At 33.1% G+C, this 144,179-nt stretch overlaps 2 protein-coding genes across 2 annotated transcripts in view; one reads left to right on the forward strand and one right to left on the reverse strand.

Annotated features, from left to right (window-relative positions):
- Positions 1-24,432: 24,432 nt before the first annotated feature.
- LOC129227940 (uncharacterized) lies at positions 24,433-119,429 on the forward strand. The gene is made up of 36 exons (XM_054862563.1): positions 24,433-24,595; positions 34,961-35,143; positions 35,258-35,398; positions 42,175-42,357; positions 44,994-45,137; positions 46,359-46,541; positions 47,470-47,601; positions 48,604-48,786; positions 52,266-52,397; positions 53,042-53,224; positions 53,300-53,431; positions 54,200-54,385; positions 57,142-57,273; positions 59,423-59,605; positions 62,296-62,427; positions 62,544-62,726; positions 62,805-62,936; positions 63,573-63,758; positions 64,784-64,924; positions 67,915-68,097; positions 70,976-71,113; positions 72,230-72,412; positions 79,204-79,335; positions 79,885-80,067; positions 81,902-82,042; positions 84,154-84,345; positions 86,130-86,267; positions 90,680-90,721; positions 90,845-91,027; positions 91,620-91,751; positions 93,105-93,287; positions 99,461-99,601; positions 101,251-101,433; positions 106,488-106,628; positions 107,646-107,828; positions 115,164-119,429. The coding sequence occupies exons 1-36, from the start codon at positions 24,433-24,435 to the stop codon at positions 115,331-115,333; spliced, it is 5,682 nt and encodes a 1,893-aa protein (XP_054718538.1). The 3' UTR covers positions 115,334-119,429.
- An 11,339-nt stretch (positions 119,430-130,768) lies between these two features.
- LOC129228181 (trifunctional enzyme subunit alpha, mitochondrial-like) overlaps positions 130,769-144,179 on the reverse strand; it is a 21,153-nt gene continuing 7,742 nt past the window's right edge. The window contains exons 3-6 of the mRNA XM_054862842.1: positions 136,150-136,348; positions 135,949-136,060; positions 131,680-131,770; positions 130,769-131,390 (exon numbers count right to left, since the gene is read on the reverse strand). Coding sequence (XP_054718817.1) covers positions 131,184-131,390; positions 131,680-131,770; positions 135,949-136,060; positions 136,150-136,348 — 609 coding nt within the window. The 3' untranslated portion in view covers positions 130,769-131,183. The remainder of the gene's footprint in view (positions 131,391-131,679; positions 131,771-135,948; positions 136,061-136,149; positions 136,349-144,179) is intronic.

The raw sequence follows: 144,179 nt of genomic DNA on the forward strand, positions 1-144,179 counted from the left end.
TGAAGCCTTAAAAATGCAGTTTCAGTCAATCTTTTGTTCTGCTTGGAGAACAGAGTAAGTATGGGGTTAGGAATTTTTTTAAATTGACGTCAAAAATCACAAATTTTGGCGTTTTCCTGCGATGTCAGGAGAAAGAGACGGATGGGGTTTCCTCCAAAATTTTATTCAAATTTTAAGTTAGTTTTATGTTTTCTTAGGCGAACGTAAACTGCTGCGGTCAACTATAGAACATGTCATCTCACGATTCCAGAAGGTAGACGAAAATGATAGCCGTCATACTGTACACGTTTTAATGCAAGATTCAGGCCCGAATCTCGGGAGGAGAACTTTCGCACCCCTTCCTCTTGGAAAAACCTAGTCTCGGGACTGAATTCAACTAAATTCTTCTGTAAATATTCCTCAAATTCGATTAATCAAAGATTCATTACATAATTCTAAAGAATTGCGTTTGTTTTAAAAAGAATGGCGACACATTTTTTTGGCTCACTGAGAGGTTCAAGCTGTGCAAAAAGAACGGTATTCGACCGAAAGCATCTCTACCATTGCGGCTTTTACGTAACAGATGAAAAAAAATATAAGCTGTCTCAGTGAGAAACCAGAAGAGAAACGCATGCCAGGATTTTCTCTTTTTTGCAAATGCAACAATGGGAAAACAAAACCGGTGGAAGTCGTGATCCTTCATAGGATTGAAACACCAAAATGAATCGAGCCGTTGAAATAACTTAGAAGGCAAAGGCTTTTGTTTCGTATTTATCTAAAACATCTCTTGTACTCAAATAAAAAAAATAATATATATATATATATATATATATATATATATATATATATATATATATATATATATATATATATATATATATATATATATATATATATATATATATATATTAATTTTATTTTTTTAGGCGCTGACTGAGAATAGTTGTACTAGTTAAAATGTTATTTCTGGAATTCATGCATCTATAATATTAAAATCCGAGTGTATCTATCTATTTATGTAACATAGAACTTCTCGCGAACGTCAAGGAATTGACAATCGAACTACCGGATATCCATCAGTGACGGCTCGTGGCGGGAAAAGTGCAAGGGGACAGAACCAGGGTTGTCGTGAAATAAAAAAAACTATACTGGTGTGAGGAGAGGAAGTGCATAATATTGTAACGGATTCGGTGCGACTTCCACTTTCTTGAAATGAAGACACAGTTCTTGATAAAGCACAGGAAATTTATTTACACTATGTACAGGAAAGATCGTCAACAACTGCTAAATTATTCATCAGCAATTAAGCAACTATCACACAACACCGTAAACTCAACGTTTACACACGTATTTACTTCCAAATACGAAAACAACACAGCGAAATGCTTCGCTATAAAGAGAGCTAATACACTCTCAGTTCGAAATCCTCAATCGAAACTAACTGTTTATCCATCGCTAACGGCTTTTATAAACATCGAAGAATTTTCCACAACATTCCACACGCTTCTGTAAAGTAGTAGACCGTTATCAAATTTTATCAATGAACAAAAAGGAAATAGGGGTCGTATACTTTAGCCATATGAAAAGAGGTTGTATATTCATTACGGGAAACTATTTACAGGTTACGTTCCTACAATAATTACTATTTACAGAATTTGTAACATTGCCCCCTTCCTAAGGACTGCACGTCCCGGGCAGTACAATCCCCAGAAAGGGTGTCGAACTTCTATCACAAGTTTACAAATATTCACATTAATTAATAACTAACAGATACAGAAAACACAATAATAACAAGAAATATTACTAAACATTAAAAGCAAAAATTATCTACAACTTTTATGTTATCAACCATGGTTGTTTACGTAATACTCATGAACTATGGCCATAGTATGGGGCTAACCGATCATAATGTACAACCCTAGGTTTTGCATTGGGTGATTTTTGGATCCTCACTACGACGTCATTCAGTCGGTTAAGGACTTTTTAGGGTCCATCCCAATGCGACTGCAATTTGGGTGAAAGACCTTTCCGTCGGATGGGATTCCATAACCAAACCTTGTCGCCTTCGTTGAATTCATGTCCAGTAGACCTTGTGTTGTATCGGGTCTTCATCTTCTCCGCCGCGATGTTGGTTCGCTCTCGTGCGAAGTTATGAACGTCTTCCAACCGGGCCTGGAGATCTTGGATGTACTCCTCAGGCGATGCAGGCGCATCCGGAGGACGACCGAAGACGAGATCACAAGGTAGCCGAAGCTCTCGTCCGAAGAGCATCTGAGATGGGGCATATCCGGTAGTCTCGTGGACAGCACTGCGGCAGGCCAGCAGGAACAAAGGTAGCTTCTTGTCCCAATCCTGTTGATTTCTGGATACCATAAGCGAGAGATTATTTAGGATTGTGCGGTTAAATCTCTCCACCATGCCGTCCGATTGTGGGTGTAGTGGTGTTGTCCTAGTTTTCTCAATTTCGAAAATTTTACATAGGCCCTTAAACACAGCAGAGATGAAATTCCTCCCTTGATCGGAATGAATCTGCAAAGGTGTTCCGTATCTCGAGATCCAATGTTGGACTAGAGTCTCTGCTACGGTGGTAGCCTCTTGATCTGGAATGGGATATGCTTCCGGCCATTTGGTGAAGTAGTCGATGGAAACAAGAATGTATTTGTTCCCATCAGCAGTTCTTGGTAGAGGACCCAGGATGTCGATCTCAATTCGTTCGAAAGGAGCTCCAACGTTGTACAGATGTAGCTTCCCTCTGCTTCTTTTCTTCGGTCCTTTACGAGCAGAACAGGCGTCACAAGAATGGCACCACTTCTCCACGTCATCCTTCGCCTTGCTCCAGAAGAAGCGCTCCCGAACTTTATTGAGGGTTTTCAACACACCAAAATGTCCTCCAGTCGCACTACTATGTATTTCTTTCAGAACATCTGAAATCCTTGATCGGGGAAGTAGTAACTGCCACCTAGACGTTTTGCCGTCATCAGATTCCCATTTTCGGTGTAGCACGCCGTTCCGTAAATGGAGCGAGTTCCATAAAGCCCAGTATCTTTTTGTTGCAGAACTAAAGATGGAAACGTCCTGCCAGCTAGGTCGCCGACTGTCCCTCTCCATGAACTCCAAAATTGGTTTTATGTCGGGGTCTTCAAGTTGATCTTTTCGAACTTGGTCGTCACTCCATGGATCAGGTTCTGAAGATGTTGGAATCACTGTCACCTGATAGGCGGTAGGGCTAGTCGTTCCATACTGTTTCTCGATTCGGGAACAATAGTGGCATTTCTCAGGACAGGGTCTCCTTGATAAAGCGTCAGCATTACCGTGAGATAACCCTTTTCGATGCTTGATCTCCATGTCATATTCCTGGAGCCGCTGTATCCATCTGGCTATCTGGCCTTCCGGATTTTTGAAGTTCAAAAGTCAAGTTAATGAGGCATGATCTGTCCGAAGCAGAAATTTTCGGCCGTAGAGGTAATGATGGAAGTGTTCTACAGCTTTCACTATGGCCAGTAACTCCTTTCTGGTGACGCAGTAATTTCGCTCCGACTTTGATAAGCATTTGCTCCAGTAAGCGATGACATGTTCATTTCCGTCAATTTCTTGGGATAAAACAGCTCCGATGCCCTCGTTGCTCGCATCAGTGTCCAGGATGAAGGATTTTCCAGGCTGAGGATAGGCGTTGATGTTAAAGCCTCCTTCAGTCGTAGAAATGCATCTTCGCATTCTTTGGACCATTCAAACTTTTGCTTGCTCTCCGTCAGCTTATGCAAAGGTCGTGCAATGTTGGAAAAACCCTTTACAAACTTCCTGTAGTACGTGCAGAGCCCCAGGAAACTTCGCAGCTGATGGATGTCTTCGGGACGACTCCAACTGTTGACTGCAGATACCTTTTCTGGATCGGTTTGTACACCTTCAGAAGAGATGATGTGACCAAGGTAGTTCACTTCCCGGCGGAACAAATTACATTTGGACGGGCTTAACTTCAGATTTGCTTCCTTAAGCTTTTGCAGCACCTTACTAAGTTTTGCCAGATGTTCTTCGAAACTGCGTCCCACGATGATGATATCGTCTAAGTAGACCAGACAATATTCGTAGGAAAGTCCTCTTAACACTGTCTCCATAAGACGCTCGAACGTAGCTGGTGCATTGCAGAGGCCGAAGGGCATCACTTTAAACTGCCATAAGCCTTGTCCAGTTGTAAACGCTGTCTTCTCTCGGTCATCAGGGTGTATCTCAACCTGCCAGTAGCCGCTCTTTAAGTCCAGGGTCGAAAACCACTTGTGTCCGGAAAGAGTGTCCAAGGTGTCGTCTATCCGTGGAAGAGGGTAACTGTCTTTCTTGGTGATTTCATTCAGCCGTCGGTAATCGACACAAAATTTGGTAGAGCCATCTTTCTTTCGGACTAAGACGATGGGAGAGGCCCAAGGACTGGAAGACGGTTCGATTACATCATTCTCCTTCATCTCTTTCAGGAGGGTCTCAACCTCTTCCTTCTTGGCGAACGGTAGTCGTCTTGGATGCTGTTTAATAGGGGGGTGTTCTCCAGTGTAAATCCTATGCTGCGTTAAATTCGTACGGCCAACATCCTCCGATGTAGATGAAAACAGATGCTTGAAGTCATCCACCAATTGTTCCGCAGCAGTTCTTTGATCTTTCGATAACGGCGCACTCCCAATTAACTTCGATGTCAAGGACTCGGAAGACACAGTCTCGGGGGAATGGATTCTTCTAATGATGCAGTTTACTGGAGTACAAGTTGCCAGCACTTCATCTTTTCGGATATTCCTTGGCCTTTCACTCACGTTGGCGACTCTCACAGGAATTACATCCTTAGAAAGGTCCACAAGCGTAGATGCTACCAGCACTCCTTTTAGGCTATTGCTTAGGTTAGGGTATTCAATGAGTCCAAATCGAAAACTATTGCTTTCTTCAAGGGAGCCAGGTATTAATGATTCTGACCTTGAGGGAATCGATAAATCTGTTTGGGCTATTATTTGATGAGCGGATTTTACATCACTTTCTGCAGGGAAAACGGCTATGTCTTCTCTCATCGAGTGCAGCTCATTAGTCTTGAAGTCGAGAGTGAAGTCATATTTCTTCAAAAAGTCCAATCCGAGAATGAAGGGGTCCGTGATATTAGCGACGAATGCCGTATGATGGTAGGTGGCATTCCCAAACACTATTTCCAAGTCCACTTTACCGTCAATCTCGATCTTGTCACCTGTCACAGTCTGGAGACTTACGCGTGGCGATGTCCACAGCAGTTTCAATCCAAATTCACGAGCCACATCTGTCCTAATGATTGTCACATTGGCTCCAGTGTCGACAATCAGTCTGCAGGGGTTCCCATTTACATGTGCGTAAATGAAAAGTCCATCACTGCCACTACTAGAAGAGGAAATCTGCAGAGCTCTAGTGGTGGTGATTTCCTTCCCTCGCGTAGCTTGGCGAGCCGGACAACTCCTTCGCAGGTGTCCTTCACTACCGCATTTCCAGCACTTCTGCTCTTGTTTCTTTTGGGCTGTTATGCTGCTCAGATGTCTTGTCAAATCACCGAGTTGTCTCTCAAGTTCAGCGAGGTGGGACGACCTGGAATCAGACTCATCAGCTTCCTGAGTCCGGATTAGATGGCGATCCACACGGGTTGCTTCTTGGGCGGCCTCGTATCTCATCGCATACACAACAGCAGAATTCAGGTCTTTGACATCCGCCATCCGTAGAGCTTTCTGGATTTCCGGATCTCGAACCCCGTCGATGTAGTAGTTGAGTGCCAGGTTGTCTCGAACATCCGCAGGGCAGTCGTAAAAAGCAAGATGAGATAGTCTCTCGATGTCCGCCGCAAGCTCTTGCAGGGTTTCCCCAGTTTTCTGGAAACGGGACTTCAACTGGAGTCGGCTGAAATCTTTCTGGCACTTCTCACCGAAGCGAAGCTCCAACGCAGATGTGAGGGCGGCAAAATCCAGGCGCTGGCTGTCCGGAAGGGTCTGAAGAATGTCCGCTGCGTCACCTCTCAGGGATGCTGCAAGATGGCAGGCCTTGGTAGCAGAGTTCCATCTGTTCACTTCCGCCACTATCATGAATTGAGTTTTGTATACCTGCCACGAAGTTTTCCCATCATATGTGGCAAGTTTAATGGACGGTCGAGCAACCGATGTGGGAGCGCCAAACTGTACAGAGCAGCTTTCCGCGGTCGCCAATCTCCTTTCCATGTCTTTAATTATTTCTTCCTTAAATGAAGTAAATTTCTTGTCTTCTTCTTCCATTTTATTTTCCACATTGGCGATACGCTCTTCCACAGCATCAAATTTTTCTTCCAGAGCATCAACTTTATCTCCCATGGCGGTTAGTTGATTCTCCATCATGGTTTTCATCGACGTTAGGTCAGTTTTTATTTCATCTTGACTTGTAGTAATTTTAGCAGTTAAATCACTATTTAACTGTTCTTGGTTAGTCGCCAAATCACCCTTCACAGAGTTGATTGCGTCAAGAAGTTGTTTTAATTGTTCATCCATTGCGCGAGTAATCACCATAAAATAAAGTCCAAATTCAAAAAGTCTTTATGAAAAAAATGTCCAAAGTCACACTTACTCCAAGAAAGTCCAGAAGAAGCTCCAGGTTGGGCGCCAAATTGTAACGGATTCGGTGCGACTTCCACTTTCTTGAAATGAAGACACAGTTCTTGATAAAGCACAGGAAATTTATTTACACTATGTACAGGAAAGATCGTCAACAACTGCTAAATTATTCATCAGCAATTAAGCAACTATCACACAACACCGTAAACTCAACGTTTACACACGTATTTACTTCCAAATACGAAAACAACACAGCGAAATGCTTCGCTATAAAGAGAGCTAATACACTCTCAGTTCGAAATCCTCAATCGAAACTAACTGTTTATCCATCGCTAACGGCTTTTATAAACATCGAAGAATTTTCCACAACATTCCACACGCTTCTGTAAAGTAGTAGACCGTTATCAAATTTTATCAATGAACAAAAAGGAAATAGGGGTCGTATACTTTAGCCATATGAAAAGGGGTTGTATATTCATTACGGGAAACTATTTACAGGTTACGTTCCTACAATAATTACTATTTACAGAATTTGTAACAGTATGATTTGGTCGTGGTAAACATTCGGTTAAGAATGGTTACGGTCGGTTAAGAATAAGGCCATATATGATCACCAGAAAATTTTCAAAATTGAAATCATAAGAACAAAATTTTAGACGATCTTTAAGGATTGTGAGGGGGAGGGGTCGAAATTTAAGTTTTAAAACTGCAATTGCAAGCCATTTGCAGAGAAAGGAATGGCCCCCAGGCGTTCAGGAGCTCTGCTCTAACAAGTGTTCTTGAAATTAAAATTTAGAAATAAAAGAAAAGTTCTTCTTCCTCAAAAGGGAGATTCGAGGAAAAGAAAAGTTTAAAAAAATGTTTAAACTGTTTCAAAATGTGGGTGCAACAACTCCTGATTGCAAAAACTCCTGATCAGAAACAAAAAATACTTTTGGTTTCTTTCCTTCTTTTTTTCTCCTGTTTTCGTTCTTACTTTTTTGATTGCTTAAACTTTAACATTGACTTCTACCGCGTTCTGTTTTCTTTTCTTTCATGATAAATCTTTAAAAGTAAACAACTTATTTTATGCTTTACTCTATGCTGTGACGGCTAGTTACTTACGCACACGCACAGTTGCAGAAACAGCGCGACGCTCTGACGTCCGTCGCAGATTCTTAAAGAGATCTGCAGACTATTTCTAGATCATCGGTCGCCAGTCGCCATCAGACAACTTTTTCATTGAAAATGGCTACCAAAAAAAAAAAAAAATCAAATTTTAGTCACCGAAAGTGGCGACCATGTGCTTCTTCATTTGCTAAAAATTATATCGGTTTTCTTATTGCAAGAAACTCCATCAAGATTATTTATTTTTTGCGTTGATTATAGTTTTATAAAAAGAAGTTTTTTGTGTATCTGGCCAAGCCCGGATTACCCAATAGGCCTCCCTAGGACCAGGCCTAGGGGTGCAAGCCGAAAAGGGCGCAGATCACAGTGAAAAAAATAAAATAAAAATAAACAGCTAACATGAAATACACAGCCAGCTCAGTCAATTCCAGCTGAGGACTGCAGTTTCGTGCTTATTAGCACTCATCAGTCCAGCATAGGAAACGACTGAGCTGGAGGTGGAAAACCTCCAGCTTAGGCCTCTGCCTTAACCTTGGCTATAGGGCGGTAACTTACTGAATTTACCATGTCTTGCCTTCAATCTTCGAGTTGAACCGAACCATTGCTTCGGTCACTCGTTTGGTCAGTGCTAATTCTGTATTAGCTACCAGTTTGTCTGGTACTCTTGGCTTCTTTAACAGGTTTTTCCACCTCTAATTCAGTCGATTCCTACGCTGGGCTGATAAGTGCTCATAGGTACGAAACTGCAGTCCTTGGCTGGAACTCACTGAGTTGGCGATGTATTTAAGCCTTAGCCCTTGCTGTAGGGATTTAACTGACTGAATATACGGCTTGTTGGTTGTTGGGGGAAAAAAAAAATGTAGCGTGCTAGTACTGTCTTTTTTTTAGCTGAGATCTAGCGCCAATTTGCGTAAGCGTCAGGTCTGCTCTGATTTTATCAAATTAGGGAGGGAAGCCCGGAAGTTAAAGGTGCAAAATAACGCGCTCAGCAGTTCTTCAAAAGTAGCGTCGAAAAAGATGGAGATATTAAATGCGAACGGAAAGTGCCCAGCCTCAACCTATCGCCCCTTTTTAAAATGGAATCTATCCTGAGTGGTAGGGGCCGTGGTAGCCCGATCGGTAGAATGTCGGATTCGGGGCCGGAGGTCCCTGAGTTCGAACCTCGATGGTCGAAGACCCACCGTCGTCGTCATTAAAGGGGACTGGGCGACGTTAAATATGCTCGTGGTCTCAATGTCCTCCAAGTGAAACGATACCTCTGGGGGTGCTAGCACCAGGTAGCTATTAGCTCCCGGTCTAGTTCTAAATTCTCATTAACTGTTCGATCCGGTGATGGTGCTGCCATCTATCGGTATAAAAAAATAATGGAGGCAAGGCACTTAGTATGCAGTCCTCGACATAAATACAGTTGTAGTCAGTTGTGACTCGGAATCAAAATCGAAAAAAATCGATCCTGAGTGGTAGTCTTTGCTTTATAGAACGGGCAATATATATGAAGAAGCAAAGTTCAACTAGAATAGATTGCAACCAGTCCGTTAGGCAGAAAAGAAAAAAAAGCAATTGGAGGGAAGGGACGTAATGATTGACTCGAGTTCCTTTTCTGGTCAAAGCAGATGTTTTTCAATATCTTTGATTTGAACAATAATTTCGTAAAAATATAGCTTTGCCCAGGGGCGGACTGGGTCCTCTACGAGGGCGTCAACCATGACTCCCGAAGGGTGCACAGGTTCAAGGGCGCAAAAAAATAAATAAATAAAATTGCAAAAATTAATTTGAATTTTGACATCATGAATTCAAATTATGTTTTTCGCTATCACGAGTGTGTGTGTGTGCAAGGACGTAGTCAAGGGGTGGGTCCATGGGGTCCGGACCCCCCCCCCCTTCCCGAAAGATCCCTCTCCTTTTTTCTCAGTTGTTGCATCTCTCATCAACAAAAATTTTCCGAAAGATAATGATTTTATAAAACGCAGCATTCTCTCCCCTTAAATATTTAAATATTCCCAGTAATCGGCAATTTTCTCAGCGCTTGAGTCAATTCAGAACACGAGAACCTCGTGCAACAACTGCAGGTTCCCAATTTTCGTCTGTTTTTCGTCTGTGTTTTGCCTACTCCGTCCGAAACGGGGAAATGTCCCTTTCGACTTTCAAACCAGCTGGGTCCTGTGACCTTGAAATTCAGCCCCCTCTCCTTGGTCCAACCAATTGCCATTGGCAAAGTAAAAACAAGCATTTATTGCCACTTCCGCCGTATCCCACAGTCTCATTGGCATGGTTTTCTTTATTTCTTTCTCTTTTCTTTTTGAATTCCGATTCTTTTCTGTTTTAACACGCAGTTTTTATCTACGTCATACTTATAGGAAACATATCTTGAACAAAATTTTATGCAAAAGAAAATTAAGTTTACCCAAACTAGGTAAGTCGCAGTGCTCCCTTTTAAAGTTTTCTTGATAATACCAGCAATTTTAAGTGTTAATGTGTTTTTCCATTTAAAAACTAATTTTAGATTCTAAGCCAGCAGCGAAAAAAGAAATTCAACACATTTCGTGTGTTTGAGGATGAGAAAAATAATTATTGATTTTTTTTTTTTTTTCATTTTAACTCTATATTTTTGGCATAGTTCATTTCAGATTCATTTTATATTTTGATAAAAATTTTATTTGAACTTTTAGATTACTTTTAACATCTCTCTCCTTTCTGAGTAACAAATTACGTAGATTTTTTACTGATGTTTTTACGGTATCAAAATTTTATAGAAAAATTAAATTGAAAATTACTTGAATATTTTACTGTGATCAGTTTATGAAATTACAAGTTCGGCCATATTAACGCATGTAATAAGTAATTTATTAGAAATTATTACTTTTAAATCTTACTGAATTGTGATTCTATGATCCCAAAAGAAAAAGTTAGTTTTTAATTGACGAAAAAAAATCTTATTCGATGTTGTTCCATAAAACATATTTGTAGTTGCATCATTGGAATACATTTTCTGACTGTTATTCACTGGCTTTGTACTAAGGAGTTATTGAATTAGCATCTATGCATCCATCTTTAGTAAATTGTGAAGGTAGCATTAAACGTAACAAAAAACAGGCATGTGCATTTAACTATAAATTACTAGGTGAAAATTACCGCTATTTACTGCGTTACAAGCAAAGAAACAAAAAAGGTGAATACGAGGTAAATGTTTTTGAGCTTTTCTTTTATATATTGCCTTAAACACTTATTTTCTTCAAGCTAAAGATATTTACTATTTCTTGCAATAGAGTGTTTTGCTAACATCGTATTGAAGAAAAAAAAAATCATTACCTGCGTCGTAAAATATGATATGTATTGTTGTTAAAATTAACAACATGTTGTTAAAATAAAATTACACAGATGCTTAATTTAATTCATTAGGTATACATTCCATTAATCGGCATGTAAAAGATCCCTTAGGTCGTTTGACTGTGAATACTCTTGACAAAATTAAATTCCTTTTGCAGTTTCGCATCGAAGAGAGCTCAGGTGTCCCCATCTGGTGGAAACTGGGCATCAAATTTTCCTGTGACATTCACATCCGCTTCTTAATGGTGGCATATGAATGACTGGATGCCATATCGTTGGTTCGCACTTGTTCCGCAAAAGGCTAAAGCCTCTAACACAGCCCCGTTAGAAAGAAAAAAATAATGATAAAAAAAGGCAATACGCCTTTTCCGATATTTAAAATTTTTTTCGAACAGCTTTCACCCTTTGAGGAATAGCGACTTCACTTGAGAACACCATTTATTTCTTGCTTCTCTTTTTTTTCAGCTAACTGAAATCACTGTGTCAGTTGGCTGAAGAAAGAAAAAATATATATATAAAAAAATGGTTGCTACAAAGGAAGCCTCCGTCCCTCAAAGAGTTAATAGTTTGTTCAAGCTTTTAATTGATGATTAGGAATGATAATTAGAAAACGGATAAGATTGGAAATATCATTCTATTTCGTATTATCAAAAGAATATTATAAATGTAAATAAATAAAAACTAATTCAAGCTTTTTAAATGAAACCTTGTTAATATTTTCGTTGATAGAGTTGTGGGATTTTGCCTGAAATGTTGTTCAAATCGGACAGGGTTACCTTATATAACATTCATATAGTTATACATTCGACTCCATAGATATAGATTTATTTATCCTCATAATAAATAATGCCGATGGTCGAGTAACCTGCGTGTTTCAATAATGAATTCGCACCACGACATGATATGTAATACGATAATATGTTTTGGTAATGTTTAACATGCAAGGAAAGGCTTTATTGTGACAAGGCTGAACTCGATCCGGTAACTTGAACAGTTTTACTGGTAAGACTATGTCATATCAGAGGAATGAAGAAACGAAAACAATGAACGCTATCTACTGGAGTTTAGGGTTAATCCACTGGTGTTAGAGTTAAAATTTCAACTATCAAAATATCACCAAACAGGCAATTGCTTCGTTCAAATGAAGAAGAGTTGAAGCAATTTTCACCTGTCATGCCTTGACGGGTGACTTTCTAGTTTTCAAATAAAATGGCATAAGTACAAATGTACATATTTTGTTGAAATATATTACAAAGCTTTAATATTTTATTAAATTATCGCATGCATTTTCCAAGTAATTTCTAGAACAGTTTTCGTTTTCCGTTTTTCTTTTATTGTGCCCTTTTGATTAATAGAAAATATATCACTTATTTTCAGGAGGACGGAGGTTCACCCATATTTGGAAACTTTGTAGTATGTGATAACTTTCAGTTTAATGTTAATTTACAAACTGACAATAATTAATTTACCACTTAACATAAACTTTTTGTTAACTAATTTTAACTAATGACTCTATTTCAATTATTTAATTAATTTTAGTTAATTATCATATTTTAATGATCAGTTTTAATTGGATTTATCTTAGTCTTGTGTAATTATCAGCTACTAATTCTGCTTTAGCATGCCTCCTCCTTTGAAGTTCGTGATGGACCCCCCCCCCCTTAACAAAGTTCTAGCTACGTGCCTGGTGTGTGGGTATGTATGTGTGTGTAGGTGTGTGTGTATACGTAGTTGCGTATGTATGCCTGTGTCAGTAGGATATGGACGCAACCTGGAGACTGTTTTCGCTAGAGGAGCAGCATCAGGAGGGGCCGGTCGACGATGGTGCTGCATAGGGTGGCGGGGGAAAATAAAATCAGCGTAACGTCAAGGACAGTCAAGTGAGAACAATAAGCAATGTGATTACTCAAAAAAAAAAAAAAAAGATGTATAATGATGTAAGTTATCGGGGTTTGTTTCCAACGTATTATTTTTAGGAATATTTTTCTTCAAAATTTCGCCACGAAAATCACAACAGAGTGGATAAAAATACATGGGACAACCCGAAATATGTTTTAAATAGCAGAAAAATTAAAATGTAGAGATAAAGCGTGATTCAGAACATTGTAAGGTAGAGACACCAGCATCAGGGCCGATCCTAGCAGGTGTGCAGAGTGTGCGCCTCACAAGGGCGGCCAAAGCAAGGAGCGGCCGCAGGCCGCATCATATAGTTCTTATAATCAAGCAAAATTCCTCAAGAATTTCTCACACGATAACTTATAATGAGTAGAATAAATATGCTGATTTTTAAATATTCAATTGTCAAAGTATGTCGATTTCCCGACAGTATGGCATAGTTTAAGAAAAATAGAATGTTAGGGAACATGGTGTTGGTTCATTGTCCATTAATATCTACTCTTAACACACATGCTGCATTTGGTTGCAAAGTTTGTGACTGAACCGGTAATCAGGCATGGATAAAAGGGAGGGGAAAGGCCCCCTTCTGAAGCATGAAATGGTGCCATCTAAAAGGAGCACCGAGGGCGGCCACTAATGTTTACCCCCCAATCTTTTATATACCTAAACAATGAAGACATATTTTATTTATTTAAAAAAACGCTATACTGATTAGATACTCTCGCAAGCATTTCAAACAACAAACTATGTAACAAACTCTGTGTTTAACAACCGTGGATGCGATGAGAGAAAGTGGAAAATTACGACTTTCTTGAGAATAACATACTATATGAATGACGAACTAAAATGTTGTACTTTTCCCCCTTTACGACAATTTTTCTAATTAAAATCTTGAATGAACTGCCCGGTTTCCGATCAGGCAGGAGGACAGGGCCCTTGCCCCGGGTAGCAAATTTAAATGTGACTCCAAAACGAAGATCCAAAGGGATGCCATGACCTCCTTGACGAAACTAAAGAAGGCTTAAAATTGCGTTTCTAGGACTCTACTTTCGGAAAATTTCGCTGGTTGAACCATCGATCTTTAGGACCCAATTAAGTCTCTGATTCACCTCTTCCACCTTAACTTAATCAAACATAGCCTAAAAATATTGGCTCCAAAATCCAAAACGTGTTTTCAGACGACAGTCCTTCCTATCATCAAACGTCATATAAAATTGCTTTGGCATTTTTCCAAATTTTTGCAGTGGAGGACCCCGAAATCCATTCGCAAACATTACTACCAAAGACAGTCTCAATTTGCGTCTTTAGAGAAGCACCTAATCCCACCCCCTCTTACTTAACGTATCGAAAAACAAACTAAAATTGCGTTTTTCAAACATCAGTTTCAAGAATTTTGGGGAAAGACCCCAGATCCCCCTTTTCTCCAACGCAATCACTATACCTGAAAATTTCGTTTTTAGACGGTTCCGTGGAGCCACAGCTTCCTGCCTAAACTAGCCTGAAATTGACTTCAGTTTCAAAAACTCAGTTCGTGAGGGCACACTGAACCCCGCCCGCTCTTAGTCCCATCGTTATCAAGCAATGCTTAAAGTACGATTTTGGAACTTATATTTCTAAAGAATTCCGGAGGAGAACTGCCAGGCTTATGTAACTTTTCACGGCGATAGGGCATATCCATCAATCGTCGAGGTGAGGTGGACAAAAGTCTATAGTTATATATTTCAGATATTAATGTTGAAAAATATCCCAAAGATCCGTAGAAGCTTCCCAGTTTTGTTAACGTCATCAAAGATAATACAAAATTGCGATTTTAGAAGTATCCGCTTAAGAGCCCCAAAATCCTTCCTTCCCAAAAATAGCCTATAATGGATTTCAGTTCCGAAAAATATTTTGGTTCGGAATATTTTCACGTTTCCCCTATTGTTTTCAAATCTAGCCAAAAACGGATTTTTGAAAAATAATGCCGACAAATAACCGGAGGATAGCCGCCAGATCCCCTACCGTCACCAAAGACGGCCTAAATTTGCGTTTTAAATTTATATTTCGAAATCTTTCGATGGGAGACGATTGAATCTCCTTCCCTCTTGCAACGTCAACAAAGGTAACCCAAAATTGCGCGTTTAAAATTCCAGTTTCGGAGATTTTTCGGGAAGAACGCCGATCCTTCCTAAGCTACGGTCTTAAAAAATAGCTTCAATTTGATTTCAATTTTGAAAGAATTTTAGGAAAGAACTGCAATATTACTTTCACCTAAAGTCTCGAAAAAGTTCCTAAAATTGCGTTTGACGTCAATTTCGAAAATTTCTCCATGCACCTTGAATAGACTTGACTCTTTTGTCCTTGCAACCAAACACAACTAAAGATTAACTAAAAATATTTTTCATGCGCCAATTTCGATAATTTTCTTGGAGCAATCCTCCTCCCTTGAACCCCTGACACCTCCCCCCAAGCTTCCGTCCCTTCTCTGATGTCACCGAAGAAAGACTATAGAATGCGTTTTTACGACTAGTAAATTTTGGTATCTATTACTTTCTTCAAAGATATAAATTGTACCTAAGGAGTTTCTTACTATAAAAAATTTCTTCCTTTTTATAAGATCATTCTTCTGCCCCCCCCCCCCTTTTTTAAAGTTCGAACTTAGCATTGAAATTTAAAGAAAGATTTATATAGACGTTAAAGATTAGTCAAAATATGCAAATTACTCTTGAGGGGCGGCACATTAGGTCTTTGCACACGGGCGGCCGATACCCTAGGATCGGCCCTGACCAGCATTTTCAAATTTTTCTGAAGTAAAAAAATTAATGGAAAGCAAAAGTGCATCAGGAAATTCAAGAGCCCGGATATTTAAATTTAAATAAAAAGGAAAAAATTATATAAGACATCAGTACTAAATATCAACTCAGGTCAAAGCGTCAAAAGTTTTTTTTTTTTTTTTTTTTTTTTTTGCGGAGGTTAAAAGCTTTTGTTTTTCAAACAGGGAAAAGTTTGAAAATTCCATTATGGAAAAACTAAAACATTTAAATGTTTTTGGAAAAGAAAAAGTGGGTCAGAATATTTTACAACATATTAAAAAAAAGAAAAAAACAGATTATGGACAAAGCAAAATAAGGAGAGGAAGGAGTTTTTTAAGTCTATCCCCATCTTTTTACGTCACCAAAGGAAACCTAAAATTTCATTTTTATAACTTTAATAGAAAAACTTCAGAGGAGATTCCATGAACCCGCTTCCACTATCATCTTCAAAGATTATCTAAACTTGTTTTTTTTATGAAACATCAACTTCAAAAAGTTTTCGAGTGAGACTCAACGAACCACATCCCTTCCCATATCGTCATTAAAGACAACTGCGCATTTAGGACTTAAATATCCAAAATTTCTGGGAAAGGGGGAGGGGGTCCTGATTCTCTTCCTAACACCATCGAAGAAAGCAAACAATTTCGTTTATAGGGCCTTGACTCTAAACATTTGTGCAAGAGCGCCCCCGACCCCGACCCCCGTTCCGTCCCCTCATTTTGAAGATAGTCTAAAATTTCAAACATTTTCAGGAGGAGATTTCTCAAACCCAATCCAGTCACCCAGCATTATAGGTCCTACAAATGCCTTTTTAGAGTTGACATTTCGAATTTTTCTTCTTTAGGGGAAAGATTTCTAAAACGCCCCCCCCCCCCCTCCACCACCTTCACATCGTATCAGATCGTCTAAAATTTTGTTTTTAGGACCTTAAAATCCTACTAACTTTCCTGTAGAGTGGCCCTGATTTCAGTCCTTCTACCTTATTGAAAATCGTCTAAGATTTTGTTTTTAGAACCTCGCAATTTTGAAATTCTTTCCTGAGAACGCCCCCGATTGCAGCCCTTCTCCAACACTCCAACAATTTTAAAATCGTCCAAAACTTTGTTTTTACGACTTCAATTTTGAAACAACTACGGAAGAGAGTTACCGAACTCTATTCCTTCTCGTAATGTCATCAGAGATGGTTTCCAATTGCGTATTTAAGTTTTCAATTTCGAAACTTTTCTGGGGAAGAACGGTTAAACCCCATGTATGCCCAGACGTCGCTAAAGAAGTCCTACATATTTTCATTTTCAGTTTCGAAAAGTTTTCTCGCTAGAGTCACCATCGCCCTGCATCAAGAAAAAAAAAAGATCGTTAAAAGTTGCGCTGTAGGACTTCAATTTCAAAAAAATTTCAGGGGTGCTCTCCCGACTTCCGCCGATTCCCAGCATCATTAGTAAAAGATCGTCGAAAATTTCGTTTTAAAAACAAATTTCTACGGGGCGGGGTGGGGAAGGGGGGAGAGTTCCCGAACTCATCCTTTTCTTTAACATCATCAGAGATAACAAACAATTACGTATGTAGAACTTCAGTCGCGAAAACTCTCCTGGGCTTGTTCCAAATGCCATTACTTCCCGTTAAATAGCCTTAGATGGCGTAAAACTGCATTTCTAACGCTTCACTTTCAGAAAATTCCCGGGGGAGAATCCCCAAACACCCCTTTTTTTGAACATTAATCGAAGGAAAACAAAGGAAGAAACCCATCCCTAATTTTGTCAAACAGGGGGGGGGGGGGAGCACGAAATCTTCAATTGTCATTGGACGCTGTTACGCCTCTGGGGAGGGGGGGGGGGGTTCGATTTTGATATTCGGATATGTGAGGTTGGGCGTAATCTCTAAGTTTGGCCTAAAGCGTAAATAGATGTTAATCCGGCTCTCTTTGACTCTGGCTAATATTCCAAATTCCAAGGCTAGAGCTTTACTGAATTGGAAAGTTAATTATCGCTTTTATCACAAATCTGCAGAACTCAAAAAACAGAAAAATACAGTTCAAAATGAAGTAAACAGGAAAAGTAAAAACAAAAACACGTTTAAATCTATAAAAGAGTCCTCATCGTTGTAAAAACGATTCAGAAACGTTTCTTGAAGATAATAGGCAGCTGATGTGCCCAATTTCTGCCAGTAACATATCTTGCAAAAATTAGGAACGTTTTCGGTTAAAATTCAGTAACATTCCTGAAATTATCCCGAAAATTTCAGAAATCTTCCAATTTAAAGCCAGTCGTGTCTCTGGAACTTCAGAGTTGTCTTAAGTAGGGATAAAATAACAGCTTGGCACCTTCTGATTTATCAAGATGGTTGCAAAAGCAGTATTGCAGACATGGCCAAAGCGACGCCAGAATTGCAAGTATGTATCAAGCAATTGCTTGCAGTTCTTGCAACCCTATATAATCCAAAATGGCTTAATTAGTCTGGACGTTGGACGATCCGTAATCGAACTGAAGCCGATACACTTTATAAACACGCTCAGTTAATCTTCAAACTGGGAGCTAAAAATATTTTTTACAACAAAGGGAAGTCTGCATTCGTGAAACTAGTAGCAATTCTGGAAACTTTTTGACAATGATACTTGATATTTCCAGTAAGTGGATAAAAAACCATTGAAATCCCGGAACGTTACATGGAAATACTCAGTAACGTTTCGGATTTTTTTTTACAGTGATTGATTGAGATTTCATTAGCATTTGCGGCTGGTTTAATACTGGTTTACATGTCACATTATTTTTCGGTAATCTGTGTCACACACGTTCCTGGAAAATAATGCGCAGCTAATAAGCCTAATTTCCGCCAATAACAGTAACATATATCCTGCAAAAAAAAAAAAATCTCTCCCACTAAAAGTCAGTAGTAGCTTTCTAGAAATTAACCCGGAATCTTTCTGAAGAATTTAGAAATAATTTTTTTTTTTCTCCCAATCGCTGCATTATACGACGCGTTGCTGCCCGGTTAGGTTTGCCCCAACTATGAAGCGTTATAGCAAATATGGCCAAATCTAATGCAGAATTGCGAGCAAATAACTAACACCTTATTTGGCTGCAATTCTTACACAGCTGTATCCAGAGATTGAATTTTGCCCTCATTTGGTGCTCAGTCAAACTGGACGAGCGGAGCCTCAATTGAACTGAGGGCGAAGCCTAAGTAAAAACAGGTAGCTAAAAATATTTTAACTTGTATCAATTAACGATCCTTTTTCGCAAATATACTTGATTTTCGCAGGAAACTTTTGATATCTGTGAAATCCCGGAACGCTGCCCGAGAACAATTTCTTACAGCAGTTTACAAGTTTTACCAACTTCATCCCAAGAAATAACGTAAATCATTCTTTAGAGGGGGGAGGGGGGCGTGCTTTAATAAGTGAGAGCACGACCCATTTCGGGGGAGGAATTCGAAAAAAAGCGAGGGTAAAGGCAAACGAATTCGATACACCTTTTTAGTGCAAAACCAAAACACAAATGAAAGGCGAAAGGAAAACTGCGAGAGGAGGCGGTGCCAAAGTAAACAAAAGAAAAATCTCTAGCTGCTGGCTGGCAAGAGTTTTTGGGGAAGCTGCAAAGCGTATCGGAAATTATGTTTTGCTTCGCGAAAGATCGTCTTCCTTTATTATTGTCAATCGGGATCTGAATTTCTTACTTTGAACCAAAAGATGGTTTCTCTCCCCACATACTTCTGTGGTAACATGTGGATTCAAAGTGCTGTCAAAGCGGTTGTGACAAGTGGATTTAAAGTGCTGTCAAAGCGGTTGATGAATTAATGCTGTGCGTTAAATCATTAAATCCTAATATTTAATGTGAGCTATACTGCAACGTGACATCCAGGAGAAACTGACGGCATCTCAAAAAGCCAAAAACACATTTTTCACTTAGAAATTTTTTTTTCGCGTTTGGAGGTTTCCATGACGACGAAAACGACGCGCGCCGTCACTCAAACTCTTCACAATGGGGTCGTTTCCAAAGTTTTAAAAGTATTTTTTTCTGAAAGAGCATGCTTAAAAACATAGGATTTGACCATTTTTTAAATAATTTCTTTAAGTTTAATATTTTTAAAAAATTACTTAAATTGGTGCTGTTTCATCGTTTAACGCTTCTGCGATGACATCACAAATGCTCGATGAAATGCCTTTCTGTGTTGCCATTCACGGTCCAAAATATTTCATTCGCATCTTTGCTCACACTGTAAAAACGATTCAGAAACGTTCCAGGAAAATAATAGGCAGCTGATGTGCCCAATTTCTTCCAGTAACATATCTTGGGAAAACCAGGAACGTTTTTCGCTAAAAGTCAGTAACCTTTCTGGAATTAACCTTGAAACTTTCGGAAGAAGAGCGAAATCTCCCCTCTTAAAGCCATTCATATCTCTAGAACCATCTAGAAAAATATGAGGAGGTTTAGTGCAAGGCCGTATCCAGAAATTTTTTTCGGGAGGGGCCCGGATTAGCACATTGCCCTAACACACACACACACATATAGTATAAATAGACACAACAAACGCATAAAAATGTTAACATAGAAGACTTTTTGTCTCGATTTTTCATGATTCCACTGTTTGGACGTTGTTATTTTAATTTCTTATTATTTTTCTTATTCACCTTTAGTGGTAAGGATAACAGGAGAGTGTCCCTTTAAGTCGGATGTAGAACACCCATAATTTCAGGGGGTTCGGGGGGTTTTTTCCCCCGAGAAATATTCGAAAAAAAAATCTGTATTTTGAGGCCTTATATTAGGTAATTGAGACAACAAAAATATGAAAAAAACTAGGCATACAAAGTCTTTTAAAAGTTACATTCTTTTGCAAATCAAGATCAAACAAAATAAAAATTGCTTGCTCGACAAATCATGGAACTTAATGGACAGAGAGGAAAAATGAGAGAGGAGAAAAGAGAAGCACCCAGTCATCTGCTCACATCGACTTTTAGTGAAGTTTGTTTTTGATCACTAACCCTACTCCCATTTTTTTTCATTAAATGCCATACAGTATGAAAATTGCACAAAATAGTTTAAAAGAAATGGTGTAGACATTCAGAAAATAAGAACGGAAGAGTAATATTCTGGCCATTTGGACAATTCATACTTTATTTTCTTGATAAGATACAAAATTGAAGAACTTTTCAAGGAATTTCAAAAACTTAAATAATTTTCAAAGACTCTCGAACAGTTGAAATTATCTGAAGCTCTTTATTTACACTTTTCAGAAGTTGATTGCACAGTCTTACAAAATGATTATAACTTTGTAAGACACACCCGTTTTAAGTTAAAAATAAATGCAACGAAATATTTCTCGAAACAAACATTTTTTTTTCATCACAAGTAGTGCAGAAAATGAAAGAGAGTAGAGTAAGTGTTATTTTTTTCCTCATACTAAAGGTATTAACAGTATGCAGTAGAAGTAAGAGAAAAAACAAGCAATAACAAAAGAACTTCCACGATACTGAATTCGGCATTAAATAAATGCAAGACAAGAAACATATCAGTCACAAAAATGATCTTGAAAATTATGCTACAAAAACGCGAGAATCGTGATTTTTGCATTTTTTACTCAGGATGTATCAAGGAGCTGAATTTGGCACATCTTGGTAACAAGATACTCGCCTAATCGGAAACTAGGGGCCCAGCCTTTGGGGAGTCCCCGGCTCGAAATCAGTACAGTGTAAGTTTTATAAGAGTTTTAGGGGGAGGAGGGCAGGGTCGTGCACAGAGGGGAGAAGTGACACCTTTGGAGGTCCCCCCCCCATGTAATCTATAACTGTACGTGAACGAAAATAAGGTTAAAATGCTGTTGGCATGTTTTCAAATAATAAATCATTAATTTTTATTATTTCTACAAAAATACCCTGATTTTTTAATGCTATGCTTAAAATTAAAAAAAAAAAAAAAAAAAATGGGGCCCCTTAGAAAGATGGGGCTTCAGGCCCAGGCCTAGTTGACCTGTGTGGTAATTAGTCCCTGGGAGAGGGTATACACCAAGTCCCTCTCCCCTTTATGGATAGGCCACTGAAAACATCTTTGCATATCTGCTGTTATACTCATGGTTTCTTTTTCTGGAAAAATAAAAAAAAAATTCTCTGCTCCCTCACTCGCGTTTGAAAATATGAACTTTTTGGGTAAGGTGGGAGAGTTAGGAGGATATTCCCCCTAAAACTTTCAAACAATCAAGAGCGATCTTTCGCTTCTAGTCTGGATATTTTTCAAAACTTATTTTTCGGTCTAATTTCAGAGTATTGACCTTACTTATATTTGGTGGTATCGGTGAAACCCCCCTTCTAACATTCTAAATCCCGTTCCGCAGTCATTTCGCTCCACTGTTTCCGCATCCATGTATATTTGGTACCGAATTCAGCGAGTTTCCAATTTTAGAGAGAATAACAAAATGAGCTTCCGTATTTTAGTTCGCGTGAGCGTAAGTGCGTTGTTGCTTGCTGACATATTTACGTCTTAAAAAATAAACATTCATCGCGCGAATTTACAACTGTCGTGCAACTTGTAGTTCGCAGATGTAACTCCCGCGCGCTTTATAAAAGAAAATCTCTCTTTCCCCTCAATTCAATGAGTAGAGGAAAGCTTTTTCTTTCTTTTCCAAAATTAGATATTTTTGAGGAAAGTTCACTAGTTATTGAATAAGAGAAAGTAACGGATTCACACAATATGTATTACTTTTATATGCTTGCCAACTGTGGTTACTATTTCTGTTGTACTCCCACCAGCTGATTAAAACTAACTTTAATTGGAAGCAGAAAAAATTTTGAAATTCAGATTTACTTTTTGCATTAGAAGCGCCCCAATGGGAGAGTGATCACCAAAAAATTTCTTACTCGGAAAATTTTGACTGACGGTCAGGAAAATTTGGTGACATAAAAGCCATATTGCAATTATTTTTCATCTATTTTTTAATGACTCATATCTCTTCTTATTTGATGTATGCTAGAAAAATGCATTTTTTCTTTCAATGTTTTCAAATATTATATAACTTATTTATTTATTTTTTCATTCGGAAAAATTTGGAGTTTCATTCGATAAGTTGAGAGTTTTACCCTTCCAAAAAATTAGGTTCGCTGCGATCTGTAGTGCATACTTCAGGTGAATTGAAACTGCTTCTTTAAGCTTAATAGTATTTCAAGCGTTTTGAGTAGGAAGAGATTGTGCAATGCTCATTTTCTGGGCGCAATCTGGAATCTCCTTGAACCTCCGTTGAATTATTTTCATCTATTCAAAATTATTTCTCCTGCTATAAAAGTTTTACTTATTCTCTTGTTTTCCTCATAAAAAGTAATTCCGTGTTTTTTACTTTAATTGTTCTATTTTTTAAAATTTTAGCGATGATAGATAGCAGCACTTAAACATAAGCAGGTTGAAAGCATGTCTTCAAATATCAGAGGTACTTGTGCTTTGAAAAAATATTTATCAACTCTGGAAGCTTCGAAATTGATAACATTGCTCCAAACAGTTCAGTTTACTGTAGTAGTGTAGGCAGGCGACCTGCCGCTCAAGTTATCTAGTTACTCAATAGATCGCGTGACTAAAATCAATTTATCTTTATATACAGTTTACGTTTGCATCATCTGAGTTAGAGCAAAAACACATAACTGGTGAGGTACAGGTATAGCGCCTGCTACACTAACTAACACATTGCTTTGAGAATTTTATTAACTCTTTCAATGAATGTTGGCTTCTTGAGGAAACGTGTTTTTTTTTTTTTTTTTTTGGAGTTAAAAGGATAACAAGAACTATTTTCGAACAGCAACGTCTCAAACAAGTTGGTTTGTCTTTTTGTATCTTAGAAACTCAGTAATCTTCGAGTTGGCTTTGAATTTGTTAGAAAATTCTCTGAAATTAGATTGGGGGCGGAGGGGGGGGGGGGGGCATCTGAATTATTCTTGTCAGTTGTTGTTTCAAAACTATTTGGACTAAAAATATTTTACAAGCATTAACCGGACTTTTAAAAATAATAAAAATGTATTTTAAAAGTGATATTAATTGAATACATTTTTTTTTTATTAGTTCAATGTTTTCAACAATTATTCAAACTAAATAAGCGAAATTAAATTTATTCCAAGCAAGGGACAAATTATAAAATATTGTGATCAAAGAAATGAAATTTATAAATTAAATAATTTTAGAAAAAATGAAAATGTTGTCAGAATTTCCTTTAAAATAACGAATGGATTAATTATAAATAAAAATAAAAAATGGATTTTTTTTCCAGTGATCTCCATACGGATTCCCCCTCCCCTCTGTATATTATTCTGTTGGAGCCCACGACGCAAGCTGGATAATCCGAACGCGGATAATCGAGAGTGTTGGCGAAGAGAAGAGGCCAGAAGATAACTTCCGAACTTCAACAAAAGAAAACAGGCACAAACTAAGTGAGTCTTTCCCTGCACAAAATCCGTCTACCGGATAATCCGCACGCGGATTATCGAGAATTCAGCGCGTCGCCAAAGAGAAATTTCGAGCCCCAGTTCAAGAAAACAGATTATCAGGTGTTTTACCTGCACGGATAACCCGCCAACCGGATAATCCGAGCACGGATAACCGAGATTTTCGTGCTTCGGCAAAGAGGAAAAGGTTGGAAAAGAGAACTTAGTGCCGGGGTCCCCCCCGCCTGTCTGCCTTCCAAAATTCTCTTCCCGCCTCCGACCTACAGAGTCAACTTGCTCTCGGAGTTCCTTTGGTATCAGGTAGCGAGCGCAAGGCCTGCTGGGAGGAAAGTGACTGAGAAGTCCTGCGAAGATGGCTCCTGGGCAAGGGCTATTGCTCGGATTGCTCTTGCTCCTCGTGACTTTGAGTGAATGCAAGAAAAAGGCTTCGTCCGCCAGTGACGTCATCGAAGAGGTGGACAGGAAGAAACTCGAGAAATTGGTGCACAGTGAGGAATACCTAGCTGTCTTTTTCTGTGAGTACGCATTCCATTTAAGTCGCTGAAAACGGACACCGGTTAAAAAAAAAAAAATCTTTTTAAACTCGTTCAAATTTTCTAGTCATGTGAAGTCACATTTTTTTGTTTTTTGCTTTGTTACGCCAAAATATACGATATGAGCTGGCAGATCGTCATTGGTGGCAGGCAAGGGAAATCTGAACTTTGAAAAATATAATATGTTTATGTTGGGGGATCTATTTGATGTTTTTTTTAATGAAATAGATATTTATCGTCAGGACCCCATAACCATTAAGGATCCATTAAGGACCATGCATTAAGGATCATTAGCCTAATAGGCCAACTAGGTCCTGACTTAGGGTCTCCACTTTTTAGGGGCCCTTAAATAGCTAAAAATTGTTTTAGCGGATGACTAAAAGTAAGGTTTGACTGCATGGGGGCTCCAAAAAATTTCTTGGCCTAGGGCTCCTGATATCTTAAATGGGCCCTGATCCTGTGCTTAGAGTTTATAAATCCAGGCTTGGATCCAAAGGGGGGTGGCTATGGGGGTCATGACCCCTTCCTCCTTAAGCGACTAAATAATGCCCTAAAGCTGCATATTAGGGGCTTAAAATGCTGCTCTCTATACTCTCATGATTGGTATAAAAACTACAATAAGTGCTCCAAATGTTTTTTTTATTATTAAAATGTTACATTTACTCGGCTTGTACAAACTGCATTATGATTTTAATGCCTAATACTAGAAAGAAGTTTTTGCAAATATACTGGATCACTAAATGTTTAATGTAAACCACAAACAATAAAAGACTTTTAAGAAAATGAAGCGAAAACATGTTGCCAAATATTTTGTGTTCAGTAATTTTATTTAAATGTAAATTAGTGAAAACAAAACAATTGTCAACATATTTCATGTAAATTCTAATACTCAATGCAACTTTGAAAACAAATGTAAGCTTTAAACCTTGCGGTCAATTAGGCCTTGGGTCTAAGCCAAGTTAACGAAATCAGGACCAATTGATCATGCAGTGGGAGCAATCCGGGGTCCTTGCCCCTATGCCCTGGTGACAATTCCTGGGGGTGGGAAAGAAAGATTGCAAATTCATCCTATTTCTGTGTGTTTTTTTTTTTTTTTTTGCATTTAAAAAATAGATATAAAGGAAGATGGGTAAGTGTGTAATTTCAAGTTTTTGCCCTAGTTCAGAGAAATCATAGACCCTGTTGATCCTATGACACTTTTGGTTTTTTCCGCCCCCAACTGGAAAAAATTTAAATTGACAGGTCTGTTAGTCAGAGACCCCGACTGTTTCGCTTTGAGGCATTTAGGGATTTGCGCCTCTATGAAGTATTAAAGGCAATACTCTTCAATTTTTTTATATTTCTTTTTTCATCTATGCAATGCGTACTTCAGTTCTTTGGCCACTATTGGAAAAATTTTACATGTGTGTTGCTGTTATTCTACCCAAGCTTTACCAAAAGTTATAGCTGAAAAATTGGGAATATTTTTTTTTTAATGCCTCAGTAAGCTTAAACACTTTATTGAACCAAAAAAAAGGAGGACATACAAGAGTGGATTCAACTCCTGGTTTTGGGAGGACTATAATCAGAAAGGGGGGCCCCGAAAGTGTGTTGTTAAATTGCAATATTCACGCACTAATAGGTTGTTTGGGGGGAATATTTCGAAATTTAAAACCCCTAAATTCAGTTTAAGGCTAAATTTGGTCCTTGAGAGGGGGTCATGACATGACCCCTCGCGCTGGATCTCAGATTGGGCACATTGCACCTTGCTTACCTGGAGATTTTTTCATTATCTTAAAGTAGAGGTTGACACCTTATTTCTGCACTAACTTAACAATGTGTACATATCTTTCCAAATAGTCATTATAATTTCAGAAAAATATTGCTTTATGCTCTAAATAGTGCATAAAAATTATGCTAACTTTATGCTCTAAATAGTTTTTAGAGAAATAAGGCAGGGAGACACATATAAAAACAAATTTTTGCCTTTGAAGGCTGTCCATATAAAATGATGTTGTACTTTTTCCCAACAAATTTGACCCTCCTCCCGCAAATTGTCAAAAAATACTTCATCTTACCCCCCCTCCTTGTCACAGTGATGTTCCCATCAATTTTTCTGTGGCTATCCTCCCAGTAGTCCTTTATGCACAATATGTGTATGCAATCATATACATAATGCGTCTAAAAATTGTTTGAAAATATACGGCATATATGGAGTATATGCTATGGGAATACCCCTGATACCTAACTGTTTTTCATGAGCAAAAAGCGATGTCATACCTCGTGTTAACCCCTCTGTCCCTCAAGCCTATCATTTGGGTCATCAGAGCGAGGTGTCAATTGACCTCCCCTGGATTTTAGAAAATTTGTGTAATTATGTATTTTGATAGCTTTTTCCAATCAAATGCATTAAATATATCCTTTGCCCCCCCCCCCCCCCAGAAAATTTTGAAATAACAGTCCTGCCTCCCCTATGTGACAAACTCACAATTTCACAAAAGCCCCCTTTCAAATTATGGCAGCCTTTGTGGACATCCCTTACAGAAATTAGTTACCTGTTTTTCTGGCCTATTTCAAAGATTCTATGGGTGCAATTATCCCCTGTCTTATAGAAATATTAGCATTTAAACGTCTGCATGTGCGTTTTTTTTTCCTTTTTTCATGCCCAATATGGGTTATGAGACTCATATACCAGATCCGTCCACCGGCCTCTTCCATTTTTGTCACTTAACCTTTTAAATGCCGTATTTCAAATTTTTAATTTTTACTTTTAATTTTTTGCTTAAATATCTCAATTTACCTCTAGTATAGCTAACCTAAACATGTTTTGGCGAAAAAAAATTTCTAAATAGGGTTTTCAGGATGTTCCCATTTGGGAACATCAGCGTTTGGAATGAAGTAAACGGGAGGATTGATCTCGAAACTTTATTACTTCGAAATGGATGAAAAAAATATGAATATTTTTGTTTATTTTACATACTATTATACTTTTCTCTTCTGAATGACACTTTTTTTCCTTATTGTCCATGGTATTGGGGGAAGCAAGATGAACGGAGTCTCTTTTCACATTCAATGCCCGTTTTCGCACGTTCTTCTGACAAACCGTACAACGTCATTAAGTGAAGGGGACAAGATAATGGTTATCTGTTTTTCTATTCAGAACAGGAAGATGTGATTTAGGTTCAGGTCTGCTTGACACCTTCACTGAGAGTTAATATGATATTAGCTAGATGTTGCATATAATCCAGAGGAAGTATTTTGAAAAATAACTGCAGAAGATCCATTGCCTGAAGCTCGGGGAATTTTTTCAGTCAATTTTTTGAGTTTTTTCCCCAGAAGATTTTCTTCAAACTTAGCATATTTTTTCCACCTGGGACAGGGTTCTTGTTTCGGCTTCTTTGCTTTTGGAGCCGAGAATGAGGTTGTGCTTCCCTTTTGATATCCTGAATTGTGAAGCTGATCATCTGAACTATTTGAACCTGTATCTTCATCGCTAAGCGTCAAGTCAACCTGGCCGCAGACATCTTTAGGATAAACTTCATTTAAGGCTTCATCGTTTATGTGTTCTTCATCACTCAGACTTGCGTCTTTATCAGGTAGCAAAATACAAAGATCATGCTCGTGTTCGTCATCAAGTTCGCTGTCGGATAAGCTGTGGAAATAATCTAACGCAGCTTCTAACGTTAAAAACTTGCGAGGCATCTCTAGATGGCTGTTTATAGTTCAAAAACACTAAATAGATTAAAACTACATCATTCTGAGTCTAAAAACAAAATTGTTGGTACATATGAGACTTGATAAAAGAAACAGAACGCACGTGAGCCGAGTAATGAAATGGAATGATGAAATGAGACTGGTCAAAGTTCATAAAAGGCCCTTATCTTTACCTACCCGTCAGTCACGAGATACATTTCAAAAGTGTGAAACGCATACAATTCTTAGAAAGTAAATAGGGTAGAAAACAAGAATTCCAACCCCGAAAACGTGATTCACTTATAATAGAGAGAATGCATGAAGGCGGGTGTGAAGGTCATATTTACAATAGAATAGTGGTGGGAAGGGCAAGCTGATTGATAAAAAATGTATGTTCGTGAATGAAAGAACCGAACACGTGTATTCAACACAAAACAGATCTTCCACAACAAAATATTTGAAATAAAGAGGAATCACACTCAAACTCCGCGATTGACGAAAATCCCCCTCAAATAAACGTGTCAGTTCTTATGGAAATAACTCACAAGAAATAATGATTGGAAATATTTTGTTAAGTTGAAATAAAATATATGTCCTCTGGCTACTAAATAACGCCAATAAAATATTTTTTACATTTTTTTCTTTAAAAGCAGAGATAGAAAAACTTAGACAAATTCTAAGTTCAGAAACTCAGTAAATTTGACTTTAATTTCAAGATAAAGGTTAAACATACTTTAAAAATTAAGAATACCTAAAATAAATTCATACTGTTATGTGTCATTTCAGAAAATATGACAAGTCTAAACAAGTAATTAGGTTACTAAAAAAATTCACAAAAAAAATGTTCCCATTTGGGAACATCGGCAGGTAAAAGGTTAATAAACATGTGACAAAAAATATTATATGTGATACAGTGCAGAACCTTTTATCCGGGAACCAAAAAACTCGGGAAACCAGTAAACCGGCAATTTGTTGCCAATTTTCCCACGATTTTTTAAAAATACAGTGGCTTCCGTTTATTGAAATCACATTTATTCTGAGGATATTTGATTTAATTAAGCAGCTGATTTTATAAACTGGCATCCGTACATTTCAAAAAATGAAAGGTTTTGAAGTTTTAATTCGCTAATAGCGGAATGATTTACTCAAAATGCAGTCGTCATTTTAACTAAAACATGCGGTAATTTTTTTCATTTGTACAAAGGTCTTAAAATATTGGCGTAATCTTGTTTGGTTAACAGAATTGGAGAGCAGAGACTCAATATTGTTTGAAAGTTTACAAAATGTTTTCTAACTTTTGACATTAAATTTTCCTCTTTTCTCTAAAAGTTCGTCGTATATCATCGAACACTTGTCTGACATGTATTGAAGAGGAATATTTGGAACTGAGATTTCTTCATCTTCTGGGACAGATTCCTTTACTGCTGGGTGCCTCTTCATCAATTTTTTACATATGATGTCCAAAAGTTTGATTTTATAAAACGGCGATAGTGATTTTATTAAACGATGGTTGTAACACATGCTTTGATACTGCAATGATTTTGTTCTTTCAGATTTGATTTTAAAAAGAGACTGATTTTATAATCCAGTGATTTTATTAGTGGTGGGTACTATACTTATTTTTGGCAATTTTTGAAAAATTAAAGCTTTGAAATACCTAAAAGAGTGTGAATGGTTTCTTTATAAATATCATATTACTCACGTATAACTCTGGAAAATGTTTACAAAAATGAACTTAATGGCTGAAGGGTTATCATTTATGCAGGGCAAAATTTCCAAAATATTTTTTGGAATTAAAAAGTACACTCGTAAGTCTGAATTTTTTGTGTTTTATTTCAACTGAAAACTAAAGAAATGAATATTGTTGCATTCTAATGCAATATTCTATTGAAAGGCCTGTAATTAAAGCCATTTAGAGTGTAAGTGATGACGCGAAAGTGCAGGAAATGCCGAAAACCATATTCGAAAATTTTCTGGATAGTTGATTGTGTAATCTAGAAATCGTTAAACGCAAGACTGTAATAAGGCTGCTGGAACTCATTTATTAAATTTCTATTGGTATTAACTTAATACAAAAGCAATAGTTATCAATAACTACCGTAATCGCAAGCACGAAACCTTTACAAAAAAATTTTAAAAGAGGAAAAAAAAATGCATTCACGGAAACAAATTCATGTTATACTCTATTGTAGAAAAATGGCATATTTAAGTTCAAAAACTTGTTTCTTGCCCTTCTCTTCATTTTCTTTCGTTTTAAAACATCGAAAAGTGGTGGGTTTTTTTTTCAAACTCTTATGAATAACCATAGGCGGATTTACAGGGGTGCCAGAGGGTGCGCCTCAAACCCAAAATTTTTGGTTGGGTTTTGAAAAAAATTAGTTTAGTATATTTCACTCCGAAATGCAGTTGGGGGAAAAAAATTCATAGCTGCTATACTAGTAAATTTACTTGAAGCCAGTGTATCGCCACACGTCGCTAGTGCAAGAAAAACATACCTGTGCTCATATTAAGAATTAAAGTAATTTTATCCATTTGGAAAAAAAAAAAACCCTATTAAATAATTTCATGCAAATAAAGACACTTCTCAAATAATTTATTGTTCAGTGCTGTGTTATTGTATAGAAATAATTGCATGTTTTGTAATTTTGTATTTATTCGTATATCAATACCAATTCTTCTATTTTGAAACAACAATGGATAATAAAGTCCCCCCCCCCAAAAAAAAAACATGGCTATTGCAAGAAACTTTATCAGTAAAATCTACACCGAAATCTACCGAAAACCAACATTTTTAAGGTAAATTTTCAAAAAATTTTGAAGGAGGATTCCTGGACATTTTGCTACAGTGGTGCATCCAGGGGGGAGGGGGAACAAGACTGGTGACCCTCCCCACAAAATGCTGAGTAGATGTTTTAAAAAAAAATTCTTTATTATTGAAGAGAAGAAAAGTCCTCATTTTGGGAAAACGCAGTTATTTTACAAAAAAAAGAATGTTGGGGAAAAAAATCTTATCTTTCAAAAAGAAATATTGACATTTAAGTTTTTCAACAGTTTCAGATTATGGCCGGCGAATTGTGTGCCTCCTCCCCCCTCCACGCACAATCCTCTTTCTTTCATATCTCCCCCTCCCTTTTTTTTTCATTTTTTTCTATTTCGTTTTCATTTTTTCTATTAGTCCTCAAAATTTTTCTTTTTCAAAGCCCTTTCTCCAGCCAAAGTTATTACAGAGTACCTCAAATTTCGTTTCTTGGGCTCCACTTTCGCAAAATTTCATAGAAAGATCTTCTAATCACCTAAATACATTGAAAATCGTTTAAAATTGCGTTCGAAATCGAAAATCGTTTAAAATTGAAGCTCTAAAAGGAGCTTCAGTTTTGAAAAACTGCAGTGTCCCTAACGTTATGCAACATGGTCTTACACTCATGTGTTTAATATTTTAATTTTGGAAAATATTCGAACAAGGGCCTCCGACCCCTTTCTCTAATATCATCAAAGAGTTAGTATTTTGGTTTTGAAAACTAGTATTTCAAAATATTTAAGTGGGAGAATCCTTTTTTTTAATACCAAGGAGTATTGCAGAAGAACTTCATTTTTAGGACTTCAATTCGAAAAATTTCCAGGGGAGAGCTCCAGAACACCCCATCCAGTAACAGCATCAAGAATTTTCCTCTAGTATTTTTGGAACTTCAATTATGAAAAGTTAAAGAGGTAGCGTGGGGGAGGGGTGGGGGGTATATATTTCTATTTTCTATCTGCTTTTCAAAAAATCAATTGGAAACAAACTATGAGTCTCATTCCTAACCCAAACTATAAATATGGACTATAATCACATTTATACGACTAAAATTTCAAAAAATAGCCTTGGAGCCACACATACCTTCCTTGCCCCTAAAATATCACCAAGAACTGTAAAACTGTTTTCAAAACTACTATTTCAAATTTTTTCTGGGGCATGAATCCCATTCCAAACCAGTAGCTGGATTCACCCATTGCTTCTAATATCAACTTGCGTTTAAGACTTTTTCTGCAGTTAGAAATGTTAAGAATTGCCCATCCCCTAATCTTACTAAATATGGTTTACATCGCGTTTTTTAGACTTAAAAGTGTGTCCCGCCCTAAAATTATTTTCTGATTTCGCCACTGCCTTGTTATTTCGGGAATACCCCCCCTCCCCAGGTCCCAGTTATTGTTGCACCCCCAAATATTTCGGTTTAAATCCGCCTATGTGAATAACTTAAATTTTTTGATGTTTGAATTATTCTCTCACTAGTATGTTTTAATATTTCGATATTTATAAGCATTTCTGAATTATTTTCTTCTTAGTTTAATTTGTATTACTATTTATTATAGTAATTTCGTTTTTATAAACAAACCGCCAATAACACTTTTTAGTGCTCTAGAAAACGGGGAAATTCAGATATCCAGAATAGCAATTGTTCCACATTTCCCCAATAACTGGTTCTCAACTGGAATATATTTTGTGTGTGAAATTATCTAGATTTTGTTTTAATAACGAGCTTCAGTTAATTTTACCAGCTTCAGTTGCCAATTCTAATCCTTGTATTCACACATATGGTGCGAGGCTTAGGGGGGATGTAATCTCGTATTAGTCGTCAAAGGGAGGCACAGAGCCTGAATGTTTGAGAACCCCTGCTATAAATTATGCCATACAACTGAAATGTGTTAGAAATAGCGAGAGTGGCCACTTAAGGGGGGGGGGGATGGTGCAGACTGAGCCATCAAAATTTTTAAGGCGTGTGTTTTTAGAAGTATTTTTCTTATTTAGGGGTAACTGTTTTTCTGGGGGGTCTTTATGACTGTTAGGGGGGAGGGTGCCCTTGCCCATTGAGGGAGGCACCTTTGGAAAGAGCTAAATATAGAATTCTATTTATATACACTCCTGTTTGAAGATTGCAACACCACGAAGGACTTATGTGAGTGAGCTGAAAATTGCAGGAAGTGTAAAGTAGGACATGATATGCAAATGATTAGAATTGAAGACCAGTAGCGAATGCGTATGCTGAGCAGCGCCCTCTGAACGGCGGATCGAACCAAATATAAATAGACGGCTGTAGCGAGGCGTGTATGATTATCAGTGGTTATATGCTAGAGTAAACGTTACTGAATCTTTACTATGCCTCTTCGACGAAAGAAAGCGAAATTAGAGCAAATTTCGATGTTTGAATGGGGCAGAATCTTCGGCCTTCGTGAAGCTGGATCGTCTTATCGTGCAGTATCCGCTCGTGTGCAGCGTAACAGCAGCACAATCATGGGTGTTTGGAAGCAGTGTACGGACGAGGGTCGGACAGCTTGGAAATCCGGGAGTGAACCCCAAAATGTGACGTCAGCTCGCGATGACAGACACCTGGTGCGTATGGCGCTGACGGACCGCGCAGCTTCTTCTAGACAATTGGCAGCACAGTGGTCAACAGCTACAGGTGTGCTTCATCAATTCGGAGACGTCTGCTGCAGCATGGGCTGTGCGCAAGGATTCCTTTATATAGGAGTGCGACTACAATGGGCCACTGTACATAGGAGCTGACAATGCTGATTGGCAGCAGGTCGTCTTTTCTGATGAATCCCGCTTCAATTTGTGGCACCATGATGGCCAAATTCGTGTCAGGCGCTATACCGGTGAACGGCACATTCCTGAGTGCATTATCGAACGCCACAGTGGACGAACACCCGGAGTTATGGTCTGGGGTGCCATAGCATATCATGGATGATCACAATTGCTACAAATTGTGGGCAATTTGATCAAATTCCGATACATGAATGAAGTTTTACAGCTCCAAGCTATTCCTTTTCTGCAAGGATTGCCAGGGGCTGTATTCCTGCAGGATAATGCCCGTCATCATGTCGCCAGGACTGTCAAATCTTACCTTGATGCACAGCAGGTACAGCTTTTTCCTTGGCCTGCATATTCCCCGGATATGTCACTGATTGAACATGTGTGGAATTTCGTTGGGCGGCATCTCGCTCGTGATCCTCGTCCTGTTGTTTCGACAGACGAACTTTGGTTGCGTATACGAACAATGTGGAATACTCTTCCAGGCAGATATTCAAACTTTGTTTCACTCCATGCTGAGTCGTGTAGCAGCTCTTATTGCGGCGCATGGTGGCCACACAAAATACTAATTTCTATCTCTTTTTATTGTTTGTTTGGTTTGAAAATGTAATCATTTATTTGTACCATTACCACTCAACTGTGTATTAAATTTCATTCAACTATGATGCTTTCTTCATGGTGTTGCATTTTTCACAAACAGAAGTGTATATTTTTTCTTTAATCAGTTGGCCAAAAGAAATTAAAAAAAATTTTTTAAAAAAGTAGCTGTACATTTAATAATTTTACTTCTCCTTCTATTGTTTTTGATCTAGTTATAATAGTTGTATTAGATTGTTATGAATTATGTTCACACATACACTTTATGCTTGTATGTAGATCTCTTAAGCATTTTTAAAATTTGTTTAAACAGTTTGGTAGTAAATTCTAATGAAACAATTTTTATTTGTATGCAAAAACTTTTTTATGAAATATTATTAATTATTATTTTTTTTAATTTTGAAAAACATATGTATGATTGAGAAATTCAAAACAGATTCAAAAGCACTGCTGAAATTTCAATTAACTTTTCATTCATTAACACAGTTTCGATTTATTTTCAAAACTAGATACAAAGAGTTGTAAAGATTGTGGTGTTATTCTAGAAGAATTGGAAAGGATAGACGATGATGCGGGAAATTTTGGTGTTGCATTTGTTAAAAATAGTGAGAAATCCACAGCCAAGAAATATGGCGTTACATCATTCCCAGCTCTTATGTACTTTAGGAATCAACAACCTGCTATTTTTGAGGGTAAGTTACTTAACAATTTTCTTTATTCATAATTACAGCAATTCTTTCCCAATACAGCATTTGGTTTTTCTTCATAACATTTTGCATGAAAACTAATTTTTTGTATGTTTTCAGGTGACCTGAAAAATGAGGAAAAAGTGCTTGCTTGGTTAACAGATTTAGACTCAATGGAGTTACCCGATAAAATCGAAGAAGTCAATGCGAAAATTCTTGAGAATTTGATTGAGGATAGTGACTTCTTAGCCGTTCTATTATGTGAGCTTCTTTTGGATTTCTCTTTCTTGCATTTCATGAACTAGAAGTTTTATTAACAAGTTCAGTGCTCTAACTATTTGTGAAATTAAGGATGTAAGTGTATGTGAATTCATTATTAAAGCTTCAGCTTCTTTTGTGCATATGTATTTATCGGTTCATATCATAATGTTAAATTTGTGTTTGGTTGTTCCATTAAGTTCAAAAATACAATAGAAACTTAATGCATTTTTATCTTGTCTTTCTAACTGCAACATTTTTTTTTTTTGTATTAAATACAATACCGTTATTAATAATATAACTGAGTCTACAGCACTTGCTCATTTTCTGCAACAGTATCATGATTTAAAAAATCATGACTTTTAACCAGCACACTACTGATCACCATAATACTGTTAGACTGAACGCATAAATAGCTAATTGCAATCATCCTTGCAGAATTTACTCAAAAATCATTTTGTGAGTTATGAGGTTGTTGCATAAAATGGGCAGTATGCTAATATCATTGTACGTTGTAAAAATTGAAATTTTTGTTTAAGATTTAAAGAATATTAATATCGCTAAGCTATAATTTCTTGTTTGACTTAATACTAGCATCAAGTCATTCAAAAACATTTTACTGTGCAAAAATATTTGGAAATGTAATAATAAAGAGTTGATGTGCAACTATTTATTTTTATTTGGGTAGAATTTTTATACAGGAAGTTCATGACTTTAAAACTAGTAACAATTATGACAGTTTTGCTATTTACATTGCTGCATCATATATGCTGTTTCAAAGTTGAAAATGTAAGATTACTATTTTAAAAATTGTGAACCATATCTGTTCATCTGTGTTTTAACATTATGGTTCAATATTATTTTACAAATATGATTGCCACAACTAATATTTCTAGACAATAATTGGTTGGTATTATCATGTTTTCATAACCGAAAATTATATTTCTACTTCAAAATAGTTCTAGTTACATGGAGTTATCTATGTCTGAAACATAAAAACTGGAACATTCGTAAAAGCAAAGATATTATTGAGATACATTAAACTTTTCCATTGTATTCGGAGTAAATTTGTTAATTTATTTTGTTTATTTAAAATCATAATATAAAGTTTTCATTTTACAAACATTAAACATATCTGCCTAGCCTAAACAACATATCAAAGCATTAGAAGTGTAAAATTAGTTATGCTTGAAATCTCAATAACAGCAAACAAAAACGGATTAAGTGAAAAGCAGAGTGGATATTTCTTTGCTTATGTATCAAGTGTTGTGCTTTTTTTCCCCTTGGGATATGTTATGAATTTCATTATACCTTTTATAGAAGTTCAGTTCATTTTATATTGTGATTGTAAAAGAGAAGACAAAATCTCAAAGGACTTGTTCTCTGAATGGCAAAGGGGCTGACACAAGGAAGGGGCGATGAGGAGGGTCGCCCCCTTCCTTGAGAAACCCTGCACCCGTATTTTTTCCTAATTGAAGTCCTGAAATGCAACTATAGGCCCGTTTTGATGATGTTAAGAAAAGAAATAGGGTTTAAATCTTTCGGAAATCAGAAACTTTTGGGAATTGAAGATTCAAAAAGGCAAATTTAGATCATCTTTGATGATGCTAGGAGAAGAAGTCTGGAAACCTCCCTCTGGGCATTTCATGAAATGTAAGTCATAAAGACATGATTGTAGGCATCTTAGGTGATGATAGTTGAGAGAATGGGTTCAGCAACTATCCTCTGGTAATTTTTCGGAACCAAAGTTTCAAAAACACAATTCTTGACGACCTTCGATGAAGTTAGGGGGGAAATGAAACATTCCCCTGAAATTAAGTCGAAATTGAAGTTTTAAAATGCAGTTTTAGAATACCTCTTTCAACAAAAAAGGAAAGGATTTCCTTTGGTATATCCTTGACTTAATCTCTAAATTTTAGTTGTTTTAGAAAAAAATCATGTGCCTCCCCCCCCCCCTCTCCCACAAGCATGTATAAACTAGATACGCAGTAAAAAACAATTAAAAAAAATCAACCACCCCCTCATTGAAAATTTTCTGGATCTGTCCTTGCTGAATGGATATTTGACATAACCCTACTATGCAATAATAATGTTAAAAACTAGGATATACTGTCATGAAATAATAATATATTGTGGTTCAATTTTGAATAATTGATGCTTTAAAATTGATTGCTAGTGATTAACCCTTAAAAAATTGTATTATTGCTAGGAATATTAATATGAGTGGCAAGATTGTAAAGCTGATTTACAATCAGTAAATAATGCCTTTATGCTTTGAATGAATGTGTACTTAAATTATTTTATGATCTTCTTTGTTAAATTCTATTTGATTGTTTAAAGCATGAAGCATGATGATTTATGTGATGCATGTGTGAACACATTAACCATGTTCTACTAACGGAATGCTGTTTGTCATGACTTCTGACGAGCCACCTTGCAATGAGTGATTTCCAAAAGATTTTGAGGTTTGTATTATATTTAATTTAAAAAAAAAATTTTTTTTACAAAAAATAGTACGCCTATATGAAGAAGTGTATATTACACCCTTATGCTGCTTCTAAATATTACTTATTTTGTTGCCTTAAGCAAGTTTTAATTCTACCTTTTTCAACTCATGACCCTATTTTCAATTATGAAATAATCCACGTCCTTTCCTTCTATACTGCTGTGGACTTGTAAATGGCAGTGTCTGCAGAAATGAGTTTTTGAGATATTTGAAAAAATATTTTTCGGATTCAGTACTAATAATAAGAAAACGTTAGAATTGTTTTTTTTTTTTTTCACTGTTTTTTTTTTTCAACGGAAACCAAATAAGCAAGCTTGTACAATAAAGTAAAAAGTTCAATAGATGACAGAAAAAAAATAAATAAATAAATAAAATAAAAATCGCTGTTACTACCTTTTACTGACCCACAGCAGTATATATCTATATTTAAAAATGCTAACATATGTAGTACAAGGTTTGAGCTTTTTACTTATTGTCAAATAGCAACAGTCAATGTAAACAGACCTCCATTGAAACTTATAGAGTTTGATTTGATGTAATTTGATTAGTTTGCTCATGTTTTTTCAATCTTTGCATGAAATTTTGAGCAGAAACTATAGTTAAATATGCCTGAAAAAGGACCTCTATTCAGACGCAGAGCTAAAAGAATTACTGATGGCAGAAATAGGTATCTTTAAGAAGCTTCATTGAACAAGAAAAATAGCTTAATCATTGCCAAGTACAATCAAACGATAGTACTGACTTGCTTTTAGATAATTTCAAGAGCATAACTGTGGCAAATTGTCTGAAATCTTCATTTTTTGGAACAGGAAATAAACAGCAGTAAAGTATTACACTAAGTCAATCATCTTAAAAATGCATTGTAACAAAAACGAATATTAATTTTAAAATTTAAGAAATAAATAAAATCCCAATTCTGAGGCCAATTTCATATTAAGATGAATCTTGCTGGGCAGAGCAACTTTAAAATTTAAATACATTTAAAAAAATTCTAGATGACTTGGAAAAACGCAGCATTATAAAGATAATCACCAATATTAATAGAGCAAGAATCCATGAGCGCCAGACCTACGTCGTCGAAAAAAGGCCTAAAATTTTTCTGTGTAAGCACATCATAGCAGGTAAGAAAGGCTCGTTATTATTCAAGAACAGGTTATTCAGAAAAGAGGTTGCAAAAGGTGCATCAAAAACTAAGCATTGAGTCATTCAAAGTCAAGTGACGTCATCGTCTCTACCCCACCAATCTCTGATTTTAACAAAGTTTTATAGAGATACAGACATGCCTTTGAAACTAACATATGCAAATTTTCAGCTTCCAAGACCCAATTCCTGAAGATCTAGGATCGATTAAAAAAAAAGGGTCTCCAAAATAGCAGATCAGCTCTGTGAAACAAATTGCAATGTTTAGGCTGATGATCCCCACTTTGGCAATCATTTTGGAGCTCACTTTTTCCCCCTTTTTGAGGTGTCCTAGATCCTCATGACTGTGTCTTGGAAGCTGAAAATTTGCATAAGTTTCAAAGGCAAGTCTGCACCTCTCTAAAGCGTCCTCCAAATCGGAAATAGTTGGATAGGGACCACCAGATCACATGATATGGAATGAATCTATGACGTTTAGTTTTTGCAGCAATTTTATGCACATTTGTTACCCATTTCCTGACAAACACAGCTCTATTTAGCTTAAATAATAGCAAACTGTTCTTAACTGCTGTGGTGTGCTTACGCAGAAAAACTTCGGACCTTTATACTATGACATAGGTCTGGCTCTTGGATGGTCCGACTCATGGGCTCTTGGACTATAAGTTTTGCTAGTTGCTAAAATAGAATCTGGAAGGAAAATCGAAAATTATTTACGAAGCTTTACTTACTAAAGTCAATTACAAGTATTTTATTTGTCAATAAATAGAAAATGGCAACATATAAAAAGTTTGACTCATTGAACTTTCTTTTGTTGTCGGCCAACTTGAATGAAGACGGAATTGTATTTAAAATTTCGTAAAGAAGGTTATAATTTCAGATTTATGTCTTTGAAGTTTCAAACAAATTTCACTATGTACAGAAAATTGGCTTTTCAATTGGTACTGTAATTTTAATATATGAGTAAATTTTCACTAACAAAATTGAGAAAGAATGCTAATTCAGCTTTTATTTAATGTTTCTGATAATTAAAGTCTTACAAAAATGAGACTTAGCTAAGGACATTTTCTTGATCAAGTCACCTGTCAAAAAAAAAAAAAAAATTATCAAAATCGGTTCATCTGTTTATGAGTAATGATGCCAGACAGGCACACAGATACGCCAAACTTAAAACTCCTTTGTTTTTTGTCTTGATGATTAAAAATGCATTAATTATTGATGATATTTTTAAATAATAGTGTGAGATGTAATATAATCATAACAAATATTTTAAATTAACATTTCACAAAAATTTTGTCTTAACAAATGTCAAAACATAAATTTGGGGAAAATGTAAAAAAAGAACCCGCTCTTTTTTTCTCCATAATATTACTGTTCTGATGAGATTAAAAAAAAAAAAGTCTTTACCCACTGTTCAAGAAATGAATATAAAGAAAACAATAAATAAATAGTAAAAATACATTTTTTGAAATAAAAATAAATCTTTTGTTAAAAATTTGTTATCTCAAGAATTTTTAAACATAGTTGATTTTTGGTGGATCTCAGCATAATATACTATCATTATCAGAGATTGTTGAAAATAGTAAAATTTTAGGAGCAGGAAAACAGTTTAGGTACCATTCGAAATATTTTGCAATTTTTTAGGAAAATTCATTGTAACATGGCTTCTGGAAGGTTCTTGTTCTTAGAGAACTAGTTACCAAGGAATTTTTTTAGTGGTAATTTTTTTTTTTTTTTGGTGGTTGGCTGGTGCATGGCGCCTGGGGTTTGTCAAAACCTGATTATTATTAAAGTTTTTGAAAAAGTCAAAAATCTACATTGCACTTATTGCCCAAGTGTTTATACATTGTTAAAATCTCTCTGAGACATTTTCAAGATTCTTTAAATTTAGCAATCTCATCGCTACTAGAAACTTATTGAAAACTTTAAAAAATATTTTCAATAAAACTTGCTGTTGTGCTTTGATCACAGAACCTCCTTACTGGTAATCCTATATAAGCATTCACCATTTTGCCCAAAGTTTATCAGCTTGGTGCAAGAGACAGACCATACTCCATGTATGTTTCCCCTAAGTTTTAAATCTCATTTTTGTTCTTCAATTAATATACCAATAGCCTAGTTATGACATCGAGAGACTGCAGTTTTGTCTTTGTTATGGACTTGTCCGTCTGGAATAGTCGGTAACAGAACTGGAAGAAAAGGTACTGTTATCAAAGCTGAGATTACCTTCAGACTGGTAGCAAAAAATAATTTAGCATACCAGTGACAATTTGCAAGCAAAGATGGGGTTCAACTCTTAAAGTGAAGGTAAAAGGTTAGGTAACAAGCAGTTAGTTAACACCCTTAAGCCAGGGCTAAAGCAGAACTACAAGGATATACCGATAACCCATTCATGACACTCAGAGACCAGAAGATCCTTTTGTTATTCTTCAGGAAACTTTATTAATGGGAATTAATAAGTGCTGTGGTAACTCCATCCTTTCAACCTCTTTCATAGGTTAGCTGCTTTCCTGACTACTTTTAACGGTGGGTGCCCTTATAAAAATATTAAATAGGGAAAACAGGGAGAAATTTCATGGGGCAACTCAGTAAAAGTGTGAGAACATTTCACATTGATTACTTTTCCTGGTTTCTCACAGCGGTGACTGCAACAGCAGGACTAGAACCCAGGACTTTTAGTTCTGAGCCAAAAACATTACTGCAGGGTGCAAGTTTTTTTTTTTTTTTTAAATATAAAGTTGATTTCTCAAATACTGCACTGTTCTTGCTTCCTCTTCAAATTGTCAGGCCACCAATTGAAGAATTATTTGTAGGTTTTGGATAAAATTATCCAAAACCTACAAATAATTTTATAATGAGTAGTATCATGATTTAGTTATTCATATGCACAACTTGGCTGATAATATTGTTTTAAATCAATTTACACATGAAAGGAAAAGTAAAAAAAAAAAAAGCCCCTAAAAATAGCTGTCCCCCCCCCAGTGTGAATTTTGGTAAGTTAAATATGCTTAAAAGGGGGGGGGGGGATTTCACATTTTTGTGTACTTAATTTTTTTTTTTTTGAAACTTTTTTTTTATCCTGACATTAATTTTAAATTGATTAATGAATTATTTTTGTTGTGTTATTTTGATACAGATAAAGAAGATTGTGAATTATCTGAAAAAGTTTTACAAGAGCTTGAAAATATTGATGATGAAGCTGATGCAAAAGACATTGGTTTTGTGAAGATTGCAGATGAGAACTTGGCTGTTGAGTATGGTTTAGACTCGCTCCCAGCTCTTGTTTACTATAGAAAGAAGATCCCATTGCTCTATGATGGTGAATATGGCTTGTATTTTTTTTTTTTCAAATTCTTTTAACTATGCAGTGAAAAACCGTTTTCACGTTTCTGAAGAGACTGGGTAGAAAAAAAAACATAAAACATAGAAAAGCGTAAAATAGGAGAAATACGTAGAAAGCAAAAGTCAATTAAAAAAAACAACTAAATGTAATAAAAATGACTCTTTCAAAAAGTATAATATCTATATTTTACAAAAAGAAAACATTAGTATACATACCATTTCAAATTATTTTAACAATTAGTTGCAAATCTGGGCGTTTTTGTTGAAACTAGTCCGTAATAGTCATTCAGTTAGTTTTTTAGTCATTCAGTTCACAGTTATTGCAGCATGTTCCAGAATTGAAATACTTTACAAGTATTTTTCCTGGTCTTTGAGAAAGAAAATAGTTTTACATTATTTGTAAACTCTTTAATATTTTAAAGAAGGGGTGGACTGTGCTTCAGGTTTTTGTTCATCTTCATCCACCGATGAAAAGTCCAAAAGGTCATCTGCGAATAGAGCAGTAGCATTTCTATTTTCATAGATCAACTTTGAACAAAATGGACTACCTTTAAGAAAGCACAAAAGGAAAAATATTGTTTATTTCAGAGCATTTTTTTCTTTTTTTTGTACTTTCTGGGTAAAACGTAAAATGCAAAAAATTCATAAGAAACAAACTTACAGTCTGTATGAAATTAGCATTATTAGGATACGTGGACATGATAAAAAAAACGTCAGGGGACATAAAATTGTAGTTTCATTGTAATGTACTGGCTTCCAAAAATAAAAACAAAAGCTTATGTGATATGGCTTAAATTTATGAGCACGTAAGGGGCCATTCATTAATTACGTAAGAAACCCAAGGGGGAGGGGGGTTGAAAAAAATCTCTACATACCCTTACTTTTTGGAGGAGGGGGGTCAAACCCTTTGTTATGTAATGTTTTCCAAGTCGATATTTTATTTTAGAAATCTCGCGGTCAAGTGGTTTGGCAGTGATCATATTTCATTTGCGTCTGGAAGATAAAAAACATATTAGGATGAGCTGTTTTTTATTTGTTTTACAAAGAATGAATTAGTGTAAAATATAATAAAAGAATCGCACTATGTATGGCATGTTCTATTTTTAATTAGCATCGCATCATCTTATGTAATTAAAAACTGAGTGTATGTACCTATGTATGTAACAATGTATGTATGTCCAAGTTACTTCTCCCGAGCGACAGTGAACTGACCATCGAACCAGGTATCGATGGATAGGTAATCTTCCTGTCTTTATGCTTGGCTATTTAACATAATCCTCTGATAATAATTAGTGGAGATATCAATTAAAAACTATCAATTATCGCACTTAGATTTGGACATAAAATCCGTATTTTTCGAAGACTTTCCTCCATTCAAATTATTATTCAGTGCTTTATCTCGATTTTCCCTAACAATACTTTTATTAAAATTTGTAGCGTGAAGAAAATCATTAAATGAAAGATCTGTTGCTATTTTTTTTCTTGAATACGAATAAATAAAATTCTGGTTTTTGTTTTGAGACTTTTCCTGCAATCGGGGAATTTAAAATGTTTCCTTTTTTGGGTATTTTTCTGCAATCTGCTGCAAAATATTACTGATTTTTTTTTTCGTTCAAGCCTGATTGTTTAACACGTGTCACTCGACATAACTTTTATTTTCGAGGTAGACCGTGCAAAGTCGGTCGATGCAGCTAGTATACAAAGAAATGTAGAAAAAACATTCAGTCTAGATTCTAGGAAATACTTCTTCATATGAGAAGGTTAAATTTAATAATAGTGAATTTAACAACGATTCCAGCGATGTGAGATTAGTTATTTTTGAAAACTGAATGGTACAAGAATGGGGGCAGGGTGGGGTTGGGGTGAAAAAATCTAGCGTACCCTTACATAGGGGGAGGGGGAGTCAAAAATTGCCAAATTCATCCTTACATAATTAATGAATGGTCCCTAATCACCCACAAAATTTTTTCTACAATTTTTTTTATAAACGTTTTAGTTATTAGTTAGTTTTTGAGCTTAATTTCCTTATTTTTTGAAAAATTGACATTATTTTTCTAAACAGCCCCTAAGACATAAATTTTCTGGGGAACATAATTGTAAGAAGAAAAAAAAAAACTTAAAAAGATAAAATAGCTTTTGATTGGTAATGTTTTTTCCCTCCAAATATTTTTCTCTTAAAGGAATATTATGAAGCTTTTAAAGCAAAAAAAAAAAAAAAAAAAAGCAGAAGGACCAGTAATGAATGAATTGTGGCAGCATTACACTGTCTCATACTCTTGCCACAAATTAGTCCAAAAAGTTTTGCCAGCTCTCAAGACCATGGATTGTATTCATGAGTGATGATTCAACATTTAAGACTTCGGTTATGTTACATGAAAAATTGATGAAAAAAATGTTCTGAAACGATATTTGACTTCAGATGTTTATGTATGAAAATCTCGTTAAAAACTCTTGAAAGTGTGTGTGTCAGAAATTTACTGTTCTTTGAAAAATATTGTATGCTATACCACACTATACATTATAAACATGTCTTGCATGAACACATTAATTTCTATTTGTACTTCTTAATTATAGTAAATTCTTGAGTTAATAAACTTATATTGTGCTGTGTAGGTGATCTCTTTAATGAAGAAGAGGTCCTTAACTGGTTGTTTGAGTTTCAAGATTTAGGAGAAGAAAGTGAAGCCATTGAAGATGTATCAGCTAATAGTCTAATGCAAATGATTGAAGAGTCACCCATGCTTGCTGTTCTCTTTTGTATGTTTTTCCTTTTTCTTTCTATCTTTCCTGCTTTGATTAGGAAGTTGTTGAGGTTCTTTGTTGCAATAGTATATTATGTCTACAATGCTATAGAAAAGTATACCAAACAACTCAGTTACACCATCCAGAGACTGCAGTTTTGCCTCTGTTTTAGGATCATGTGTGTGGAATAGCCACGAGCGAACTGCAGGCAAATAGCCTCATACAATTGCTGAGTATATCTTCACACCAGTAGCTGAAAGTACTTTAGCAAACCAGCTATAGATCTGCAAACTTGGTATGGCTGCACCTCAAAAAAGTGAAGATAAAAGCTATGGTTTTAAATTCATACATTATACAAATAATTTTTCAAACACATTTTAAACCTTGACATGTGTTAGTTATCTCTTAACTTGGGAAGTTTGTTAATATGAATTGCAGCGTCAGAATTTATCTAAAATAAGCTATGACAGCTAGTGATAAAGATTTCTATTATTTGTCAGAGAATTATTTGTCGATTTTGATAATTTGCCACATTAAGTAGCTCACATTTCAGTGCTTTCATATCCCTTTAAAAAGTATAATATATTTATTAATTATCAGTTGAATTTTCTCCCCTTTCTAAAAACCATTTTCACTTTATGATGCATTTTGTGTAAATCAACCTTAACATTACATTTTAAAACTAAGTACCCTAAAACTAATATAGAAAGATTTTAAAACTCTTGTAAGAATTGGACTGGATCATTCTTTCTTGCATCTTTTCCTGGAAAACTGTTGGTTGAAAATGTAACCCAATAAAAATATAAAGATATTTATTAAATTTGGTAGATATGGCATTTTAGACATTATTAAATGTACAGCTTTTGAACATTAATTAATATGGACGGGTGGTACCAGACTAAAAAATCTTAACTGTGATTTTTTTTCAATCGCATATAATAGACATCTAAATGGTTAAGAGTTCTAATATTGTAAAAGTAGTGTAACATATAGTCATACGTAATATAGTCGGAAGATCTCTTTTGTAGCGATAAAGTAAGAAGTATAGATGATTTTAGGATATATATTTGTCTTTTAATGAATATTAATGTGCCGTGCATTCCCTGATAAAAGGATATCTTTTGCTTCTAATAATTTTAAACCTTTTTAGTATTGTTACATTTTAATTTAATCAATTAATTTATTTCTTGTTCATTTATTTTATTATTTTTTCTAATTGAGGCTTGTATTTTACAGATGATCTAGAAAATAGAAGATCTCAAAGAATATTAGAAGAGTTGGAAAGCATCGATGATGACACTGATCGTCATGGTATTCCGTTTGTCAAAATAGATGATGATAAAGTTGCTGCAGAATTTGGTATTGATACCTTACCTGCATTGGTCTTTTTTGAAAAACAGATGCCAAATTTTTATAAAGGTAATTATCTGAAAAGTATTTTGTGTAAACTGATAACATTATCCTTTTTGACGTACATGTATATGAAATTATTGATGGGATATCACATCTATCAACCTTCCCGATTTGTTCAAGAGACTACAAAGTTCCCTGATGAAGTGAATACTTCCTGAACTGTCTTCAAAACAATGCAATTCCCTAAACAAGGGATTTTTCAGTAATTAGTAATTCAGAAAAATCCTCAATGTAAAACTATCGCTAATACAAAACAAAACCTTTTCATACAAGAGTATGAAAACTGTACCTATCCAATCATTTCTGAAACGTACTTTTTATTTCGCTTCCCTTCTTTTCAAAACTTTTATTTCCCAAAAATGTGGCAAAAATGTCCCAATTTTTCTCTGAATTTCTTTAATATCTTACCTGCTGCAAGGAACGTTTATTATCATTTAAAAAACTTCTTTTTTTTTTTTAAAGTTTTTAATTTTTTTCGATCTTAAGTTGTTTTTTAGCGTCTTGTGAATGTTTAATTTTTTAGGATTGTCAGCGGTTCTTTCATTTAATATTTAAAATTGTTTTGAAATTTATAAGCATTTCTTAATAATATTTTAAGCTGAATTACTAGAAATTTGGGTTTTTAAACAAGATCAGTAAACAGTGTTTTCTTGCAATTCAGAAAATTCAGATATCCTGTATAGCGATGGTCCAGTACATCCCAGATAATTGGTTCTCTGTTGTGTATTTAAAAAAAAAATATATGTGCCTTCAGATCACTTATATAGCAAAGTGGTTACTTTCTATATAATATGATAAAAATTCAGAGCCTGTTTGCTTTTCTACTTGCATACATTAATTTTTTTTTCCTTCTGATATTGAACATTTTTTTTGTAACTCTTGCAGTTTTATGCTACAAATATGTACTGTTTTTTTCTGAATTATACGTTTTTAGGTGATCTGACAAAGGAAGAAGATGTCCTGGATTGGCTCATAAAACAAACGAGTTCTGATGAGATTGAAGATGTTACTGACAAAGTCCTACAGCACATGATTAAGAAAGCACATGAACTTGCTGTTTTGTTTTGTAAGTCCTAACAAAATTATTTCGCCTTATTGCAGTCAAATTATTCCTCTGTGAATGATAAAATTAAGAATAACTTTGCTCAATCTGTAAATATGAGAACCTGAACTTTGTTCCGAAATTCATGAGTTATTTTTAATTTTTAGGGGAAATTTTCTAAGCTCATTTACTAGTTGTTACTGCTAAACGAATTTTTAGGGGAACTAAAACTTGTGTGGTTTATCTCAATACTTGAATGTTTCTTAGATTTAGTTTGTGGACTATACTAAGTTTTGAGTGTTAATAGTTTTCTTAGCCATTTCTACTTAGAAAGAGTACCTACACCTTTTTATTGGGTGGAGTCATGGTTGACTGATTTTTGCAAGGTCAGAAAAGGTCAGTTTATAGCAGCTCATGTACTCTTAAATTTAAAAATAAACATTTAATTTTTCTTTTTCAAAGGTAGTTTGAAATCAATTTACATCAAATTTGCATTCTTTGTACCATAACAAGTCAAATATTTCAGGGAGCAGCATTCCCCTCCCATGGATATACAGCAATCAGCAACAATGCATAAATTTGAATGTGGAGGCTTATTTCTGCTTTTAATTATTATGAGTAAAAAATTTAATCCCTTTGAATTTTTTTTTCTTATACTGTAATATTAATTGTAAATGAATCAACCATAATTATATATTTGTGAGAATAACTTTCCCCGCCCAGCTAAAGCATTGTGAAGGGAATTCTTTCTACAATGCAAATAATTTGTGTAGAACTATAATGTTCAAGATATCCATCTCTAATATTGTTACATCACAAAAAAGAAAAAAAAAGGAAGAAAGAAAATAATGGAAAAAATCCCCATATAATTACTTTGTGAACTACTTTTACTAAAATTCCCAATTTAATTTTCATTGTTAAAAATATTTTTTTTCTTTCAACTATGCTAATTTAGTTTTTTCTCAAACAGATCTTTTTCTATTGCTCCTCGTCTGTAAACATTCATTTGTATCTTCTTTTAAACAGATGACAATGAGGATGAAAACTGTCTGCAAATTTTACATGAATTGGAAAATATTGATGATGATGCTGATAAATTAGGAATCCCTTTTGTAAAAATTGAAGATCAGACTTTAGCTGAAGCATATGGCATAACCACTTTTCCAACTCTAGTGTTTTTTGAAAATCAAGTTCCTAACTTTTATAAAGGTATGTATTATAACTTTCAGTATTACATGGAAAATACAAAACTTTTATACAGGTATGAGGTAATGGCACCAATTACAGACAAGGGTCCAGTAATAGACAGTTATAAGTTTGGATGTAAATAATAAGCCTTTTAGGGGGTAAAACTGATGTTGCTGTGACCAATGAATACGGTGCAACCATCCAGTGTTATCAGAGTGAATTTTATAAGCCAGTTGGTATTTACGAGGCAGTGGTGGAAGGTTATGAACAGCCACCCCAAGATCTGCCGGTGCTTCATGTTCATTTGAATTTTTTAAGACTTGAGTTCTAAAAATGAAAAACTTTTGCACATTTTGAAGAGGAAAAGAAAATTTTGTCTGTTACTCATCCTTTCCTCATCCTGTCTGTTACTGTGTATCATCAGATCGGCATCTGATCTCCATCTGATTTTTCGGTGTCTGTTACTGGGGGTCGGGCCTTTTATCAAAGCAAATAAAAATAGAATTATCTAATTCAAAGGATCCAGAAGCACCCAAACATTAGATGAGATATAGTTGTGTGAGAGAAAAATAGTTTAAAAAGTCTAAATACATTAAAAGGCTCAGAAAATTGAGTTAACCTGAGAACAATGTCTTAAGCATGTCTGTGACTCGTGCCGTTGCCCTTTATTATAACTTTCAGTATTCCGTGCGAAATGCAAGCTGCCTGGTTATGACATCCAGAAACTGCAATACGCTACACCTTAGGGTCCCCTGTACCTACCACTACACACGGTTTAACCGTTTAGATGGTGCCTTGAAGATATCTGTATGTTTTGATCCAGGCCAGGAGCTGATTAACATTTGATTCAGCACCCCCCAAAGGTATTGATTTGGAATGAGAACTTGGAAGACTTTGTAACCGTTAACATATATAACATGCCCCAGTCACCATTAGCCAACATGGAGGATCTTGAATTGACTCTTATCGTATCTGGGATCATTAAGTTGCAAGATCAACACCTTACAGATCAGACCACCACGGCCAACATCCAGAGACTGCAGGTTTGTCGTTGTTGATGGACTCACCAGGCTGGAATAGTCGATAACAGAGCTGGAGGCAGATGTCCTCTCATTGAAGTTGAGATTACCTTCAAACAGGCAGCTAAAATTAGTTTACCATGCCAGAGAGAGTCAGCAAGCAATATGTCAATTTCTCAGTGAGAGGATATCTGCTTTCAGCTCCTATATAGGCTATTGCTGACTAATGAGCCCATAGCAGAGACGAAACTGCAGTCTGTTGATGTCTTGACCATGCTGTTGGTATATTGCATGTAGTTCTGCTTCTGCCCTGGCTTAAGGGCAACAACTTATCTTCCAGCACTAATCGGAGAACTACACTAATAGTATAATAATGAAAAAAAAAAAATAAATAGGTAGCAATCAAAAGATCATACGGAGACATTTTTTTTTTTTTGATGCCTAAATTAATTTCCTTTGTCCCCCATTTTCAAGATATAAGATCTTCAAGTCTTCCAAAATGTAAGAAAAGTTGCCAAATTTAAAGAGTTGGCGATAAATGGAAGGTACCGTGAGACTTCACCATCTACATAGGGGAGGACATCAGTCTGCTAAGCGTATGAAATATGCCTTTCATTTCTTGCTGAAACCCGCTAAATTTGATGATTTTTCCTAAAATTTTGGCACTTATGACCTCATATTTCTTTAACAGGGGGATAAGGGCAAATAATTTATGTGTTAAATTTTTTTTCTCATTATTTCAATATTTGGTTTCACGGAAAGATCAAGACAAATTTAAATTGTCTAATTACTCACACAAACTACTTTTGATATGCTATAAATATCAAATACTTTTGTTGAAAGTAATTTTTCTACCTAATAACTAAGAATTAGTAAATATCAATTAAGTATTATCAATGAACTTTAAAAAAAAAGAAATTCTTCCAATCGTTTTCATATTTTTTTTTTATTGAACAACTAAAAATTACATGACAATTTTACAAAGCATATAATACTATGTCCTTCAAAGTATTTTGCAAACAAATTTGTCATTTTAAATGTTATATCAAATCTATGAATTTCAGTTTTATTTCAAAATATGTTTCAAATACAAGTGGGTCATTCTCCAGAAAATGTAACTTTTGGATGCAAATATTTTTCAATTATGAAACCTTTTGTTTTCTTTTTTTTTAATTCTTACATGAAAGTGTTACCTACTAGAAGTAACCATAAACAATAGCCCAGCTAAGTTCCAATTATTTTACTCATAAATAATAAAAAAAATAAAAAATGCCTTGTTCACCGGAATAAAAAAAAAGAAAAAACTTGTAACATTTAAAAATTGAGGTCAATTTATAACATCAAAGTAGTAATTTTGTTAGTTGGTGCAAACAATCAGCTATTTTAATGATTAGTGGGAATATAATATTAAGCTCTCTTAATTAAAGTAAGGCTTAATTTGCAGTTTCAAAAGTATGTTAAACAAATAGTGTTTGGTAAATTTGAGGGTTTACTGGCAATTTATAATTTTGGTAGAATGTGTACTATTCATGTATTTCACCTCCATCATTTATTTTCACCTCAGAAATAATGACATTGATAAGGGTCTGTCACGGAGGTGAGTTTCTTTCCATTAATATAGGCCTTATAGATACATTTTTCATAGGAAATATTTTTTTTCTTCGTTGCTACAATCTGCACATGTTAAGCATATGAAAACATGTTCACTTCTTTTTTTTTTACATTAATTTACATCCCTGAAATTCAAGGTCACGGAGATGAGAAGTCAGAATAACCACACTAAGTTTTTAAAGCAAAATCTATCTTCTTGTTTTTCAACAGAAATCTCACAACTTTAAATATGGCTGAAAATAAACAAGGGGGATCCCTTGTATCATGTAAAATACAATTCGATGTCATTACTGCCACGTGTTAATTAGGAATGGCATTTTGTGTTTAGGTAACGGAGATGAGAATTTATTGTGTGACATGACTCCTTGTCCTTCTAAAACAAACTAAAACACAATATAAAAAAATTAAATATACTTAAACAATTAGTATTTGAGACACTTGTGAAAGGAATAATAAATAAGTATGTACTTTTAATTAAACAAGTTATTAAGCAACAAAAACAGTAACACGTGTGACATGCCACGGAGGTGAGAATTCACATGTTGTGAACCAAAAATATACTAAAATAAAAATTATTATTAAAAAATTGTTGCAAGATTAAATAGATATATTTTTGATGAACTTAAAAATCATTGTTAAATGAATTGTTCCTTAACGTTTTTTCTGTAAAAGGCGTGTGACAGAAAAGTTACACTTTTTGAAGAATGGCCCAAATATGAATTTTCATTTTTTGTAAAAATCTTTTGGGTATGAATATTTATAATTTTTGAAAAAACATGTGTGAATTCTTAAAATTAAAATTGAATATATGAACTAAAAATATGACTGGTGTTTAAAGTCGCAAGTAATGTGATTATCTGTCTCTCTTAGGAAATTTAACTTCTGAAGAAGTCGTCCTTGACTGGTTAAAAGAGTTGAAAGAATCTGATGAAATTGAAGCTGTGTCAGATCAAGTAATCGAGTTAATGATTGACAAATGTGATTATCTGGCTATCTTATTTTGTAAGTATTTTTGATTAAAATATTTTATCATATTATTTTGCCTAATATGATGAACAATTTTCATAACTTCTGCTGTAGGAAATAAGACTTATTATGAATGACACCCCCTTTCAGTCAAGAATAAGGATAGCAAATAAAAATCAATGAATGAAGGCATTTCTTGATCTAGCAATCACCGTCATGTTGTTAACACTTGCCTAAAAAGTAAATTAAAAATTTTATTTACTCATATATCGTAGTGAAAATGTTTTAGAATGATTTTGCAAACAATATTCAATATGTCTGCCGGAACTATTCTACCGTGGGAAGGTAGAGCGTGGAAAGGTATTAATAATAATAATTTTCCATTATTTTTATTATTATTTTTTTCCCATTATTGTCATCTATTGTACTTATGCTTTATTGTACAAGCTTGCTTACTTGATTCATGCTGAAAATAAAGCACGAAAAAAAAAAACTGTCAAGTTCAGCATTTTACCATTGTTAGTATTGAATCCAAAACATATTTCTTCCAATATCTCAAAAACTCATTTCTGCAGATACTGCACCATATAGAGTTAAAATAACGTAAAGTTCATGCAAAATATAATGCCACAGATCTTCTTGTGAAAATGTAAATTGATTTTCCGATTATCTTAATATAGATAATACTGAAGATGCTGCAGCTCAGAAAGCAATTAATGAATTGGAAAACATTGATGATGAAAGCGACAAAGCTGGTATTCCTCTTGTTAGAAGTGAAAGCAAGGTCATACCTGATGCATATGGTATTTCTGTATTGCCAGCATTAGTTTACTTTGAAAATGGAGTTCCAAACATATACCCAGGTAGGGCATCATTTTATTTTCTTATTATTGATTGAAATTTGTACAAATCATTTGCATCTTGGCTGGTTCTTCCAGGTGATCTATCTATTGAAGAAGAAGTTTTAAAATGGCTTCTTGAACAGCAAAGCTCAGATGAGATTGAAGATGTAACTTCAAAAGTCTTGGAGCAAATGATTACGAAAACAGAACATTTGGCTGTATTATTTTGTAAGTTTAACCATTTGATTACTCATGAACATTATACTTGTGTCGTATTTCTGAAAACCTTCTGCAAATGGCTGAAACAATGAACATGATGCCTAATGGTTATTGCAGCTTGATGATCATTTAATTTTATACAGTAAAAGTTAAATTTAGTGACTTTAATATTACACTTAAGGTTATTAAAAGTATATTTCTTCAACAATAATGTTATGTTCAAGGTTGTTAAAAGTCATTTAAAAAGTTGAATAATCATGGTTTTTTTTCCAATGTTAAATGCCATTTAATTTTTATCGCTAATAATATAATCTGTATCATTTAAAGTCTTAAGTTTACACAAACCAAAAGTCAAAGAAGTGTTTTTAAAATAATTCATTTGAAATAATGAAAGTTATTTTAATTATTTTATGTATATGTTACATTTAAAAACTATTAATTTTGCACTTAAGGTTATTAAAATTCATTTGTAGAGAATGTCATATTTTATTATTTTAAATAAATACTATAAGAATCACTTTATTTCTTTATCCATAATATTATGTTCAAAGTTGTTAAAAGTCATTTGAAAAATAGTATAATCACGTTTTATTTTTCCAACACTTAAAATTATTTAATTTTCTAATAATATGCTGAAGTCATTTAATTTTTTTCAGTAATAATATGATAAATGTCATTAAAAGTCAAAGTTTTTGTCACAGAAGTTGTTAAAAGTCAAAGGAGTGTTTTTAAAACAGTTTGTTTGAAATAATGAAAATTAAAATAATTTAATTGCAGATGACAAGAATGATCGAAAATCAATGGATGTGTTGAGAGAGTTAGAACATATAGATGATGAGGCTGATGAAGAAGGAATGTCATTTGTTCGAATTGAAGACAAGGTACTGGCAGCTGAATATGGCATTGACGATGATCTGCCAGCCCTGGTGTATTTTGAGAAAAGAATACCCTCTGTCTACCAAGGTGAGGTTCATTAAAAGTCCTGAGACTTATAGTTTTGAAACCTTTTTATGAGTTGGAAATGGCTTTTAGTTGTACTGTTAGTTTTTCTTTTGCTTGAACAGTGACTTCATTGAAAGAGTTCTTAACAGGTTTCATCTTTGTAGAGCTTTAATTACGAAAGATATTAATTAAAAACCTCAAAAATGAGCATCCTTTTGCAATTTTGACAAAGAAACTTTGTCACACATTTAAAATATTAGTAAAGTGACTGCGAAAAGTTGACCCTTGGATCTGCCTTGTTTCGGAATTGTCGATTTTCATTAAGGGATGATATAGAGGGGAAAGTTAGAACTGAATTTGTGCAAGTGCGCCATTGGTTCTAGAACTTGAATACGTCACCTTGAAATTTAAGAAATTAACCAAAAATGTAAAACATTTTAATTTTGGGCGGTCAGGGCAGATGTCTTATTGGACAAGGCACATTCAGTGTAAGTGGGTTGGTTTTTGTTTTACTTCTTTCAGCAACAATTGGTCAGAGATAATAATGCTTCCTATAATTAATTTCAATTGAAAATTGGTGAGAGTAGAGTTGCAATAAAGAATGCAAAGCTTGTCATTTTTACTTTTTTGCCAACTCAATGCCGTTATTGTGTCCTCTTAAGCCTTTCAGGTCAAAATAATCACATAACGAAAATATACCAGAAGCATATATTTTTTTCCATATCGGCAAAAAATTGCTTAAATCCAAAATATTGCACGCTTTCTTTCTTCCTTCTCTACCTGTTTTAAGGAATGGACTTGTTTTCTGAAATGATTGACAAGAGTCATTTGTTCACGGTCGGACTATACAAATCGAATTTTTCTGTTTATGATGGGAATTTAGAGTTTCCAAGTTATACAGACCTGGAATTACCTTTATTAGTAAATTTTAAATACAGTTCAAAGCCTTTATTGATTTGGTTGGTAAAGATTTCATTGTTGTAGATCAGGGCTATCCAACTGGTGGCCCGCGGGCTGCATGTGGCCTGCCAACACTTATTGTGCGGCCCGAATCGATGTTGACATTCCTGCCTTTGTAAAGAAGGCGGATCAGAATTAGTTTTCCCATTAAAATGTAAGCAAATTGTTTTATAATCCTTCTGTGTCATTGTTTTATAATTAATAATTAATTACTATTAATTGTTATTGTATAAGAGGTTATTGTTCAACTTTTTCAAACTGCGGCCCGCCAGGTGATCAGTGACCGGAATTCTGGCCCGTGGGCTCTTTGCTGTTGGACAGCCCTGTTGTAGATGAAGAGAGAAAGCTCAGTGATTTCAAATTTTTTTAACTGTTGCCATTTTTTATTTGTTAACAAATAAAATACTTGTAATTGATTTCAGTAAGCAAGGCTTTAAAAAAAAATTCCAATTTTTTTCTTTTGATGCAGCTTTATCGACTAGCAAAACTTAATAGTGGTGATAATCTTTCCCTTTCTCTTTGTTCCCATGTTATCTAGAAAATTCTTTTAATTTTATCTGCACTCTGACCTGCAAGTTTCATTTTAATATGAGGTCCACCCATAAGATCAAGGGTTTTTTGGATTTTTAATTTAAATTAGTTCTTGTGGTTATTTAAAATTGTGCTCAAAGTTATTTTTGTTTTGAAGTTGATGCATGTCTTTTTATGTGGCATTAAATGTGAAACATTTCTTCTAATTGTGTCATCTTGACACAATTAAAACTCATTACCTTCAGTCTAATCTTCTACACTAGAAAATAATGTTTCCAAGATTATTATTCCTTAATTTGGACGAAAAGTAATATAAAATTTCAACATTATTAAAGCATTAAAATGCAAATCATTGCAGACACATGGTTTGGAGTCACAAGTAATTTCTTTTTTTAATGCAGAAAAGTTCTGAGCTTCCGATTCATTTTTTTTTTTTTTTGCTAAATTTGATAACGACCAAAATTGTTTCTTTTATTGTTTTTACACAAAAGTAAATGTTTTACTTCTCAAACAGCATTTGTTTCATGAACTTGATGCTTCCAACCGTGCTTTAGAGTTTCTTTATGTGAACATCTTTAGAAAGTTATAATGTTTAGTATTTGGTTCAACATACACATGCTGACTTAAAAATTTAAAATAAAAAATATTCTAGAGTAATGAATATCATAAAAATAACGCCTTTTTTTAAAATAAATAAAAGAAAAGAAAGAAAGGAAAAAAAAACATTAATTTGAAACTTAGAGAAGTTATTCATGGAGAATAATACTTGTTGATGTTAGTGTGAAACATTAATCACCAGGGATAACTTTTGTTTCATATTTATTCATATGTAATTTAATACTGCCCTGCCCTAATCTATGGCTATAACTATAACGTAATAGTTTCACTTCCCCTTTATGTTTTACTTTGTATTCTTTTAAATTTTTCTTACAAAATTACAGCTATAATAAAGTTTTTATTCAATCTTTCAACTTAGCTGTAAACTGACAAGACTGTATTTCATTTTTGCTAATTGTATTTCTTTATTATATTTTAAATGAGTCCTGACTACTTAACTCTTACTTTTCTTTCTTTTTGTGTTCAAAGTATAAAAGCTGCATGCTGTGAAATTTTTATTGTGTGTTCACTTTATATATGTGCTTTTCAGAATTTTATTGTACTTATTTAGAAGCGTTTTGGAGCAAGTACAGCACATTTCTGATAAGCCCATTTACAAGGGTTTAGCTAAGCTTTGATACTAAACTTAAAATTTAATTTACATTCTGATTTTTTTTTCTTTTTGGTAGGGGATTTAACCAATGAACAGCAAGTGTGGAAATGGCTTCATCTTCAGTTAACATCAGATGGCATTGAAGAAGTGACTGAAAAGATTCTGTTTAATATAATTTCACATAACCAATTTGTTGCTGTTTTGTTCTGTAAGTCTCTATTCATTTATTCCAAGCTATCTTCACTTTATTTATCAGTAAACAATGGACTTGAATCTTTTGGTTTTTTAAATAACTGATGTTTTATCCTAAATTCACATCATAAATTTGTTGATCCTTGATTTACACATTCACTGCGCGCATAGAAAAAATTGTTGTTGTAGCCAAAGAGAGAGTCATTAAGTTTACAAGGAAAATATGCTGAATTCTTACAACAAATTAGAGGTTACAGCTAGTTATTTCATGATGTAAACCTATTATATAATTTAAAAGTTACTTGAATAAATTTACTGTGAGAGTTAGGGGTCTTAAAAATGATTTTTGCTATTTTTCAGTGATTTGAAAGTTTTGAAAATGTTCTCAGAATATGTACAACAGAACTCATGATGTTTACAAAAAGTGTTGTCTTAGCAACCGGCTACCTGAAAATATAGCAATATTGTATTCTTCAAATGTCCTTTGTGAATTGCTGGTTAATAAATCTGATAGCTTGTTTCTTGAAACGTTATTTTAAATTTACTGTTGACGGAATAATCTCACCAGAAAGTTTAAATTAACTATGTCTCAAAACTGGAGTTTTGGACTTGGTATAATCACAAAAGTTCCGAACTTAAACTGGCTAAATGAGCTCAAAATCATTAATACAACTTTGAGCAAAAAATGGCACAGTGTAAGTATCAATGTGTTCCATGCCCCCCCCCCCTTTTTTTTAAAAGGAAAAGTTACTCTCAAGTGCCGCATACTTAATAAATTCATTGCTGAAGTGCAAAAGGCTTTATTTAATTTTACATAAAAATCTACCCATGACCCATGCACAGCTAATATAGGTACTCATGGTACATGCTATGTGCAGATGCATGTGCTGTAGATTTGTATTTGAACTTCCCAATAATGGTTAGTTAATATCAATATTGGACACTCATTTACCTTCAGAATACAATAACTCCTCATTAATCCGTACTCGATCAAGCCAAACTTCGCTTAATCTGGACAACCATTTAGTTGTATATACTGTATAATGGAAAGGCGAGTTAGCACAATAATTTATTTGTGAAGGCCATATTTTGTATTTTTGTACTTTTCTCTTATGCAGTATTATTTTTCATTTTGTTGAATTCAAAATGCAATTTTTACAGTGTACAGTACTTTTGCCATGTACCTTGGCTTAATTTATAGGTTGTTTTGTTTAATCTGTACTTTCATTTATTCAGACAACCTGGATCCCCAATTAGTCCGAAATAATAAAGTTTTGAAAAAAGTTACCTTTTGCTTTCATGTATACATGATTTAGAGCAGAAAAGGCTGTCTTACTAAAAATTTTGCCTACACACTGTATACTGATTTTTATGCCTTTTATAGTTTTAAGTTGTATGCACTGATACTTTATGGTTTTATCTCACAAAGGATCCGCTCTTTTCTTACTAGTGACACAAAATAAAATTTTTTTAGATCCACCGCAGATGCTCGTAGCAGTGACTATATTAATCGCAACTGAAATTGTCATTTCACCATGGCATCAAATTAACATGAACAGTTATTTCTTTTTTTTTTTTTCTTAAGTCCAATATTTGCTCTAACATATAATTTAGTCAACATTGAGATGCGTTTAAAATTGTACATTTTAAAATCAAATCAGAATTGCAAGTTAAATTATATCTGTCACAATGTATCAAAATGAATACATTGGAAAAGTATCTTGTGTCAAATGAAGGGCCACAGGGAAGAATGATCATAGTCCATTCTTTTCAGAAAATCGATTTTCTATGGGATCTGATAAATTTTACACATAGTTTTGGAATATTATATCATTCTATATATATCATGGCTAGAAAGATCATAGTCACTGCTTTATAGCATGAAAAAGATTGCCGCTAACGTGCAAGAATGAATAGATGTCAAAGTTTTAAAATGTAATATTGAAAATTATTGTGTCAGGGACTACAATCATTCTTCCCCGTGGTCTGTCAAATGTTTTTATTTTAGAGTTTTTCAAAGGTAATTTCTTTTCATTTGTCTTATGAGTTAAAACAAAAACCCAATAAAAAGCTAAGTTAACCATATCAATAGAAGATATTGCTTATTCAGCTTTTTAATGTTTGTGATTTTTCTATTTAAGTTAAGTATTTTTCTTTCTTGACAGATGATCATAAATCAAAAAAGAGTGCAAAAGTTTTGAAGGAATTGGAAACGATAGATGATGATGCTGATCAGTATGACATATTGATTGTTAAAAATGACAATTTTTCGGCTGCTCAAAAGTATGGTTTGAAAAAGCTTCCTGCATTAATGTTTTTCAAAGAAGGAAGTCCCATTGTGTTTGAAGGCAAGTCTTTTATGATAAAATTTAAATGTTTATATTTTTTGTATGTTTTTTTTTTTTAATATTGTGGTTACATACACTCTATAACAAAAAAATCGACGCACCAAGAAGGAGTGATCCAATTCAGACGAAAATTGGTGGATAGGAAGACAATGCACAGAATAGTAAATGATTAAATTCTTAGAACAATTGAATAATTTATGTCAAAGTTATAGTAACAAGTTCAATAAGGTACTGACCCGCCTCCAAGCTGGATACAAGCTGAAGCACGGCGTGGCAAACACCAATTAAGCTCCCGGAGGATGTCCTGTGGTATTTCCAGCCAAATTTGCTCCAATTGTTGAATGAGGTTATCAACATTCCTTGCCAGATGCAATCGCCATCCCATCATATCCCAGACGTGCTCAATGGGAGAGAGATCTGGTGTTCTGGCAGGCAATGGAAGAGTTTGACAAGCTTGCAGACAGTTCATAGCAACATGTGCCGTATGTTATCTGGCATTGTCTTGCTGAAAACCATCTAAGGTTACTGCAAAAGGAATGACAGCAAGACAGGTCTTAGGATGTCATCGACGTACCACTATGCAGTAAGTGTACCTCTAATTGCGATCAAAGGGGTCCAGTTATCAAAGTAAATGGCACCCCAGACCGTAATGCCTAATTGAGGGCCAGTGTGGCATGCAAAAGTAAAACCAGGATCCCCCCTCTGCCTTGGGTGTCTCCAAACATGTCTTCCATGATCGTCATGACACAGTTGAAAATGGGATTCGTCGCTAAAGGCTATACATCCCCAGTTGGCACCATTCCAAACTGATCGAGCCATGCACCACTGTAATCTGGCTCGGCAGTGTGTAGGCGTCTGTGGTAGGTGGCGTAACTGTCGGCGCAAGCGTAGATTTCCTTGTCCCAACCGTCTGTAAATGGTCATGATGGACACAGGTGTTTAAATTGAACATCTGATGGTTCATAGAGATAAAGAAAGCACTGTGACAGCTGATCAGACAATCACTCTGTCATCACGATCTGTTGTGACCCTAGGTCGACCACTACCATCCTGACGCTGAACACTGCCGTTTTCCACCCATCCTTGCCAGCATCTTTAAAACACTGCATCACTCAAATGATGAGTGATTCTCCAATTTGACCAACCGGCCTCTTTCAATGCAATGATATGACCTCTTTTAAACTCTGACAGTTGCTTGTAATGAGCACAAACCATGCAGCATTTTTAAGTTGTTGAAAGGTAATCTGAATCGCAATCAAACCGAAAGTTTTAACAACTGTTGAAGAACTGCTCTTTATATACATCTGCTGGATGCACAGTTTTGATGCGCTGGAAATCAAACTATTCATTCATTGAACACCAAATTTTAATCATTTGTATATCTGGTCATAACACACTCATGCATGCAGAATTTCAAAGCAATCGTATGATTGCTTCTTGGTGCATCGATTTTTTTGTTATTGAGTGTATATATCCTAGCAATATATATTTTTCTTTTTTTCATATTTATGATTTTAATTTGGGTGCCAGTCAGGGTTGCCACGCTATAATGGAAACCTGAAGAAATAGAGAAAATACAGGAAATTCAAATACTATCAACAAAAAAACAAGGAATTTTGAAAATTTGCTTAAAAACCTGGAAAGTGCAAGATTTTTTTTTTTTTTAAATTAAAGTTGCAAAATCAATGCCAAAATATATAAATTACAAAACAAAGTAATAATAATTATTTTCTTTAAAAGTCATAAATAAAATAAAAATTGGTAATTCTACTTTTATTTATTTATTTATTTTTTTGTTTTTGTTTAAGTAAGTATTAAAATTTCTATTTTAAAAGTAAAAATTATTTATTGTTTTATTTGACATGCATTTTGAATTTTATGAGAATTAAATTTAAAAAGCATTCAATATTTGTTGTTCTGCTTAAGTTTTGCATTTTTTATTTTTTAAGGTTTAAGTAATAAACGGTAAAGATAAGTCTTTTTTTATACATAAAAAGTTTAATAAATTCAACCACCATGTTATTATTTTAGTTTTTATGAAATATTCTTTATTTCCTATTATTTTTAATTATTTACTTTTACTCCTCTATGATCAAACTATGAAGATATTAATATTGTTTTTCAAACATCAGTGTTCGCTCTTGTTGTGCTGTGTATGCATGCAGGGAATTTTTTTCCCAAAATTGAGTGGCAACCTTGCCATTGTTGCTTATAAGACATTTAGTTTTATGTTTTCTAATGTGGGGTCAGGCTATAAAATTTGTTTCCTTAAGGGGGAAAAAACAAGGATTGTTTTTATGAATCCATTTGAAAAATGACAACAGTAGGAAAAAGCAGATTCTTGAGTTATAACAAGTAATTTGAAATCCTTAATTTGCAATGCCTTTTGCACAGTACCTATCTGACAAGATTTTGTACCAGTAAATTCTACATGCGCAGACACAGGAAAAAAAATGGGAAAAATGAAAAAAAAAAGTTTTCGATAGTTAACACATTTTTTTTTTCTGTAGAGTGTGGTGACCGGACAAATTTTTTTATTCTTGTGCCTGACAAAAGCGGTCAAATCGGATAGGTGGTCAAATTACATCAACTTACAGTAGTGTTTCTCTTTGCAGGTTTTATTGTATTACATTTATTTTCATTTTATTCTTATTTTCTTTTGTTTTGACATGCTCATTTTGTTTTTATAGGAAATTTGATGAAAGAAGAAGAAGTTCTACAATGGTTAATTGATCAACTTGCTAATGATGAAATTGAAGACATTAATGAGAATACACTTGAGAACTTGATAGAAAATAATCCATATGTATCTGTATTTTTTTGTACGTATTTCAAATTTAGCTGATTATAATTAGGTATTTTATAAAAAGCATTCAAAATCTCAGAAGTAGTATTTATTGATTATATTTTATAAACATTAATTTGTTGCTTTCTCTAGATGATAATACAACTAAAAGTGAACAAATTTTGCGAGAGTTAGAAAACATAGATGATGATACTGATCGGCATGGCATTCCTTTTGTTCGCATTGAAGATGATTCTGTTGCTAAAGAATATGGAATTCTTGACGAATTACCTATTTTGGTGTACTTTGAAGACCGTATTCCTAGCGTGTATAAAGGTACTTTCTTTTACTTGGAGTTAAATTTACAGAAGGTGTACATTTTTTTGTTGCTAAATTTTAAAATTGTTCACAAAGGTGACTTGATGAAAGAAGAAGAAGTTTTAGCATGGATCATCAGAAACAAGGAAGAAGACACTATTGAAGAAGTGAATGATGAAATTCTTGAAGATATGATTAAAGAATATGAATATGTCCTTGTATTTTTTGGTAAGTCCTAAATTTATGTGTAATGGAATCATTGAACATTCAGTCTAACCCCCATGCTTTTGGGTACAACACTCTTTGAAAATAACTGCTCTCCATTGGTTTAATTTTATTTTTGAATTTTAAAATTTTTGTGCCATTGTTGTCTGGGAACAGGTTCACCCAGTTAAATTTTTGCAATGTTTTTTATTGAAATCAAGTAATATTTGATTAACATTAGTGAAATTAATTTTCTAATGTTTTATGCTGTATATTTGTGTGCAGTGTGCTGCTACTTCGTAAGTGTTAGAGCAAAAATGATCTGTTTCGACTACTTATATTCACATTGCTCAAAACAAAAACTGCCCACAAAATGAAGTGTTTAGTTGTGATGTGACTCATTTTTTTCTGCACCAATTGCTTTCGTTTCAAAAACTATGATAAAAACCCACTGCTAACTCAATTTTGAGAGAAATGACTCATGTCTTTCGGAAATCATGCTCTTTTCTTGTTTATCGGTATTACAAAAGTAAAGTTTTGCACACATTTAACTTTGCTAGTTCAGGTCCACTGAAACATTTAAATTGCTATTGCTGTGATGATGTAGAATTAGTTTATGTGCAGTAACTTTTATAAATGAATTTATTCTTTGCTTTTCAGCTCCTGATGGTTGTCCAGACTGTGAGAAAATATTGACTGAACTTGAAAATATTGACGACGAAACTGATGACCATGGCATCATGTTTGTTACTACTGACCAGCTGACTATTGCGAAAAAACAAGCTAAAGTAAATAAATTTCCAGCTGTTGTGCTCTTCAGAAATGGTGTGCCTATTGTTTATAAAGGTAATTTTTGCCTTTCGTTTTTCTGAAAACTCCATCTTTACTCCGTTCATGGAAGAGACAGACTGAAATTAAACAAACAGGTTGCCAGAAAGTTTGTCATTTTTGTAGATTTTCTTTGGGAAAAAAAAGTAAACTAATACCATTAGCATTTGCTGTCTCCTTGGCACCAATTTGTTTTTGTCTAAACCAAACACATGATTGACATCGTCAAGTGGCACATTTCTTTGTTTACATGTAGTCTATCTTCTTTACTAATAATAAAGCTGAAAGTCTCTCTGTCTGGATGTCTGGATCTCTGTGATGCGCATAGCGCCTTGACCATTCGGCCGATTTTCATGATATTTGTTACAAAGTTAGTTTGTAGCATGGTGGTGTGCACCTCGAAGCGATTTTTTGAAAATTCGATGTGGTTCTTTTTCTATTCCAATTTTAAGAACAAAAATATCACAAGATGGATGAGTAAATTACGAAATTATCATAACGTGGAACCGTAACATGGGCACAAGTCAATTGGCGAGATACGACATTATCATAACGTGAAACTGTAACATGGGTACAAGTCAATTGGCGAGAAAATTCACCATACATTATTTACGAAATTATCATGACGTGGAACCGTAACATGGGCACAAGCCAATTGGCGAGATACGAAATTATCATAACGTGGAACCGTAACATGGGTACAAGCCAACTGGCCAGAAAATTCAACATACATTATTTGTAAATATACAGGCGAACCAAAAGACCTTTTAATTTTTCTATTACAGGCAAAGCTGTGTGGGTACCACTAGTTCCTAATAAAACTGCAAGATTTTGTTTAAATTTGCTGAAACAAAAATGGATGAAATCTTAGTTAATTTGAGGCAGAGTAAATCCATTTTAACAACGAATTTTCATGTCTTGCCCAAAATCCAGTTGTTTTACTTTTTCTCACTGGTATGCAATATCTTACTTACTATCAGCGTTGATATTATTTCCATTTAAATAATCAGAATAAATTCATGTGTGTTTCTCTTGTAAAACAGGTAATCTCAAGGATGAAGATGCATTGCTGAAGTGGGTTACTAGTGAAGAAGCTCTTGACATTCCTGACAAAATTGAAGAAGTGAATACTCGAATGCTGGACAAGCTACTTGATACCTCTCCTTATGTTGCCGTATTATTCTGTAATTATATAATTTTTTTAAAGAATTTTATGACACATTAAGCAGTTAATAATTTATTTCAGTAATTTAATATCACAAAAACAACCTTGATTTCTAAACTGCCCAAAGGGTAAATTTCGAATTCAAATAATGTTTATTTCAAAGTTAAAGATTCAGTATGTTTCTCGATTATGATTCAGTAAGTTGTTTCATCATGAAGCTCTAAATGTTATTGTTTGTGTGTGTATATATCATTTGCAGTTGTACTAAAATTTTAGGGTTTTTTTTTTTCTTTTTTCATGAGCCTTCAACCCTTTATGGTAACATAGTTATCAGCAATTTAGAGGATTTTGCAATAATTTGAATACATTGTTAAATTTTTGTAGATTCCTTAACTAGCAACAATCATTTTTATTACCTTGCATGTATTTCTTGATAACACTGAACTCTACTTAAATTTTGAGAAAAATGTTTACTTTTTCATTTGCAGAGTAAGAATAAACTTCTATTTTATTGCTTTCTACTCTGTTTATTAAATTTTCTTTTATTTATTTTTCCAATTAATTATTTTCAATCGGCATTATCATTATCTTGAAATTATTAAACAAAATACATAACATAAAAAAATCTCTTTCTTATGATGAGAAAATTATGTTTTAATCGATTTTCAACTCCCCTCCCTCCCCCCTCCGATTATTAAATGTAACTTAAGCATCTCTGGAATGTTACCTTGTAATATCTGTTGCATATTTTATTTCATATGCTTGTTACTTTATTAATTTTTATTTTTTATTGTTTTTATCAATTGCTTTTCTTACATTTCTGCTGTTGCTTCTCCTCCTTTGAAGGTGTATTTACTCCTAACTTACTCTGTATGCATATACAATCCAAATTCAAAATAATAGAATGCTTCCCACTTTTTGGAAAAAAGTATATTCTAACCAAATATAAGTGAAAATTAGGCATTTAAATGAATGTGCCACCTTTCTTCGACCTTAAAGTGTGCATTTCATTTCAAATATACTCAATTAAAATTAATCTTAGACGGAATAATCCAAAAGTTTATAGTGATGAAGATTTACATTGAGTCAAAAAATTAGAATATTTAAATTAAAAGGGGCAAAACACTTTCAAAAGAAACTATCAATACTAGAATGCATCACTTTTTTGCTGGAATCAATGCTTTAATCCTTTCTCACACGGATTCTACCACCTGTTTACATTAATCATTTCTGACAGTGTTTCCATACCCTCTTAAATGTGGCAAAGAGCTCAAATTTGTTGGCGGGCACCAGGTCTTGACACACTTTCTTTAGATTTGATGGTACCACAAATTCTTGATAGTATTGAGATTGGTAGAGTTTCTTGACCAGTTTAATACCGAAACTCCTCTTTCTGTTTAAAATCCATGAGTCGATTTAGAGATGTGACACGGAGTAGAACCTTGCTGAAAGATAAAATGTGTCGCTAAATGGGTAACTGCTGTGCCTCAGATGAAGTATCAGTCAGTGTTATTGATAAACAGCAAAAGTGACACAGTGCTTTGTTTTATGATATATATAACTTCCCGATTCCAGCAGCCCTCATGCACTCACAAACCAAGAAGAGGTGTCAAAGTGGAGAGAGCGTCTTACACAAGATTTCTCATAATGCTTTACTTTTGAAACGTGGAACCCGAACATCTTTTTTTTGTTCACGGATATTTCAAAAAAAGATTCATCACTGAATATAATACTTTTCGAACCTTGTTGCCCCTGTTTGAGCTTCTCTTTGCTCCAGGAGAGTCATGCACATTTCTGCTGCATGTTTTTCTTTGGTCTTACTTCGTAGATCCGCAATTAAAACTGCAGTTTATGCAACCGTCCAAGTGTAGTTGGCGTGGATAAGATAGCTATACACTCTGTCCAACACTTAAGGACATAAGAAGCATTTTTCAACGATTATTTTGGACAATTTACTTTAATTTGGGTTCATCTTTGCCTTTTGTTACAATTTTCCTACCTCTTTTACTTTGGTTACTTTTTAGTTGGTCAATCCTTCTATATTCCTTAAAAATCTTACATACCATAGATTGTAAAACGTTCATATGAATTGAATTGGATAGCCTTTTTTCTAACTTTAAGAAATGATACAATATGTAACTTAATTTTTTTCTTATTTATCACCTTGACTCCACATTTTTTGAGCAATAAAAAGCTTTTAAAAGAGCGTAAAATTATCTGAGCGCCAAGCTCCATACTTGTGACAAACTATAGATTAACAGGTATGCAACTATTTTCGCCACTTTTTAAAATCCACATTGAATAAATAGATTATTCTAATTTTTTGAACCATACAAAAAATCTATTATTCCAATGTGTAAATGATCCATAAATTGTTAAAATAATATCTGAAAAGTTGTTTAAATTGATTTACCCATTCATGAATAACGACTTTTAGTCTTTTTAATTTGTGCAGGTGTTCATTTTTCCCCAACTCAGGGACAAGTTTTGTTCAAACAGTTCTGATATTCTATTATTTTGAATTTGGGTTGTAATCTTCATGTTTCTATGCTTTAAATAAATAATCAGGAATAGTTATGGAGACATTACGTATATTATCCTAAATTTCTGTATATTTGCATTATTTCAGATTTGAATTATGTTAACTTAAAAAAACTTTTCCAAGTTATTTTAAACTTTTTTCTTACATGTTCTCTATTATACATGTAGCCTAAATATTTGATGAAAGATTTAATATAATGTAACTGTAACATCAAAGCAATTTAACCTCAAGTTTTTACTTTTAACTTAACAACTATTGCTGTTCTTCTTTTTTTTTTTCATAATAACCATTTTTAGCCATAAAATATTTTTCAGTGTTTTTTCATGATAAAAGATTTAAATTATCAGCGATAATTAATAAAACAGTTATTTTGCTGAACATTACTTCTAATCTGAGCTAAACCATGAAAAGAAAAGTAAAATGTGCAAGTATATTTTTTTTACTTTTTTTAAAAATCTTTTTTGCAGATAAAGAAGGTAATCCTGAATGTGACAAAGTTCTGGCTGAATTAGAAAATATTGATGATGATGCTGAGACATTTGATATTGATTTTGTCAAAATTTCTGACCCTGAAATTACTGAAGAGTACAGCATTGTGTCCTTTCCAACATTAGTTTTCTTTAGAAAGAGGTTCCCTCAATTTTATGAAGGTAAACTTTTCTGTGTTGTTTTTTAACACTCAAAAAAGTTTTAAAGTTATAAATTCTGTTGTAAATTTTGTTGTCACTCTTTTATTTAATTATTATCCTTATTATGTTTGGCAACACAATTTTATTTATTATTATTGGCAGCAGGGCCGAATTTAGGGTAGGGCAGGTAGGGCTACTACCCCAGGGCCTCCACAACAAAGGGGCCCCCACAGTAAAATTTTTACAAAATATCCCAACTTTCTCGGGTCGAAAATATCGGATATATACACATATATATATATATATCAAAATATATTCGGATACATATCAAAGTATCAGATATTTTCGAAAATATGATAATCTTTTCGAACCCTGATTAGGGACCTCCACTGCTTCATTGCCCTGGGGCCTCCACACCTCCAAATCCGGCCCTGATTGGCAGCACCTTTTTTTAAAGGTTTGTTTATGTATGTGGATGTGTTCCCAGGTGTGTATCGCCCTGTACTGTAATACAGTATTTCATAAATAAAATTATCTGAGTTTAAAATTTTCAATAAATTTTGCTTGCTTCATATTTCTTGTTTTAGTATCAGAAAGAGACTTTTGAACTATTTAGAGACATTGTAAGTGTTGTTTGTATGTATCATATTGGATTAAACGGAGCTTAAGAGCTTTGGAGAGTAGCATCAAGTGAAAGTTCAGTTCTGAATTTGAATTCCTCATCTTCACTTTCGCTATCTGATGACTTGACTAAGTCTGGTATTTGCGGAACTGAGTGAGGTGATAAGAGTTGCATCACCATTCTGTGCATTCTTGGAAATCGGAATCAATTTCCGAAAAACGAACAATATTCATTATATTACCTCTTGATCTGAATCCCACACCAATGCTAATAGTAACCCACAATTCATGAAACAGTGAGGAAACCTGTTTGTATTACATTTTCTCAGGCTAAGGATATGAAATGCAATGGATCTATTGCATTAAATCCTTTTTACCATGCATGTTTTAGTGTTCTGAATGAAAAGAAGTTATTGAGGATTCTTTTAATTAAATTTCTATAAATTCAAAAGAAATTATAATTTTTCATAGAAAATGAGCAAAATCAAATTGGCATTATTTGTGTAAAGGCATTTAAGGTGAGAGAACCGTGTATAGGAGAAACGTAATATATGGGGAAATATAACGCGGGACCAATGAGAAAAGAAAGAAAGAAACAAAAGTGTGGGAAAACATTAAACGCGGGAGATGTTCAATCGGGGTTCCACTGTATACTATTTTGTGCACATGTGATATAGCTACTACTTTTTTTAGAACAACAGACGTGAGACGATCACAGATTTCATTTACCTAGGATCATTATTTAATCAGAACAACAATATTCTTCCTGAAAATAAGAGACTTATTGCTGCAGCTAATAAAGCCTTTATGGTTTAAAGTATGTAAGTTCAGATTTTTTAACCTGGAAGACAAAACTATCACTTTACAAGGCTCTCATTAATTTAAGCCTCTGAGACTTGGACCCTGGAAAAGGGAAGAGATACCTCATCTTTGAGCACAGAGAACTATCTTTGGAGAAATTCAGGAAAATAACTCGGTAAAAAGTGCAATTATGAACTGTACAAATTAGTTAAGCAACCTGATGTTTGCAGTGTTAAGATTCGCTGTCAAAATCAGGTGGCCACATTATCTGTCTGGGCAGAGGCACCGACTTGCAAAAATTATTGAGAGGGTCGAACGTTAATGGGGGGTCAAGAAGGTATGGAGTCCTCCACAAGAAAAGGGGGTCTGGAGGCCTTCCCTCAGAAAATCTTCAAGTTTTTGTATGTTTAAAATGCCTTTTTTTATATTTAGTGATGTGTGTCATTTACATGAACCAGCAGTATGTGACATGGCGTTTTCAAGAATCTGTGCAGTGAACATATATTGCTTGCAGCTATAAATATAAAACCAATTTTTGAAGAACAAATTCTTTAGAACTTCGCAATTACCACTGACACTCATCGTATTTAGTAAAAAGAAACTCCTCCTCAAGTAAACCACTGGCTACTTCTCTAAAAAAACACACCCACACACACATTATGGGGGGGGGGAGCAGAGCCCCCTGAAGTGCCATGGAGTCACCACTAATGTCCCTGGGTAATAGCAGCTTTCTAATGAAAATTTCGTGGCCAAACCATATTATACTAGAAGACATAGAAGACCAAAGCTGCGCCAAGTAGATGTTGTGGAAGAGGATTGTCTTGCCCTTAGGTCAAAGAATTGGAGGAGCAAAGCTACAAATAGGGGAGGCTAGAGGTGACTGGTGTGGAAAGCCTTGGCTCTTAGGCTGTTTATAATTATGTGGTTGTGATAGTGAGCTTAAATTGTGTTAAGTAATGGTATAATTGAGACAGTGAGAAGCAAAGGGATGTAAGTGCCAAATTGAAAAAATGGAGATAGCCATTACAAGTAATGAGAAAACTCTCCTCTGTGTTGGGGCAAGATATGATACTAGTAGCCCTGGTAGGTGCTGCTATACAGCATGATTTAGGAAAAAAAATCAATAAAAGCCTACCTAGAATATGAACTTTGAACATGTTTTACTCAAAACTTTATTCAGCCCACTTACTTCCCTTTGCTTCTTCACTGCTTCAGTTGTATATCATTTAACTTTATTACACCTTGATTATTGTTTTTTGATTTTATTATATAAATTTAGCTTAGGTTATTTTAAAAAATGAAATTATGAGTTTTATTTTAAACCCTTTTTGACTTTGCTATTTTTTGAATTTTTATGATTTTTGGAACTTAGATAAATGTGATGAACCTGTTGTTTGTTGAAGGTGATAAGATATAACTTTAAAACGTACAAGCACATTTTGTTCGAAAAATTCAAATAATTGCTTTATTTTAAAAGGTGACTTGATGGATGAAGAAAAAGCGCTGAAGTGGCTTGTGGAAAATAAAGAAAAGAAAGACGATATGATCGACTTTGTTGATAAAAAGATGATTGATGTTCTGCTTGATGATGTAGATCACATTGTCATTTACTTTTGTAAGTTGAATAATAAGCATGAGCTAAGAATGTTTCATATCAAGATAAGAATCAAATTATGGAATATAGATTTAAAATTCCTTGTTGTTTTGTTAATTGATGCTTTTTAATGAATTCAATTATGATTTGCTCACAATCTAACTACTTTTGTTTACGTTCTACAATCACCAACTCAGAGTTTTTCTTAAAAGTTATAAGCATAAAAATTATCACCTCATATTGTTTCAATTTACCTTGAAAACTTTCATTTTTTGTCTCTTGTTGTCCAGCATTTATTATGTACATTTAATAAATTGCATCCTTTTCAAAATATTTCCATTCATTTGTAACCCAACTGTCAAAACTTTTAAAATTAAGTAATTAATTAGTTTATTTTAATTGTTACCTTATTAATGACAAAAAAAAAACCCTTTCTTACAAGGATATTATATTTTAATGTTGGGAAGCAAAGGCTACTCAAGGTTTTTTTTTTCTTACTATGACAGAAAATAATTTTCTCAAGTCCTAATAAATTGTTTTAAAATGTTAGTTTCGTGAAGTATTGTTATGCCGAATGTTAGTTTTTTGAATAACCCTAATAATAAGTATGTCTGCCCTTGAATGCTATTGCATTCTTTTACAATCTGTGTACTTCCATTTATTTCTTTTTCAATAATTCTTGATTGCAACCAGAGAGTAACATTTTTTCCAGGAAACAAACATTATTTCATAACATTAGATATCCAGCCCCTTTATTAAATAAACATGCCGAAACTAAAGTTTATCTTAGGACAATGTATTTTCAAAGTTCTGCAATATTTAGGCTGTGAAATATTTACTAGTTTTATTTCTATTTTCATGCTCTAGCATTTTTTTTTTTTTTCATTGTTTGTGTGAAAATTATCATAAACACATTTTCCTTTTAAAAATTTTTTTAACAAACATATTTTTATTTTTGAATCTATGTATGGCAAAACTTGAAACAGGTGAAATAATTAGGTGTAAAACTGAATTAAAAGCTAAAGAAAAGCATTTGAAGAAAACTAAAGCACTTCACTTAAATGAGTTTCACTGTTCATTACATATTTGGTGCGTAAATGTTTAGTTTAAATTCATGTTTCGTGTTTTTCTTTTTAGATGAAAAGGGCTGTGCTGAGTGTGACATTATAATAAGTGAGCTTGAAAAAATTGATGTGGATGCAAAACGCCATGGAATACATTTCGTAAAAACTGACGACGTTCGACTTGCAGAAGAGTTAGGTGTAACAGAATTTCCAACTTTAGTTTACTTTGAACACAAAATTCCAAGTATTTTTTCAGGTAAGATCATTGTTTACCTATATAAGACATTAATTTAAATTGATTTTGCTTAGAATTACTACATAAAATGTTGAAAAGTTTCAGTGTATAGTGGCTAGTATGAATCACCTAAAAGTAAAGGGATGTAAGGGTTCAAATTAAAAATTTAAAGATAATGGCTATAAATGCTAGGCAAGACATTTATCTGTGTTGGAGCAACAGATGGTAAAAGTGCTGCTAATGTAGCATGATTAAGAAACAGTTTTCAGTGTTTCTCGTGTTTGAATTTCGCTTGTGCTTTGTTCAAAACTTCAAAAAAGTCCACTTACAGCACTTTGCTTCTTGCTATCTCGTATCAGTTATTGAGAACTTAATTTTTACTTTTAAAAGTTAATTATTTCCAAGAAACTGGGAATACTTTGGAACCTTGGATTCTAAACTTGAAAGAACTGTAGAAACCATTAGAAATAACCATTTTTAGTGTTGATTAAATCCAAGAAGTTTGGAATAGTTCAGTTTAGAATTCTATACTTGGGATGAAAGTCTAAACCTTTTCTTGTACAGAGTTTTCTACTATGATTATGTTTTATATTTAATTGTAATGTGAGAAATAAATAATTTATCTGTAATGAAATATGCAGCCCTATTAAGTATTTCTGATGGGAAATAATAGTTGGCAAATGAAACAATTTAATTTTAGAATAACTTAACAACTATAAAATATAACATTAGTTGTTACATGAGTGAGTTGTGTTACTTTAATAAGTAACGCAACACAAACTGGCATAAAATAAACTGGCATTATTAGAGGCAATTCTCTTTAGTGGAATTTTTATGTAAGAATGTTTATTGATTTTTTAGTTTTCGGAACTGACTGGTAAAGCACCCTCTGATAGATACTATAAACAGTTTTAAAAATAATTATTTGATATTTAGTAACTACACCTTTTGCTGCTATCACGGTTTGGATGTGGCCTGGCATGCTTTCAATACATGATATGGCTGCTTGTTGCAGTCTCAGTGTACTGTGCCATGCTTTGATGATATGCTCCATCACACTCACTAGAAGAAGCTTGTAACTTGAAATTTTAATGGACACTGACGTCTGTCACATTTAAAGTAATAATAAAAAAAATTAATTTGAATTTTGACCTCTTGTATTCAAATTATGTTTTTCGCAATCACAAGTGTGTATGTGTGTATGTAGGCGTGTGTGTTTATGTGTGTGTGGGGGTATGTGTGTTTGTGTGTAGGGTATGTGTATGTGTGTGTAGGCATGTGTGTTTGTGTCTGTGTGCAGGTATGAGTGTGTGGGTAGTTGTGTGTATGAGTGTTTGTGTGTGGTGGGGAATGTATGTGTGTGTAGGCATATGTGTTTGTGTCTATGTGCAGGCATAAGTGTGATGAGTGTGTGGGTAGTTGTGTGTAAGCATGAGTGTGATGAGTGTGTGGGTAGTTGTGTGTGTATGTGTAGGTGTCTGTATGTGTTTGTGTATGTGTCTGTAGGTGTATGTATTTGTGTGTGCATGTGTGTGTAGTTGTGTATGCGCATGTGTGTAGCATATGGATGCAACCTGGAGACGGTTAGGAGCAGCGTCGTGAGGAGCCGGTCGACGGTGGTGCTGCAGAGGGAGGCGGGGGGGGGGGGGGAATAAAATGATAGCACATCAAAACAGTTAAGTGAGAACAATAAGCAATCGTGATTGCTCAATAATAATAAAAGGTAAAGAGTGTTGCCAGAATAAAATTTAAACTTTTAAATAAACTTTAAAATGTGTTCAAATAATAAAACTACGTAAGAACAATTAAAACAATAAAAACACAGAAAAGTTTTTGAGTATAATAATTTAACCACCCTCTGTAGCTATGCTAGTGATGCTAATCAGGATTTAATAGTTATATTCCCCAACATGCCTGGGGCATTTAAAAGTTTTTATCAAACAAGTAATTTTTGCTCTTACTTGCTCGTATATGAATAGCTTATATGTTATCCTGCGGGGAGAGGGAAAGCATTTTTTATTTGCATGCTATGATGAATGCATACAACACTTCATACATTTTCTACTGGCTACTTATGTTCATTTTGTGTTTATAACATTCGGCCACCATTAAAGCGTTGATTTGAGATTCCCGAGTTGACACATAAGGTGCGTACAGTGTCATTTATTTTTACTTCAAGCAAATTTAATTAGCTTCTTGATTAATATATTAGTGGTAGATATTTGTATATTTTGGCGTGTTTCTATTATGCAATTTAATAAAATGTTTGTGCATGCGAAAGTTTTGCTCAAACATGTATTTTCTAGTCCATCATGCTCGATAAGGCCTGTAAAAATGTTGGGATTTTCAGATCTCTTACTATACATAGTTAAAAATATCTAAACTGAAGTCTAAGATCTTTGTAATGTCTTTAAACTATGAGATTAAATAGGAAATATTAAAATTTCACAATTCTTTTTACACCATTCCTCTAACTCTAGGTAATTCTGACAGGGAGTGCCCAACCCCCCAAGCAGGGGAGGCATTTCATTTGGGGGGTTGAGTTTCTTAAATATGTGTTACCACAATGCGGTCCCAAACTCACATTAGCTAACAGGAAGTTGTCATAAAATCGGTTTAATGTGAATAAAAATTAGTGTTTAGAAACAATTAAAATTTTGATTCACTTTCTAATAAGTTATCATTCAAAACATCTCGATACTGAAGTTTTTATTCTTTATGGAAAAGTTTTAATGCATGATTTTTGGAATTCGGAAGAGCAGGGAATCGTGTTACTAATCTATCAGTGCCCAGTGTCGTGCTGTTTTGCCAGTACAGCTAAATAGAAAACATTGTAAAAAAGCTCATGCCCTTTAGCATGTATGCAGGGTTCGTACGGGTCATGGAAATCCTGGAAAGTCATGGAAAAAAAATAACAGAATTTCAGACCTGGAAAAGTCATGGAAAATTGAAATTTTCATTGAAAGTCATGGAAATTTATTTCAAGTCATGGAAAAATGTCCTGGGCAAAGAGAAAGGAACAGTAACGAAAGGAGCATTAGAAATCTTGAGTGATTTAACAGTACAGCACATAAAAGCTATTAAAAGTGGAAAATTGAACGATCCAAAAATCAAATCTGAATTTTGGAATCTCATTGCATCCACTTCTATCGCAGCCGCTTGCCATTTTTTACGATGTGATTTTACTGCCTGGACATCACTTATTTTGAATTTTCTGTTATTTTCAACACTTCTTACGTTTCATATTCTGTAGTAGCAAAGTTTCACGCTCTTAGTTTTGCCACGCCCACTCAAAAAAAAGCAATTCAATTGCATGTGAGTTCGACTCCATCACTCGTAAGAACTTTATTATTAAATTTATCAGAGTTTATCTTAATTTGTTGAATGTTTTAGAAAATAAAGATCTTAAGTCAGGCGATAGATTACAGAAAAAGAGGAATTCTAATGCTCTAAAACACAAGAGCCCAACATACGGCACGCAAAACTAATCCATGCGACCCATTGCTACGTTCAATGTCGGGAATTAAACGTGTTTTGGAATTTCTGTACCTATTAATTTATATGCATTTGAAAATATGCAAATTTGTAAACAAAACAAATATAATTTTGAATCAGAAGATTGATTCATTACTGAATGTTTTTTTCAAAAAAGATCTGGTTTGGAAACGTAAAGAACTAAACTATGTGGCTTTACTTTAAAGAACCAAATACTGTCAAGTTACGTGGATGCTTAAAGGCACTGTTGACACTAAAAGGTAACTTTTGAAGCAAATTTATTGAAACTTAGTAATGACTCATTCAACCTTTGTCCCATCCAATATCATTCTGCCTGTTTCTAAAAAAATATCAGACATTTAAGCATCATCATATTTGCTTCACTGCATTTTTACTTTACTTAAATTTATATGATGAAGACAAATAAGAATAGTTTAGTTTTTAAGAGTGCACTTATATTTTTTCCATAACGAGTAAGTGCTTCAATGAGGCTGTGGCATTCATATAGACGTTTTGCTCAAAATGGGACTATTCGGCGCGAAACCCATTTCGGCGCGACCCATTTCAGTACGAGCTGTTCAAAAATCGAAATTGTCTGCTTACAAACATGCCAAAGATTGCTTCAAAATTCAAGGTATCTTTTGTTTTTAAGTTTTGTAAAAAGTTTTATGCAGTAATATTTTTAAAGATGTATTTTGTTTTCTTTTTTATTATTAGTTGATAAAATATAAGTTTAAAAACATCTTCATAATTTTTCGAAGTAGATAAGTTAGGAGACAGCATTGAAATTTTTCTATGACATTTAAATATAAAACTCATTAAATTTAAATTGATTTTTTTTTCGCTGCTGATCATTAATTTGTGCACTTGCTTAAATATCTTTTATGTAAAAAAATTAAAAACTGTCAACTAATAATAAGATGAATTTTTATATTTGTCATTGGAAAAAGTTAACGTGCTGAGAAAATCACCCGTAACCCTGCTCTCTATAAAGATTTAAGTTGTGAAGAAACACAAAACAGTTCAGCATTGATAAAAAAAAAATAAATAAATAAATAAATAAATAAATAAAAATTGACAAAGAGGTAGGACCTGTACTGGCATCATTTGCTAATTTTTCAAGATATTTTCCTTATATTATTGCTGTAAAACATACGTGGATCACATATGCTCCCTCCCCCCCCCCCACTGTAATTTTAAAAATTAATTTTGACTAGCTTCTAGAGCGCCAAATTCACATACTTCTTTCAGAAATCTTTTTTTTTATTTGAACTAAAATTTCTAAAATTCACAAAGTTCAAAATGCAAAAATCTGGCGCTGAAACGGCCAGTGCCGAAACGATCAGCGCCGAAACCGTCGCGCGAAATCGTAACAAACCCGTTTTGCTAATGCTCATTTCCAAATATTACCAAGTTTGAGATTAAATAGTGCTGCTCTCTTCGTGTAACGAGGTCATGAAAATTTTCATTGAAGTCATGAAAAAGTCTTGGAAAAGTCATGGAATTTTTTTATCCAAATAGAGTATGAACCCTGTGTATGGTTTCGTTTGAATTTTTTGCCCATTGTGCTTCGAAAATAATTCCCTAACCTCCTGAGACATAAAAACAATTATTTCTCTACTAGCTGAGTTGATTGGAATAGTTAAAAAATAATTCAAGTAACAAAGTTATGTTGGAAAACTCTTTTTATATCTTGCTCTTCAAAATCACCCAGGCAACTTCAAAAATTGTGAGGGCATAATTTTTCATCATTGAATAATCTAGTCTCATCGACGCTCTCAGCTTCAATGAGATGTCATCCGCCTCCAGCTCTATTATTCACTATTCCCAGACTGATGAGTCCGTAACAAGGACGAAATTGCAGTCTCTGAATGTGATAACCGGTCTTGTCGGTATATGCTTGTAATTTTTTTTTTTGCCTCATGCTAAACATCTTACTCATAATTAAAACATTTCATTTTTCGTTTTCAAAATCCAATCCAGATAATATAGAGCTAACCATACAGAAAAATAATTATCATAAAATCTTGTGTTAATTTCACTCGAAACTTTTTTTTTTTTTTGCACGTTTTAAAAATTGACTTGGAGGAAATTTTTTTTTGAAAAGTTTCACGCTTGATTGAAATATACATCTAATGTAAAATCTATTTTCAGTTTCAATTGTAGATTGAACTATATATCGTCCAAAAATTAACTGTAGCGGATTGAAGATGTTTTAATAGAGTAAAGCATTTTTCAAAAACTTTCCTCAATACAAATTGAATAAAAATTCAAACGAAGTCATACATGCTAAAGGGCATGAGCTTTTTACCATTGAAAGAATCGTTTTGCAATAATTCTTCCATTCGTCAAATCACTGCTTTGAAGTTATCAAGAAATGTTTTTATGGTTTTAACTCTTGAAGCCATCTTGTGTCACTCCAAGATTGCATAACTATAGAGCCTCATAAAAGGTATTTGTTGATAAGTTTTTTTTAATACAATAATTACATGCATTTTTAAGAAGTTTCTATGAAAGCATATAATGCATTGAGCAGCTGAAACGTGTTTCTACCAGAAGAAAGCGATGAACTTTCATTAAACAAATATACACTTAAAAAATAAGCGTGAAAGTGAATAAAATATTAAGGAATTTTCTTGTGAAAACCTTGCAGCCACACCACTTTGCATGAGCCTCTCATATTGGACATACCATCGTTACACTGGGCACACAAGTATGAAATATTTAGCCTATATGAGGAAATGTCTTCTTCTCTATCAGCTTTCTATGTTCTAAAAAGGCCAGAAAATACTTCATGAATTTCTAAGTCATCATCCAAATAAAGAAAAACACTTTTTCTAGTCTGGGAATGTGTCGAGTTTCATAAAATAGTTATTGAGAACCAGTGAGATTTTTTTTAATGAACATTGATTTCCGACTTACATAATTTGGGGGTGCGACCGCCCCTCTTGACCCCCTTATTTGCCGTCCCTGCCCCCAAGAGCAACCCTTCTCAAATCACGAAGCCCCCCCTGCCCCCACCAAAATTGGAGATCCCTTCAAAAAAAATATCCCATGAAACAACCCCCCCCAAAAAAAAAAAATTTCAATGGCACAGTCTGAGTCATGACCCCTCCCCCTAGATGGGAACCCCTGATTCTGATCTTAGTAAAATTAGCCCTATAGAAGTTCTTTAGCAGATTTCAAGATTTTCTGACACTTTTTCACAAGTTTACTCATAAATAAATGAGCTTTTTCACCTCAAGGGGTTAAATTAAAAAAAAAAAAACTTCCTTGATTGATTTAATTTAATTTGTTTGTACTTTAATTTTTTCTAGGAGATTTGATGAATGAAAACCAGGTGCTGGAATGGTTAATGAAAGAGAAAAATGAAGATACCATTGAAAATATCAACAGAGAAATGTTATTCAAACTCATTGAAGACCATGAGTTCCTTGCAGTATATTTTTGTAAGTTGAAATCAAGCTATTTAAGTGAGTTTAAACAATTATAATTTTAATTAGTGATAAAAGTAGTAGACATTGCACATCCAAACACGGCTTTGTGCATTTGCAAATTGTTCAAGAAGAAAAAAATGTTGTCACTTTGAATTTATACTTCACTTAAATTGAAAGTACTTAGATTCCAATATTAATTTGAAAGTGCTTTGTGTAATGTATCACTTTTGTCATTTATTTTAATTATAGCTTACTTGTTCATTTCTATCTATTGGGTTTAAAGGTGCAGAGGACTTGGTAAACATTTTTTGGTGTTTGAATTTTTTGGTCACAAAATCAGCAATCTCTTTAATAACTTTTGTTTTTAAAAAATATAATAAAACAGTTAGAAAATTTTAGAAATATAATTATAAATTAAATTTTTTTTTCACTTAAAAAATAGACAAAGATTAACAAATTAAATAACAGTTTCTTTATAGTGCAGGTTTATTTTTATTTCTAATCGAATTTTAGGAATAGGTTGGAATTCCACTTATATGTTGTGTTTAATTTGCATTTCAGACCTTGAAAATGACAAAGAAAGTGAGAACGTTGCAGTCCATTTAGAAAAAATTGATGATGATTGCAGTGAATATGATGTGCATCTTGTAAAAATGACAGATAAAGTAATGGCTAAAAAGCATGGTGTTAAAAATCCACCCGGCCTTGTGTTTTTCAGAAATGGAAATGCAATTAAGTATCCAGGTAATTTACTTAAGTGTATTTAAAATCAGTTATAAAATAAATGGAGAGAGGAATTACTAAAGGGGGGTTGGGGGAAACCTAACCTGGCAGCAGTGTGATGGTTACACAAATCCTAATCAAAGCTTTAGGATTCTGCCAGATTAGGTTTGCTAGTGTAAAAACCTTTTTGCATTCTAGTTGGAGTCGTGAATTGTCAATACTTTAATACAATCGTGTCATATTAGCTGGGCAACTTTTTCAGCTTTATGAAATAAGATTAGTTATTTATTATATTGAAATAAAATCTAGTGAGTAATAATAAAATCTTGAATGTTGATAGAAAACATACTAGCTCCTCTTATTAATTAGTGCATAAACTTTATACATTGAAGGCATCTAGGTCTTCAAAGATCAGACCTTTTTCTTAAAAGAAAAATAATGAATTCAAGCAACTCCTTTTGAGACCTCGTATATCGATTCAGCAAGCAGTGTTAACTGACAGCTAAAGCAGATGATGACACAAATGATGAAAGAGCCTTACAGACTGACAAGACTGATGAAAGATTCATTTGATGAAAGAGAATTACTGTAAGATTTTAATGCACTGAGGAGTTAAAGGTAAGTTGGAGCTAAAATCTTTTGACATCATCTCAAGGTTTTGGTTCTTGTGAAGAGTCAAAGGAGTTGCGGAAGGGTAGGTTAGGTAGGTACCTTAAATTGGGCAGTTGAAGTTTAACATTATTATTGGTTGAATGACCTCTAAAAAATTCGGGACATAACCTCAAAAATCAAGACAGATGGCCACAATATAGTCCTCTCTTCCAAGTTAAAGCTCAATTTTACTTGTTATGAAATAATAGCATGACAAAATATAAAACACACTTATTAAGTGCTTTCTTTTAAATACACGAGTCAATCAATTTTATCATTTTTTGGTTGACTGTTGATTTTGAACTTTTAAAAGTGGAGAGGCAAAAAAGCTTTTTCTTTAGCACCAAGTACATGTGGGTACATGCTTGTTTAATCTGTGGACCCGCTAGTCATGTGGGTGGTCATTTTACTGTTCTTTAGGTAATTGGAGTCAAGACTTAAAAAACTTGTTCGTTTACAGCAGTAAAAAAGAAAATTACCAAACTTAATTCTTTTTTAACTGGCCACAAACATTTTCAAATTGAATATTTTTTTTTAGTTTTAATACTATTAGCTACACCCTTTTTTTTTTTTTAATAAAGGCATTAAGCATTTTACAAGCAGTAAGAAGAGAGAAATAGATTTTTTTTTTCGTTTTAATTCTTTTATTATTTTATTTTATTATTTCTTATATTTTTATTTTATTTATTTGTTTTCAGCAAAATTATTTTCTTCTGTTTTTTCCAAAATTGAATGTTTACCCATATGGGCTGTTTGTAAATTTTCACGTACGTCATCCCATAACTTGTTAAATTTAACATTGTTGAATGTGTGCAAAGGATGGTGCATTTACTACAAAAAAAAAAAAAAAAAAAAAAAAGAAAAAAAAAATCTAGCATGGATATAAAAGACTAGGAAAAGTTTCACCATTATTCAGCTCTGTACCAAATTGTAGAGTTGGAGATGACTGTTGACACCATCTCTTGATGTTGATGGTTAATCCAGTTATTGTCATTCTGTGTCAAGCACAATGATGTCATGGCATTGACTTGGTGGTGGCAAAGTGCCTCCATGTTGGATAGCAAACAACAAACAAACTGAAACCATTTTGGGAACTTCTTGGATAGTTGAGATTTATCTGAGTGTCTGGTTTATATATATATATACTAGTTAGACATTTTTCTTTAATTTTAAACTCATGATTCTTTTCATTTGTTCTTTCTAGGAAAACTGAAAGATGAAGAGGAAGTTTTGGAATGGCTGACTAGTCCTGAAAATATGGCAGTTAGCGACATTATTGAGAAAGTTAACAAAAGGATGTTTGAGAGGATTTTACACAGATTTGACTATGTTGCAGTTTTTTTCTGTTAGTTTATTTTTAAATGATGAGTATTATGCTATTTAAATTGTTTTAATCATAATTTGTTATTGTTATTTCGTTACCTTTTTATTTGTACTTATTTATCTATTTATTTAATTAACCCTCCTGGCGGCAAACCCAAGTATACTTGAGCTAGCCTGTGGATTTTATCATTTGGTGGGTGTGAACCTGCCTCTAGGAGTGTTAAGTGAAAGGTCAGGTTTCGTATGCTCCGGGAAAACCTGGAATTTTCAGGGAAAATGACGTAGTTAAAAATGTCGGGGAAAAGTCGGGGAATTTTCCAATTTTGCCCCTCAAATTTATTTTTTCTAATTTTTCCCCAGGGAATTTTGTGTCATGAGATCCAATCTTTGTTTTCCTCGATGTTTCCTGAAAAAAATTGTAAAAATTTTGAGGCAAAATGGTGCTGGCAATAAAAAAAGTGGCGACCCAAAAAAAAAAAAAAAAAAACTTTCGTAGTCGCCATTTTTGTCCCTCAATAGTTCCCAAGAAAAAATTCCTCGGGTGAACAGGAGTTGTGCGCAAACTCAACAGGGGCAAAGACAAATTACTGCTTCGGAAGCACAAGCTTGAGTATGGGAAGATCTATCGAGGAAAATCGTTTTTTTTTTTTTTAAATCGGAAATTCTTTTTAGCTACTTGTGAAACATAGTCGCCGTTTTTGGTCATTCACAAGATGGAGGTAGACATGATGCTGAAATATCTTAAGTTTCCAAAAACAAAGCAGAATTGGATGTTTTCTTTAACTGCAACTAACTAAAATAACGCAAAATGTGCTGTAAATTGTGTGTGTGTTTTTTTTAATTTGTAATTTTCTTGAGAAATGAAAACTTTTGTTCATAAAACTTAATATTATCCTCATTGCCTTGGAGGCAAGTGTGCTAAAAAGTTTCAACTGAATGGTAGTTTCATGAAGATTTATTATTTTAAAATTGTTTTCATGCTACAAATTCAAAAAATTATTTCTTAATTTTTGGCTTAGCCGCCATATTTGATCATTCCCAAGATGACAGTACAAGACTTTTTAAGTGCCAAGGTTTCTGAAAATGGCATTGGAGGTTTATTGCAATGCGAACTATTGATAACAACGTAAAATGTGAGTTTTTTTTCAGATAATTTGTAATTATTTTCTGGAAAAATATAAAATTTTATCTCCAAATCATTTTTTTAATTCTAATTGATTTAGGCGCCTATGTGCTAAAAACTGACTCTTTTGTCTTAATTGTAGTTTTCTAAGGATTTTCAATTATTTATAACTACTTTTAAGCTACAAATTTAAAAATCTTCTTATTATCTTAAATTTTTCACATAGTCGCCATATTTGGTTGTTTGCAAAATTTATGTAGACGTAAATTAATTAAAACAGACTTTACAACAAAACGCTAATGTGCATAACACATGGCATTGAAGAAACACTAAAATAAGTTGAAAGTACTTGGTTTTCAACAAGTTGTAAACAAATGAAGACAATTTTGAACAAAATGTTTTTTTAAAAAAAATTAAATTTTGACAGTAAATTACAAGATTTTTTTAATTCTAATTGATTTAGACGCCTATGTGCTAAAAACTGACTCTTTTGTCTTAATTGTAGTTTTCTAAGGTTAGACTTTAAAAATTTTTAATTATTTTGAAAATACAGTGAAGCACCGTTTATACGTTTTTGAAGTGACTCTATGAAAAAAGTGTACAAATGAAAAAATGTAGGCATTCGTTAATGTGTATTAGACTCTACAGGGACCAATTTAAAAAATGTGTAATTGATAAAAACGTATAAAAGAGAAATGTATAAATGGTGCTTCACTGTATTGTTATTTAAACTTAATTTTGCATGAAGCGAGTAACCTGGAATTTTCTAAAAAACAACCTGGAAAAGTCAGGGATTTTTTTTTTTCACCACAAGTGTATGATGAACCCTGAAGGTGTTTTTTAAAAGAATTATTGCAATAAAATTATTTAAAGAAAACATTTTTGATTAAATGAAATGTTTAAAGAATGCTCTATTTTAGTAGCAGTTAAAAAAAATATTAGTTGATGATGTGTAAAGTTTGCTTTCACTTGCAATTAAAAATAATTAATATCTTTAAAAAAAAATTTAGATTCAAAAGTTGGTTGCAAAACATGTGCCAAAGTCCTGGATGAATTGGAGAAGGTTGATTCTGAAGCAGAAGCAGAAGGAATTCATATTGTAAAAATTGATGACAGTAGTTTTGCGAAAAAGTATGGAGTTTTTGCCTTTCCTGCAATACTGTTTTTCAGAGGTCCTGAAGCTGAGCCTATAATATATGCTGGTTTGTATTATGATTTTTTTTTCTAAATTTTCTTTTAAAGACATCATATAAAATAATTTATTGGGTGTATTAAAATGTTGTTTCATTTTATTTCATTTGCAGTTATGTTTCTATTTAAATGTTTGTGGTTTAGATTTGCTCTAATAGATTTAAATGGAGCAGTGTAAGCTATCTAGAAGTCTACATACAACGATTTGTTAAATGTCTACAAAAGTTGCACATCTGAAAAAATTAAGAGGATTTTGGATAAATTGAAATAAATCATAGAATTTAAAACAATAGTAATCAGAGTTTTAATAAAATTTAAATCATGCAAGCTTATAGGGAAAATTTTTGGTTTTAAATCTTAAGGAAATCGGGATTTTATATTAAAAATTTTTTTTTTCTTTTAACTTGTGTTAAATGTGAAAATGTTAATCTATCTATATTCACTGCTACAAGGAAATGTGACTCTCTTTAATCGCTTTGACGTGTATTTTTCTACCAATTGAACTATCTTGATCAAATTTGCTACTTGTCTTGTAACATTGAAAAATAGATCCCCCCCCCTGCCATCTTCCAATGGTTGCAAACACTGAATCTCCTATTAGTTCTTTATTTTAACGTAATATTACCTTGAAATGTTGTTTGGTGCCATTTGAAAGATAAATATATTTATTGAACTGTCCTCAAAACTAGTTTTGATATTAGATAGTTTTCAAACCAAAAGCTGAGTTGTAATCTTTGGTGGCCATCGAAATGTAGAAAATTAATATGAAAATGAATAGAAATTACTACTTCAGCAGACTTGTTGGCCCTTGGAACAGCATTCCAGAAAAAAACAGTAGAAAACAAGGGCTATCTTCACTGGGGATTGATAAATTGACTAGAACCAGCATAGCTGTGCCCAGAGCCTGTTTCTGGGCACCACTTTCATGTTTCTAGTGCTTGATGGTTTTGTTTCATGTACTACATACGCTTATGCATTATTGATTATAGTTTTAAAAAAATTTGGGAGCTTGCAGTTGTCTTAATTTAACTCCGATTGTTTAGCCACCCTGTACTTTTAAAGTATTGAATCTTGTTCAAGGAGAGATACAAGGAAGGGGCGATCAGCCGTCCCTTGAGATACCATGCATCAGCAATTTTTCGGAATTGAAGTCCTAAAATGCAAGTGTAGGCTCCTTTTGTAGACAGGAAAAGGAATAGGGTTCAAATCTCCTTTCCAGAAACTTTTCAGAGTTGAAGTTTCAAAAAAGCAATTATTGACCATCTTTGGCAACGTTATGAGGATAATAAGTTTGGAAAAACTTGCAAAGTTTAAGTTATAAAGACAAGATTGTAGAAGTCTCGGGTAATGTTAAGGGAAAGAATGGGTTCAGTGATTATTCTCTGGTAATTATTCGAAACTGAACTTTCAAAAAGCACAATTTTAGACGATCTTCGATAATGTTAGAGGTAGGTTCTTTTGATATATATTTCTTAGAGTTCCTCTTTCAACAGAAAAAGAAGGAATAATTTCAGAGACCTTCTTGGCTAAATCTCAATATTTTAGTTGTTTTACCTAAAAATACTCCCCTCCCCCCCCCCCCCGCCAAGCATGTATAAACCAGATAAGTAGTAAGAGAGGTCAGTTAAAATATCAACCGCCTCCTCCTTGAAAACTTTCTGGATCGGTCCTTGATCTTGATTATCAAACAATCTCTTTTCTAAAGTATTAATTTTTCCCATGTTAGTGTTTTTTAAATTGTAACACTTCACTAAAACTTGTAAATAGTATGAATCATTGTAAAATAACTTTTCAGGTGATATGAAAAATGGCGACAGGATGCTTGACTGGCTTCTTACCCAGAAAGATCCAAGTGCTGATATCATTGAAGAAATTGAAGGAGATGAATTAAGGAATATGATTGAAACTGCAGATCACCTTGCCGTCTTTTTCTGTAAGCAGCATTTGAAAATGCATTACAAAATCAAATCTAAGCTCTTTTATTTTTGGTTACACTTATGGTGTTGCTCTGGTAAAAAAGAAACTTAATCTTGGGTGGGTTCATTAATGTTTACTTTAAAAGGTTGGTTGGTACAATTTTTGGTTTGGTACAATGTCAATTATCATCATCAGCAAAGCTTACTTTTAAAACACCAATGTTGATAAATGGAATCAATTAATCTTCTGCCCATCTAAAGTCAACTTACCAAAACTATAGAACTGCCAACTATCTTTTACAATTACAACAGATCTTTTTATTTATTTTATATACTCAGTTTTCTTTTCTTTTGTTTATTTTGTTTTTAAAGCTTCTCTTTTCATTTTATTAACAAGAATAAAAAAGAAATGGTTTTCATTTATCATATGTTAAGACAAGTAATGCCAATGTAATAATGTTAGTCAATATAATATGTTTATCATTTATGTTAAGTAAGTTTAGGGAAATAAATACTTTTTAAAATTTGATCACTTATAGGATCAATTCCAAGAGCTTGTTGCCATTGCAAGATAATAATTTAAAAAAAAAAAAGACAGTAGAAATTATCTCACAAAAGATAATTTCAAAAAGAAGTATTGTAATTTAAAAATAATTTTTTTTTTCATTCAATGTATAAAAATGATGCAGCATTTTCTTCAACTTTTCATACTAAGATCAAGTGAATAGGGCACAATGGGGGTATAGGGTAGAAGGGAACATCCTCACAATCTTTTTGAACAATGAAATAAATATTAACTAACTGCGTCGCCCGGCTTTGCACTTTCTACCTTGAAAATAAAAGTTATATCAAGTGACGCGTGTTCAACAATCAGGCTTGAAAAAAAAAAGTAATAAAAATGAAAGTCAGTAAAATTTTGCGGCAGATTGCAGAAAAAACCCCCAGAAATGAAACATTTTAAATCCCCGGATTACAGTAAAAGCCTCAAAACAAAAACCAGAATTTTATTTCTTCATGCTCGAGAAAAAAATGGCAACAGATCTTTCTTCTCAATGATTTTCTTTACGCTACAAATTTTAATAAAAGCATTGTTATGGAAAGTTGAGTTGAAGCACTGAATAATAATTTGAATGAAGGAAAGCCTTTGAAAATTATGGATTTTATGTCGAAATTCAAGTATCATAATTAATAGGTTTTAATTGATACCTCCGCTAATTATTATTGGAGGATTATATTAAATAGCCAAACATAAGGACGGGAAAATTATGAATTTATCGATACCTGGTTCGATGGTCAGTTCACTGGCATTCGGGAGGAGTAACTCTTACATGCATAGGTACATACATAGGTACATACACTCAGTTTTTAATTATATAAGATTATCTCTAAGCTTGCATACGGTTCTTTTATGGAAATTATTTCTCTTCTTAACCTTTTAAATGCCGTATTTCAAATTTTTAATTTTTACTTTTAATTTTTTGCTTAAATGTCTCAATTTACCTCTAGTATAGCTAACCTAAACATGTTTTGGCGAAAAAAAATTTCTAAATAGGGTTTTCAGGATGTTCCCATTTGGGAACATCAGCGTTTGGAATGAAGTAAACGGGAGGATTGATCTCGAAATTTTATTACTTCGAAATGGATGAAAAAAATATGAATATTTTTGTTTATTTTACATACTATTATACTTTTCTCTTCTGAATGACACTTTTTCTTCCTTATTGTCCATGGTATTGGGGGGAAGCAAGATGAACGGAGTCTCTTTTCACATTCAATGCCCGTTTTCGCACGTTCTTCTGACAAACCGTACAACGTCATTAAGTGAAGGGGACAAGATAATGGTTATCTGTTTTTCTATTCAGAACAGGAAGATGTGATTTAGGTTCAGGTCTGCTTGACACCTTCACTGAGAGTTAATATGATATTAGCTAGATGTTGCATATAATCCAGAGGAAGTATTTTTAAAAATAACTGCAGAATATCCATTGCCTGAAGCTCGGGGAATTTTTTCAGTCAATCTTTCGAGTTTTTTTCCCAGAAGATTTTCTTCAAACTTAGCATATTTTTTCCGTCTGGGACAGGGTTCTTGTTTCCGCTTCTTTGCTTTTGGAGCCGAGAATGAGGTTGTGCTTCCCTTTTGATATTCTGAATTGTGAAGCTGATCATCTGAACTATTTGAACCTGTATCTTCATCGCTAAGCGTCAAGTCAACCTGGCCGCAGACATCTTTAGGATAAACTTCATTTAAGGCTTCATCGTTTATGTGTTCTTCATCACTCAGACTTGCGTCTTTATCAGGTAGCAAAATACAAGGATCATGCTCGTGTTCGTCATCAAGTTCGCTGTCGGATAAGCTGTGGAAATAATCTAACGCAGCTTCTAACGTTAAAAACTTGCGAGGCATCTCTAGATGGCTGTTTATAGTTCAAAAACACTAAATAGATTAAAACTACATTATTCTGAGTCTGAAAACAAAATTGTTGGTACATATGAGACTTGATAAAAGAAACAGAACGCACGTGAGCCGAGTAATGAAATGGAATGATGAAATGAGACTGGTCAAAGTTCATAAAAGGCCCTTATCTTTACCTACCCGTCAGTCACGAGATACATTTCAAAAGTGTGAAACGCATACAATTCTTAGAAAGTAAATAGGGTAGAAAACAAGAATTCCAACCCCGAAAACGCGATTCACTTATAATAAAGAGAATGCATGAAGGCGGGTGTGAAGGTCATATTTACAATAGAATAGTGGTGGGAAGGGCAAGCTGATTGATAAAAAATGTATGTTCGTGAATGAAAGAACCGAACACGTGTATTCAACACAAAACAGATCTTCCACAACAAAATATTTGAAATAAAGAGGAATCACACTCAAATTCCGCGATTGACGAAAATCCCCCTCAAATAAACGTGTCGGTTCTTATGGAAATAACTCACAAGAAATAATGATTGGAAATATTTTGTTAAGTTGAAATAAAATATATGTCCTCTGGCTACTAAATAACGCAAATAAAATATTTTTTACATTTTTTTCTTTAAAAGCAGAGATAGAAAAACTTAGACAAATTCTAAGTTCAGAAACTCAGTAAATTTGACTTTAATTTCAAGATAAAGGTTAAACATACTTTAAAAATTAAGAACACCTAAAATAAATTCATACTGTTATGTGTCATTTCAGAAAATATGACAAGTCTAAACAAGTAATTAGGTTACTAAAAAAATTCACAAAAAAAATGTTCCCATTTGGGAACATCGGCAGGTAAAAGGTTAATGATTTGAGTGATTTTATTACTATTTTCGCCCCCTAACTTTGAATTGTGTTTCAGAATTCTTATTGGTGAAAAGAATTCATTGATTTTATATTGATCACATAGAATTTCTCTTAGCATAGTAAAATTTATGCATATGCTTATAATATTTTTATTGATATTATTTTATTTGGAAAGTTTTTTGAATTAAACATTTTTTTGTTCTGATTTTTAAAAAAATAGTGCAATGATCAATAAAATTAATAAGGGTCTGAATTGTTCACTGCATTAAATAATTTTATATTTAAATTTTGAAAAAATCAGTGTATAAAGTGTAGTAAAATACAATTTACAAAAATCCAGTTCTCTTATTGTTTCCCTATAAGTATTTAAGTTCATGCAAATAATTTTTGGTTGAATCTTCAGAATTTCCATTCAATTATGTGATATTACTATTTTTCATTGTTACTTCCTTTTACAAAAAAAGGAAGTATTGTATTTGCAAAAAAATTTTCACTCAAAATTCGGCCTTAATTTCCATTTTGCTCACCCCCGAATCAATGCTGAGTTTTTTTTTTTCAACCCAACCACATGTGGATAAGTGCCTAAGAATGTATAGACACCCGAAATATCCATTTTGAGAGTTTATTCCAATGACTTTTCTCGTGATGTCCGTATGTACGTATGTATGTATGTGCGGATGTGCGTATGTGCGTAGTCTAGTTGTGCACCTCCCTTTTTAGTTGCATTCGGATGCCTCAAAGGGGGTCTTTTACCCCTTTTTTGGGGGGAAATCAATGTTAATTTCAGTGCAAACTCAAGTGGTGTTATAATTTATGCAAACACTTGGCAATATATCGGCAAGCTTTTGGCCACCAAACTTGACGACAAATTTGACAATATCTTTTTTTAATTTTCAATCTGGTTTCAATTTGGCCATTGTTGGTGATATTTAGGGAGTTAACTATTGGATCACATTAAAATTGCCCATAGTGGGGAAATAATTTTAAATTGGTGTAAAAGAAAGTCATGTGATGCATCAGCTCATTTTTAAAAAATGAGATTATAAAATCTCTAAGCTGAATTCATAACTATTTTTTTTTAAAATATAATGTGAGTTATAATGCGTAAATTATTTAGAAAATATCATATTAAAAAGGAATGTTCTTGTTTTACAGATGATAAAAATCTATGCTCTAATTGTGACAATGAGAATATTGGTAAGAAAGTTTTACGTTTTTTAAGATTATTGATATATGTTATCTAAAGCAATCAGTTTCACTGTGTGAAGTTAATCAGTAATAATATAAATGAATACAAATAAATGTAAAATTATTTTATAGACACCATGGAATGTGAAGATTGCCAGATTATTATGGATGAGTTGGAAAATATTGATGATGATACAGATCGAAATGGAATTCAGTTTGTCAAAACAACAGACTTAAGTGTTGCAAAACATTATGGAATAAAAATTACACCAGCCTTAGTTTACTATGAAAATCAGGCTCCTAGTATTTTTGAAGGTAATTTTGTTTCCATGCTTTTTTAAAAAACTTATTTATTGTTTATAGCTTTTTTGTTATTCAGTGTATGTTTTTGCATAAATTAGTAACAAAAAATCTGTATCCTGAAACTGGTTAATCTTTTTGAAGTACTCTTTTAAATGCAGTTTTTGATTGCAAAAACTTGAATTTATCTTAATGTATTTGTTTATTTATTTATTTATTTATTTATGTACAGTGAAATACATTTAACACGAAAACTGTTAATGTGAAAAATCGGTTAACGTGAAGTGATATAATGGTCTGGACTGTGCAATTTAAAACAAATCTTTTAACACAAAATTTTTTTAACATAAAAAATCATTTTGGTCTTTTAAACTTTGGTTTAAATGTTTTCCACTGCATTTAGTTCTTAATTCATACAACTCATATGCAAAGTGATTGACAACCACTTTGACCAACCAAGTTCGAAAATTGAACAATCGTTGTTCAATTTTTGCATTACAGAAGTTTTCTTTGATATGTTTATGCAAAAGTTGAATTGTAAAAATAAAAATTTTGGTGACTTGTAGTTGTTGCTCTTTTTTAATATATTGTCTTTGGCTCTCAACAGGAGATCTTGCTGATGAAGATGAGGTCTTAGATTGGTTGCTTCATCAAAAGTCAGAAGACACAATCGAAACTGTTAATAAAGCAATGTTGGAAAAATTAATAGAAGAAATCCAATACCTGGCAGTGTTTTTCTGTAAGGAAAGCTAGTTATATTCCTAATGCACTTTTTTCTATAATTTTGAACATCTTATGCCAGGACGTTGATGTTTGTTAAAGTACAAATTTTTTCACTATAGATGGGGCAAACCTAACCTGGCAGCATTGTGAAGGCTATGCCGATCCTAATAGCTCCATTATTATGCTGCCAGGTTAGGTTTACCCCAACTATAGAGGTTTACTTGATGTTTCAAAAATTTAAAACTGTTTTGGCTAGGTTAGCTTAGCTAAAGTATCACGCAAGGTGTCTGAAAATAAGTTCTATTATTAGAAAAACATGTGATCAGTTTAAAAAAAAAATCTTGTATATTCAGGTAAAAAAAAGTCAATTAAACTAAACAATACTGGTAAATGGACAAATTAGCAAAAATTGCAGACCTGTGTTGTTGAGTCAGTGCAAAAAAAATATACTTAAGGTTCCAACAAAAGCTGTAAACACATTTTTTTGCATTGAAAAGGGTAGCCAATAAACACACATCTGCAATCTCATTCTTTTAATTATGGGCTATTATATAACAAAAGAATGACCACATTCTGCTGTTATATACCATCCCTAAGACCAGCTTAGCTAAGGTCCAGGACCTGTTACTGGTCGTCACTTGTATTTATGTTTGCGTTTTGTAATATTTTACATAAGATTTTATGCTATGAAATAACTAAGGAACTAAACAAATTTATAAAACAAATAGTATGTTAGTTCATGGTTGGAATGTTTTCCTGTCATGTAAAGTAGTAAATTCATCCATTACTGCCCCTCCCCCTTCATAAAAAAGAAACATTTTTTATGTGGATGCTTAAGCATTGCCAAACGAATAATTTATTTCAATGAATAAATTACCAACGTTTTAATGCAAAAAATTGCAAACTACTGCAGACACTTGTTTTGGGGTTGCGAAGAACCTCTTTTTCAATGCAAAGAAGTGTGAGCTTTTGGATGAAAATTCATGCGAGGAATTAGCTTTCATCAAATGACTTTTCATCCAAAAGATCACAATTTTTTGCATTGAAAAAAGGGGTTCCTCATAACCCTGAAACATGTATCTGTTATAATTTGCAATTTTTGTGCACTAAAATGTTGGTAATTTAATTCATTCATTTAATTTTTAATCACAAAGCTATTCATTCGTTATTTGTTCGTTTTACAACAATTTATTTGTTCTGGGTTATTGAGTTTTGCATATCTTTTGAAATCTTAATAGTGTTTGTTCTGTCTTTGCTTGTAACATTCATTCGTTGTGTCATTAAACAGTTCAAAGTAGTAGCAAGTGTTAGGCTAATGAAAATAATGAAAAAAAAAGTGCCTTTTTTATTTAGAGACTTTGATTTGCAGATAAACCTCATTGCCGTGCTTGTGAAGTTGCTTTGCTTGAATTGGAAAATATTGACGATGACACCGATCTGTATGGAATAAGTGTTGTGCGAATTTATGACATCCAAGTGTCCAAACGCTATGGCATTAAAACATTCCCGGCTCTTGTGTATTTTAGAAACGGAAATCCTTTGATCTATGATGGTATGGTAACAGTCCTTTTTGCTTATTTTCATTTTGATGTTCATGTATAAGGAATTTCAAAATTAGAGGATTAAATTTTTAGATGTGGGGTGCACCTACATCATCGTTTCTCAGCTTTGTTAGACCTGCGGACCGCTAAGAGCTTTTGAAAAACACTCCTAGACCAGCGGATGTTTTTGTTTTCTTTACCTTTTCTTGTCTTTTTTTCTCCCGCCCCCCTTTATTTTGCAAGGGAAAAGAAAAGGAAAAACCTTTGCATTCTAGATTTTTAGAAATATGTTTTTTTTTTTGCAAAATAAAAAATTAGACTTGAAAGACTTAAATTCTTGTGAAAATTTTTTTGAACTATTTAAAAAAATATAATAATAATAACAAAAAATAAAACTTTACTTGGTGTTTAAGAACTGTTACAAAAAATATTTAATTGTTAAGAATAAGATAAGTAATTATTGTTCTAACTGTACAGAATTATTAAATATTGCTCAGAAATCATAGAAAAGTATAAAACTATGATCTCGCATTGCCTTTTAAAGACTCAACTTAAAATAAATCAATAATTTTCTGAAAATGAAATTACTTTGATATTTATGGCTATGTTGTTTTATTCTTTCCAATGGAGCTACTTCAAAAACATTAACCGTTAGTAGACCTAAAGCCCTCGATCCGTCTCTTAAGTGGCGACATGCTCCATCGTCCGCCATTTTGTGTCGTTCCGCAACTTTCTCCCTATCTCAATAGTAGAAAAATACCGAGTTTCGCTCATTGAAAAGTATCTTTTTATCAACGAATGTTTGCAGGTTTTTAAGGGTAACTTATGTAACTGACAATATACGTACAAAAATGTTGAATTTTATCTTAGTAAAATGTATTTTTTATTATTAAACCGCATATTAGTAAAAATGTGTTTTGAAGGAATTTTCGATATTTTTAGGAGTAATTTCTTTTTTTTTTCCACCATAATTATTTATCCAAAAATTTTAGTAGAATGTGCCAATGCTTCTTATAACTCGGGGACGGTGCCAGAGGACTGGAAGCTGGCTAACATAACGCCACTCTTCAAGAAGGGGTCTAAAGGTATTGCTGGGAATTATAGACCTGTAAGTTTGAATTTGTAAGATTTTCGAAAACTTTGATCAAAATTAAGATCATGATGTTCTTAGAGACTAATAGTCTGTTGACTAGTTTGCAGTATGGTTTCAGGAAAGGTAAATCCTGTACTACTAATTTATTGCATTTCTACGACAAGGTTACCTCAGCTTTAGATAACAAAAAAATGTGTGGATGTTGTTTATATTGATTTTCTTTGACAAGGTACCAGCATGTTGCTCTTCTCAGCAAGTTAGCTGACATTGGAATAGGAGGAAAAACTTTACTTTGGGTAAGAAATTGGCTTACTGGTAGGAAGCAAAGAGTTTGTGAGAGGAAATCATTCTAATTGGAGTGATGTTTTAAGTGGGGTTCCTCAGGGATCAGTTTTATCTTTTGTTTATTATATTTATGAATGACATCAATGAAAATATTTCTGGAAGCATGAATTGTTTTGCTGACGATGTAAAAGTTATGGGGATTGTCTGAAGAACAAGTAAAACAGCTGCAAGAATTTAGATCATATTACTAAGTGGGCAGATAAATGGGGTATGGCAGTTAATGTAGGGAAATGTCCAAGTGCTACACTTAGGTCATGGAAATAAGCGTATGAGATATCATTTACAGGGTTCAGTCATAAATCAGGCAGAAAATTTATGGATTGGGTGTCTTTATAAATCAGGACTTCAAGTTTAGTCAACAGTGCAGTATTGCTAGTAACAAAGCCAACAAAATGCTTGGGTTCATCAATAGATCTATTTCAAACAAATCTAAGAAAGTTCTTCTGCCTTTATATAGGAGTTTAGTAAGACCTCATTTGGAGTATGCTGTGCAATTCTGGTCGCCTTATCTGAAGAAAGATATTTTTGTATTGGAAAGGGTTCAAAGAAGGGTAACTAAATTAGTAAGGGGACTCTCAGATTTAGATTATGATACCAGACTTAATAGGCTTAACATGTATAGCCTAGAGCAAAGGAGAGTCAGAGGGGACATGATTCAGTTATTTAAATTTATCAAAATGAAAGATGTAAATGGATTAAATTTTTGCGGGGAAAGCAGGACAAGGGGTCATTGTTTTAAGCTATTTAAATCTCAGGCTAACTTGGAAATCAGGAAAAACTACTACTTTAGCAGGGTCGTGGGCACTTGGAATAGCTTACCGGAAGAGGCGGTAATGAGCAAGGGAGTGGATAGCTTTAAGAGGGCCATTGATCTTCATTGGGGACTAATTAATTGGACTAGGACCAGCCTAGCTGGGCCCAGAGCCTGTTGCTGGTCGTCACATTTGTATTTGTATATAAAGACCTTCTGAGTTACAAATTACCTGAAGTGTTTTGAATATGCGATTTATTGTTAGAAATTTGATGTAGTAGAAAAGTAGTGAGCTAAATTAACTACGTTATGAATTGTTTGTAACTTGGGCAAGAGTTTGAACTTATTCATGTATCATTTATATTACTAATGTGTGTAGTTTTCTTCTGGAAAATTATTTCACATCTAAAAAATTGCAAAATTTCTTTTTGCCTTAATTAATAAGATTTATTTTCAGCAGGACTCTTTTTTTTTTTTTTTAAATTTTACCAACACTTGCTTGTTTTTCATGACGATTTTACATTAAAAAATGCCTTTCATTTAAACCAGATTTTTAAGGATACTACTAAGTTCTTAAAAAATCAGCAAAATTATAATAAAGTGTTTTAACCAGTTTTAAATCAATATTAAAAAAATAATATTAATTGAATCATTTGATACCAATAGGAATTCAAATAAAAGAGTGCAGATTACATCTTTGACGAACTGTTATAAATTGCAATAATGAATTTTAATAAATCAACAGACTCTAGAATAAGTCATATATATTTTTTTTATTGAAACATTTTCGTGTCGAAGTAATAATTAAACGAAAACAGCATTTTTCCGGAAAAAAATAAATAAAAAATAAATGAATAAATAAATAAAAAAAAAAAAAAAAATCTTCATATAATTGTATAAATTGGCTTGAGTTATATGTTACTGCAATCTCAAAGAAGCTTAATTTTTTAATAAATAATTTCACATTTATAATATCTTCAGATTTTAGCACAAAATAGATGAATAATTAACTTGGCAACACACTGAAACTCATGCCTATGACACAATTAAAAGCAAAACTATGTTTTCTTAAAACAATTTTGCTACAGTTATTGAGACATTTTGAAACTAACTAAACAATAGAAAATTTACACTAGAAATAAATAAAAATAATTAGCATATTTAAATTCTGACGGCTTTGTTCTCTTAAATTCAGAACTATCAGTTTTAAAAACAGGGCAAATATTTTACTGCTGCTAGCAATTTATTAGGTGCCGTTACATAGTTAAGCTTCACAATATTTGAAGGTACTATATATGATTTTAGTGAATATCCTTATCATACCATAAAAATCAACACACTATCAGACATTTTCATGAAAAGTAAAAAATATTACGATTTCAACAATAATTTCAAAAAGTATCTGAAATTGCACAGAATTGAATTGAAAAACAGAAGATATCTGTATTTGCAACAGTATTTCACTATTAGTGGAAAAGTGTTTGAAATTTGAAATGATGTTACACACAAACTATTTTTTACGTTAAGCAATGTGCGAAAAGTACATGATACATACATGGAGTAGGTAGATGTATTAAAATTAATTTGAAATACCAAATAGATGTCAGTTCTTTATGATAAAATATTTACATAATCTATGAGGCGGCACTTCATTTCATTTACCCATAGGTAATCGATACAACTTTTGACCCGATTTTGAACTGTTTGAACATCTAAATGCACTACACCAAGGCATCGTCACATTTAAAATAGCTTTTGATGAAAATTACGAAGAGCAAAGAGAAAATATCTGGTATTCCGCACAGTGAAATCACACAGGCAGCGACACAAAATGGCGGACTGAGCCCACGTGATTGCCCACCTCCAATCGCAGTCGAAAGCGGCACGCAGTGCATAGATCAAAGTATGTCGCCACTTAAGAGACGGGTACAGGGCTTTAAGTAGACCTAGTGTGACACCTCAATATGGCATCTAGACTTTTATGTGCCACCATTAAGGTGCTGAGTCAATGGTACAAAGAATTTTAATGTTCAGTTTCCCACTGGATTCCTGGACTATCACAATGTAAAACTGCCCTAGGAATTTCAAAACTAGGAATTTTAACTTCTTCATTTTGGATTTTATTTTTCCATACTAATTCAAACAAATACTCAAGGGATCCTTTACATGCCTCTTCATGATATGATGTGAGAGCTGACAATTTTCTGTGCCACAAAAATCCACTGAGTGGCCACTTGGACTGCTGGTTTGAAACCCGGGACTAAAGGTGGTATGAAGTCAATGCCTTACCACTAAGCAACCCAGTCGATTAATTTATGGCTGTGCGCCCAGTGTAACTCATATCCAGGGGCGCCAACTTGCGAAACTTATTGGGGGGGGGGGGGGGGGCAGACATCATGGGGGGTTTAGGGGTTATGTAATCCAATGGAGTTCCCCCCCCCCCCACCAAATGGAGATCAGATTTTTGTATTTTGAAAATGCCATATTCTGTGGTGTGTATAATTTAAACAAACAGTATGTGACGTGTTTTCGAAGTAAAACAATCTAAAAATTGGTATACAAACTTTCTGGTTCAACTAGATTATGTCGCTTGTCTTAGTAAGAGACTTTCTTTTGTTCTGTTTTATGGGGAGCCGTGCAGTGCCGTAGCTAGGCATTGATTTTAGGTAGGACACTTGACTTGCATGGAAGGGCACTCCTATAGACGCCGACTTAAAATAAAAAATGGGGGAGGGACAAACCGAGAGATCTTGCAGCGGGGAATTTTCCAAATTTGAGATGAAAAATGAGTTTTAAAGTATTTTTTAAGCATTTTAAAGTCATATAATCAGCATTAGAACCCCAAAAAGCTCGACAAGCCTAACACATATTTTTTGATTTTGAAAAAAGGAAAAAATAAAGACAATCATGCACAGTATTTTCGTCAAAAGGTACTTTAATTTACGCATGATTTTTAAAACCAGTTGTTTTTTCATTAGTGATATTGGCTAACATATTCGAGTGTAAACGCAGTCTCGCAGTGTGTAGGTCATTTTTGAAAAACTCAGTTGATTTTTCAAAATTTGTTTCACTTCTGTTTAATAAAAGCAAGCACTCTTGTTCAACTGCAAAGAACTACTTGAGTCCAGTTGATGTAAACCGCCCAATAGTGCAAGATTGCGCCATTTCACAAACCTCAATGTAAAGTACCTACTAGTACTCCTTTGGGATTTTGAAAGTGTGCGGTGAGCTGGCTTTGCTGTTTTTATACCTCTTTTGTATACGCCGATTCCGAGGAAGCCAGGAAGCGAATGATCATCATTTTGTGAAGGTTTTTCTTTTAAACACAATTCCCAAAAGTAATATAACTAATAATTTTCTTGATTTATTGCAGGGGCTCTGCCCCCTCAAAAATATTTTTGAAGGGGGCTCGGGCCTCCTCAAGCCCCATGGAGTTGGCGCCACTGCTCATATCCTGCATGGAACCCCAGAGTTTTTGAAATACACTTATCAAGTTGCCAAAAAACTTTGCCAAACTGCATTATCCACAAAATAAATCATGCCATCTTATTTTAAAAGCTCTGATGTTAAACAGTCAATTTATGAACTCAATGAATTCACATTTTCCACTTTCTCCTATAGTTGCAAATTGTTTCCAATAACCATACATTGTGTGGTTCTGAGTCATCCCCGTGTTCATTAATGGTGACTGGGCCACTTTAAATATGTTGCAACAAATTTCTCTAAGTGAATTAATAACTCTGGGGGTGATGGACCAGGGATTGCTCGGCTTCTGGTCTGGATCAAAAAAATCAGATCTTCAGGGCCCCATTCAACTGGTTAAACCACAAATAGTGGTAGATACGAGGCCCTGGAGTCTGAAAATGTGAAGGTTCTGTGTATCAAGGTTAACCCCACCCTTCTAGAAGTTTGTGCATCTAGTTTTGAATCACCCTGTAGCTTGTAGATTTAAGTGATGACATACATGTAACATTGTTTACCTTTATTTTTTGCAGGAGATTTGAAAAATGAAGAGTCTGTATTAGAATGGCTGATTGATGATGATAACCGAGAACTGCCCGATGAAATTGAAACCATTAATATTAGAATGCTGAATAAATTGGTTGAAGAATCTCCATTTTTAGCTGTCTACTTCTGTAAGTGTGTTTGAGATTTCTACTTTATTTTGGGTGCTCACAAGGAAGAAAAAAAAAGGGTCATCGACTCTTTTTTGTACTCTAATGGGTTTTGAAGCAAAACAAAAATCGAGAATGAATAATAACCTCCATAAAAAAAACACAGGAAATTCAAAAATCCGTTCAAATATACAGAAAATCCAAGGATATTGGAAAACTTCTTTATAACCCTGGAAAGTGCTGGGAGTTTAACTTTTAAAAAATAGAAGTTGCAAAACAATTGAACTATCAAAAAACTGATAAATAAAAATTAAAAAATAATTTAATTAATAGAATTAAAGTATTGAAACTATTTCACTGTTTACCACCATCCTGACAATGTGACACTCCCTAATTAAATGCCTATAATTATATTAAATTGTCTATGTTATATCAATCATTAAGTATACTTAATGGCAGGCTTTACCAAATATTTTTAAATATCGTCACCTCAGAGCAACAGTAAGGCATGTAATCCCAGGAATAACACTAAGATATCCTTCTGTTGCTCTTGAGGTGATGATATATATAGGGTGTCCGAAAAAGTTCTTGACACATTTTAAAAATTGGTAGAAAAGCAAGAAATTGCCATATGAATATGTAATGTATATGCACCATAATACTTTACTGATTCCAAGAATTTAAAATAAAAAAAAAAGTGTAATTTTAGGCTGTATCATCACAGTAAGAAAAATAAAAGCCATTTGAAGTGTTACTTTATTAAACAGAAAGCACTACCTTCCATTACCAGAGTTCTATGTGTGTATGGTTTTTGGGCGTGGGATGAACTTGAGTACAGATTAGATGTGATTCAAGCAAAATACGATGCACACATAGGAACTCTAGTAATGAAAAGTGCTGCTTTCTGTTTATTGAAATGATCTAACACCTCCCGTGACGTTTGTTTTCTTTACTTTGACGATACAGCGATTAACTATGACTACACATTTTCTTTTTTCATTTCTTTTTTCTTTTCTTTTTTTTTACAGTATCATAAAAAGTTCTTGAACCTGTGAAATATAATGGTGCAAACCCTATATTCATAAATCAATTTGTTGCTGTCCCATGAATTTTTAAACTGTGTCAAGGACTTTTCGGACACCCTGTATGGTTGTAATACGAATAAATGTATTTATTTATTTTTATTTATTACTTGTTCAAGCAATGACATTCATTTAAATCACAATTTAGGATAACTTATGTAACTCATTGACTCTTGTCAAACAATGCTTTTGTTCATGAAATTCACTACCAGCTGAATCATTCCAGCCGAGAACGACTAAGCTGGTGGTGTATTTCATGTATTTCTGCCTTCGCCCTGGCTATAGGGTGGTAACATGGGGCGAGAACTTACTGAAAATGCTTTTGTTGTCAGACTTTTGAAAAAATTAAAAAACACGCTTACTTTGAAGAATTTTGATGATGTTGAATGTAATAAATACATTTTACCCTTTGGAAGAAATATAATTGTGCATGGTACTTACTGATTTTATTAGTTAGGGCTTTTGTTTGTTAGGCTTTATTTTTACTTCTTTAAGCATTTCTTTTCTAGTTTCAAACCTATAATAATTTTGTATTTATGTAAATATCTTTTAAAAATGTTTCCTGATGGAGATGTTTTTCTTTAATAGCTGAAGTGGATTGCTATGAATGTGAACGAGTGCTTATGGAGTTAGAAAACATTGATGATGAATGTGATATTTTTGGTATTGATTTGGTGAAAATATTTGACCCTGAAGCACGACGACAATATAACGTGGAAACTGTTCCAGCCATTGCTTTTTTCAGAAAGCAAGTTGCAATGTTTTATGAAGGTTAGTCTTAACATTTTGCTTTTGAAAATATGATTCATTTTATACACTGTGGGGAGGGGCATCAAAAAGTAATGTCTGCTTGCTCTAAATTTAATTTCTTTTATCCATACTACTAGATCAAAAATCCTTACTCTATTTGTACGTGTAATCTTTCTCACATTGATTGATTAGAACCATGGATCTGAAACTAAAAGAAAGAGTTGTCATTGATTTGCTTACAAAAAAAGGTTGGGTCAAATCGCCTAATGCATGTGCCGTTATGTCTCAGATTTCATCCATTATTTTTTTACGAACAGATATCTATGAGAAAAGCCCAAATTAATGTTTTTAGATTTTTTGAATGAAAATTACGCTTTGGAGAATTTTTTCAAACATGCAATTTTTGATCATTTTTCAGAGTTACAGTTTTGGCATGAATTCAGAAAATCTCTCTAATTTCTTGATTTTTCAACCAATTAAGCTGAATTTAGTATCAATTTCAAGCTAATTATTTTCTCTTTCAGTGTGACCAACAGAAAATATTCTATGAACAGTTGCGTGTTGTCACTCTTTATCTAAAGTCAGTTTTTATGTTTTTTCAATTAGAAGATTAAATAAGTTATATCTCCGAAGTACCTACTACGATCTGCATCATTTTTTTTTTTTTTTGTAGCATATTTAAATCATTCTCTTACTATGTAGAAAAAAGTGGAAGGTGTTTTTTTGATGTTAAGGGGAGGAGAGATTAAAAGGCCCATCCCAGGAAAGTTTTTTCTAATTTATAGGCTTTAAAACACTTTTTAGACTATCTTTGGTAAGGTTAAGGTTTGAAGAGGTTTAGAGGTCCACTTGTAACGAAAAAAAATTGATTTGATTTTTTCTTAATTTAAGCTAGGAAAGAGGGTTTTAAAAAATTACTTGAAACTTCCTCAGTGTGGGTTTATGACTGCCCAGCATTGTTTCTATATTCATGTTAGACTTCGAGGAATAATAAGGATTTTTTTAATATTTGGCTCTAAAAAAGGTTTTTAACTATTTTTGAACCTTTCTCAGGGTGACCATGGCCCCCCTCTCATTGTTTTCCTTATTGTTATATTTTGTAAGCATTATAAGAGATTTTTTTTTGCATTTTTGCTCAAAAAAAAAGGGGGATTTTACAGGGTGGCGACAGATCAGGGAGATCAGGGAAAAGTCAGGGAACTTTATTAATCAGGGAAAAGTCAGGGAAATATCAGGGAATTTTGAAAAAATAACAAAAAATCAGGGAAAATTGATTTTTTGAAGAAAAAATTTTTTTTTTGGTTTACAAAATTAAGTATTCTTAATTCCCTGCGCATTTTCCGCCAATTATCTGTTCAAAAAAAAAAAAAAGTAAAATTAATGAGGTGCGATTATACACTGCCGCATATTTGTGCATCTTTTTTTTCTCAACGTCAAAGTATTGAATCTTACTTATTAACCACAGGATGAACTTCCTAAGATTGCTTTTGTGTCTGTTAGGTTGTTTATTTTACCTAGCTTAAAATTTCCTTTTACGCTTTCAATGCTGCGTAAAATAAACAACCATACAGGCAAAGAGGAAGCCTTCAATTATGCCTTAGCTCCTTTGCCTTTATTCCATTGTCTCAAAGTAATTAGCGTACTATAATCACGATTTCAAGAAAAAATCTTTGGTTTTGGATTAATACTATAAAAGCTTAAAAGTTATTACTTCTTCGCGTTTTTAATTTAATTGCTAAAATTGAACTTTCAATTAAAAAACTTTGTTTTTTGCCGTTATATTATTTGTTATCACCGCAGATTATAAAGGTTTTCTTTTCTTCAGACTTTAGTGATTCTTTAATTTTATAACCAAGTTGTATTCTTTTATATATTTTGAAATTAATTAATTGCTTTTTTTCCCCTTTTTTTCCCCTTGCATTCCAAAGTTGTTTGTTACAGAAGCAATCCAAGATTTTTTCTCGTTACATACTGAAATCATTTGAAAGAGTTAACTTGTGTACTTAAGAAAATATCTTTATTTTTTAATTGTTAAAATGCTGTATTCATTCATTAAAACATGTTCTTGATTAGACAAAAGCTCTCTATGAATGGTTGTCAAATGGTTTCATCTGTTTTGCATAAATATGTCAATTAATCATATAAGAATAACTACATTACTTCTATTCTTTCACTATTACTTGTTATTCTTGCAACAATTATTATACTGTTTGAAAACTTAGAACTAAAAAGTAATTGAAATTATTTTGAACTATCATAAATACACATGTTTTTTAAAGGAATTTTGATAGTTTCTTAAATTCTTATGCTAAGTGGTTTCTGGAAGTAAAGTTTTTTTTTTTTTTTTTAAATTTTCTATAATCTTTCCATTGTATAAAAATTTAATATACTGTTTTGTAGGTCATTCCCCCCCTTCCCCCAAAAATTGTCTTGTGTTTTTTTTATAACCATTTTATTAAAAAAAGTAGCATCTTTTTAAAATATATCTTTAGTTCAACAACTTTACGTAACTTAAAACGTTTAAAATACTGCATTTTATAAAAACATACAATGGATTTCAAGTAAAGCAAAGAAAGAAAACCATTATCATTGGTAACGTAAATCAGGGAAATTTGCTGAACCTAATCAGGGAAATCAGGGAAAAGTCAGGGAACTTTTTTTCACAGTTCCTGTCGCCACCCTGATTTTAACTATTCTTGAAATTTTCTCGGAGGGAGCCATGACTCCCTTAATGGATCCACCCATGGCTCCATCGATGCAGGAAAGAAGAACAAGTTGAATTGGGAATGGTTAAACAGAGTGGATTCCTACAATGAAAAGATGGAAACATAGTGTAAAAAAATTGATAGGGCTGGATTTTGTTTTTGTGTTTCTTGCAACAAGCCCTTTACATATGCTAATGATGGTGTGAAGGCATTATTGCAACATTCTTCTACAAATACTCATAAAAGAAACCGGGAATCATTAAAAAATGCTGGTGTATTAGGCTTTAGTGTATTAGTAAATGAATGTAACTATTGGTTAAAGATTCAGATACAAATTAAGAAAATAAAACATTTTTTGAAAAATTTTAAGAAATGAGAAAAAATTAAAAGAATTTAATTCCTTCCATATACATGGATGAAATAAGTCCAATTAAAACTTTGAGTTTTAGCCCCAACAAATACTTATGTATATAAATTATTTATATACATAATATAATGTGTACAGACACATAATGTGTACTATATATGCCCATCAAAACACTTTTTCTTGGGAAAAAAAAGTTCAGGTGTTTTTTCATGGAGTAACAATCACCCCTGTCCCAAGCAATTGACTGTTGATAATTGGAGGAGGCGAGTGGCAAGAGCTTCTGGACTCTTTTAAAGTGCAGTGCGGAATCTATGAATTTTTTGAGCCGTGGCAAAGGTGAAACTGCCACCCTTATGCATCCTCCTCAAAGTTTTTAGATCGGATAGCAAAGAAAAAGTAGAAATAGGGAACTTTGCTGCTCTCCAGATGTTGCCTCTCAAAGGAAGAACCCTGGCTTGCTCCCCCCTAAATCCAAGCACTGTTGAAGTGGATCAACAGAACTTCTTCAATACTAGTTACTGGAGGTGATATTTTAAAGGTTACAGATTATAAAGAGAACCTATGTCACCACAGATTCAATGAGTTGAATGATATTAAAAGAGCTTTTAAATTATAGTTCAAAAAGCAAAACCCTGAATTTTTATAAAATGCTTTTGGTACCTGGGTTCAAAGATGGTACAAATGTAAGCAAATTCATTGTGGCTATGCAGAATGGTAGTTTTGTGTGGAGGAAAGTTCAAACTATGATATGTGTAGTAACTTCTACTGTTATAAGTTCATTAATGAAGTTTTTAATGATAGAAGATACATTCTTTTTTGGACTCCCCTCGGATTCCGTGTACTTATTGTTAGTATGTATGATATAATTTAAAATTTCGATTACAAAATTATAGGTATTTTAAAACAGAGGCTCTCAACCCTTTTCAACTCATGTACCCCTTTATGCATCATCAACTACACATGCTCCCTCCCCCAACCCCCACACAAAAAAAAATGTTGTAGTAAAATGCATTTATATTAGTTAAAGGTAACTGTTCAACTGTCAGATCTTAGTTACAAATAAGTAATTTAAAACATGTTTCATTTTAATGTACATACTGTCACGAAGTTTTCATTAAACATACATAAAATTTGAAAATAAATGTATAGGAAAAAATTAGCAAGAATGCTTGCTTTGGTTTACAAAGTTGTTACCTATGTTTATCTTCAGCTTGATAAAATATAGTTGTAAATCATTCTCGTGATTAAAATTTTTATATGCTTGCTCTTCAGATAAGTTAAGCTCTTAAGCATTTTTTTCACAGAAATAAATTGTTGTAATCCCTAAAAGGGGCTTTATAGCAATGCTGAACCCATTGCAAAGAACTATTTTATTACATTTCATTTTCAGCATATTAACAGGATGACTTGTAAAAATTTTTCATTACGTTCTGCTTTTTGATCAAAATATATAATTACTGTTCAAATTTCGAAAAGATAAATTGAGACAGTGAGAAGCAAAGGGGTGTAAGTGGCAAAATTAAAAATTTGGAAATAACTGGCACAAATGATAGGTCAAACTCTCTTTTGTTTTGGAGCAAGAGATAGTACTAGTAGCCCTGGTAGGTTCTGTTATACAGCATGATTAAGAAAACTTTTCAATGAAAGCTTACTTAGGACCTTAATCTTTAAACGAGTTTTGCTCAAAACTTCAAAATATCCACCTATATCCTTTTGCTTCTCACTGCCTCAATTCGAAGGACCTCATGTTATATTTTGCTCTTCTGAAATCTGGTTTTGATTTACTTATGTTATTTATAAATGTCACTAACCCTTTCTCCCCCTTTTCTATTTTCACAGTTGCATATGCTTTTGTCAGTTTTGTGATATTCTCTTTTTGTATTCAAAAATTTTCAATGCATACTCTTAATTTATATGCATGCATCATTTGAAGCAATTTAATGTCAATTGTATATGATAACATTAGAAGTAAATTCTTGCCTAAATGTACCTAATTTCTATAGGTGACCTTTATGATGAGGAAACTTTACTGAAGTGGCTAACCAGCAACGATGTTTTTGAAATTGAAAATGAAATTGAAGAAGTAAATAGAAAAATGCTGGAGAAATTGCTTGAGGAAAATGAATTTGTTGCTGTTTTCTTTTGTAAGTTAATTTCCCATATTTTTATAAAATATGTGTATTTTTGTTTACATTATCTTTCAGCATGTAGAGTCAGACCTCGATATATGGTCACCCGCTTAGAAAGTCACCCCGCATATAAGGTCACTTTTCTAAAGTCCTGGCTTGCTGAATAGGAATTCTATGTTATGTATTATCGGATATATGGTCAGGTCATAATATATTAATCGCTTATAAGGTCACTTTTGTCTTACTTTTTTAAATGATTTCATTGCCTAATCGATTCACTTCCAAGAATTTTACGCGATATACGATCCTTAAAAAGTGAAAAGTCATTTTTCCTATTAACGTAGTAAATTAACAGTAGAAAGTGAGTGTTACGACAGTGATACTAAAGTATGAAGCAGTAACGTGAGCACTCAGTATGTACATATCGCAATTTTTTACCCGTCATTAGGAGCCGAAGAAAATTTTCAGTAGATACTTAGAAACCATTGTGCTTAAACTAAAGAAAAAACGCGTCAGTCCTGTATTAATGTAATTTTAAGCAAGGTAAGTTGCACATCAGATCTTTGTTGGGCATATTTGAATGCAGTTCTATTCTAAATGGAAGTTTTAAAAAAAGCATTTCAAAATTTCTTATTTATTCCAAAAAATTCAATTGGTTCAAATCAATTCAACTATTATAATTTAATTAACTGATGTTTTTGGACGTGTTAAATTTTGAAAAGAATTAATGTATACATCCTTGTAAATACATCCTTATTTATCAATAAATATATATATATGAATCGGTTATAAGGTCACCCCGCTTATAAGGTCAGTTTTGTGAAGTCCCGTGGAGTGACCTTATATCGAGGTCCGACTGTATACACATTTAAATACATAATTAAGCAGTAAGTTAAATAAATACATAGTAAGAATAATAAATACAGAAAGCTGAAAACAATGTTCTTTTCTTATTTATTTTTGAATTATATAATTGGTCAGTTAACAATTAAAATTCTTTCTTTCTAAATACTTCTTTTATGCATGTATTAGATGAAAACAACTGTGAAAAGTGTGATGAAGCTTTGGGTGAATTGGAGCGCATTGATGATGAAGCTGATGACTTAGATATAATGTTTCTGAAAATAAAAGATCCTCGATATGCCAAAAAGTTTGGCATTGCCCAGTTGCCTTCCTTAGTCTACTTCAGGAAAAAGTTTCCTTCAGTATATAAAGGTAAAATTTTTTATTTTCCTGTCACCCAGGGTAACTTTGAGCCACGTGAAAAATGTATGGATAAGATGCTTGGGTTTATCAATAGATCGATTTCAAACAAATCTAAAGAAGTTCTTCTGCCCTTATATAAAAGTTCGGTAAGACCTCATTTGGAGTATGCTGTTCAGTTTTGGTCTCCTTATCTTAAGAAAGATATATTATGTATATATTATTTAATTATATATACATATGTATATAATATTATTTATGTATTGGAAAGGGTTCAAAGGTGGGCTACAAGGCTAATAAATGAACTTTCTCATTTAGACTACGATTCCAGGCTTAGAATGCTAAAAATGTAAAAAATGCTAAAAGAGGGAACATGGTTCAGTTTAAATTTATTAAAATGAAAGATGTTACGGGGCTAAAGTTTAGCAATGAAAACAGGACACGGGATCATTGTTTTAAGCTATTTAAATATCAGACTAACATGGATATTAGGAAAAATTATTATTTTAGCAGGGTAGTGGAACCTTGGAACAGCTTACTGGAAGAGGTAATGAGCAAGGGAGTAGATAGTTTTAAGAGGGCCACTGATCTTCACTGGGGATTGTAAATTGACTAGGACCAGCCTAGCTGGGCCCAGAGCCTGTTGCTGGTCGTCAGTTTTGTATTTGTATTGAAAAATAAATCATTTGAAATAAATTATTGTAGTTGCGGAACTTTAAATCAGAAATATATAATTTATGAAAATTTAATTTTTGTTCTGTGGTATCAGACTTTATATAAATTATTATATTGCATAAAATATTACACACTGGAAGAATAAAAGAAAAAACATTGGTTTTTTTTAAACAAAAAAAAAAGCATTTTATTACTTGAGCAAGAAATAAAAATGTAGAAAAAAAAAATTGATTTTTAAGCTATGAATGAATGAATAAATGAAATGAAAAGGGAGCGGCACTCAAAAAAAGTGCAAGCACCCTGATCACTGGTCTATTGTACTATCCCCATTAGGACCTCTAAATCATTCAACTAAAAAATGCATTTCTTTTTACAGAATTATATCTGTAAAGTTGATAAAGAAGAAAGAAAAAATGTAAACATGTAACATATTCAAAGTTGATATTAATAGCCTTAAAGTTCTGTGCAACAATTATTTATCGAAGAATATTTATTGCTTGTGTGCTATGGCTATGGTAGAATTTTTTATGTAAGTTTAAATCTGTGTTATTAAAAAAAAAATCTGTCTTTGTTTGTCAGATATAAAATGAAATAAACAAAGTATGTTTTAAGAAATAAATGTCCATAAAATTTACATTTTAGTTTGTATGTAGAATGTATCTATAGTTGGTAAATAACAATGCTAAGCCTAACGTGGAGCTTTCCCAAAGTTACCCAGAAAAGAGGAGAAAAACTTTTTTTTCTCATTTTACTAAATATTACTAAATAAACTGTTAAAAATACAGATAAATTCACCATATTTTGGAAATAAAATGCCTGATTAATGAATTTAATGTTACTTACTTGAAAAAAGATTTGTAGGAATTGCATATCGACCGATCCCAAGCGGTAATTCTGTAATCAACGTTATGGGTTGGTTTCTTCTATGCTCGATAGATAGCGCCACTACTTTTTCATGAATTTTTTTTTGCTTTCTTTTCAAAAATGTCTTACGATCAAAACGAAAATTTAACTTACAGAGTAAAAGAAATCACTGATAAAAATGCTGCAAATGTAAGTTTTAAATTTTTTTTTCTTACTTTAATTGCGGATAATCCCGGGAAAAAAAATGTTATTAAAGGGACAGAACAGTCGATTTAAATTATTGGAATTTAAGAAAAAATGAGAAAATTCATGTGCCTAAAGGTTTAACGTTGTAATTAATAATTTAATCAACGGTCTAATTGATACAACTATATCAATTAGATAACATTATATGCAGTATTCGGGGGGGGGGGAGTACATATATATAGTGTGAAATGTAAGTCAGAACAGCTCTTTTACAAAAGTACTCCAATAGGCTTTCTAGTTTTTTATTTATTTATTTATTTATTTTTTTTTTTTGAAAAACACAAAGACACACATATATAATATATGCCAATGATTTTTTTTGGTGGGAGGGGGGGGGGGAGGGTGTGATCGCTTCCTTTGGGGGGGGGGGACACATTTACCCTTAGTTTTATTTACCCATGTTTTGTAGCATTTTTTAAAATTAATTTTCTGTTTAGTTTGTTCTTTAACTTTTGTTGTTTTTTCCACCAGTATTTACATGATCTTTACTAAATTGCTATGTTGGGCCTTTTTTGGTTAAAGATTTTTTAGATTGTATTTGTGTTTCAATAAATATTTAATTAATTTCTCTTTTGAATGGCTTATACAGATTTAACTTAAATATGCTTGTTAATTTTATACACAGAACTGGTTACATCAACCGATTCCGATCCGCCGGTCGAAATGCGATCCGAAAACTGCTGGAAACGATAGTCCGTTTTGGAAAATTATAGGCAATTTTTTACTTGAACTTTTTGATCGCCAGAAAAAAAGTCTTTGTTCAGTAGAAATATTTTTCTAAACAATCGGGACTGAACCTCATTCGGATAATTAGAACCAGAAAATGTTCTATTGAAAAAAAATAATTGAGTGTATGTGATGTTACTTAGTTGTAAAATAGTTTATTGAAAATGAAATAATAAAGTAAAATTGCAAAATTAAGGAATAATTATTTGAAAATGGGAATGATATTTCACCAAAAAAATTATAATTTAAAAATGAATAAATAGAAAAATGAAATAAAAATGAATTATAAAAAAAAATGTAAACAAATTTTCAGAACTTATAAAAATTCTCCCCGAAATTCAAAAAATCCCCCCTGGAATCTGAAGTAACGGGGGACATTCCCCTTCCAGAAATTGAACCTTATTTCAAACCCTGTTATATATACATTTAATTGAAAGTAACTTGCCTTTGTATTGTGATTGTCAATTTAGCAGTGCATCCTGTATGCTTTGAAGGACCATCCCCAGAAACTATTCTGTCTGTCATGCACACAGCGATAGCTGATTTTGTATTTATTAAATCTCCCTGATTTCGGATATGTTGTTGCAACACGCCAAGTACTTTTTGTATCTTCACTGTGTTGCTGTAACCAGTTCCGTGTATAAAATTAACAAGCATATTTAAGTTAAATCTGTATAAGCCAATCAAAAGAGAAGTTAATTCAATTTTTATTAAAACACAAATACAATCTAATAAATCTTTAACCAAAAAAGGCCCAACATAGCAATTAAGTTAAGAACATGTAAGTACTGGTGGAAAAAACAACAAAACTTAAAGAACAAACTAAACAGAAAATTAATTTTAAAAAATGCTACAAAACATGGGTAAATAAAACTAAGGGTGAATGTGTCCCCCCCCCCCAAAAGGAAGCGATCACACCCCCCCCCCACCAAAAAAAATCATTGGCATATATTATATATGTGTGTCTTTGTGTTTTTCAAAAAATAAATAAATAAATAAATAAAAAACTAGAAAGCCTATTGGAGTACTTTTGTAAAAGAGCTGTTCTGACTTACATTTCACACTATATACATGTACTCCCTCCCCCCCCCGAATACTGCATATAATGTTATCTAATTGATATAGTTGTATCAATTAGACCGTTGATTAAATTATTAATTACAACGTTAAACCTTTACGCACATGAATTTTCACATTTTTTTTTAAATTCCAATAATTTAAATCGATTGTTCTGTCCTTTTAAGAATATCTTTTTTTTTTCGGGAATATCCGCAATTAAATTAAGAAAAAAAATTTTAAAACTTACATTTGCAGCATTTTCATCAGTGATTTCTTTTACTCTGTAAGTTAAATTTTCGTTTTGATCGTTTGTAATATTAATATTTGAATAAGTAAAGCCGGATGATAAGCTATCGATGGTTAAAACTTCAAAAGACACAAGACATTTTTAAAAATAAAGCAAAAAAATCATGAAAAGTAGTGGCGCCATCTATTGAGCATGGATGAAATCAAGCCATAGCGTGGATTACAGAATTACCGCTTGGGAACGGTCAATATGCGTAGGAATTCAACAACTTTAAATTGGCATTCCAAAATAACTTTCAAATATTAACTTAAGATTTACTGTATTTTACAATTTGCTATGTACAGTTTTGCCAACTATTTTCCTAAAATAAAGAGCAGAACAATCTCGCCAGTAGAATGCAGCACTTTGACTCCATTAAAAAAAAAGTTCGAATGTACTAAAAAATTTGAAATGGTGCAAAGTCAACTGAAGCAGTTCAAAGTTTTCTTGAATGACCATACTACATAAAAGCTCAAAATACTCATTTTCCTTTGAATTCATTCATTATATAATTAGCATGTAAGAAAACCATAAAATGTATTTTAATATTGTGAAATAATCTGATTGGTGAGGACTAGACCTGGATCTGCGTACCCGCAGACCCAGGGAGGCACATCCTTTAAAGAGCCCAACAGCCCAAGAAATTGGAAAAAACTAGCACTAAGATTTATTAATGTAGCAAATATATACTGCTGGCCTATGGGGAAGGGCCCTACAGATTTTGTTGCAGGGGGGAACAAAATTTATAGATCCGGGCCTGGTTAAGACTCCACTTCCTTTCTACCTTGGAATGGGTAATACAGTAAACCAGTCTGAATTGAACAACGGTGGTGCAGTAAGATCAACTTAGATAGGTGGGCAACTTGTAGAAAGTGATGACAATTTTTTTCTGTTTGGAATTTTTTTTTTTAATGTAAAAAATAAAACCTATATAGATAAACTTAAACAGCAAAACTTCATCTAAATGCAAAGTTTCCAAATTACTAATTCCCATCACTTTAAAAGTTGATATGAAAGAAAAATACGTAACGTTATATGCTGTAAATAATCTTTATGATAAGTGTACTGGTGGATATCAGCAGGGGCGTGCTTAGAGTTTTAGCGGCCCTGTGCGAAATTTGTTTTAATAGTAGGTTCTTAATCATTTTTGTTATTTATTTATTCTCTCCCAAAACATAACCCGCTGTAGTGTGCCATCCAGCTGTATAAGTTAGTTCTAGATTTTTATAAGTAATTACAAAATTAGTGTGAAAAAGTATGTCACAAAATATGGTTGCAAAGAAAATTTTTGGAGTCCGAAGGAGATGTAATTGATGAAATAAAGACTGGTATCCAAATTGTGTTGTTTTTAGCCCTGAGGGGGGGGGGAGGTATGAAACATGAAATTGAAATCTAACTTCAGAACAACGTTTGGAAAAAGAATGAAAATTTTCAGCCTTTTTCTGCTTTTTCACTTATTTTTGCTACTAGCAAATATAGAGAGTCATTCCATGTCAAACGACCTAGGAGTCCCTGTTCTACTTTCTCCGATTTGGATGAAATTTTATAGAGGTGTAGAGATGCCTTTGAAACTAACTTATGCAAATTTTCAGCTTCCTAGATCCAAATCCTGAGGATCTAGGATCTCCGAAAAATGTGATCCAAAATGGAGGACTAGCTTTTTGTGCCAAACTGCCAAGTTTGGACTAAGTTTACAGAAAATTTTATCACACTGGAAGCCTGAAATTTTTGGTGCTTAAAGTACAATTAGCTGTCAATACATTCAAGTATTTTTGAAAATTTGAACTCATTAGATTTTTCATAGCACGCGTGTAAACTCGTGAAAAAGCGCAGTGGGGAAATTTTTTCCTGGATTTTAAGTTGTCATAAAATGTGAATAAAAATAATTCAAAGGCTCGTACTTCGTGATTACATTGTAAAAATACTTGTTTTTAATGGATTACAGTTTCAGAGCTTAAATATCTATTTTCTAAAAGATATTGTCATCCAAAGGGGCTATCAAAACCGTTCAAATGAAAAATAGTGTATTTTCAAAGCGCTGTTGCTCAAGTTTGTCACCTCTCATCTTCTTTTCGTTAATACTGTAAAATCCTTCTAATGCAGACAAAAAATTTTTTGTCCGCAATAGAGGGGTGTCCACAGGACAGGGGTTTAATAAGTCTATTTGCCTTGGAATTGGGGAATTAAAAATTGTCTGCATAAGAGGGGTGTCCGTTAGGAGTGGTTTTACTGTATCATGAGAAGGAACAGATGTTTTCCTTTCAAAATAAGTTTTTTCTTCGATGGTGTTCTTTTGTTTAAGGATAAAAAAATGAGCGAAAAATTCGGACTGTCGAACGGAATTGCCATGTGTAAGAGCAAGTTGCTAAAAATTTTATCACACTAAAAGCCTGAAATTTTAGGAGCTCAAAGCACTTTTAGCTGTCGATACATTCAAGTATTTCTATGGATTTGAGTTTATTAACTTTTATGTAGCATGCATGCAAATTCGCAAGAAAAACGCAGTGGAGAAACTTTTTCCTAGATTTTAGAATGTCATAAAATATGAACGAAAATTATTCAAAAGCTCGTACTTTGAATTTAATTGTCAATACACATGTTTTTAACGGGTTATAGTTGCAGAGCTTAAATATTGATTTTCTAAAAAATATTGGCTACCAAAATAATTCACTTGAAAAATAGCCTATTTTTAATGTGCTGTAGCTCAAGTTTGTCCCATCACATCTTCTTTTTGTTGGTACCATTAGAAAGAAGATATTTTTTCAAAACTTTATAGCGGCCCCTTAACTTCAAAATATTTTAGTGGCCCTCTGCGGCCGCACAGTTTGCCACCCCTTAAGCACAGCCCTGGATATCAGGCATAAAATCTTTATCACTGTACCCTAATCACCATTTTTTTTTTTTTTTTTTGGATATGCCTCATATTATCTAGTCTAGAAAATCACCAGTCATTATATGACGGGTGCAAATTTCTTGGCCATTTCCATTCCATTCTATTAGTAAAAATAAGAAACCTAACTAGTTAAGTCCTATCACAATTTATGCGAGAAACATTTGAGTTCGAGATGTCAAAATTCAAATGATTTTTTTTTCCATTTTTTTTTTATATCTGACAAAAGTGGTCAACTTAGACTGGTGGTCAATTTACTAGGATGGTCAATTTTACAGGTTTTACTGTAGAGGGAGTGGAACAAAATCTTGTTACACAAAAACAATCCTCTTATGTGGGACACAAATACTAACAATATCATTTTTAAGTCTCTTTTTTAGAGAAATATAGGCTGCTACAAGTAACCTAGGTTCAAAAGGCATTGACAATATTAAGAATATATACATTATAATTATTTAATAAAAGAGACTATTGTTTGCTCTCTTTAAATCAAGGAAGCATAAAGCTTATCCATAAAATTTCACTCATTTAAAATTTATCCTTAAATTCGATATCTCCCTAATTCAAAGTTATGCTGTAGTATATTTTTCTTACTATCTAGGAAATTTGTTGGAAGAAGAGGAAGTTCTCGACTGGCTAAGGAAAAATAGGTATCGTCATCCGGAACTGAATCTTTTTATGTATGGATTAGCAGCAATAAGTTTAAGTTTCGTTCTATATACCATTGTTTTAATTTATTGCTTCAATAAAAATAAAGACAAGAAAGAATAAAGTGAGAGGAACTCAATACATGCTTTATCTGTGAAGAAATGGACCTCGGTGAAGGGGAAATTCCAATTTTTCCCTTTGGAAAGAGAGGAGATTATTTCTGCTGAACTCTAAGGAAATGAAATTGTGTACAGTCAGATCAGCTTTATTCACCTTTTCTGCAACTTTGCTTGACCAACATTATCGATATTTTGTATATAAAATGGAAAAGAAAGAGCTCTATATTCATACTAAATGTATGTACATCATGCATTGATTATACTATGTAGCTCTTTGGTGTAGTACATGTGTGCATAATATCTATATGCACTTGTATGTACATATATATGCTGAGACACGTAACTAAAAATTTTTAAGCTACATACAATCTGACCTGAATATAAGATCACCCCTCGGGACTTCTCGAAGCTTACCTTATAAGTGGGGCGACCTTATAACCACTTCATAAATATTTATTGATAAATAAGCATGTATATAGTACATTTATTCTTTGTAAAATTTAATATGTTCAAGAATATCAGTTAATTAGTTTTTTATAGTTGAATCGATTTGAACCAATTAAAATTTTTGCAATCAATAAGGAATTTTAAAATGATTTTTTAAAACTTTCATTTAGAATAAAGCTGCATACAAAAATGCCCTAGCAAAGTCTTGATGTGCAAATTACCTTAGTTAAAATTATCATTAATACAGGACTAATGCATTTTTCTTTAATTTAAGCACAAAATTTTCCAAGTATTTTCTGAAAACTTTCTTTGTCTTCTCACAACTGGTAAACTAGTGTGATATGTAGATGCTGAATGCCCATGTTACTGCTTCATATTTTAGTATCACTGTTGTAATGCTCGCTTCTACATGATTCTGTACCCTATATGCTATGTTAATAGGAAAAATGATTTTTCGCTTTTTAAGGATTGTACATATTGTGGAAAATTCTTGAAAGTGAATCTGTTAGGCACTGAAATCATTCAAAAAAAAAAAAAAAAAAGCTTACAAAAGTGACCTTATAAGCGATTAATGTACTATGTCCTTACCATATATGTCCAATAATACATAACACAGAATTCCTATTCAGTGAGCCAAGACTTTAGAAAAGTGACTTTATATGCAAAGTGACCTTATAAGTGGGTGATCTTATATCAAGGTCTGACTGTATATATCTTTAAAAGCAATAGCTATGTTGTTTCTGCAATACAAAGAGATGTAAAGAAGCTTATTTTGAAAAAGTTGCATTTTATAAGAATTAATTAATGAATTGTTGGAATTGCAGTGTGTCAAGATTTTATTTGCTAATGCTTTTTAATCACTGCCATTTTTTCAATTATTTTTCTTTTTGCTTCCATCTTGCACTTACTAGTGCCCAACAACAAACACTATACACCACATTTTGCTGACTCTAATCTGCGTGCCTTCATTCTGTATGCTGGAGAACACAATTGGTAACATAATTTCTCTTCTGTTAGACTTTTGAGCTGTTTTAGAGTAAAATTGGCATGATGATTTCTAAACTGTAGTTAGTTTTCTTCTACTACGCTTGGTTTTTTTCTCTACACCTTATGTGCATGTGACCACTTTTTGCATATCGCAGAATACCCCATTAATTATACAGGGTATCTGCTACATTTAGTTTTCAAATCCATGATTTTCCACAACCATGGAGTGCAAAGTTTCAGAAAACATGCATTTTTCACTAGAATTGTCTAAATTAGTGCTTTAAAAATAATATAGACAATTCTAGTTTAATTTTTCAGCTGTGCTTTGCACATAACATATGAAAACTCAAATTGAAGCCTAACGTAGCAAAGCTGAGCTACTATTACAACTAAAAAAACATTGAAAGCATTATATGATTGAACACTTAGAAAATCATGCATATTTGATTGCCGTCCTAACATTTTTAACTTACTGTTTAGAGGAATTTTGTTTTCTAAACTCTTCATAAGTTCGAAGTAAACCCTTGTAAAAATTAGAAAAAGAAAAAACAGAGAACAATAGGGGATGTATTAGTTTTAATTGACTCAGCTGCAAATAGTTTAACATTTTTAAGTGGGCGAATAAAAATAACAAGTATGCAACTCTTCAATTACAGAGTATAAAATACAAGGAGGGTTAAACAGTAATGGTAAACATAAAAATATTTAGGTCCACGCCATAGAAACACAACGTAAACAATAACTAGCAAGTTTTACAGAAGCCGATGCGATTGGACTTCAAAATGCATAAAAAATGGGAATTTACATGTAAAACTGTAAATAGCAGCTAAAATGCATGAAATTTACACCTAATTGACAGACTTAAGCACTTATGTCTGTTCCAGAACTCGAAATTTTGACCAATTGTCAATTTGTGTGCTTTTTGAGTTTTTTTTTTGCTGAAAATCATGAATTTTCATGACAAGTTTTGATCATGATCAAAATAATTTCCTAAATGTGGCGGATACCTTGACTATACTTCCACTTTCACTTTATTGCAGCAAAAAATTTAATTTTCAGAAAAGAAATTTTTTATAATTCTGTGTTTATCAGCAACACACAAGTTTTTTTTTTTTTTTGTGTGTGTTGTGCATGAAATGTATGTAATAATTGTTTAAATCTTTTTTTCTTGTCCTTAATGTTTTCAAAAATGTTATGTTTTTTAAATTGATTGCTTTGATACCTGTGTATAGCCTAAAAACGTGACGTGATTGAGCAAAAATGAGATTGTTTTTGAACTCAGAGGCCGTAAGTTATTCTGAAATAAGTCACAGGTCTAAGACAGCTAAATTGCAGTTATCCAGGGTAATCTGATTTTTTTTTTTTTTTTTTTTTTTTAAATTATCGCATTACAACTAGCAACCATATTCATAAAGCTGCTGCATTCGATTATACCCTTAGTACAGCATTATTTTCTCTCGGGTTTTCTTATAAGCTTGAAAAAGTTTTCACTTGTCTTTTTTGTAGAACACAAGGCCATCAAAATCATTCATTAACTTATGTCAGTCAACGACTGAATCATATCATTACTGTCTCTTTGTTTTTAGTCTAGTCGATATTTTACTAACTTATAATACATGGACTTATAAGTTAATTTTAAAGTTCATTTATAATCATAAGATTAAGATTCCTTTTTCGTTCCCCCTCTAAAAAAGGCAAAATTAATAGTTGCTATCAGCCACATGGTGACTAAAATTTGAAAGTGGAGGTTAAAAACCACCTGTCTATTGCCACCCGATCGCTATCACAAAAGATAAGCTAATGACCTTAAAAGCATTGATTCAGGTTTACTTTTCTTGTGCCTGTATATTTATATGTATATTTTTTTTCATCAGAACAGCTAGCATTATAAAAAAACATACAAATATACTAATGCAGTCTGCTCTTTAAAATTATAAAGAGGTTGCTCAATGTTGACTTATATGTGTATTTTTCATGTATGTGATGTTTTGGAGGCATAAGGACTTCCTCTTACATTCAAGTTTTACCATTATCTAACAAACATACATTTCACTAAGAGCTTCCAATCAAAATTTATTCATCACATTTGTACGCAAATGTATGTAGAGATTGGAAATTTTAATTTTGAAGCATTGTGGCTGATTTTCATCATAAATATAATTACCAATGTAATCTTTAAATGTTGCCTTGTTTTTTTTTTTTTTTTTTTTTTTTTTAAATTGAGTTCTTAAAAATAGTTTCTAGGTGAATTTGAAAAAAAAAAAAATCTGTAGATTTTTTTTTTTTTAACCGTAGTTATGAGAAAAGCAATTGCAGTAATATTCTTTAGCATTCTTTCCAATGCAGTTCCTAATTTAATCTTGAAAAAGTCTGTTTTTGAAGTTTACATAATTTTTATTGTACCATAAAGCATTTTACATTGAATACAAGGAACAAAATGATGCTAAAATCAAAATTAAGATTTTCAACTTTTTCGTTTAATACTAAGCTGCGTTGTTTTCATTGATTTAGTACATTGTTGCTGTAGGATTGTTAATGGTGGAAGAAAAAAAATTAAAGCCAATAATTTCATCAAAAAATAATTCTGTTTGAATTTGTCTGCTTGTCATTTGTTTATACTGTAATTATTAAATTGTACCCATCATGTGAATAAACTGTCAAGAGCAAAGGTTTGTCAAATTTCTCTAGTTCTTCTCTTGATACATTACAAATAATTAAAAAAAAAAAAACAAAAAACATTGCATTAATTTTGAAACTTAACGTTTTAAATCTGAAACTCTTTTTAAGCTGAAGAGTAAAACCTGTCTATGATGATACTGTTGGAACCTAAAAAAAATTGTTATAGACAGTATATTTATACCACCTCTATTTCACCAATATTACACCTCTTATATATATTTACACCTCTACGTGCTGTGTGCATATAATATGTTGAGTTTTACTTCAATAAAATTGAACTAATTCTATAATTTCATAATAGGCAATCTTTTTGTAATCTTAGCTTTTCTAACTTACAGGGTTCGTACGGGTCATGGAAATCCAGGAAAGTCATGGAAAAAAATAAGTAAATTTCAGACCTGGAAAAGTCATGGAAATTTATTTAAAGATCATGGAAAAATGCCCTGGGTTAAGAAAAAGTAACAGTAGCTAAAAGAGCAGTAGAAATCTGGAGTGATTTAACAGTATTACGCATAAAAGCTATTAAATCTGGAAAATTGAACGATCCCAAAAAAACAAATCTGAACTTTGAAATCTCATTGCATCCACTTCTGTAGCAGCCACTCGACTATTTTTGTAATATTATTTTAGTGCTTGGAAATCACTCATTTTGAATTTTTATCTTTATTTTCAACGCTTTTTATATTCTGCAGTAGCGAACTTGCACGCTCTTGAGTTCACCACCTCAAAGAACGCAATTCAATTGCATCCGAGTTCGTTTCCATCACTTATAAAACTGTATTATTAAACTTATCTGAGTTTATCTTAATTTGTTGAAGGTTTTTGAAAATGAAGATCTTTAGTCAGGTGATAGAATACAAAAGTAGGGAATAATAAAACAGTGGTGCCCAACATATGGCCCACAAAATTAATCCATGTGACCCACTGCTTAAATCAAAAGATTTATTCACTACTGAATATTTTTTTTTTTTGTTTAATATCTAGTGTAGAAACATGCTTTACTAAAGAATGGCAGAACCAAAATATTCTCAAGTTGTGTGGATGATTAAATGCACCATTGACACTAAAAGGCAACTTTTGAAGCAAATTTATTGAAACTTAGTAATGACTCATTCAACCATTGTCCCATAAATTATCATTCTGTCTGTTTATAAAAAAAAAAAAAAAAAAAAATAGACATTGAAGCTTCTCATTATATTCTATTCAGTGTATTTTTACTTGATTTAAATTTATATGAAAAAGACAAATAAGAGAATAGTTTACATGCAATATACCAGACAGTCCGGTTATCACATCTAGAAATGTTGTATGTATGTTGGTATATTGCATGTAGTTCTGCCTTAGCCTTGGCTATAGGGATCGTAACTGACTGCTAAGAAGAGTTTAGTTTTTTAGGTGTACACTGACATTTTTTCAATCACAAGTAAGTGCTTGGATAAGATAGTGGTATTCACATAGAAGTTTTGCTAATGCTCATTTTTATAAATTGCAAGTTTGATATTAAACAGTAGGGTGGAACGAAAAAAAAAGTTTTTGATTTTCAATTTGCCGTAGTGCGGAAAAGTTGCCTTTTTATGCAAACAAGATGTAAAAAAATATGAAAAATATTGAAGCACGTCTTGAGGTGCCGCAAAGAGCATAAAGTTTTGCAAAATTGCAATTTTTGCTACATTTTAAATTTTTTAAAAAAAATTTCAAATTTATCATTATGCTTTAGATGCTGTCGAAAAGCAATTTTTATGCTCAACAGGTCACATAATAGCTTTTTTTTTTGTTGTTCGGCTTATGTCTTGAGGTGCCGCAAGAGCAAAGTAAGTTTCGCAAAAACGCACTTTTTGCCGAATGCACTGGCATCTGGGAGCTTGAGTCATTGCAGCAGGGGATGTTTAATGGGGCGGGGCTGGTCAGCAGTGATTTGTGTGAGTGGGGTCAAGCTCAGATTAGGTGTCAATTTCTTTGTTGAGTTGAGTTAGTGACTAGTGAGTTGCGTAAAATTTCGTTAGTTGGTAAAATACTTCATTGTTGTGATTTGCAATGGCTCAGTCTAAACAAGTGCAGACGAGACAAATGTCAGAATGTCCTAATTTTGGAATATTTAGCGATTTCAATGAAGTTTTACTACCTACTTACGAAAATGTAATGAAATGATACTGTTTTATTACACACGGCCTAAAAAGTGCGGCGGGAAAAGATCTTTCTGTAAGTGAAATATATATGACTTTTTAGTTTCCAGAATAGATTACATTTGGTTAAGAGCTTCTTTGAGACAACAGGAATTAAAGCCTAATGGATTCTTAGATGGTAAAACAAAAGAATCAAACGAATTTAAAGACAAACTAAGTCAACAGCTGGAAACCTGTTCTAAACTTCCTGTGGTTACTTCCTTATCCATTGAAAATAACCTTCTTTTTGAGAACATACAAGACATAAGTACCGATCACAAATATGTATTGGATATGTGTTTCACTATATCAAGTGGGACTTGCTCACTAGATTTATCTTCAAGGAACCTGGGAAAACTTCCCCACTCCAGATGATTTACATTTGCAAACCGTATATTTCGATTATACGTGGCAACTAAAAATTCGACTTAAAATCTCAAGACTCTGACTCAGTACATTGTTAAAGTGTAGTAAAGTATAGTTTCTTTTATATGGGCGTGGCATTTCGCTAAAATTGTTTAAAACAAATAAAAATACTGAAATATATTAATAGTAATCATTATTCATTCATACATTTTCAAGAAAGGATCCATTTCTTGTACGGATCAAGTGGGCAGTGCGTATGCTCCTGTGTGGTTTAACATCAAGTTAAAACCTTCTCGTATTTACGGCTCTAAATATTTATTTGAACATATCTTACGTTCACGATATCTCTCTCATGATTTTAAGAACATTATAGACCATGTTACATAAAGAAATGGGTATTTTGATGCAACAGAAAATCTCCATTTGGCTATGTTATGCAAAGAGCGTAGAAATGTAAGAGAACTTGGATTACGACGTGTGTTGAATGCAAGAACACAAAGTAGAGGCAGGGTTGAGAAGTTTAAAGTTCAACAAATAATTTTTGCTGCCAAAGATTACATCGATTTGATCTAATGGGGTGAAAATGAAATAACCGAACCCCCCTTGGTAAAACATTTGTCTAGTGAATCCCTCAAAGTGAAACTTGTAACCCGTAAGCGGCTCTTAAAAAGTATGGTTCAGTCGCAGGAGATGAAAAATTGACTCAAGAGTTATTTGGAAGAAAGAGTTATTTGGTACAGAAAAAAAAAACACTTTAATGTGTCAAAGAAGTAGATAGTAGAAAAAGAAAATTAACATCATACAGTTTAACCATTTATTTACAATCATTAAGAATATTTTGAATGGTAAAAATGGAATTGTTAATGTCTTTTATAGTATACTAGTGATACCCGCACGGCTTTGCCCGTTGTAGAAAAATTAAAAGGTCATTTGGTTTGCTTGTATATTTACAAATAATGTAAGATGAATTTCTCGCCAATTGGCTTGCCCATGGTACGGTCCCACGTTATAACAAATTGGTAATTTACTCGCCCATCTTATAATTTTGCTCGGGTATATGTGATTAAAATTGGAATAGAAAAAGAACAAAATCGAATTTTCGAAAAATCACTTCGAGGTGCACACCCCCATGCTACAAACTAACTTTGTGCCAAATTTCATGAAAATCGGCCAAACGGTCTAGGCGCTATGCGCGTCACAGAGATCCAGACAGAGATCTAGATCTCCAGACAGACTTTCAGCTTTTTTATTAGTAAAGATTATGATTTTTTTAAAACTGTAATTTTTAATTAGTATTTTTTTCCTAATGTAATGCTTAAAAATGTATTCACTGCTATATTTTGTGCCATTATATACAGTAGAAAAGCATAAAAAGGAATTTCATTGTTAAATGGAAATTTCGGTAATTATCAAACGTTAAGCTCGTTGCGGCACCTAAAGATGTTGTAGTAAAGCAATGAAATTTCTTCTGCTTCTTTTTAAACTTAAATGACAACTTTTCCCCCCTACGGCAAACCAAAAAAATTAAAAAAAAAATTAAGGTCATTTTCGTTCCACCCTATTAAACAGTACTATTTTTTTTTTTTTTTTTTTTGTGTAACAGGGTCATGAAAATTTTTATGAAGTCTTGGAAAAGTCATGGAATTTTTTTATCCAAATAGAATATGAATCCTGTAACTACTATAATGTTCGAATTAATTGGGACAAACATGTTTCTTTTTTGTCCGAGTTGATATGAAATTACCAGTGATGTGTGTGTGTGTCCCAAACCACCTCAAACCAGTTATATCTGCCTAGAGGCAGTGTGATTTATCAACCTTGACTGTAATTTACTTGTTTGACTGGTTTTAGTGTAATGGTAGCTCAGCTGTGAGACTTTCAATGTGGCAGCTGGTGGCTATAATTTTGCATTTAGTGTATCACATGCTACTTTTGCTTGTTCAAAGATGGATATTATTCGAAGGAAGCGTTCTAAAATAATCGCTCCTATTGAACACACTTCTATGACTGTGAGAGATATAATTAAGGCGCTGTTGGTGTGGGCAAATCAAGCACTAACTGCGATTGGGGCTTATAAGTAAGAAGGGAGGGGGGGGGGAGAAAGAAAAGATAAAAAACAGTACACCATTTTCAGGGCTGGTTTTGAGAGCAGATAAGTGAAAATTGATGTACAACTTAACTCGAGTTTTTCTGAAGATTTTGGTGAATTATGTACGCAATAACTTTCCCCCAAAAAACACTTAGACATGAATTAGACTTACATTATTTACCCCAAAGTATTTTCAGATGTCACAAACACTTGGTAAATAACTTCATTAAACAAATATGGCTTTTTTAAGTAAAACAATTAATTTACTAATATCTAAACAACGAATACACAAACTAAAAGTTACTGCCTGTGCTAAATAATGTTTCATAAACCGATATGCTAAAACTGTAACTGAAATACTGCACAAAGTAAAACAAATAATTATGTTCTGAAAATTTTGACATTTCGGCTTTTTTAATTATTTCTAGTTTTGGTTCCTAAATTGGAAAATCAAATAAATTAATTTGATCATAAAAAGTGTCCTCTCCCCCCCCCCCAACCCCCCCCGAATCGCCACCTCTGAAATCAAGTATTTCAAGAATTTGAAAAACATTTCAAGATTCCGAATCATCATTTCGAAAAAGAAAAGGAAAATGACGGAGCAAATGGAAAACTACTCCAAGAACTGAGAAAATTCTAATAAGAAACAGCAAACAAAATCCAACAAAGGCATGACTTGTTGAGACTAAATATGCTATTCAAAAGCGCTATCTTTTACACTGAAAACAAGTGACTTAAATTAATGTATAAATTAGCATTTCCCTTCTTGATGTGGAGCCGCGAATGCCATTTCGGTATGTCTATATTACAAGAGGTTGAGCATACAAGGAGCAAGAATTTGCTATCCCCATTTTGGTTCTTGCGCAGAATATTTTGTTTTATAATTTGTGCAATCATAGTCTTTTTGTGATTTTTCATTCGTTGTAATTTCACTGTTTTATGCTATAATACATAAAAAAAATATGGTAAGCACATTTGCATATTACTTAGAAATGCATAATATTTATGTATTGTAGACAATGTTTTAGGTTAATTTTGTAGTTCCAAAAACTAACGAGTTGCCCATTATTACTTGATTCCCCCCGCCCTTCTTTTATCTCTAACTATTTGTGCATTAAATTAAAAAGAAAAAAACTTTTGAGAGACTATGTATTTGTTTTGGATCTTAAATTCAATGCTTTTTGTAATTGTTCTGTATTTTAGAATTTTTGATTTTATCGGAAATGATTTGTTTCAGATTTTAAGGCTTTAAGGGAAATATTGTCTACTTCAATTTTGAAATCTATTCAGTACTCTGTTGTCATGTTTTGACAGACATAACACTTTGAATAATTATTTATCAATTCGATAGATATTTAGAGCAGTGTTAACTTTGATATTTAAAGTATTTTCCTTTTCCAAAAACGCATTAGCATATCAAAGGCAGGGTTCGTTAAACCAGGCCCAGCCTGAAAAAATCCGCCCGGTTTTTTTCAGGCAGGCATACTTGAAAAATACTCATATCTCGGTAAAGTGAGTTTTTCACAATTTTCTATATTTTGAAACATTTTCTTCAGAAACAATTTAAATATTGATCAATATGAATTCCAGAAATAGACATCTTGCTTTCAGGACAGTATATCAAATATTAGAAATTTAAGCTGCAAGCAATAATTATTTCGGTCATATTCTAAGATTTTTTTTAAATTGTTGGGGTAAAATATTTTGATTAACTGAAACTGGCAATCTCTTTTTTAACGGCAGATCAATGCACGGTTTCCAAGAGAAAAAGGCAATTTCAATTGTCCCTCCCTTACAACCGCCCATACTCGAAATAACTTCAAGATGTGCAGTAAAAACATACACTGTGTTCCGAAATTGAAAATTTAGATTGTTTTTCTGTTAATAAATTAAATGCCAAACGAATTTTTTTCATACAACATTTGTCTACAAAACCGGACCCCAGGAGTTAACTATATTTTGCTTTAACGCCAGTGCATAAAGGCGCTCAAAAGACATTTGCACGATGGCACCAATCAGGCTTGGTGCGGCCCTTGCAGGTAGATGTCCGTTACAACCAACCGACCAACATTTTATTGCTCTCAGTTTTTTTTTACGACGGAGTGGTTTATATATTAAAGAACGTGTTATCATAGATATCTATTCATCTAGACTGACAACTCACTTTCAAGACGCATATTGACCAAGTCATAAAAAAAGCTAACAGCAAAATTGGCTACTTATATGGCCTCCTCAATAAAAGTAATACCAACGATATTAATACTCTCAGCACCAAAAATAGACTCCAGCTATATACGACAATCATAAGGCCTGCCCTTATATATAGTATCCCAGCTTGGGGCTTTTCTGCCAAGTCAAACATTAAAAAAAATCCAAACCATTCAAAACAAAATTCTTAGAAAAAAATCTTCAGACCCTCATGGTTTGTGTCTGACAAGACTTTATACAACGACTCAGGGGTCTCCTACATAATTGAGACTGCCACAAATTTCTTCACTAAACTAGAAACTCATACTAATCCGCTCATAAAAGAGCAAGTTCACTACACATCCAGCTCAGGAGGTAAAAACTTACCTTCTGATGCTATGCTTATCTCTTATTCTCTGACATAATGCTTGCTTTCCTAGCATATTAGAACAGCTCTCAAGTTCTCACTATCTCCATTGAGGGATTGATTCTGGCCCGCCTTCCATTGTTCAATTCACTCATTGAATTTTTTACATATTTTATTTACTCCAGACTTCGTACTTTCATTTTATCAACTATTTTACTCCAGATTTTGTCATTCCAATTCAACATCAATTTACACTTGTATACTCCATCATATCTACATATGTAAATAGAGTGGCCCTGAAACGACTCCTTTTTTAATTTTTTCCTTCCACAAAGCCCCTCCCACCTTGCCTAAAGTCAATTCCTTCATGTCTTCATTCATACCAAGTAAAAGAACTTCACTCTGACCTATAATATCTCATATTCGTATTGTGGATATATATTATTGCCATCATAGTTTATTATGTAAGTAGACATGAGGAAAATGCTTCTTGTCTACAGCAATCTGATGGTGGTTTACTCGTAATACAAATCGAAGCATCACATGGTGTTTTGTTAGCTATCGCTCTTTGACGCACTTTAATGGTAAAGCAGGCGCTCGCATGTGAAGCTAAAAGAAAATGGGTGGAGGGAGAGGAAGAAGCTAAGGCCTCGTACATTAGGGTGAGGCAGCTCAGGGTTGTGCTTAGAAGAATCCCGAGACTGTTACGCCGAGCATTGGCAGCTTGGGAAAGTCCCGCTCGGTCCTGGGTTGACGGAGCTTTGGTCTTGCAGAGCAGACGGAGGCATTGGCATCTCTTAAATTGGAAAAGGAAATATGCAGGGACCATGGGAATGCAAGGAATATGAGCCAACTGACATGCTGCTGGTGCTCTAAGCACAATGTTCTAAATCATATTATTCCGTGGCGATTTTAATTGTGGTCCAATTCCATTGCATAGATTTGGCAAATTAAAGTTGCGCAACAAAATTATAATGAATATTGCTTTTAATCTTAAAAGGATTAAGAGAAGGAGGAATTTAGGAATTCATGTGTATGATGCACAGTGTTGTTGGCAAAAACTATAGCCCTCTCGCACATTCACGTGTAATTGAAGTCGGAAAGTCACCGTCAAATATGAAGGTGACACCTCTCACAATTTTATGTGAACCTTTTTGGTCTTTCAAGGTTACATCTATGCCTTCTATATTCGAACGATGGCTCATGTTTTTGACAAAGATTTTTGGTTTCAGGATAAACATTGAGGCTCAGATCATTTGGAGAATTTCCCAACTTATCTATTATGATAAGATATTTTTTCGAGGTATTTTCCTGTTACTTGTAATAAAAGGCTTGAGAAATGCTTGTCACTATCTCTTAAGCAGGGTCTCATAGTTGTTCTTAAGATACAGAGATTGTATAGAACTCTTAAAAGGAGACTACTTTAATCAGGCTTGAAGTATCTGCTTGTAATCCTCCAAGATACCACGGGAAGAGTTTGATGAAAGTCACTGTCAAATACAAAGGTGACAACTCTTACAATTTTATGTGAACCTTTTTGCTCTTTCAAAGTTACATCTAGGCCTTCTATATTTGAACGATGGCTCATGTTTTTGACAATGATTTTTGGTTTCAGGATAAATATTGAGGATCGAATCATTTAGAGAGAATTTTCCAACATATATATTCTGATAAGGTGTCTTTTTCCTATTTTCCCGTTACTTACTTGTAATCAATGACTCAAGAAATCAGGGATGAGAGCGGTCAGAGAGCAAAAAGGAGGAAATCCAAAAAAATTTCATGAAAGGGATGATATCCAAAACTGCATCAAAATAGAACCTGAAAGCCATGATATTCAAAAATTTAACAAAAAATGGCTAATTTACCAGTTTTAAAGGTAATACATATTTAATTAAGTATGAGTAATAATTTTGTACAATTTGCTACATTGTACCATTTCTTGCAAGGGTGTTTATTCCTAAATAATTCTAAATTTTCAAAAAGAGGCAACAATTTCTAGCCCCTGAGTCCTTGAACAAAGGGTTGGGGGAGCCAGAGTTCAATCTTGGCTGCATCACACAATAGTGTCAACTTTTCAAATTTTTTTAGAAAAAAAATACATTTTTTTCATTAAAAACATTTGAGTTTATAGTGTTAAACGAGTGAGAACATAAATTTTAAAAATTAGGTATGTTTGTAAAGTAAAAATTTACAACAGAGAGAAAAACCTAAAATTTCTTTAAGTGGTAGAACATACTTTTCATAGTAAGAATTGAAAATAAATAAATATATATGTATATAAACGATTGGTTATCTTTTTCCTTGCATTGGAACCCAAAATTCATTTTTGAAAACTTCCTAATACAATTTTGGAATAAAAAGAACAGTTTGTAGCTGTCTCATTTAATCATGAAATCTCAAAACTTTTAACAGGTTGTAAAGCCTAAACCATTTGAGATTCACTATAAATATTTTTTACACTTTCTTAAATATACAAAAAAGTAACCATGCCAAGTTACAAAAAAAAAAATAATCGAGACTGTGGGTGCTAAGCCACATTTTTTGATTGGGTTTTGCATTTTTTTTTATAAATAAATTAAAGAAATGAAAATATTATTGAATTGATGAATAAAATAAGCAGATATAAGGTAGCACATAGTAAAAAACCACCCAACATTAAAAATAACTGAAATACTTGCAGGATGCAAAAAGATTGAAATCTCAAACGAGGCATGCAACTTTCGGCGCAGCACGTGTTTAACGTCGTTGGTATGATTCCAAAACGTACGTTTTTGGCAGATATCGCGGAGGATTAAGATTCAAGGGGAAAAAATAGAACAAATGAGAAAACAGGGACAGAAAATTTAAAAAAATCTTATTTTTTCCCCCCCGATTTTTGAGAAAAATTAGGCCTGAAAGAGGCAAAAAAAGGAGGAAAGGTTTTAAAACCAACAGAAAAAGCCGGAATTCCGGCAAAAGCCGGAAAAATCTCATCCCTGAAGAAATGCTTACCAATATCTCCTAAACAAGGGGTTGGGGATCGGGGACTCGCCTCAAAAAAATTTCCGAAATTAAAAGACAAAAAACAATATTTTATGTCCTTTCTTTGGTCTGGTCAAGGGGTTCATAACTCTGTTTAAATTCCCTCTAGCTTCTGGGAGAGGCTTGAGCTCTGTGCTCCTTCAGTGGGCTGTAGCAGATTTTAGGGGAGACAAGGGGGTCAGTGCCCCCCAAAAGGGAGAAGTTAATTTACTTTTTCATATGTTATTTTTTCATTGAATTCTCCATAACATAAAATTTCTTTTTTAAAAATAACACAAAATGCACAAAGTATATTTGAATAAAAGCATTTTTGTTTGCAAAAGAAGAAAGACTGGTGTCAGAGGCCAGAATACATTTAATTCCCTGGTTTCAAATTCAATGGAACATAATGTAACGCAATAAATCCATTAATTAACATTTAAAAAAAAAATGTGAAGCCATACCAAGAAGAGTCATTTTGATCGAGGAAGCTATTTGCGAAATAATCGATTTATTTTTCAGCTTTTAAAAATGCAAAATGAAAGAAATCATACGATAGTTTCTTGGCAAAACCGAAATGTTAATGGAAACGGCATGTAGTATCAAAATGTCCTCTTGACTACATCATGATTTTGAAAACAAATCAGCAACAACCTTGTCCTTATGTTTTAATCATTATGACAATGTTCCTAATTAAAACCACTCATTTTATACCATCTCGTGGAAATTATAAGGTTTAGTATTTAATTGCCTTGAAATGTAAAAGATATTTTACCTCTACATTCAAAGTATATTATAGCATAATATTTATGTAATTAAAAGTAGATTAATTGGCCTTAAGGGATCCTAAAACATATTTTATTGAGGTGGTGGGGGGGGGGGGGGGCTTTTCAATTTCCAGGCTACCTCCAAAAACTATTTCTTTATCTGCCTCCCTCCAAACTTGCGCCACTGAAGCCAATTATAAATAACGAAGCTAAGTAAGAAGGTATAGGATTTTTATCAATCATTGTTCAAAGAGAGTATAGAAGCAGAAAAGTTGAGAACCCCCACATTAGACTAATATTTTTATGTTGTGTCCCATTTAATGTTAAAAATTCAATTAATCTGTTATTATACTGATATGAAATAACACAAAACAACTTTTGTATAAAACACATTTACTTTATAAATATCTTTCACTGTAATAAATACACAAAAATAGTATTCTTATAAAAATTAAACAGATTTGTATTTACAGTTAATAATCAAGCTGCAGTAAATTAACTTTGAGGCACAATAGTTGATTGAAACTGCATAAAAATTTTAGACAACTTTTATAGAGGCTATACTCTAGAAATATTCAACTTTCTGTACAAAAGTTGAATAAACTATATAAAATATTGAACTCTTAAAATTAGAGCTTGATTGAATAATATCAGTTTCACATATCAACATGTATACAATTTGATAAAAATGGCGCTTGACACAAATGTTGTGAAAAATATTGCTCAAATTGCACACATTTTAAAGAAACTGACCATATGACTTCTTTTCATTGACTTATAAAGTTTACTAAACGCCACAAAAATCATTTAGCAGCATGGAACTTTTTGCTTGAATCTTTAGCATGATCGATTAAAAGTTGGCAGGGTGTGAATTGAGGACCATAATGTTCTCTAAACTGCTCCATCCATTTTAAGATCTTGTCTGCTCCATAGGAATCAGTGTAACGGAAGGGTCCACCAAGGAAAGGTGGAAATCCTAAGCCAAATACTGCTCCAATATCACCCTCCAACTGAAATGGATAGTTTAATATATTAAGTAAACAGCAAAGCATTTAGAATTACACAAGCGCAAAAATATATTTAATGAAACAATAAAAACAAATGTCTGCTGCGTTTAACGAAAACATAATTTTGATGCCTCAACTTGAGATCAACCCTCCTTTGTCTCGATGAATTTAGACATAAAACTTTGTGCATTGCATCCAAGATTACACTCTCCAAAAGTAACTAGATAGAAAATACAATAAAATATCACAGAAAATGATTAATATCAAAGAAAAAACTTTTGGAACTACTCACAGGATTTGCAAGAATTCCTTCCTGCAAACAAAGGAGAGCTTCATTCACAAATCTAGTCACTAGTCTCATCTGAAGTTCTTCTGTTGTACATCTAAAAGTGAAAATTGTGTAACTTTGTAAAAAAGGAAGAAAATAAAGCAATAAAAATTAGAGTTAAAACTGCATCAAAAAACGCATGTATACAATACATGTTTTAGGGCTACAACCCTCCCTCTCGCCCTTTTTTTTTTTTTCAAAGTAGAAAAATTGAGTTTCTGACTTAACATTTTTAACTAACTAAAATTCAAAACTAAAACTTTTGAAAGTATACAAAAATGTTCATACAAATTCTGCTGATATCAGGGTTGGCAAGTTTCTACCGAGGCGGTTAAAACCAGCATAGCAAAAACCGCTTTCTGCCACATTTGCGGTAGAAACTGGCAAATACTCACAAAATGGCAAAAAATTAATTATTGACATACGGATGAACGGAAAAAATAATTAATTGTTAACCAAAGCACAATTTAATAACAATATTATCATAATTCAAAATCAAATGTTACATTGTTTGGACCCTGCAGTTGCCTATTAGAAAAGGTGGTTTCTAAAATCAAAACAGTTTTTCAATTTAATATGCACAAATGTGAAACTTTAGAATATTCCTGCAACAGAAGACAAGCAATGTTAGTGAAACTTTCATCTATTGTATATTTTTTTTAAACTGGTCCACCATGTAGTAACTGGGGTAGTGGTAAAAATTTGACTGGAAAAATAAGTTTTGAGAAATGGGGTCAATTTGTTTTGCAAAGCTGTGACATTCAAAATCTATATTAATAATGGCAAGTAAAATTCTGGCACTGTCTTGTTGAAGCACATGATAATTTCAATCACAAGCAATTTAGATGAAGCATATAAGGCAGCAAACTACAATCAGTAACGCCTGTTTAATTCTGCATGTCACTCCTCTTTTCTAAGCACCCATATGATTTTTTGACCTTTGTTACATTAATCCAAATAGTACGAGCATCTGCAATTGAAAATTTCCCTTTTATGTACTAAATCAAGGGCTAATCATAGGATTTTACTTTTCAAACTGATGAAATAAAGTTTTATTTTTTAGTTTACTTAAACCAATATCATTTAGTAATTACTTGAGTTTAAAGACGCTTTTGAGTTTTTGCCAGTTTCTGCTGGTTATAACCAGTTTCTGCCACTGGCATAGCACAAACTAGTTTCTGCCGGTTATAACCAGTCTGCCAGTAGCAGACTAGTTATAGTCTGCACGGCAAAAACTAGTTTCTGCCGGCAGAAAGCCAACACTGGTTGATAAGCTGTGGTCATCAGTGGGCTACCACTTAAGGGAAGGGGTGGGAGGCCGTTCATGCTGAAGAATGAACCCCACCCCATTCGCTACAAATGCCACAATTTTGAGTTAGAAAAATTTCTGAAACAACTTTTGCATCAATAATAAAAAAATTTTGAAAAAAAAAAAAAAAAAAGAACCGACTTCAAAATTGCTCTAAAAAGTGAAAAAAAATTTTATTCTTTAAACACCATCGATAATGCTTTTGAACATAATTTTTGAAGTTGGCGCAAAAACAAGACATAAAATCCAGTGTAACCAAGCTTCGTTCATATTTTTTTCAGAAAAGCATCCTAAGTTACGAATAAAAGATTTGTATCGTTATTCAAATATGCTGTCATCAATGCATAGTGTATGTGATAATGAAGAAACTGGGCCTGGTTAAATTTATAGTTGTAGTTGAGTTATGGCTGTGAATGATTTTATCTATCGTTTTTGCGCCAACTTCAAAAATTATGTTTAAAAGCATTATCGATGGTGTTTAAAGAATAAAATTATTTTTCACTTTTTAGAGCAATTTTGAAGTCGGTTCTATTTTTTTTTTCAAATTTTTTTATTTCATTCTTTTTAGTGTAAATGTAGGTATTTCAGAAATAGTAAGAAGTTACCATCACGAAACTTCACCTTATTTTTTTCATAAAAATGCTCCATACTAAAAAAAGAAAAAAACTATTAACACGTGTTAAACTTTAGGCGATTGGCACTAAAAACTTATCTTTGTTCCTCTCTGGAATTCATGTGTAGTTAATTTAATTATAACTATTTAAGTATTACGTTTTCCCTAACTAATTTCCATTTCACAGCATACAAGTTGCTTGTTATGCAATCCTGTATTTTCTTACTTAGCCCCGATCATCTGTTATTGGAATAGATGATAACGATAAAAATACTACTGTGTGTAGTTGAGGCAAACCAAATGGTAGCATTGTGAAGGCCTGAGCAGATCCTAATCACTGCATCACTTCGCTTCCAGGTTAGGTTTACCCCCACTATGGAGCAATAGCACTGAAGAAGGGAAGATTTCGGTAATTCACATAGGGTTACTATAAATCAGCAGGGTTACCAAAATCAAATTATTTATGCCGAAAATGAGACGACTGCGCCAGATTCCCGATTATCAAAATATTCCACTGAAGAAACTTGATGCTTGCTTCAGGGAAGCCTTCATTCAAAATTATCATTACAATTACTATTAATGTTACTGTCATATGGCACCAAACTTTCATAACAATGGGTTTTAAATTTAATCATTTAATAGGGAAATTGCATGAAATTTATTGTTTTTTGCCCATAACTTTTTTTCTAAAGGACAAATATGGTCAAACAAAGTAATGGGATTTAAGTTGAGCCATCCCCTATCCATTAAAAAAAGAATCATCAAAATCGGTTCGCTAGGTGAGACGCTGTGAGTGGACAAACAAAAAAAAAAAAAAACATACATACGGTATGAACTGATAACCGCCTCCTTTTTGAAGTCGGTTAAAAAGCACCAAATCTACCAAGAATAATACACCTAATAGGCATAAATGCTATAAATTAATGTCCTAAGCAATGAAAATTAGTAGCATTTCAAATATTTACTTTTAAAAATAATTAATGAATTCAATATATTACTCCAATCCTTTACATTTTATAGCTAACTCCCGATTATCCCCAGTCTTTCACACTTAAAAAACATTTAATTTTCGGTAACATTTAACTGAATGATAAATTTGTATATTTTAACTTAACAGGTGCAAAATATACTTTAAGACTTTTCTATTTCTTTCTCCCCTTTCCTTCAAATGACATTGAACCTTCCAAAGGCACAGAAACTTGATTTTTAGATCTGCGCTACTTACTGCTTTAGATCTATGCTACTTACTGCCTTAGATCTATACTACTTACTGATTTTTAGATCTACTCTACTTACTGATTTTCAGATCTACCATACTTACTAATTTTTAGATCTAAACTACTTACTGATTTTTAAATCGACCCTACTTGCTGATTTTTAGATCTATTCTACTTACTAATTTTTAGAACCTACACTACTTACCTGAGTAAACGAGTGACTAGGCTAATCTTGAAAGAATTCCCCTCCCCTGCCTTATGCATTTTTGGAGTAACCTTTCTTGATCTCTTTGAGTTAATCTTTTTTCACAATATGCTCGTGTATGTGAGAAATCAGTTTGCCATAATTAGCCATCCTTTTTTAGTTTTTACATGAATATTTTTTTACACACAATGTTACCGCTTCAGCTCTAGTTTAAATGTAGGGGAGTGCTATTGATCTTTTTAAGCTATTGCAAACATTAGCACCATTTTTTACTGAATTTGCAGATTATCCAGTTTAAGTGCCTTCTTATTCTACAGATAATCGGGAGTTAACTGTTTAAACACAATGTGGATGTCTATTTTTCTTTAATGGGGGGGGGGGGGGTCATAACCCCCAAGGCCCTTTCCTTGTATTTGTCCTGAAAGCCAAATTCAAAAATTGTTTTTCTAGATGTTTCTTATACTTTCAAAATATAGAAAATGTATTTTAATTTTTAAGCATAGTTTATCACACTTTGTGAAGTAAAAATGATCCTAGGTCTGTACAGGGCATTCCAATTGCCAAGGAATAAGAAAATGTACATTTCACTTAAAATTTTTCTTTTACAAACATTGATATTTGAAGAAATCCTAATTCTTAAATTTCTATTACTCTATTTTTTTATAAATATTTATATGCATTATGTTGCAGTTAAATCAAATATACTTCTTTTATTATATAAAAAAAAAGCCTTGAGTAAAGTGGCTACTAATGATTTTTTAAGAAAAGCTACTTAACTAAAAACCTCTATTGGCCACTGACAATTAACAAGGGGGGGGGGGGGGAATTCAATCTGAAGTGTAATGGATATCAACTTAAAAAATATCATGTAACTTAATTTCATTCTTACTCTTTTGGTGATGTTATTTGGTACTTTTTCATGATATCTTCTGCCTCTGGGTTCACTTCTCGCTCTTTCACGCCAGGAGTATAGACATAAATTCCTTTTCCGGATTTTCGCCCTAGGGGAAAAAGTTTTACACATGGAGTAAGTCAAAAATCTAAAAAAAAAAACATAAATTAAAAAGGGAAAAGAACATTTCTTACTCACCTAAAAATCCTGCAGACACTACATCTTTGACAACATTTAAATTCACACCATGACTGAACCTTTCACCAAAAACAGAAGATAAGTAATTTGAAATATGTATTGCAACATCCAATCCAACTTCATCAGCTAATGTTGCAGCCCCAACAGGAAACCCAAAATCCTTTGTTATTTTGTCAAGTTGTTTTGGACTGATATTTTCCTGTAATGTTAAAAATAAAGATAAAAATGGTAAGGCTTTATGATTAAATGCTTTGATGTACAACTTTTTATTATTTTTTTTAATAAAAAAATGTCTCTATCAATCAGGTTTACACTTGCTATTTGGTTTTATTTTGTACTAGCAGTACCCGCACAGCGATGTCCATGCTACAAATTTAATGGAAGTCCGTTGAATAAAAAAATTGACGCCCCCTCCCTCTCTGATGTGAAATGATCATTTTTCTTTGTATAAAATGCATACACACCTTTTCAAAAAAAAAAACTATTTAAGTTTCTTTGGAATTTAAAACTTTTCATCAAATCATTAAATTAGATTTACAGTTGCTTTAAAACTCTATTTAGCGAGTGAAGCGGTTTTTACAGCAATTTAAAATACTTCGCCAAATAAACAAAAAACATCAAATAATATCTTTCATATGTAAAAATAATTCCGCAACTCTACTGTTTATCGTAAAACTTGCCCAGCAACCACACTATCATAATCGATCCGTCTAACAAAAAAAAAACATCCCGTGGAACATTCAAAAATTGTCAAAATTGTCGTCAGAAAAAAAAAAGAAAGAAAATGTCATACATTTCACTCAGATAAAAACAAATCAAAAGTTTCTTTTCTTTCAAAACAAATCTCCAAAGCAATGAATTACATTAACGGCTGCCTTAAAACAATAATCTGAACTGCTCAGCGCCTAACGCGCCAAGCGACCACGCTCCCAGAACCTAGCCCTTTTGCGAATGAAGCGGATGTTTTTTCTTTGGCAATAATAAATGTTTTGCCAAACAAACAAAAAGGTATAAAATCACATTAACGGTAGCTTTCAAATCTTTATATATTAAGAGCTGCGTTGCCCGACTTTGCCCGGTCCTTCCTTGAGAATAAAAATTGTGTCAAGTGGCATATATTCAATAATCAGGCTTAAATACAAGAAAAAAAAAACACCATGCAAAATTACCCTTCCAAGCAATGGCGACAGATATCAAAATACTTTTAAGAAACTAAAATGCGAAAGATGGATTTTAAAAGCGTAACCATGGAAACATGAAATAAAATAAGTTTGAGAAATTATATGCAAAATGATGAAATAAACAATGGATTCAAAAAGCGTAACCGCGGAAACACAATAATAAAATGGTTGACAACTTGAATCAAAATGGCATATTTTGAAATTGATTTAAAAACGCTTGTAACTTTTTTTCTTTTGAAGATAGAAGCTAATTTTTTCGACCATAGGTCGAGAGAGATTTGCAGTAAAAAATGTCGCTTTTTCCATGGGGTCAAGAAACACTGTGGGACAATTCCTTCACTTTTTATTGATAGATTTATTGAAGAAAGTAGTGCCTAAATTTCAGCTAAGCCTAAAAAAGTACAAGCTAAAAACGCAAATTACTCCTGTCGCAGTTAAGTTAGAGCATTGAAACAAATTCTTTAGAACGCGGAAAACTCTACCCTTTTCAACGATACATAATATTAATATGTGCAAGTAACTTTTCACCCCTTTAATAGCCAATTATAGGCAATTTACGTGAAATTTGGGCCTAAATTGGAATAAATAAAAAAAGAACTATTTATCGGATTTTTTTTTTTGAATTATAGCCTATGTTACTCAGTAAGAAAGCACTTTTCATATAGTGAAGGAATTTTTCAAATAGGTGCAGTGGGTAGTACCTCAAACATGTAAACACACAAAAATCCGCCCTCTTTCTTTATAATATCAGTATAGATTTGATCAGAATTGCTGTTTATGAAAGAATTGAATAAATATTATCTTCTAATTTATTCATTTCTTAAGGTACTATATCTTATCTTAATTTTACTGTTAATGTACTTAACATCAGATTGTGCACAGAAGGAAAAACTTCATGCATATAAGTGTCTAAAACTGAAAGTTGAAAGCATAATTTTTCACAACAATCAAGTCAATATTGAATGGATGCAAGCATTGATCTAAAACAGGTGTCCTAACCTTTCAGTAACATGACAAAAGGTGGAATAAAACTAGTTTAGTTTTTTTTTTTTTTTTTTTTTTTGTATATTGGAGACAATTTTTAAAGACCTTCAGGGAAGGGAGTGATTTTAAACTTCGAAGAAGATATACATGTTACCACCAAAGTCCGAAATCCTGCTAAATATCAACATTAGCTGGTGAATACCAACATTCCAATAACTAAGACATCGGCGAAAGACGGTGTTTCTTGTGAATGTCAGTGAAAGTCAACAATATCCAGTGTGGGTCTTTCATAACACAGAAACATAAAAATTAAACTTCCAAGAAAAACATGGTGCAAAAAAAAAAAAAAAAAAAAAAAAAAAAAGAAAAGAAAAAAAAAAGAAAAAAAAAAAAGAATACAAATTTAACAAAATTAAATGCTGCAAGCCCTACAAATCCTTTACAATACAGCTGTCAACTTATGAAGTTTTTTTTCTCTCTCTCAAAAATATCATGAAGTATATATATATTAAAAAAAAAAAACTTTCAATTTAAAAAAAAAAAAAACAAAACCTGAAAATACAAAAATGAGAAGGGAAAATAGAGCAAATTTGAATAGAACCACACAATATGAATGTCATATATTGACAACATATAAGAGGCAAACTAATAATTGAAACATTCCTTTTGTAAGAAATAATAAAACCAGTCTGAAAAATAAAGGTTCACACACTGAGGGATATTGAGAGCTTAGCAACAAAACACAAAGCACCTCAACCATAGACCACTTTTGAATTCCCTTCCCAGCCATTCAAACTTACAAAAGGTGAAACCTAAAGATTAAGCTAAAAGCTGGGGTGCGGTTAGAAAAAAAGTCTGAAGAATAAGTATAAGAAACTTCCTCATCAATGACCATGGCTCAACTACAAATGGCTTCAATCAACATTTTTTTTAAAAAAACATCTCATTTCTTTTATTCTTATCATGCACCCACTCTTCAAAAAAAAAAACACACCACACAATACTTGCAGCAACCTTTTCACGAAAAACTTAAAAAGGGCAAATGACAAGCTTATCCGTTTAATTTAGAAATTGAAATTTTATGCATTCATAATGGGGTTCCATGACGCATGAAACACGTGTGTGCAATATTTTCGCAACAAGCAGCACTTTTATTGAGTTGGTTTTTCCACTTGACAGACTTGCCAACTTTTCAAAACTGGCATCAGAGTCATTCCATGCGAAATGAGCAAATCAGCTGTGACTGACATGTCACAGATTTCAATGAAAATTTTTATTTAGGTAAACCATGCATATCTATGAGGAAATGCAAAGTATGGACGTTTAAAAACTGTTTGTTGCTTTGTTATTGACATTAGAAGTTGATGCTTATGCTAAGCCTAAATTTTCGGAGTTCATTGCTGCCAGTTTGTGACTCAATAACTCCATAAGTTATAAACGCACACTTAAAAAATAAATATTTCCGCATTCTATAAACAAATCTCTATTGGGAAAAAGCAAAGTAAAATTTATTCGGATTTTTTTTTTGAATCTGAGATATTACCAAATATTGAAATTTTGCCGATTTACTTCAGATTTCAAATCACTCTTCTAGCCCTTTTAATGAAAATATGAGAGTAAAAATGATTCAGATTGAAAAACTATCTATAACTAACTATCTGCTCTAATTTAGTTATTGCTTATGAATTTCTTGATGACGAAATCGTACTTTAAAAAATCGAAAATTTCATTTTTTCCTCTATTTCAGATGTTTTTTTGAAGATGAGGGAATGCTCTAAATTTACTCAAGTTCTTTTATGTAATATATTGAAGTGTCTTTTAGAAGCTATTAAATTTTAATCATTGGTATCAGCATATTTTTGTTACTAGAGTAATTTGAACTTAGGCAAAATTTCATTAGTTAGTTCTTTTTATTGTAAGTTTAGCAAAGCTAACCATTTCTTTCGTGTTTCATTTTCCCAAAAGCATGTTTATGAAGTATTTGCTAAAATGTACATTTTTTAAAAATCGAAATAAATGTTAGATATACTTGCTTTTGCATCATTGAGTCGTTTATCTAGTGTTTTGAATTCTTGTAATTTCACATAAGAGTCAATCCATACAGGTTCCATACAGTATAAACTATTCATTCATGTTCAAATAGTTCTAAGTTATAAAATTAAAATAATTATTTTGGAAATTACAATATGTTTTTTCAATATAATGTATTATATAGGGCACAATATACGTAATTTAAGAAGGTGCAATGAAGTTTTCACACTTTTTATTTCTGTTTTAGTGTGTGAATTGACTAGCAAAATTGCTCAATTTCAAAGACCTGTATCTTTTTTACAAACCAAATACAAAAAACAATATGTATAACATGCATAGTATTTGAATGGAATATTCAATTGGCCATGAAATTTTATTTTTAACTCCATCCCCTTTTGGTTTACAGGGGTCTAAAAATGTCATTTTTCCGATTTTTGAGGGGCTGTAATCTATAAAGGGTGCACAAACACAGAGCAACAGTTACATATTCTTTTTAGCATAGTTCCAGTGATTAGTTTTTGCCGTATTTCATTTTGTGTTTCTGCCCCATATGCGAGTTATCTCCCTTTGAAATGAGTAAAATTTTTACATTAGACCCTGAACTTTAACCTGTTGCCGTTATTTTAATTATTGACTTACAGCTACGTAACTCAGCATGTAAGACTATCAATTTATGCACTTTAACATCAAAGCGTTAAAGTAATTGTCATAAATGTAATTCAAATAGATTTTGACCAAAATGCAAAGATCTAAAAGTACCATTTTTGACTACGACAAATCACTTTTGATGACCTCTAAAAAATCAAAGGTCCAGTTGAAAGAAAAAGTGGTTTTAAACATTTTTCATATCCAGCTTTTAGGGATATGAATTTCAAAAAAATTAAAAATGGTTGAGCGCACAAATCCATCGAACCTGTATGGATTGACCCATAAAACACAAAGAAAATGCTATTTTTCTGAATTTTATTTTACGTTTGGAAATCAAAAACCAATTTTGAGTTTCTTCAAGCAAATAGTAGAAACACAGATCTATATTCTTGTAAAATTTTGAAGTTGTCTGAATTTTCCCTCATTTGAATTTTTGTGTGTATGTGAAGGGGAAAATCATCATTTTACAAAATGACACTAAGTTTAAAACTGATTTTGAAGACAAAGGAGTTAAAATACAACTTCAAAAGTAAGGTATTTCTTTTATGATACTTTAGCACATTATTGGGTATTAATTTCATCAAAGCTAATGCATTCCTTAAAGATTGAGATTATCAAATAAAATGCTTAATTATGAGAAAATTGAAATATTTTCAGTTTTTGAAACTCGGTTAAAAGTTAACTATATTAACTTTGAAAATTTTACTGACATCAGATTAATTACCCTACTCCATAGATTGCAACAACATATAACTTTTATGTTTTCATTAAATAGTTAATAAGATAAAAGCCTTCAAAAATGCAACATTTAGCATTTATGAGAATGCTGTTCAATTTGACCAATTTTCAATCGCATGTAACTATTCAAATAAAAAATTTTAAACAAAAATATTTTAGATATTTTTATATAGGTATAAAAGAAACCTGTATACCAAATTTCATAAAAATCTGTTACCATGCGGCCACCACTTTTTTGCGAATTTTGCTCATTTTGTATGGAATGACCCATCAGTAAAACTTTTCACGAAGCATTTTAAAAAACTGGGACAAATTAATTGATGTAAAAACCCATTAGATTATGCATGCATAATACTAACATATGAATATAATGCATGATAAAATTTATCATGTAAGTGCATTATTAAGACCCAGCTAATTAATGCAATTTAAACATTAAATTTAATTTCAGTTTATGGAAATCAATTCAGAATCTAATTAAATATAAAAATGAACATTCATATAATTTTGCCAATAGCAATCTTTTAGAAGTACAGGGTGGCTATAAAATAACGTGAGGTGTTCAGAGCCTTCTAGCAAGTGAAGTATTGGACGAAAATTTGCCAAACTTTATGGGTGTACACAGTAGACCATGGAATTTTGATTTTTGAAAAAAAAAAAAAATTAGTATCAAAAATCGATACTAGCAGAAATTTTGTCGTTGAAAAGGTCTATCACTGTGAATATTGAAAAATGAAATGCTAACTGACAAAATATTTCAATTTTATTCACAAAGTATGATTTTCACAAACAAATGAGGTCTGCTGATTTTTACTGATCCACATAGAGGTACTTTTCATTTATTACATACAATGCACAATATTTTCCACACATCCGGGAGAGGGGGTGGGAGGGGGATTAATGTTTCCTACCTGTAACTTTATTTGAGTTTTCAAAGTTAAGATATCGGGAACATGTCTTAGATACACAACACCGTTAAGAAATCCCCATGGCAAAACTTCACAAGGGGAAAGATTGGGCGATCACAGTGGCCATACCATAAGAAATGCATGACTAATAAAACTGCTATCAAAGAAATGTTGCCGCCATATACTCAGTACCTAAAGCCTAACGTGGGGTGGTGTACCTTCTTATTCAATTCAAGAAAATATTATTCAAGAAAAAAATCTTTGCTTCTACGCCGAAATTTCTTCCTGACGACTTTTGGTATTATTCTTCTCTTGTTACAAATTGAAATTTGTTGATGGTTTTATTGAGCCTCATTTGTAAGCAACAAACATTTGTAAGTAAAAAACTTGATAAGTGCTGCATTTTATGGCATTTAATTCTTTAGTGTTAGCAAGCAATATACTTTTGCAGTGCCAAAATTCCCCTGGTAATGACCTTTTGGTATTATTTTTTTATTGCAGAAATCGAAATTTCGTGGTCTGCTATGTACGCCCATGAAATTTGGCCATGTTTGACTTGCTAGAGGGCTCTGAACACCTCACATTATTTTATAACCACCCTGTATATAATAACTCAAAACAATTTCACTTCCTAGAAAGATATTTATTTTTTCAACCTCTCAAAAAGACAAAGTTGAGTAAACTTCAATCAATAATGAAGCAAATATTGAAACTACACGTCAATTTATTATATTGTGCAAAATTTTATAAAACAAATGTTGATGTTAAATGATACTTCAAGTTTAAAAAAATAATAATTTACCAGGTAGATACTACTTTACATTTTACAAGATAAAAAGATGCATTTATATTTAAAAATTCTTTTCAAAATTAACAACTTCAGCATTTTTGGAAAATGCAGCTGAATTTAATGAAGCAGCAGTGGCTTTTTTTGCCTTACTTAAAAAAACTCTCTTCTCAGCCGCTTCTACATTTTTCAAATGGACCCCTCCAGTCACATTGCGCTATACATTGTTTTGACAGCCCGTGAGCAATCAAAAAGTCACTCACAAATCTTGCAATATACAAGTTTCCCCTCTTTCTTATTAAATTTTTTATGCATGGAAATTCAACAGTATATAACTCCTTGTCTACTTGAAAATCAGAAAAAAACTTTGCTTTGCTCCCCCCCCCCCCCCCGACTCCATTTGTACAACGAGATACAAAACAAACACACGTCTTTCAGAGCTTGTTCCGCAGCGCCTCGCTCTTAACCCCTGCATCGAAAACAGCCCTGGAGACGACCAATGAGCTCACAGAAATAAAGCTGGGAGTGACTAGGGTTGCCTGGCATTTTCAGATAGGTCAGAGAGCAAGCGGATTGAAACAGATTCCTTCTGCGGCGAGTTAGGGGGAAAAATTACCTATTGGGTGATTTTGACATAATCTGGAAACACTGCAGTCGCATAAATACTCTGAAGAAAAGACAAGGCAAAATGGCTAGTCGTGCTTAGAATGTACCTTGGAAGAACGGAACGCTTTATTTAGCTACTTTTCAAGC

This window comes from Uloborus diversus, chromosome 8 (assembly GCF_026930045.1).
Source record: "Uloborus diversus isolate 005 chromosome 8, Udiv.v.3.1, whole genome shotgun sequence".
Lineage (NCBI taxonomy): Eukaryota > Metazoa > Arthropoda > Arachnida > Araneae > Uloboridae > Uloborus > Uloborus diversus.

Bases quoted from the DNA above. Each gene is read 5' to 3' on its own strand.
- LOC129227940 (XM_054862563.1), top strand. From the start codon at position 24,433: ATGGCTCCTGGGCAAGGGCTATTGCTCGGATTGCTCTTGCTCCTCGTG. The intron at 42,358-44,993 runs GTGAATATGGCT...TGTGCTGTGTAG, and splicing joins GATCCCATTGCTCTATGATG to GTGATCTCTTTAATGAAGAA. The intron at 86,268-90,679 runs GTAAGCAGCATT...CTTGTTTTACAG, and splicing joins TCACCTTGCCGTCTTTTTCT to ATGATAAAAATCTATGCTCT.